Source organism: Miniopterus natalensis, chromosome X (genome assembly GCF_054644295.1).
Source record: "Miniopterus natalensis isolate mMinNat1 chromosome X, mMinNat1.hap1, whole genome shotgun sequence".
In the NCBI taxonomy this organism is placed as follows: domain Eukaryota; kingdom Metazoa; phylum Chordata; class Mammalia; order Chiroptera; family Miniopteridae; genus Miniopterus; species Miniopterus natalensis.
In genome coordinates, this window is record NC_142103.1 from 67000494 (window position 1) to 67142381 (window position 141888).

Below are 141888 nucleotides of genomic sequence, written 5' to 3' on the forward strand. Positions count from 1 at the left end.
AAGGCATGTGGGGAACCTGAAAGACTGTAATAAAGGAATTCATTTCTAGAAACCCCTGTCACTACAGAGCACTTTGCTGGAGATCATTCACAATAACCCTGAACACTGGATTCACACAGAGGCCCATTTTCTTCTCAGCTGCCATTCATACACTGATTCCCAAAAGAACTTTACTTTTTGAAGCACTGGGATAGGAATAACACATTTCCCACTTTGCAGCTCAGTTTCTGGGCAGTCAACCTGCAGTGAAGCCAACAGGCTGAAATGCAAGTGTCATGGGTGTTTCCATAACAGCACTGTGATGTAATACACATAGAATAATGGCTTAGCTGTAGGGCTTGGTGAGGGCAGCTTTGACCCAATGAGGAAACAGTAAAAATATATTTTTCCACAATACCTTATACTTTAGTACGTATTTTCACATTCCTCTTCAGATTTGAGTGGGCAGGACTCACACCTAGGCCAAAAAATGAAAACCAGGATCCAGAAACACACTCACACATTCAATCGCACACACACATATTAACATACACAAATACCCTTCAACACACTCATGTATTTACTCACACATATATACACACTGACACACTCACATGCACATGCTCATACATTCACATATACACATGAACATGGCCACACATATACACACAAGCATGCTCACATCCATAGTCACACAAATTTACTCATGTACATGCTTAGACATTCACACACATGAACTTATGCATTCACTCACATACACATACTCCCACATTAACACTCTTGCACACAAACAAGTTCATGTATTCACTCCCACACAAGCACACTCATATATACACACAAACATGTCCACATATTTACTAATTCACACACACATCTTCACACATAAACATGCTCGCTCATTAATATACATAGACATCTGCATGCATAAACACACACATCGACATGCTCACAACTCACTCATAACTGCACAGTGACATACTAACACACATGAATATGCTCATGGACTCACTTGCATATGAATATGCTCATGGACTCACTTGCACATCAGCATGGCCACACATTCACTCACATACAAACACACTCGTGTACACTCACACTCACACAGACATGCTCATACATTCATTTAAGCACATAAACACTCACACTTATATACTCACACTCATCACACTTATACATGTGAGTATATAAGTGTGATCACGTATTACATCTATCTCTTGCATATGAACAAGGTCATACACATAAACACATTCACATAGTCACACAATGAACTTGCTCACTCACACAGAAACATACAGTCACACATTCATAAGTTCACTTACATCCCCAAACATTCACTCACACAAACACACATTAAATCATTCATGCAAAAATGCTCACACAAGCACACATTTATACATTTCCTCACACATGCACTTAGCATACTAACACAGACTCACACATGAACATGCTGATGCATGTGAACACAGACACATTGACTCAACACACAAACATACTCACATACACTCATGTAAACACAACAACTTTATGCACACAAACATGGCCACTTATTTGCTCATACATGGACATGCTGACAAATATACTAACATGTGAACAGGCTCACACAGACAACCTCATATTCACTCCCATACAGTACACTCATTTATGCAAGTGGTTACACATTCATTCACCCAGAAATGTGCTTGTACATTCACTGGCTCACAAACACACATACCTTCACTCACATCCACATGAATACACTCACATGGATACACTCATACTTATGAAGATGCTCACACATTCACTCCCTCAAAAACATTTAAATAATATTTAAATATTCATACATACAAACATGCTCACATACATGAAAATACAAATTCACTCATGTACAGACAAGCTCACAAATATAAAGATGCTCATGTATTCACTTGCACATGAACACAATCATACATTCATTTCCACACACCAACATGCCTACATAATTGCATGTGCTTACATATTTACTCACATGCAATGTATGCAAACACACAAACATGTTCAGACATTCACTCATATGCATGCACACAGATTCACTCATATACATGGACGTACTCACATACACACATTCACACACAGATAAGCTCCAAAGTACACTCATGCTCACACATTTCTTTGCACATTAACAAACTCACATGTACTCACACATAGTCACACATTCACTCACTCACACACAGACACACAAACATATTCATTTGCACATGAACCCACTCATAGATCCAATCCCACACAATATGCCTACATATATACATGTATATGTGTTCACATTTACTCTCACACCACATATTGAAGCACACAATCATGCTCATGCATTCTCTAACACACAGACATGCTCACATACACTCATGTACACACAGCCACATTCACCTGCACATGAACATACTCCCATATTTACTCATACCTGTGAACATGCTCACATAAACTCATGTGCACAGCTCACACATTCATTCACACAAAGACACACAGTTCCTCACACATGGACACACCCATATACACTTACACAAATATGCATACCAAAAATCTTAGCTCTTGTTCTTGGGCTTATTGCTCCTGAGATTTTATCAAGAAAACATCTGGAAGAAGAATGTTTCATCACCTTATTTTCTCTTTGTTTTGCCCCAGTTTCTTCCTTTTTAGTATATCAGGTGCTAGGCCCTGTTCTAAGTGGTTGGCCTGTATTAACTATGAGATCAGTGCTTAAGTGATCCTCATTTTACCCATGAGGAAACTAAGGCTCAGAGAGGTTAGGTAACTTATTCAAGGTCACACATCTAATAAGTATCAAAATGGGGTTTAAATCCAGGCAGTCTGGCTCCTGAGTCCACACTAGTGTTTTCCTGTATTGTAGGCAAACCTGTGCCTGTGGGAATATCTATGTATGTCTCCAGTATTGAACACATCTCAGAAATAACTATGGTAAGTGTGTCAGCTTCAGCCATAAGACTGGGGACAAAGTACATGGGACAGGGGCAGGGTCATAAGCCAACTCCAGTTGTTCTGACCTGCAACAGAGCTCACATGGAGAAACACAGTCGGTTTTGGAAACTACAACCACCTGAAATAAAAAGTAAATAAATCCAACTGGATTCTAGACCTAAAAGGCTTTTGAAGTCTCTAAAAGATAATATAGGATACTGTCTTTGCACCTTTATGGTAGCTAAGGACTTTTTTATTTAAAGACACAGAAAACACAGACCATAAAAATAAACACTGGTAACTTCAACTATACAAAAATTCTGTTTAGCCAAAACTTCTGGAGCTTCTATTTTGCAAAACAAACAAACCCAGTATAACAAGTGTGAAAGGATAAGTCAGAGTGGACTAGGATATTTTCAACACAAAGGACTAATATGGAAAATACACATAGTTCCTGTGGATTAACACGAAGAATATTAAAAACAAATAAAAATGATCAGAAAATTTGAACAAGAACTTCACTTTTGTGAAGAAAACCAAGTAGCAAATAAACATATGAAAAGATGCTTGAATTTATTATTAATCAGTGAAATGCAAAATAAGACCACAATGAGACACTATTACACATCTACCAGATTGACAAAAATCAAGAGTCAGACAATACCAATGCTGGAAAGGCAAGAGCATTAGAATCTCCCATCTGCTCTTGAAGGGGGTATAATGCAGAACTTTCACTTCATAGTTCTTATTTCATTGTGATTTTGTGGTATGAATGGTGTGTTCACACAACAATATACATAGTATATTCATATAAGAAAATATTATCCAATATTCAAGCAATGCAAGTGAACAAATTTTAATTAAGCATGTCAACTTGAATGAATATTGCAAATATAATGCTGAGTGAAAGAAGAAAATTATGAATACATACAGTATGATTCCATTTGGAAAAATATCTTAAAATAAGCCCAACTAAGCAACATGTTCCCTAGAAATACATACATAGATGTTAAAACTCTAACATAAAGCAAGGGAATTATTGTCATTTAAATCTAAGATTTAAATGGTTACTTCTGGGAGGGGTGGGAAATATGTTCTGGAAGAGATACATTGAAGCTTGAAAGTTATTGGTAATGTTCTATTTCTTAACCTGGATTTTAATTACTCGGGGTTCATTTTATTATTCTTAACATTTAACATTCTTTTTTCATTACTCATCTATAGTTATAATGTATTCTTACACATGCATACATACACACACTCTCTGAGAAGAAAGAGCTGGATAACCTTGCTTACAATTGGGATTTACCTTTCTCTCTCCAGGACTGTACTGTCACAATGTTTTTTCATCAAACTTGGAAAGATCCATGTTTAGCATACTGTGAGACCCACCTGAATCTGACTCTGGACTATCGCATGGTTGAGAAGTTGTGGGTCCCTGACTTCTACTTTCTAAATAGCAAGGATGGCTTCGTGCATGACATGACTGTGAAAAATCTTATGTTTCAGCTTCACCCAGATGGAACGGTGCAGGATGGCATCCAGTGAGTTCCCCAGGGGTCTGGGGAGCCTCCTGGCAGGCTTTGTTCTTCCCACTGAGTATCCCACAAACAAACTCTAAGGGACACATGGAGAATCCCATTGCCTTTCAAACCTGTCTTATACTGCCACCTCACTCATCCTACCCAGTTTTCCACAGACAGCTTTACCTGTCCTGTCCCCAAACCTTGGCTTCTGTTCTTGTTTCTGTCTGGAGTGACCCTTTCCAAATCTTGGCCATCATTCGGTCGTTAACTCAAATGCCTTCTTTGTCAAGAAGTCCTCCTTGATTCTCTCAGCTGGAAGAGCTTTCCTTCTGACTTAGCATTGTATACATTCTGTTATTTATCTCTTTGTTTTTTTTCTCCCATGCAGTGAGGGAAGGAGACAGATAAATACTGAAGTCCATGCAGTAAGGGAAGGGGCCCGAACTCTGCCATTGGTCATATTTGTGTCATGTAGAGGCCCAGATGTGTGCAGTGTGGGTATGTTGCCTATGGCTCTGCACACACAGAATGCGTACGTGCTGGAAATCCTCACTAGTCTATTTATAGCATTGCAGACAACCACCAAAGCTCTCCTCACAGTGTCATCTCTTACAAACCATCTCTTAAGGCAAGTGTGAGAGAAAAATTTAGTTCAGAAAATTTCTCCAAGAGGTAGCTGCCAGGGTTCAGCTCTATCTCTGGGTCCCTCTTTCTCTAAGGTGTTCCTGCTCTGTCTCTTGTTTCCCTCTTCTTTGCCCATCCACTTTCCCATGGACCAAGGTGCTGGAGTCAGAGAACAATAAAGCCTGTAGGAGCAGGATACTGATCACACTTGTTTCATTTAAAGGGGACCTCAGCTGATTAGTGCTGCATGGAGTCACATAAGGGGCACACACACAACCTACCCACTGTGCAAAATGGAAATTACTTCAAGGGTTGAAAGGGACTAGGCTGGGGTTAGCAGCTGGGAATGGTAGGATAAGGGCTGGGGCAGAGCTTTAAAAACTATCCTGTTTGCACTGGTCACTTCTCCCATTTCCCCAGTTTCTCCAAGACCCCTCTTCAGATTACTCTCATGGACCCAACATGTGGCAACTTGAAGACTCTGCCCAACATTTCATGGCCCATCTCATATATGTTAATGCCTCCTATCCATTGATACCCACTGGCATTTTGCAAGTTCACAGTACCCTCATAGGCAGATACACAGAGATGACATCACCGTGGGGTGGGAGCAGCTTCCATGGCCAAAGATGAGCCTGAGACACTGCTCACATCCATACCTGAAGACTTCACATGAACACTGCACAGCAGATGTGGAGCTCTAGCTGCTTCAATGCAGCACAGCTTCCTCTTGACAGTCTTTCTACTTCTTCAGAAAGAAAGTCCTTTTTCTGTCTTTGCATTAGGTTTCCTCAAGGGCCTTTCTCATTCTGTCACCCCAAGGTGTTCTGACATGCCACACGTGTGTTTTTTTCAAGTTCTGCCAGATCTCTTGGTTTCTTTGCCACACACAATTTCCCTCTCACCTCCCTACATAATTACAATTCATCTTTCCTGTGGGAAGGAAGGAAGGAAAAAAGTAGAGAGGGAGGGAGGGAAGGAGGACCCAGCTTTAGCGCAGGCAGTTCAGAAAGATGTTGGTCGGCCAGTCCTTGGGATACCTCTCCTTCCCCACCCCTGCAATGTTCTCAGGAATGGTTGCTTGCCTGGGCTAGACTCACTTTTTCCTTCCTTTTGCTTTTCCTTTGCAGACTCATCACCACAGCAGCTTGCTCTATGAATCTACAGAAATACCCTATGGACAAGCAGAACTGCAAGCTGGAGGTGGAAAGTTGTACGTCTGCCTCCCATGGCTCCTTCTTTCCTGCCTGTGGTTGTGGCCATCAGTAAACCAAAGACAGACTTGGTAGTGAGAGGGACTGCATATCTTTCCTACTCCCTCCCTCCCCGTCTCTCTTCTCATAGATAGACAAGTGGAAATATATACATGGCATCTGGGAGAAGGTGGTCTTTAGGGTGTAAATAGTCCCATGGGGAAATTGTACCCTACTACTGGGAAATTGTTCACAAGCTAGTGGGTAGGAGCACATATCTTTGCTGTACTTTCCTTCCTTGCTAAAACAAACTCCAAACTGAGGGTTTTCTTTCCAAGTACCCCCTTTCCCCATAGTCAGACTCAACAAAACACAAAAGAACTCCCAAAAGTGCAAGTTCCAACCATCCTTTGGATTCCACAGACTGTGCTGGTGTGAAATCTGCCTATGCCTGCTTTCTGAGACTGATTGACTCTGTTTCTCTCTACTTCCCAGATGGCTACACGGTTGAAGACAACATTTTATACTGGGAAGGTGATAAGAATGCCATCCAGGGGACTGAGAAGCTACACATCCCTCAGTTCACCCTTTTGGGAAAGATAATGACTAACAAAGAGGAGATTTTCTACACAGGTGGGTCTGACCCCTTCCTTGTCTCCTGTCTCTCGTCTCTTTTGTATCCTGGTAAACTTCTGGGGACCTCTACCTTAGACCTCTACACTCTACACTGCCTCTTTTACTATTTCCTTCTGGCTCTGGAACCTTCCAAAACACCCTTCATAAAATCCCAGTGACTTACTCTCTGCAAATAAGAAAATGGGTGTGGAAGCATTTGGCCATGTTTAACACTCCACAAGTAAAAAGGATTCATGCTCTTGTTAATAAAAATAGGCCTTTCTCAGGGCCAGCCTCTCACCCTCTATCTGTTCACAGCTTTAAAACATGTCATGTCTCTCCCATTTTAAAATGTCAGTTGACATGGAGCAAGGAAGGAAGGAGGAGAAAACACATTTGCTATGCTATATGGACCTACTGACTCATGCCATTGTCGCTGGCCTTAAGGCATCAAATGTGGTCAGTTCAGCAGACTTCCAAGGATGGAGTATTAGAGGTTGAACTGCCTATTGATTTCCCTTCCTCTGTCCTATACTTCACCCTGAAAATCCCCTTAGCCCTGCCACCCTGATACCAGTATGTCTTCTTGCCAGGTTCCTATGTGCGACTTATACTGAGATTCTTGATCCAGAGGAAAATTATCAACTACCTTGTGCAGATTTATTGGCCTACTATCCTCACCACTATTGCCTCTTGGATAACATTTTGGATGAACTATGAATCTTCTGTAACCAGGGTGACAGTCGGTAGGTCTTGTCCTCACTCCCTCTCCCCAATCCCAGAGAAGAACTTGAGTCATCTCACTCAAAAAAAAAGTTGAGAGTAAGGGAAGAGTATTAGGAACAGTGTGTGACTGCACAGGCAAGGAAAAAAGATGGGTCCTACCCAACAGGCACTTGTACAGGTAGTCAGCCAATCCCCAGCCGAGAGACCAACGTCGGAAACAGGTGTGAAAAAAATCAGGGTTGGGATCTTCGTATGTTAGAATTCATTATTTATTTTCTGGATACATAAATGAATGGACAAGTCATAAATACAGATCATAAATGCAATACAACAAACATTGATTAAGTAACATATCTAAATGCCCTGCTAGATAGCAGAGGGCTTCCAGAGGAGCTGCCTTCAATGAGTATTTAGTGGAATGCTGAGACAGATGCCACTGGAGTCCAGAGGAGGAAATGACCCAGGTCTTTTGGCTAAAACTGCACCAAGAAAGTGTTGCACAAACTGGGTTTTCAAGACTTGTAGGAGGCAGAGATACAAGACTTGGCATTCCCTAAAAGAAAATAGCTTGATTAAAGGCACAAGGGCCCTAAAAGGGGGCAAAATCATGTAGTGTTTGGGGCAGGAGCTGAAGTGGAAAGAGTAGCAGAAAGAAAGCTTGGCATGATTTGGGAAGACCTTAAAAATCTAGTTTAGCCTGGCCAGGCATGGCTCAGCAGTTGAGCATCGACCTAGGATCCAGGCGGTCGGAGTTCAATTCCTGGTCAGGGCACATGCCCAGGTTGCGGGCTCGATCCCCAGTCGGGGGCATGCAGGAGGCAGCCAATCAATGACTCTCTCATTATTGATGTTTCTATCTCTCTCTCCCTCTCCCTTCCTCTCTCTGAAATCAATAAAGATATATATTTTTTAAAAAATCTAGTTTAAGCAGTTGGAATTTCTGCCTAAGCAATGGGAGCATCAAAGGTTTTTGAGCAGTACCAAAGAGGAGCCTAAGAAATCAGCTCCTAGGTTTATCTGGCCTCTCCCTGAAGAATGCAGTGTGTCTCAGATCCAGGTCTGGTTTCTCCTTCACCATCTTTGAGGCAGACTCCTCAGCCTCCTTCTTTAAGAGTACATGCTGCACTAAAACTTTATATTTCTGTAATATTTTAGGGCTCACAAAACCTTCTAGGGATGTGGTCTCATTTAGTATTAAGGAACTAAAGAATAGCCTAAGGACTTTAGAAGGCAAAAGGAGAAAGGACGGCCATAGGGTAAAATGGGGCTGGAGATATAAATTACTGTGAAACCATAGCTGGAGATTTTTAACTTGATCCTAAGAGCAACGGGAAGTCACTGAACTATTGAAGCACAGGTTTGGTGTAAAGATGAGAGAGGAGGGGCAAAGAACAAAGGTTCCAGGCCTGGAGAGCTGAAGGTCTATTTTGTTGAGGACCCTCCCCACCCAAGAGATGGTCTTTGCTCCCTTCCTGTACTATGTGAGCCCAACAGCTTACCAAGAACTTCAGCCACCTACCCATGTTGTTTATAGGTCTGACTGAAATGCTCATCCTGAACGCCCTCAATTCACACCTGCGGGAAAAACTCCCTGAATTTTCTTGTATCAAGGCCATTGACATTTATACGGTTGTATGCTTTTTCTTCGTGTTTCTGTCCTTGCTGGAATATGTGTACGTCAACTATCTTTTCTACAGCCGAGTGGGAACTCGCTACCATTATAGGCAACGTGGGAGAGCCCAAAGAATCATAGGCCACTATCACTACCAGGAATCAAGGCTGCAGGTTTGACATTTTGACTGATAATCAATTGTCTCTGAGTACCTCTTTAGCCTAAGCTTAGCACTCGACCCTTTCACATTTCTTAGTAATTCCTTTAACATACACACACACACACACACACATACACACACACACAAAGTAGAAAAGTTTATCATCACTCCTCTATAGGTTGAGTCATTGTCCAAAGTCACAGTAGCAGAGCTAGATTTCCCCAGACCTTTGATCTTCGAATCCAGTCCACTTAGCATGCTTCCAAGGGCAAGTGATGGAGCCAGAATGAAAGGGAGCACAGGGAGGCTGAAAGGAAGAAACAGACACCCAGAGAGGCTGGCCTACCCCTCCTTCCTTTGCTCTTCTTACTCCCAAAGCCATGCTGAGGCTTTTGTTTCTGGTGGTATATTAATGTCCAGCACCAGCCCCTCCTTCACAGGGAGCCCAATCCTGCCTGTCTGAGGAAGCCTTGCCTCTGTCCACCACACAACACTCCAGATGGAGCTGCTGCCCCAAGGTAACACAGGTTTGGCAGCCACCCCAGACTTCTCTAATATGCTAACAGCCTCTTGGTCCTGTTCCTCAGCCCCAGGCATACCAAAGAACCCAGGAAGAGGAGATTCTGTCAGTCAAAGAGATCAACAATCACTTTACAAGTGCTGATGAAGAAGGACCCCTTCCTGCTCCTTTTCCGAAAGTGCTTATTCATGTAGGATTTGAATCTACTGACTTCATAAGTTTATCGGCTGTTTCTTCAAAGGATAACCAAGTTAACATCAAAAATGAAAGTGGCTCTCCTCCCTTTAGACCAATGCAGGCCCACTCATCTATCCCAGAAAGCCTCAACTCTTTGACCTTCATCTCAGAGCAGGTCCCACTGGCCACCTCAGAAAGCCTTAGCTCACTGTCTTCTCTCTCAGTCCAGTCCTGGCTGGCCACAGGAGAAAGCCTGAGTGATCTCTCCTCCACCTCAGAGCAAGCCCTGCACAGCTATGACATTCATTTTAATGGTTTTGAGATTGATGGCAGTGTTATTCCTACCAAAATCCACAATCATGGTGAGGCCCATGGCCATGCTGAGATACATGACCCAGAAGACCCTGAAGAGAGCTACAGCTTGGATGACAACCATGGTCATGGCCCCAATAGAAAGTGTCTGCTCATCCGTGGCCAGAAGTGTGTGCAAGAAGAAAGCTGCAGGCCTGATATCATCCATATACGCTGTGAAGTGTTCCTTAGCTTGCCTGGTGACATCAAAGTTGATCGCAGTTACCTCGACCTTAAGAAGCAACTTCAGCATGATAGTCACACTATCTGGAGCCATAATGGTGACAGTTTCATGGGCTTTGATCAAGACGAGGACAGTAATTCAGAATCTGATGATAGTTGCCCCCCAAACCCTGGGTACTCTTTCAGGGAAAGGTTTTGTTACGAGCTCTTTGACCCTGACTATGTCCCTAAGGTTGATAAGTGGTCCCGGATCCTCTTCCCTCTTGCCTTTGTGGTGTTCAACATTATTTACTGGCCATACAATGGCTTTTAGCCCCATAGTGCCCCAGAACAGCAGGGGCACTGTGCTGTGCTCCCTCCACAGTTTCTTTTGGTTCCATTTTGCCTTTTTTCTTTGTTCATTTTATTTTTGGTCATTTGGGTAGTCAAATTAGTTCTACCTTTCACTTTATAAACATGAGCTGGGGAGTAGTTGGAAAGAATGTGTTCTGGCTGGAAGGAAAGCTATTGAGAAGAAGTTGGAGGTAAATAGCTAATTGATTTTCCTTTTTATACTAGAAGACTGTTACCTTTTCAAATACTTCTAACATCTAATAAGCACAGAAAAGCCCCTGGAAGTGTTGAGAGGACAGAGAGGAGACAGGTTGAGGAACAGAGGACGGAGCTGAGCCCTGTGCACAAACATTTCTGGGGATTTCTATCCCCCTGAAATGTTGCATTTTCTTTTTCACTACTTTTTTTTCTTCTGCTTTTACCTCCTAGGGATTATGGTGCTTGCTGACCTACTACTTAGGGTTTTATGGGAGAAAGTCAAGCTGGGTTGGGCTAGGGTGCACAGGGGAAGGGCTAGCCATGGCTTTGAAGTGCAGGGGACTAGCTCTAGGGAAATTGTTGCATTTTGAAAGTGCCTTTTCCACACTATTTTTCTGTTGTATTTTGAGTGTGTTGTAGTAGCACAGGGTTGGGAGTGGAATGTAGGTGGGTAGTTATGGGTGTTGAGTGAGATGTCAGGGTAAGTGAGAGGGCATGTTTCCAGCAGGAGCTCTCAAGAGGCTGAGTGATGTCAAGTTGGAGATTACCCAAATTGAACTAGCATCTTTGGAAGGATTGGAACTTACCTTGTTTATATTTCTGCTTCAGAATGCTTGACAATAAGAACTTAGTACATGTGTCTAGATCAGATGCTAAGTTGAACACTAGTCATAGAACAAGCACTTGGTGAATGAAGACTAGGGTTAGAAAAGTTCTGACTTGCTACTTCACCATCTGATCTAGAATAGCAGATGAACTGTTGTGAATCTCTATACTAAACCTTCCTATTTATCCAGTGCAGTGTCAGTGAGCTCACTGACCCATCACATCGTCAGACCCTCACAGGAACCCTGTGAGCCAGGGAAGGCAAAACATAATATCCCAGTGTTCCTAAGAGAAAAAACAGATCTTGAGGACATGCACCCAGTGAGTGGTAAAGCCACCCCATTTGGTCTTCCTTCTTCTTGTCCTTTTAACTTAACTGAGGCACTCCCTTTTTCTCCCTTCCACTTTACAAAAGAGGGTGCTCCATCAGGTTCTGCCAGGCACCAGACATCATTCTATAGCACCTGGAGCATTTCTTCAGGAAGAGGCCCTTGACCAGTGTGAACTGAACTTATGGAATATGGGCGCTGCCCACCCACTGGGGCTTCTAAAGGAAGTAGAAATTAGCTAGTGCTTCAACTTGCAAAGTAATTTCACCTCATTGATGGAGGCCATGGGAGAACAAGATTTGCCAAGCACTCAGCCTCCTTCCTTTCTAGGCAGCCTTCCTTGCAACACTTCATCCACCTCCCCTTTTAACTGTGTTTCTGTGTTTGTTTCTGTGTATACCAAGGTGTGTGTGTGCATCAAGGTAGTCCTCTGTGCATATACAACTATTTGAGAAGCTGTATAGCTATATGTATATCAGTGTAAATCTCTATTGGTGTGTATAACAATGTATATATAAGAATGTGTGGATGCATATATGTGTGTTCACCCTTATGAAAGAGTGTGCAAACATGTGACTTATGTATGTGTGTACTTGTGTGTACACACATGGGTGTAATCTGTGTGTATGTTTAAGTGCATGTGTGTATATCTGTGTTTATTTATCTAATTTGAATGAGTGTGAAAGGAAATACACCTGAAAATATATGTATTTCTTGTTGGTGACTCTTCTAGAACTGACAGAATTCCCTTGGCCTGTTCCCACATAAGGGGAGAGGTGTCTATTTAGCCAGGCTAATTAACTGACTTTCTTTCCAATTCTTGTTTCAGGGAGCAGCATCTCCCAGTCTCCACCCACTCCTCTCATTCTCCCTCTACCCATCTGTGCTATCTCCTGGATAGAAGACACAGAAGAAGTGAATGTAGTCCTAGAGTCCTAGGAAGTGATAATTTAGTGTCTTGAGGTAGGAAGTGCTCAATCGTGGGATAAGCTGGGAGTGCAGAGCATTTTGCTTTGTCCTGGAAGGACGTGTTTGGAATGCCTTGAAGATGCATTGAGGACAGAGATATAATATAAAGAGCTAAAGAACTGGAGAGATGGTTGTATATAGCCTTTAAAACTCATCCCTTTATTCCAATCACCTTGTAAGCCTGACCTTAGAGGCAACCCCAAGAAGCAGGTGGGTGATGTGAGGAAATGACCCAGGGAATTGACTGTTAGCAGCTGGATGCAGAGAACCAAAAGTGCCCAGAGATGGCAGCAGGCATGGACTGTGCTGCTGGGCTCATTCAGGGGCAGGGGCGTTTTAGTAGCCACCCTGGGATTGTTGCTGGCTGAACTTCATCTTTGGATTTAGAACTCTCTCTTTCCACCTCTTCCAGGGAAAGAGATAGTTAGAGGGGTGAGAGGGCTGACCAAGGAGATAAGTACAAAGAATCCCAGGGACTCATTGCCTAGATCAGCCCAGTTTGTCACATCTCCTTTTCTATACATGCAGCATATAAATATAGCCTCTTACACATACACACCTACAGAGACCTCTATAGTCACACATACGTGGATACACACTTTGGGCAGTCACCCTCAGCAGTATATACATACACACACACAAGCATGCACAAACACATACAGCCACACTTATGTTCACAAGCACAATCACATGTGTTTACAGTCATATGCTCACATACACACACACACACACACAAATCTTGTAAGACAGATAAAAACAAGAAAGTTGCCACTGGAATGTCTAAGATTGCTTCTTTATTTTTGGACACTCCTCACAGAAAGATCCAGGTTGGAGGGACAGCAATGACCCCACGTGTGAAGCTCCCACTATGGCTACAGAAAGGCTTAAACATTGGTTGGTTGGTTTGGATTTGGGTTTCCAGTACCCTGGAGGGACTTCTAGCCCTGTGGGAGCCAAGCATTTCATTTAGGGTGAGGTCATACTGGTGAAAAAGTCTAGATCAGTGGGGATCAGTGTGTCTGGCAGCAATGCACAGGAAGACTTCACAGCACAGAAGAAGGGTAGAGAGGCCGGTTGTAAATATCTCTATAGGTCCATGTAGCTAGATATAATAGTATACCTTAAAAAGAATATCTTGCCCTAATGTGCTGCAATGTGTTAAAATGTACTGCAACTCACACTGTGTGAGGTTAAGTGTCAAGGTGAGGTGGAGGTCTGGTATTGACACCTTTTCAGAAACTTGAACCTTGTGAGTTTGCCATGGACTTGGACATTTTAGCGTGAAAATTGCCAGATCACCCCTTGTCATGTTCTATGTGTGTTCTGTCTTCAACATCATCCTTGAACCCATCCTCAGCTGTCCCCATTGGTGCAGGCATTCTCTTCTCCAACTGGCTGCCTATATCCCCTCCCACTCTGCACCTCACACTAAGTAACTCTGGGACTGCAGAGCATCTATCAGGGCACCCCTGGAGTTCAGCCCATGGAGCCTTTCTCAGCCCCAGCCAGAGAATACTTGGGGTGATAGATAATTTGGAGCTTGGGCAGAGGGAAGGGAGCTGCTGAGTCTGAGATGGAGCAACCCCCACTTAATCCTCTACCCATCTTCCCTTTCTTTTCCTCACATGGGCTATCATATTAACTTTCCCCCTAGAATCTCCTCTCTGCCACTACCATGGGAAAGACATCCTCTGTCTCTCCAAAGTGTCATTTTTTGTGGGGATGCGGGACATGTTTCCTGCCAGGTTCTTGCCCATTCCATCTGCCACTGTGAGGTGCCTTTGCAAAGACAACAGAGGAACTGTTGAGTCTTACCACAGCTTGTCAAATGTATTCTTACAATCCATGTCATCTTGTTAAGAGCAAGGCTGCAAGGTCTTTGCATATTTAGAGCTGTGTTTTGCTGAGACTGTGATTATTCCTTATTCTGTACACAAAAGAGTTAACCCTCTGAGCTATAACTAATGAATTAATTTGCTAATTTATCCACCTGCATGGTACCCTACTGTGGTGCTGAGCATCAGAAGAAATTGTGACTTGTCCTACAAAGTGCAGTGTATTTGTGCTTGTTGTATAGTGTCCTGTGATCAACATGAAATCTTTATTATCAGTGTTGAGTTTTCAGGGTAGAGAGGGGGGAAGGTGTTACAGTGTGTCCCTCATATACTTCAATTATGAAATAGTCCCAGTTGGTCAGGGTCACCTTTGCCGACTCAACATGTGTGAGACTTTGCACCCACTGTCTTGCCAGATTTTGTCCCCGGGTTCAGTAGTCATCAGCAAGACTGAAAGTGCCCAGGTGTAGTGCAACTGACCACAGTGCCAGGGAATTCTTCAGAAGCCAAGGCAGTGTCATTCTGGAGGCAGATGAAATAAAGTAAAACTATACATATACACGTGTATGTCTTCAGGAAAGGTGCTGGGCCCAGGCAGTAAAAACCAAGAAAGGATGATCAAGACCCCTGTGCCTTGGATTGCCTGACCCACAAAAGGATGTAGAGCAGAAGAGACCCCACAAGATAACCTGGTGCTCTTTGTCCTTATTAAATGTAAATTCTTGCATGAAAAAGACTTGACCAGTTCTGAATTCAAAAAAGGAAAATATGAAGAAACATAAAGTTATGCTTCTGAAAATTATGCTGAAAAAAAGTTTGTAAATAACAAAAGGAAAAAATAAACATATATATAATGGCAAATACTTTTATGGGTCATTGTGTTTCCTCTGTTGAGTTGGGAGGGAGCTTTATCTGAGCCCAATGGAAACCTCTGGCTTCCATTGCTCACTTTCACTTTCCCCTGGCTTTGAACATTGCCCTCCTCATACCCTGGGACATTTGAATCCATGGTTTTCAAGTGGAGGGGAAATGGTAATGTCACAGTTAAAATTAGTTTATACTTTTGCACAAGCTAGTCTAATCATTTAAAACAAAGTTCTGCTGAGTTCTTTTCTTCTGGTTAAGTTCTTACTGACAACTCAGCAAGTCTGAAGGTGGCCTGTGACCCCAGGTGGAGTCTGTGTCCCTTGAATGGTAAACTGTAACTTGCTGCCTACTGATTACACAACTCGCCTAAGGTATAGGGTGAGAGAAGGGGAATGTGGTTTCCCTTCCCCTTTACAGCTTCCTTAACTCTCAGGGTGAAAGAGCTCTTGCCACAACCTCTCCAGGCTTTCAGCAAGACCTCTCTTCCCAGCCTCCTACATGAGCTTAGCTTCCTGCAAGCCATAGCAGGGCCTCCCAAAGGCCCCTTAGTACCGCCATGGTGCTGCTTACCCAGTCCAGGTATTTACCAAGCTCTCCTTCTGATCAGAATCTCAAGGGAATTGGTAAGGTATATAAGATTGAGGCAAGTCTGTTTTTTTAAATAACATTAAGTGTATTTTTATACTGATATGTTTAAAAGCAAAAGGGTATAGGGATCTATTCATCATGAGACTCAAAGGAGTTTCTGTCCAGCAGTCTGGAAGCAGCTGAGAGACTTTACAGTGAACAAATGCCAGAATCTGAACATGAATTCTTCCAATGGCCAGGCTAAGACTTGCTGCAACAGGATGCATCAAATCTTGATTTCTAAATTTCAGTTACAAATCAGCTTCTTACAAGGGGAGAATGGAGGTTGAAAATTTATTGGAGCCCAGCCAGTGTGGTTCCATGGTTGAGCATCTACCCATGAACCAAGAGGTCGCTGGTTCAATTCCCAGTCAGGGCACATGCCCAGGTTGAGGACTCGATCTGTGCAAGAGGCACCTGATCGATGATTCTCTCTCATCAGTGTTTCTATCTTTCTATCCCTCTCCATTCTTCTCTCTAAAAATCAATAAAAATATTTTTTAAAAAATTTATTGGAGCCCGGCCGGGCATGGCTCAGCAGTTGAGCTTCTACTTAGGATCCGGGCAATCAGGGTTCAATTCCCTGTCAGGGTACATGCCTGGGTTGTGGGCCCGATCCCCAGTCGGGGGCATGCAGGAAGCAGCCAGTCAATGACTCTCTCATCACTGATGTTTCAATCTCTCTCTCTCCCTCTCCTTTCCTCTCTCTGAAATCAATAAAGATATATTTTTAAAAATTTTATTGGAAATAGTGGACCCCAGTGCCTACTTCTGTCAAGAATACCCTGTCTCTTGGGCAAGGCCCTGTTCATTTGGGGGTCTAATTTCCCAACCACTGACCAACTATCCAGCCCATTCTCACTCTAGACTTGGTGCACTGCTGAAAGCTTCCCCTGTTAGGAAGATTTTCCCTCAAGACCACCCCAAATGCCATTTATTTTAACCTTGAGCCCACATAGTGAACCAGCCCCTGCTTAAACTAGCTGGGGCCTAAAGGAAACCCATATGTTCCTAGGTGCAAGCTGGAGAAGGGGTGCTGGTACAACTATAGTGGGTGGTATGGGGGTCTGAGTTATCTGCTCATGTAATTACTTGAGCTTTCTGGTACTGCTCAGTGGAACAGGCCAGCATTATTATCCCTCTCATGCTGAATCATTGGAGTGGAGCAGGCCAGGTAGAGTGTGGTCTCATCACAAATGCAGCTTCAGCTGGCGAGCAACTCTGCCCCCTACAATAGGTTCTTTTGCTGGAGATATGAATGGCACACCTTCATGGCCACAACACAAACGTATCTTTCTATTGTCAATGTTGGTCTACCTCTTTTACATCCAATTTTGTGCCTAACAAAAGACCCTCTTCTGTTACTGTGTTTGTGGTTTGGTGTTGGCCAGGGCTCCAGGACAGTCCCTATCCTGGTACTCTCTCCATAGAGGAATACGTGGATGCTTCACTAAGGGAAGTGAGATTCCTACCATCTTCTCCAGAGAGTAAAAAGGTCTCTTCCACATCACACCACTAGACAATGGCTAACCATGTAATGCCCAATTTGTTACAGGATAGTCAGTCAAGACATGAAGTGGGTGTTGCTATGGTGACAATCCCGAAATCCTAGTGACTTAACCCAAAAACATTTTAATTTCCTTCTCACACTGTGTGTCCAGTGTAGGTCATCAGGGAAGCTTCTGATTATTGTAGCCACTCAGGGACAAGCTGACATGTGCTTCCTCTATCTTTGTATCAGGGGGAGGGAAAGTGAGAGGGCGACTCACCAAGGACACACAAAATGAGGTTTAAGTTTGGCAATGAGAAACTGCAAGGTGTTTCACACCTTGAAAGAGTTTGTGTGGGCAAGGATGGTTTCAAACTAACCACATGGAGGGCAGGTCTTCCAATCCCAAGATGTGCCAGGGAGAATTTGGAATGTGGCCCCAAGCCTCCCAGGAAACATGCACTTGGGAGGCCAGGGGGCAGGCCTGATGCAGAGCGTTTCCCTTGACATTCAATGTACCTCCAGGGGACAGTTCCTCACTTGACTCTGGGAATGTCTCGGGCCTAGGGGAGCATTCTGGTGACCACCCCTGCCATCTGCTACATCCTTTCATCTGCTCAAATTGCCTATTTGGAACACCAAGGTCCCAGTTGGTTTTGTGGGTGACTGACAAGGCACCCCTGCCTCCCTCTCAGCCTCAGATAGCAACACCTCATAATAACCTGAACAAGGCCCAGCAGTTTAATCAAGTATTTGGGCATTACAAAGGGAATTATTTGAAAATAACTTGTAGTCACAGTGATTAGTCACAAGTTCACAAGGCAATGATTATTATCTATCAATCACTAGAGGACTCACCAAGAAGATGCATCACACCCTTCCTGAATACATCACAGCTCTGCCTGAACTACACTGTGCTGAAAGTGGATGCTCTTCTGAAGGCTGTCTTGTGAAGATCATTTCACTTGGACATCATTACCGGAGACTGAGCAGTTGTCTGTGGGGACACAGGTAGAGCAAAGCCCCAAGCTCTGCAGACTGGGGGCAGGGTGGAGAGAGTGTGGGCTGTGTGGGCAACAGTGGTGATGTGGGCAACGGGCTGGGTCCAAGAAGGAGAACATCACTATTCTAACAGGGCCAGTTGGCTGCTGGTTTCCTTATCACGATTCATCACAGCACTGAGGGGATTGATGAGAGCAGCTCAGGGGCCTAGGGGTGCAGGAGGCATGAAGGAATTCCTCCAGTCAGCTTCCAGTGGGCCGGCTCCTCTTTTGAACAACCCTACCCCTGCTCAAGGCTTTGAAGGCACACAATCTGGCATCTCATGTCTTAGGGGCAAATGTACATGACTTAAGTCCCTGGGTGAGCAAACAGAGTGCTATGTGTCTGCATTCTCAGGGCTTGAGAATGAATCCACGGGCCCTGTGCAGCCTTCTATAGAAATGGCTGTGACAAGCAATGCTTCTGCTCAACATTCATTGGCAAAGGGTCATCACCCAACCCTTCCTAAGTACAAGAGGACTGGCAATGTCCCCATTCATTCAAGGAAGAGGAAGACAAGGTAAGATGAACACTTGACATCTCTCAATCAACAGTTGCATAGTAGAAGCTCCAAAATGCAGCTGCTATAATCTGTTGTGACAAAATCCCCTATCTTTCTGGGAGGACTTTCCCAGAAGATCATTTCCCTAGAATTTCTCCACTTTTTTCCAGCGTCCCCCTACTGTGTGGAAGGTGCTTCAAATCCCTGATCACATGGAGTTTTCAAATCATTCTACACACCTCAGGAGAGAGGGATCACCTCTTCATTCCAGAGCACCTTTCTGCACTTGCCATGGTAATAACCTCTACATTCTCATGGGATTGAGAGTCGTTTTCTTCCTTTTGATGCAAGGCCACAATGTTCACCTGTGTCTCTGCTGCCTTCTGAACAGACACGAACATGGACACTTGCATCTATTGGATCTACAGTGATTGGTAGTTGTTTTTTGTATTATTATCACCCCAGACCTTACCACTTTCTCCTCTAAACATGTTTCCATGACCTTTCAGAGAACTTGCAATGCAACTGGAAACTGAATAGAATGTCTGTATAAATTGCTGCTTGGTGTATTTCCCTTCTAGAAGATAGCTTATTTGATCTGGGTGTGGGGTCCTCCCCAACAAGGTGCAAGTTAATTCCAGTCCAAACTATCTCCTTTCCAGTTTTGCAGCTGTTCTTCCACTAAAACCAACTACTTTTCATCATTTCATCTCAGTAAATCTGGCCCTTGCTTAAAATTGGCCAAGGTAAACTCAAGGAAACTGAAATAATTTCTGATTTCATTGGACAAAGCCCTGGCTTTCCCAGGCAAGGGAGAAGAGTGTCTGTCCAGTGACTATGGGGTATTAATTCAAGGATTTCTCATGAAATCCTTGCCGATGGTGGGGATAGAACAGTTATCACTTCACTGTGTTCTCCTACAATGCAACGGAAACACAGGATGAACACCCTCCTTTCCTGCCTCAGTTGGACATTTCTCTCTGGTTTATCCATGACCCAAAGGGAACTTCAGAGCAATTCTCCATTTCAGACTTTCACTCCCAAGATGCACCTTCTACAGAGTCTGGACATTGCAACCACTCAGCTTCATTATAATCAACCCCCATAGAGGGAATCACAGTTTCCCAAAGCCCCAAACTTCCCTGGCTCAGCCCATGTATATTGGAATGTTGTCACCTGAACCCCACCACCTCTCCCCTTCTCTTACTGGTTCTGTAGGACTTAGGGGACACCTCACAACTTTCCTTATATAACTGCAGCTCCTACACTATCATCCTGTGTGTGGGTGTGCCCTGCTTATGTTAGTGTCCCCACTACTAACACAGGGCCCTCCAGAGGACAGAGGCTCAGTGAATGTCTGGGGAATAAATGAACCACTGAGCAGGGGTCATCTTAATTCAGATGAAATGTCTCCACTTTCTTGACTGAGCCAAGCAAATCCAAGGATACTTACATAGTTTATTTCATAGAATGACAGACAAGAAGGGATACGAAGCAAGAATTCACAACCTTTTACTTTTATTTTTCTATTTCTTGACCCCATCAATTGCACTGCTGAGTTCTTTTACATTTCCAAGGAAATCTTATTCTAATGCCATGTTATCTAGTTCAGAATCACAAACTAAGCTGAAAGGTGACCCAATTTGTGTTACACAGTAGCAAAACTCTTACTCTTGACCTGGATAACGCAAATACATGTATGCTCAATGTCATTCACAAACTTAGATGGTGAAGCTTATGAAAACTTCTATGAAAAAGAACAACAGAAAACAAGGAAAAATTTCTAAACCATCATAGGAATCCAAAGGTGCTACAGCCCTTATTGCTGCAACTCACCCTGGGCCTCACTACCTAGAATGTTGGCTGCCCTCTTCTCAAACACAGAGTGAAGAATTGGCCTCACATCATGTCCAGCAGGAGAAGCTGCCAGATGTGGGCCTGAAACATGCCTGGGTGCTACTTGACTCAGTCCCTCTCTTCTTCATCACTCATAGCCTCTTCAGGCAGGGATGGGATGGAACTGGGATCCCCTCTATAAACCATGAGCAAAAACTCTAGAACTTTCAATGTGGTGGTCTCAACATGGGCCCTGGGGCCCCACAGGAACTTGTAAAGTGCAGGATTGCTGTTGGATACCTACCAGTACTCCAGGTACTTTTCTTGCACCCAAACTTTGGTAATGAGCTCCCTGGGCTCTCCATAGATCCAATGCTCCTTCCATCATGCAAGCCCCTGACATGCAAGGCCTTCCAGACTTTCTCCTCAGGGACACAATCACCCTTTGCAGCCATCACCCACAGAAGTGTGACCAGGAGGCCAGTGTTGGGAAATCTGTGCCAACGCTCACTATCCTGTCATGAGTGAGACCCAAGGTGGTGACCAGGACATAGGTGTGATCGATGGGGTTCACTTCGTTCACATCAATGCCAAAGAGGACCTGCATGCACTCAGAGGCTGCACTGAAGTTCTCAGGGAAGTGGTCCTGGTACTCTTTGATGATGCTACTCAGCATTTCTGTCTTTGTGGTTGACTCCCTGGCACAATACTTCAGGAACAGGAATGCCACCATGTAAGCCTTCTTCAAACATAGGGCACCTTGGGAAAAGGACTCGGCATCTTCAGAGTCCTCCCTGCTGCTTAGCCCCTCCTTGTCTTGGATGCTGGAGCCCTCCTCTTCAGGTTGGCTACATGGAGGGGCTACCATGGCAGGGGGGGGAAGGGCAGGCACCCTGAGGGCTGTGGGGAGGACTTGGTGTTTCAGCAGCAGCCATCTCCTTCAAGCTTTCTGGAAACAGGACTGAGAGGGAGGAAGAGACAGAGGAGAAGGGAGACACAGCCTCCTCCTGCTCCTTAGGCCTTAATAGCTGTACCACCACCAGGTCCTGGTTCTCCCTTGGGTCCTAATGGTCTTCATCAGGCTTGCAGAGCTTACTCATCTGATCTTGAGGCATGATGACTTGTGCTGGGGCAGCGACAGTAGTGTGAGCAGAAAGTGGGCAATGGGGACCCACAGACCTGTGAGAAAGAGGGATTATGAGTGACCTTAGCTGCGAAACATACCCTAAGCAGTTCTGACAAAGGTGACTTACAGGTTTTCTCCTTAGGGGTGCTCTCGGGCCTCACAAGGGTCTCTCCTCAGCAGCCTGTCCAGTAAGATCCTGAAGGAGAAAGTGAAATGGCTCCTCAGGGTGCAGCTAGCACAACTCAAGGTTCTGGGATGGACAGTGTTATGAGGTAGGATCAGATGCTGTGGGGTCTCCTCTGCTCTGGTTGGGTGATCCCCTCCATGCTCTCTAAGGGTCTTCACTGGTCCCCTGGCAGGGCCTTCCTCTCCCTCTCCGCTGGCCTGAGACAAAACTTTCAGAACAAGACCACACACCCCTGAGATTAGCCAAAAGGATCTGGGGTCACCCCACATCTGGCCACACCTACCCAGAGTCTAACAAGTGTCACCGAGGAACAATAGTGTTTGACTACACTTTGTTGATTTCATCTATCCTGGGATGAGGGTCCCGTTCAGTCTTCACCTTGTCACTCTGCAGGAGCGAAAACTATTCCATCCATTGACCTGAAGCCACCCTCCTAAAGTGAAGGCCTCATCTCCATAAGATACTAGAGGATAAAGTGAGGGGAGCCAATACACCCACAAATTCCAGGTCTCCCCATTCCTTCCAAAATAAGCTCAGCAGCCTTGGGCTCCATGTGTGCTGATATTAGGGGTCCCTTCATTCCTCATTGCGACCACCATTTCAATGTTTGGGACCCTGCCTCTCTTGACCTGTGTCCAGACCCTCAAACTAAGGCCCTCCTCTTCCCATGACCACCAATCTGGAAATGAGGAGGGGTTCAGCCTGATTGCCTTGCCCAGGGTTTCCGGCACTGAGAGTAGGGGTAGGCTGGATTTCTGTGGGGTCTCCTCTTTGTCCCAGGGCTTGTGGTACACTCATTCTTCCCTAGGGGTCCTCACCTTCACTTTGGCAAGACCCAGGACTCTTCTCATTGTGGAGCAGATACACTTCCTCAGATGACCTAACTTCGTCCACTCAGAACAAGGTCTTCACCTACCTGAGAGCCCCAAGAGACAAGTTAGGAAGCACCACACTGCACAAACTCCACCTCCCTCAACCCATGCCAGTAGCACAAAATGCTGGCAACAGTAACTGAACCCTCTGTCCTGGTTGCATTCCCCAGTCCCCCTATAGGTTATTCATTTTTACTTTTGCAGGGACTTGCCCTACCTCCATGCTCCCCAACTGGGACATTCCACCTCTCCCTCTTAGACAAAGACCTCACCTCACTGAGGACTCCTTACTTTCCCACCCATGATAGAAAGAGGCATGCCACTTAGGTCTACTGTTGTTCTGTTCAGGGCTGAGAACTGGGGACAGCTGGCCTTTGTGTCATCTTTCCTTTTCTGAGAAGGGGTTGCGCACTGAGGCTTCAGGAATGATCAGCACATTGACACCTGACAGATCCTGAGACTCATCCCTCTGCTGATCTCAGGATTTCTCTCAGACCAAGGTCCTCACATCTTCAAGATTTCCCCATCCACGACCATGTGGCATTAGGGGGAGTTTGCAGCATCCAGCCCTTTCTGCCCAGGTCTTCCCAAGTCTGAGAACAGGGCAAGCTAGACACTAAAGTTCCTTCATTTTGGGGTGGGGAACCTTCATACCTTCCACCCTCTCAGTGGACCTTTTCTTGAGATCTGGCAGATCCTGGGACTCCTTTCTATGCTGAACAGATGTGGCCCCATCTGCTGACCTGAAATTGCCCCTTCAAGCCTCATGGCCCTGAGAGTCCAAGGCAGAAGTAAGGGTGCACCACTTGAGGCTACCCCTGTCTGGGGACTTCAAGGATGACAGAGGCAGGACTGATTTCAGTGGAAACCCTCTTTCAGTGGTGCAAGTCCAATCTGTGACCTCAAGATATCCACATTTCTTCCTGGTAGAGACTAGATCTATCCCTTCTCCTAACCTGAGGATGCGTCCTGCAGGCCAAGGCCACCCTGTCCTGAAGCCACAATCCTCAGACCAAGGCCCTCACATCCTGAAGACCTCTGAGGCAGAAGTCAGGAAACATCTCATGTGGTTTTCCTGCTCTGGAGCCAATACAGACTAAGTGCAGGGTCACAGAATCCATCTCTGCTTGGGGTTCTAGGTCTTCCCTCCTCCTTCAAGGTCCTCACCTTGACTCCCCACAGAACCTCAGCCCTCCCCTCTGGTGACCTGAGGCCCCAATCCTTATACCAAGTGCTAGTTGCTCTCAGACCCACATGGGGGGTATCAGGAAATGCCACATGTGGTCATTCCCACCAAGGGATCTTCCAGGGCTGAGAGCAGAGATGGGTTTCTAATGAGTCACTTCTGTTCTGGGGTCCAGGGTCACTTCAGTCCTACCTGAGGTTCTTCACTTCAACTCCCATAAAGACATGTGCCCGCCTGTCTGTGAACCCAAGGCTCTGCTTCTTTACACCAAGCCCCAGTCTCTCTCAGACCCACTTGCGGAAGTCAGGAGATGCCACATGTGGTCATCCGGCCACAGAGCTTTCTATCTCTGATAGCATGGGCAAGCTTCTGTGAGGTCTCCTCTGTCCTCCCTTATGGTTCTCTTCTTGATCCCTGGGAGTTGCTGGGATTCCCCGTCTGCTGACCTGAGGCTGGGCCCCACAAACCAAAGATCTCACTGCCTTGAGACACCATGAGTGGAGCCTGTGGACATCACATTAGGCCACAAAAGCCTGGAATTATAAGGGTTGACAGGAGGAGTGAAGATGGATTCCATGGTTTTTTGGCCCTCCTTCTTGTCCTCAACTTGATTCCCAGAAGGGCCTGGCCACTGTCCGCTGCCCACTTAGTTTTGCTCAGGTCACCTCATACTAAAGTCTTAGTCTCTCCCGCCCTCCAAAGCAGTTTTCAATGGACTCCAAGTGCAGCCAACCTATCTAGGGGCTCCCAGGGACAGAGCTGGATTTTGTTCCTTCTTCTCTATCTGAAGGCCAGACCCCTCAGTTCTAGGGAAGACCTGGAACCTCAAAGCAGAGATAGATTCTGTGCCCCTGTACATGGTCTCTATTGGCTCCCTCAGGGTACTGACACACATGCCACAAAGAGCCTGTACACCTCCATTTGCCAACATGAATCCACTCCTCTTAAACCCAGGTCCCCAGGAGCTGAGTCCTTCAATGAGGAAGTTGGGGAAGGGCACAGCCTCACCACCTTGCCCTGGGTCTCTCAGCGCTCCCTCTGGTCCTCACATTGATTCTAGACAAACTCTGGGCCTTGCCCTCTGCCAACCTGAGGTTGCTACCCTCAGACCTTGTCCTTGACTCCCAAGTTCTCTGAGAAGGTGAAGAGATGGGTTTTAGGAAGCAGTACTCAGTCAGTCAGCCCAGACCCCGGGTCTCTCGGTGCTGACAGAAGGGGCAAACCTGGATTCTGTGGGGATCCCTAGTCTTCGCTCAGGGTCATATCTTTATTATCTACAGGACTGGGGTCCTTCCCTCTATGGACCTATATAACCAGCCTCCCAGACTTGGCCCTCACCTCTCTCAGAATTCCCGGGCAGAAGTCACTGAATGAGTTACAACCAGAAAGCATTTGTTGGGCTTACCATGGCTGAGAGCAGGAGTTGGCTTTTGTGGAGCATCTAGGTTGAAGGTTTCTGGGTCCCCTCAGTCTTCCCATAGGGTCCTGACATTGACTCTAGTAGATCTTGAGTCCTTCCTCTGCCTACCTGAGGCCCTGTTCCTTATACTGAAAGCCAAAGTCTCACCAACCTGGATGTGAAGGCATGAAACACCCCTTGACTCCAGGCAACACCTCTGTCCTCCCCACTGTAAGCTTGAGACCCTACACTTTTTACCAAGTCCTGAGTTTCATTCAGTCCCGGAAACAGAAGTCAGGAAACACCACCTGTGGTCACCCCGCCCACTCATCCTCCCAGGACTGAGTATTCTGGTGTCCAGGGTAGCCTATTTCTCCCTCAATGTCCTCAACTTGACAGCAGCAGGAACTGGGGTCCTCCCCTCTGCTGCCGGAAACCCTGCTCCTTATATCAAACCCCCAGTGTCTTTCAGACATAGATGCAGAAATCAAGAAACACCCTGTGTGATCATCCCCCTCTCCCCCAGCTCCATGAAGCCTGCCGGACGGACACTCTTCTGGGGTCCAGGGTTCCTCAGTCTGCCTCAGGGTCCTCACGTTGACTCCGGGCAGGTCCTGGACCCTCACTCTGCCTACCGGAGACTCTGCCATTACACAGAGCCCCCAGAGTGTCTCAGACCCTGAACATGGGCAAGTCAGTAATGGCTGCTCGAGGTCATCCAGCCTGTTGGGCATCCCAGGACTGACTACTCTAGGGTCCAGAGTCACTTTGTCTTCCCCCATGGTCCTCACCATGAGCCCTGGCATGTCCTGGGACCCTTCTTCTGTTAACCAGGAGGCTGGACTCCCAGATGGAGGCCCTCAAAACCCAAGACCCCTGGGTGAAGTCTGTGGACATCACACCACTCCACCAAGCCTGGAGATTCCCAGGGCTCCTGGCAGGGGCCTTAAGTAGATTCCATGGGGTCCCTCAGCCCTCCCTCTGGTTCTCACCTTGATTCCAGGCAAAGTCTGGGTCCCGCCCACTGCTGACCTGAGTTTGCTCCCCTCAGAACTTGTCCTTGACTCACAAGTTCTCTGAGGAGGTGGGGGCAGGTGGGTTGCAGGAAATAGTACTCGGCCTGACAACCCAGCCCCTGGGACTCTCAGTGTTGACAGCAGGGGTAAACTTGGATTCTTTGTGGCCCTCAGACACCCTCAAGGTTATACTTTGACTTTCTGCAGGACTGGGCCCCTTCCCTCTACTGACCCGAAGCTGGCCTCCCAGAGGCGGTGCTCACCTCTCTCAGACATCCGAGGCAGACGTCAGTGGTAGGCACATCCAGACAGGGTTTCTGGGGTCCCCCAGGGTTGATAGCAGAGGCAGAGCTCAGTTCCAGGGAACTGGAAGTCCTGACTCTGTTGCCCACCTGGATCTGCAAATACCAGGTCCTCCGCCCTCTGTGGACCTCAGTCTGTGTCCCTCAGACCAAGGCTCTGACTCCCCCAGATTTCCCCAGGCATGTGGAGGCAGGGGGCATTGCTTAGCCTGAGAGCCCCACCCAAGGTCCTGTAGATCTGACAGTAACACCAGGAGTTGGATTCTGTAGTGCCCTCTGCTCTGAGGCGTGTGGACCCCGCAGTCCTCACTCAGGAGGGTCTTCACAACCCTTGCAGAGATAGCTTCAATACCAGGACAGATGCCAGAGGGGGCGCCCAGGACATAGAGAAGGGACAGAGAAGAAGGATTACTATGAATGAGGATTAAAAAGTGAAAACGCCTGCATTGGACAAGGGAAATGTTGACAGACAACCACAAACCCAAAACAGCTCCCCAAATCCCTGCTGCTGTTCATCGCCTTCAGTAATAACTAACCTTTAGAATACAGTTTCCCAAGTGTCAGCTGAACTGGTGAAGGAAGGCCGTGAGAAAGGGGGCTTCTTCTCTACCCCTCTCCCACCCCATTTGTGTTGCAGCGCCACCTCTAGCTCATCCCTGGGGGAGTGCAGGAGGCAGCCAATCAATTACTCTCTCTCGTCATTGATGTTTCCATCTCTCTCTCCCTCTCCCTTTCTCTCTCTGAAATCAATAAAAAAACATTTTTAAAAAGATAAAAAATAAATTTTTAAAAATATGTATTCTAAGAAGAATGTATATTTAATGATGTTGGGTGTAGTGTTCTGTAAATGTTAATTATGTCATGTTGGTTGATAATGCTGTTCAAGTCTTTTATATCTTTACTGATTTTCCTCTACTAGTTCTATCAATTATTGAAAGAGAGGTATTGAAATCTCACAATATATTTGTGTATTTTTCTTATAATTTTCTGCTTCATTTATTTTGAAACTCTGTTATTAAGTGCTTAACATTTTTAAAATTTATCTTTATTTTAAAAGTACTACAGATGTCCTCCTTTTTTTTCCCCATTGACCCCCCTCCTCCCCACTTCCACCTCCTCCCTAGGCTTTCACCAAACTATTGTCTGTGTCCATGGGTTATGCATATATGCATATAAATTCTTTGGTTAATCTCTCCCTGCCCCTCCCCTGAGAATTCTCAGTGTGTTGCATGTTTACATGTCTCTGGATATATATTGTTTGTCAGTTTATTTTGTTCATTAGAATCCACATATAAATGAGATCATGTGATATTTGTCTGTCCAGTGCATACACATTTAAGTTTAGTATGTCTTCTTGGCCTATTGACCTCTTTATCATTATGAAATAGTTATTTTAATCCCTAATAAATATCTTGTTTTGATATCTATTTTATTGATAATAGTGTAGCTAATCCACGGTATATCATTTATCATTCTTTAATTTTTTATTTATGTTTATTCATATTTAATGTAGAATTGTACAGAGAAAATATAATTGGATCATGTTTTCATATTCATAGTAAAATTTTTGCTTAGTTGTGTTTTTTTTTGTGGTGGTTGTTAAATTCTCACCCAAGGATATTTTTTCCATGGAATTTTTTTTTTTTTTTTTTTTTAGAGAGAGAGTAGAAGGGAGGGGGAGAGAAAAACATCCATATGGAGCCAGGGATTGCAACGCAATATGTGCTATTTACTGGGAATGGAGCCTGCAACTCTTTGGTCCGCTGGCCAATGCTCTAACCACTGAGAAAACTGACCAAGGCTAATCATTGCTTTTAATTGAATGATTTAACCTAACCAACGGTGTGTAATCTCCCCAGGAGAAAACTACAACCAATGACTTGTCAATTCAGGACAATTTTGAAGGGCCATGTCAGCTCCAGGGTTCCCCATGGTATTGGATGAGGTTTCTATCTTGACTGAGTCCTAGTTTAACCATCCCTCTGCTACTTCTCTCTCCCTACTTTCTTTACTTCGTTATAGGTGTTGTTCAGGAAAGTATTTCTAATAAATGTCCTATATACAAATCTCTCAGAAAACTGACCAAATACAGGTAGTTTTTAAATAAACACACACCAACCCTCAGTCCCAGAAATTCTACTTCTGGGTATTTTCTCTAAAATAAATGACCCCATATGTTTAAAGAAATATTTGTATAAGAATGTGCATAGCAGGATTATAACAGTCCAAAATATAAATGACCTAAATGTCTTTTAACAGGTAAGTAGTTACATTTTGATGTATCCATACAATGAATTTCAGAAATAAATATAAATAAAATACTGATACATGCAACACAATGAGAAAATCTCAAAAACATGTTGAGGGAAAGAATTCTGACACAAAAACATGTATACTATATGATTCCAATTATATAAAGTTTGAGCACATGCAAAACTAATCTATAGTGATGTAATCAAAATAGTGGTTGCCTTGGATGAGAGAAGACTGGATGAAAAATGGAAAGAAATAATTTTATTTTTACTTTTATTTTTCAATTGCAGCTGGAATCCAACATTATTTATATTAGTTTCAAGTATACAGCATAGTGGTTAGACAATTATATAACTTACAAAGTGATCCCTCTGTCATTTCTAGTACCCATCTTCCACCATACATAGTTATTACAATATTATTGACTATATTCCCCATGCTGTGTTTTACATCCTCATGACTATTTTGTAATTTACAATTTGTATTTCTTAACCTCCTCATCTTTTTCATCCAACCCCCAAACCCCCTCCCATCCGGCAACCATCAGTTTGTTCTCTGCCTCTATAAGTTTTTTTCTGTTTTGTTTATTTTGGTCTTTAGATTCCACATATAAGTGAAATCATATGGTATTTGTCTTTCTCTGACTGACTTATTTCACTTAGCTTAATACCCTCTAGGGTCTATCCATGTTGTCACAAATGGTAGGATTTCATTCTTTTTATGGCAGACTAATATTCCATTGTATATATGTACCATATATTCTTTACCCACTTGTTTATTGATGGGCACTTGGGTTGTTTTCATATCTTGGCTATTGTAAATAACACTGCAATAAACATAGGGATGCATATATCTTTTCAAATTTGTGTTTTGGGTTTCTTTGGACAAATACCCAGAAGTGGAATTGCTGGGTCATAAGGTAGTTCTATTTCTAATTTTTTGAGGAATCTTGGAATGGAAGAACTGTCTGAGGTCATGAAAAAGTTCTATGACTTGATTTTGGTGGTGGACACATGAACATATGCACTTGCCAAAACTTATATAACTGTGAACTTAAAATCTATGAATGCTATTTTTTAAAATAAACCTGAATAAAAAAATTTAAAACTCAGGAGAAATTAACAGCATTGTTAATAAATGTATTGTAAGTTAGTAAAACTGAAAGAAAAAAAGGAAATGATTATCACAAACCTCCCGTTTAGTGTGGAGGAAGTTGGTTATAATGGGGGACTTCTTCATTGCTAGTAATAGTTTATATCTAGACTTGTGCGGTGGTTATATAGGTGTTAGCTACATAATCACTGCTAAACTATATGTATATGTGGTTTTCTGTATGTATGTTTCACACTTATAAAAATATGTTTAAAACATGTAAAAGCCAAGCTCCTTTCCATGGCCCACAGGGTCCTGTACAAGAATATTGGCTCCCCATCCTGCTTTGCCTCCTGCTACTCTCCTCACTTGGCTACAATCTGAGGCTCAAGGCTTTCCCATCCTTCAAGTTAAACTCTTACCCATCATGCTGGGGACCCTTGTATACACTGCCTTTGTGCCCTTGAGCTTCTGTGGCCTGTGAGGGCCACACTGTGCAAGGGCTCAGGCTTACCAGACCCCTACCCTTCTGATGATCCGATTGTGGGGTTGTGAGTTAACACCTCTTCTGGCTTCACTTACCCAGATGCTTGGCTAAGAAGCCACCTCAGACCAGAAGCTGGAAAGTGAGAAGTCTGGAGGCCTGGGAGCTGAGAGCTATTGTCAGATCCCTCAGTGCCCTCCAAAGAGTTCCTTGTAGCAGGATTCCTTTTCATAGGCATTCTTCTAGGATATCCGATGAAGCAATTGGGTTATGCAGTTTATTTGTCCCAAATACTAGCTAACTCATCCTCAGATAGAGGAACCATGCAGAGAAGTTGTTGATTCTTTGCTGGTCTCCTGTCAGGATTCATGGGCAGCTTTTTCCCTGACAAAGCATTTTCAAGCCAAGAGTCTGCCTCCTCCTTTCCCTCAGATCTTTTTAATTGTGGTAAAATACACAGAGCATAAACTTTACTACCTAAATCATATTAAGTGTAGAGTTCAGTGGTATTAAGCACATTCACATTGTTGTGCAACCATCGCCACTACTCATCTCCAGAACTCTTTTCATCTTGCAAAACTGTCCCCATTAAGTACTAACTTTCCATACCCCTCCCTCGGCCCCTAGCAAACACCATTCTACTTTCTTTCCCTATGAATCTGATTCTTCTAGGGAGCTCATGCAAGTGGAATAATACAGTAGTTGTCCTTCTGTGTTTGGTTTCTTTCAATTAGCATAATGTCCTTAAAGGTCCATCCATCTTATAGCATGTGTCAGAATTTCCTTCCTTTATAAGGCTGAATAATATTCCATAATATGGACATACTGCATTTTGTTTATCTATTCACTTGTTGATGGGCATTTGGTTTGTTATCACCTTTTAGTTATTGTGAGTAATGCTGCTATGAACATTGATGAACAGATATCTGTTCAAGACACTTTCATTTCTTTTGGGTATATACTCAGAAATGGAATTTTCTAGGTCAATGTAATTCTCAACATTCTTGCCAACACTTGTGATTTTCTGTTTCTTTCTTACTATCTTTTCCCTAACTTTTTTATTTTTATTTTTAGTAGCTATCCTAATGGGTGTGAGATGGTATCTCACTGTGGTTTTGATTTGAATTTCCCTAATAATTTGTGATGTTGAGTATCTCTTAATGTGTTTATTGGCCATTTCTATATCTTCTTTGGAGAAATGTCTATTCAAATCCTTTGCCCATTTTTTAAATCAGGTTGTTTTGCTGGTGTTCAGATGTAAAAGTTCTTTATATATTCTGGATATTAACCCCTCTGTGATATATGGTTTGCAAACATTTTCTCCCATTCCATAGATTGTTTTTCACTCTGTTAGTGGTTTCCTTTGATGCACAGAAGTTTCTAATTTTTATGTAGTCCAATTTATCTATTTGTCATTTTTTTTTTTTTGCCTGTGCTTTTAGTGTCACATCTAATAAATCGTTGCTGTATCCAAGGTCATGAAGTTTCTCTCGTTTTCTTCTAAGAGTTTTATAGTTTTAGCACTTACATTTAAGTCTTTGATCCATTTAAGTTAATTTTTCCACATTCACTCTTTTGCATACAGATAGATACCCAGTTATTTCAAGACCATTTGTTGAAATTCTTCAGTTCTTAAAGGAAGAAGTGACAAGAAGCAGGGTGACTGAAGATAACTGGATGACTGTGAACAAGGCCCTTCCTCTCCCTGAACCACTCACTTGCTCAAGTAACCTAGGTAAGTTACTTAGCTCTTACTCTTCCATCACGTTTTCATTCTTCACTTGCCATTCACTCATTCATATAGTATGCAATGTCCAAACTCAGAACTCACAGCCTACATAAAATTTAGAGGGTCTGTGGAATTAGATGGGGGAAGAATACTCTTATATTCACTAATCTCTAACTGAAATTTAGCATTATGGATAATAAATGCAGGCAACCAAGAGAAAAACCCTGATATTTTCATACCATGGCAGCAGCTCTCTCCAAATATTTTTTACACTTGTCACTACTTACAAATCACGGTAGTCATTAGACCTGCCATTCTATCTTACTTAATACATCAATGAAGATACACTCATCTTTTACAATATCACAATTGTGATTTTTAACATGTTTTGATCACTGTATTTCACTAAAAAAGCTTTCCTTTGTAATTCTACCTATTTTATTTCACACATTGAAAAATATTATTCTGAGAAGGACCCCACTGGCTTTCCCAGATGATCAAGGAAAAGGTTAAGAAGCCATGCTCTATGTTGGTTGCTGCAGACACAGCCTTGTTAAGATCGCAGCTGCAGGGAGTGGGAAGGAATACAGATGCATCGAGACAGTATAGTATGGTTATTTCTGTGCCGGAGCACCAGGCACTAGAAGAGCCCGGCAGACTATGCAACTCCAAGTTGACCAGGAATTTCTTGGAGGTCTATGTATGAGGGGAGATCATCCACTCTTCAGCCTTGAGGAGTGGTCCTGCTCTCAGTGACCTGCTCCTCTTTGTGCAGGTAATGAGATTCAGAGGATGCAGACCTGCCCCCTTGGCAGCAAAACATCAGCTTCCCTTTCCTCTCTTCTGCTGACACCAGATATATTCAGCTGTAGTTCAGAGATGCTCACTGTGCTCTGGTAGCTATGGAAATACCAGGGTTTCCTTAGCAATGGCTCTGGTTCAGCCTTGTTGCGAGGGAATACTGGGATTTCGCAGATTGTTGCATGAACAAGACTTCTCTAGCCCTTGGGCAGAGGCTTGAGCACAACTGTGGGCCTGAGTCCCAAGGAATGGATGGTCCCCTTTGGACCCTGATCCTTTCAGGGCACCCTGGCCCATAACCAAGTGAAAGTTGGATGCACCATGGGTGAGAATTCTTGAGAGAGGGATGAGGGGGGAGTGATGTGGAGTAAGCAAACTAATTAGAAAAGTCCAAATGAGCCCCAAAGATGCCAGGAAGTGGAAGACACTGGGTTTCAGGAAACTTTTCAACCTTCAAGTCCAGCACTTGGTTATTTTTACAAGATTTTATTAGAGCACACATCTGCTTGGTTTCAAGAGAAGGTCCAAGGTTATAACTAAGGCCAGTCTCATGGCTGTGCCACCTAGGCAGTCCCACAGGACCCCATGCTTAGTAGGGCTCTGAATGCTGATGTAATGCTCTGTTGTCACCATCTTGAAATTGAATTTTTAAATAAGAAGCCTTGAATTTTTATTTTGCATTGGCCTCTGCAAGTTATGTAGCCAGTCCTAGTTACAACCTCCATTTTACAAAGAAGAAAACTGACCCATAGGAAGCAGATATAATTAGCCCAAGTTCACATGTTGGAAAGCACACTTTAGGGGTCACTGTATTTGCCCTTAGCTGCTTTCAGACACCAGCAGCTGGAGCAGTCTGACCCAAACAGGCCTTCAGCATGGCAAGGCACTCTGGATTCCCATGGCAAGAAGATAGGGATGGCCGGAGTCATGGTCCTCTCACCTGTTCTAGAGGTTGAACAGAGAACTGAAGAAAGCAAAGCTTTAGGGAACTCCCAGTCTAGTAGAGGAAACTGCCAGCATTAAGTAGATACAATTGAAATAAGGGCTAAGTCCTTTTTATATCTGAACAATATTCTATTATGTATATATACAACATTCTGTTCATTCATCTGTCAACAGACACTTAAGATTTCACCTTTTGGCTATTACAGATAATGTTGTTATGAACATGGGTATACAGATATCTTTTCAAGTCCCTACTTTCAATTCTTTGGTTATATACCTAAAAGTGGAATTGTTGGGTCATATGGCAGTTCGACAATTAACCTTCTGAGAAACATCAAACTGTTTCCCAAAGTGGCTGCACCATTTTATATTCCCACCAGCAATGTATCAGGGTTCCAATGTCTCCACATTCTTACCAACATTGGTTATTTTCTGTTTTACTGTGGCCATCCTGCTATGTGTGCAATGTTATTTAATAATGTTTTTTTAAATATATAAACTCATACATGAATGCTATCTTATTTTAAGAAATTCAAACCCAGAACAAAATAAAAAGAGGAAGTCCATTTCAGTGTAGCTCCCTCCAAGAGCCTTCCTCTCTCCAGAGAAAACCACTGTTAAAACTTTGGTGTGCATCCTTCCAGACCTTGTTCTCTGCATTTATATTTTTATGTAGGTATAACTGTAAGATTATATTACTGGCACAATGTATGCCTATATCAGTTTCCATCCTTCTTTCTACTCATTCCACTGTTTTTTCTGTTAAAGAAGTTCCATCTCTGAAATCTATCCACTGGTTTGATTTCCAGGAAGAGTAAGCTGTGTTGGGTAATTTTGTCATGAGCAGCAGAACTTTGGTGCTCATCTCATGCAGAATGCATTTCCTAGGATGTCTCAATTCTGTTCTGGAATGACCTTCTCATCACATATACCAACAGCTATGCTCCTTTCTCTCTCTCTGAAATTATCATTTTTGTCTGGGGAAAAAAACAACAACACAGATTATCTTCCTTTTGAAGAAAACAACTGTCCAGCAGTTGCAAAAGGAAACAGGCAGTGTGTGGCGGGAGATCATCCTCTGCTGACTGTATCAGTCAGGGTTCCCAGAGAAACAGAACCAACAGGAGATGAGAGGAGTAGGGGGAGATTGATGTATTCTAGGGAATTGGCTCACGCACTTACGGAGGTTGACAAGTTTCCATATCTGCAGGGTGAGTCAGCAAGCTGGAGATCCAGGAGAGACCAGGGTGAATCAGCAAGCTGTGATTCCAGTCAGAAGGCTGACAGGCTCAAGGCCCAGAAAAGAGCCCATGTTTCGAAGGTAGGAAAAAACCAGGTCCCAGTTTGAAGGAGGGCAATTTGCGCTTCTCAGTCTATGGAATTAAATGTTAATTTCGTCTGAAAACAACCCCTCACTGAGACATCCAGAATAATGTTTGACACCCCATGGCCCAGTCAAGTTGACACATAAAATTAACCATTGCATGGTCATGTGAGCCTCTTTGGGGGCCTAAACCCATAGCAGGAAGCTATGATATACCTAAGTAATTGCCCTGATGGGGCAATCAAAATTCTAAGTAAGAAATTAATAATAGAAACCATGCAAACCAAAGCAAAAAGAGAATAGGATAAACCATTTAATTTTCACTTAAAAGTATTTAAGCTAATTAAAACAAAGAGCACATTAATTAGCTCTATCATTTTGAGAGCAAAGTGATAGAGTAGAAAGAGCATGAACTTTAAGAGTCAAAAACGCTGCGCTTGAGCCTCAGCTTCCATGCTTAACCTCCCTAAGGCTTAGCTGCTTCATCTGTAAAATGGTGTAATAATCCCTGCTCGACACCAAGAATGCAAGGATCAAGTCTTTTCTAAATCATAAAGAGTTTGGGAAATCCTAGGTCTGAAAGTTGTAGGCCACTGTCCCTGGAATGATCTATTAAACCTCGCCAGCAAGAGAGAAGAATTGACTGTGGATGAGGAAATGACCAGAACTTGGGAAAAATAATAATGACATTTTGAAGTTCATAATAATAATACAAAAGCTTGGGTGGACATCAGCAATGAGTTTAGACTAGAGGACCTGAGAAGGAAGACTCCAGGTGGGAAAAGGCAGAAAACAAAATAGTCTGTGGTCCCACTGCTAGAGATTCTAGAAGGTAAGGTGGCTACTGAAATATGATGATTCTAAAAAGGGGAAATCTTCCTCTATCACTTCAAATTCCAGATCAAAATTTTCCCCAGAAATTTCCCAATCTCAAATAATTAAAATGAGATTAAAAAAAAGTCAACCATGTGGCTATGCAGGGAGATCTCTAAAAGAGCTTATATGTGAAAAGATATATGCTTCCCCCTTGCTCCTATAAGTAGTTCTCAGCATTCTCAACACAACTGCCAGTGCAAAACTTTCCAGTGCAAGGCATGTTACTTTCCTGCTGAGATCCCAGTGATAGTGTCCCATCACCCACAGAACATTTACCCTTCCTTACGGGGTTTATAAAACTTACTTTACCGCTGCCTATTTTACAACTTGCAATTTTTCACTTTGTTCACTTTGCCCCAGCCACATGGGCTTCCTAATTGTTCCTCACTCACACCAAGCCCACCGGTGCCTCAGGTCCTTCACATTTGGTGTTCCCTCTGTCTGAGCACTCTTTGCCCAGATCCCTGCATAGCTTCTGGTCTTTGCTTGAATGTCATCTCCACAGAAGGCCTTGCCTGACCATCCTGTCTAAAATAGTAGTACCCTCTCCATATTTTTCTATCTCCTTATCCTGCTTCATTTTCTTGAGATTATTTTTCTCTGTGTCTCCTTCACTAGAATGTAAGTCCCATGAGGCCAGGAGCTGTATTTTTTCACTTCAAGGCCTGGGTCAGAATAGGTGCTTGTTAAGTATTTGCTGAATGAATGAATGAATGAATGAATGAATGAATGAATGAATGAATGAGCGAACGAATAAATACAATGAATGGTTAAGGAGAGAATGAATCTAATGATGGATTTGGGAAAAAAAAGCAATGGTATAGATCCCAAAGAATAATTTTTAGGGAGGCTAAAGCTGATAATGGATTGAGGCTTTCAAAAAAAGCTTCTGAAGACAGGGAAGTAAAAGTTCTTTTAGGCAATGTAAGGAGGGGAAAGAAAGTTTTTAGAAGAAAATAAATCCTCTTTTGTTGTATTTTTCCTTCAAGAAAATTGATTTTCAAGCTAAAAAAGACTGGAGGGAAGGGAGGGAGACGGGGAAATCCAGGTGAATAGTGAGGTTGCTGGATGCCAGAGGCTCCAAGGAGTGAAAGACTGCTAGGAGGTCTAGACAGTGACAGAGACAGCTTGGTAGAATTTCCCAGGTCCCAGAGCAGCAGAGAAGCAGCCGCTTCAGGCCTTCAGGCACAACAGGCAGGGCCAGAAAACAGACCTCAGCCAGTACCTGTGAGGACAAGATATCAACACCAGGCACCCCTCCCACCACACACACACCACTCAAGGACACAATTCTATGGGTTCGCATAGCTCTCTTTGTGTCCCAAAAGGCAATGTCCAATTCCAGGGCAGTGGATCTGAATCTTTTTTGTCTCATGAACTCTTTGAACAAATCTGGTGAAAATTGCCCACCTGCCTGTACCCAAAAATTGTGCATGTTGTTTCAGGAGATTTAAGAACCTCCCCTGAAGTGCAAGTGTCCCAGGTGAGGAATCTCTTTTCTACCAGTATGCCCCTAAATTGCACCACTGGGTTAATTGATGCACCCCCTGAACCCTATAGTTGAAGATTGCAGCCAAATTCTGAATTTATTCATTCAACAAATGTTTATTGAATGCCTACCATGTGCCAGGCTCTGTTCTAAGCTCTTCAGATATATTAGCTTATTTAATCCTTTAATTCTCATAGGTACCTTTGAAGTGAATTCTATTAATAAACTCCTTTTAGCAGATGAAATCAATGAGGTAATTTGCCAGAGGTCACATAAAGGAACTTCACTAGTCCAGCTCCGGAGACATTTCACCACTACTCATGGTGCCCTTCACAAGGTTGGTGTCAGTTCTTTCAGTTAGCCAGGTTCATCCCGAAAGCATTTCTTTTCAATTGTATAGAGCAGAAACAAGAACCTCTGTCACCTGCCTCTATTCACTCATCACTCCCATGCTTTTCTGACTCAGTTTGTAGTCCGCAGCATACCCATTAGACCTCTTTGTATGAGGAATTACACAAATATTTTTGCGCACACACACCATCTCACAAGGAGATGGCCTCACATCAATGTACAAGCTTTCAGACTGCAATGCCGAGCACCCCCACGTGCTCATGGATGTCTCAGGAGAGGCTATATCCAGTGTTCATGGAGTAAGGAGTTCTGCAGCAGAGATTGCAAGGCCAGGCTTTGTTTCCTCAACATGACCGTGTGTACTTCTGGTCAGGATACTTAAGGGAACAAAGAAAGTTTTCAGTAAGAGAGTAGGATGAACGAGTTTGCTGGAACTGCCAAAACACAGTACCCCAACTGGTGGCTTAAAAGAACAGAAATGTGTTGTCTCTTGGTTTTGGAGGCTGGAAGTCCAAGATCAAGGTGTCAGCGGGATAGGTTACTTCTGAGGCTGTAAGGGAGAATCTGTTCCAGGCCTCTCTCCTTGGCTTGCAGAAGACTGGCTTCTCCCTGTGTCCTCACATTGTCTTCCTTCTAAGCATTCCTTTGTGTCCAAGTTGCTTCTTTATAATAAGGACACTAGTCATTTTGGATCAGGGCTCACCCAAATTACTTCATTATAACTTGGTACATATCCTGTCCCCAAGTACAGTCACATTCTGAGGTATTGGGGTTAGGACTTCAACATATCTTTTAAGGGAACACAATTCAAATTATAACAAGAGATAATGATGAGGAAAAAAGAGTCATAGAAAGCTAGAATTCTTTAATGAGTTAGTAAATCCTTGCTAGTGGGTCAACAAAGTTGGTAAATGAGTAAGTCTGCCTGTGAACAGAGCATTATACCAGGCACAAAGCACAGCTATGAAGGAATCAAAGGCACGTCTGTGCTGTTTCCTTGAGAAATGTTCAGCATAGTTAGGGAGTCTCAGTAAGGCCCTGTAGCAGGTAAATAATTTTCCCTGCACACACTCAGAAATGCAAACATGTCCTTTAGTTCTCTTTTAATTAGGCCTAATTGAATATCCAACCGGACAAGCTATTATTCCATCATTGTCCACACCTGGTGGCTTTTCTAAGGGGGTCACAGCCCCTACAGTAATCTCTCCGCTATGTCATCCTTTCCATCATACTTGAAGGCTGTTTGGGACCACAGCCCTCTCCAGGCACTAAGAAGCTCCAGTTTGAATACACTGTTGGATTCCAGATGATTCAGTGCCTTGGAGCCTCTCTGTCCTGGCATTCCACCTAGTGGGAAGGGACATATCTGCAAGGCTGCTCTTTCAGAATTCCAACTGGGAAGTAGTCCACAAGTCCACTCTACTCTCAAACCAAAGTTTTTTCTGGAAGAAGGGAGCCCTGGTGGGGGGTGGGGGGGGGAGTTTCCTAAGAAGAGAAGAATACAGATTTGGGGAAAAGATGGGCATAGTATTTCATTAAGGTCAATAGTAGAGGCATAAGTACATGTATAAAAATGAACTCTATACCAAGGGTAACACACATAGGCACTTACTAAGGACAGAACAGTCCAAGTTAAGGAAAAAAGAAAAGCAGGCAAATGGACAGTGATCACTGGGATCAAGAGGGGTGGATTGGCTCTACATGAGTCTGTGGTGGGAGTGTCATTCATTGCATGCCCACCAGGTGTCTGGCACTACACTAAGCACCTGACGTTTGTTAGCTCCCTTTGACCTCACAGCACACTGTTTTCTAGATGAGGAAACTGGGGCTCAAGGCAGTTAAGTCACGTCTCCCAAGGCCATAGCTGCTGAGTAGAAGAGTTGGGATTTGAACCAGGTGTGACTTAGTCTGAAGGCCAGGCTCCTTCCTGGGCAAGGTAGTGGCATGAGGAAGATAGTACCACCAATCATCTTGGGAAAAGACAGGAGAGAGAAAGCAGCTAAGAAGACATTACAGAGATCCAAATTTGGTTTGAGATGGTGACTTAAGAAATGAAAAAGGAAGGGGTCGATCAGAGCAACTACTGTAGGAAATCTTGATGACACACCAGATGTTCAGGGCAAAGAGGAGAAAGGAAATGAAAATGATAGGCTCCAAACTGTAGCAACCAGAAAGGAAAGGGGAAAGGTAATGATTAAGGGGAGGCTCAGAAGAGAACACTGGGGGTTAGCAGGGAAAAGCTAGAGAAGAGGTGACTTGGCTTCCAGATATATCAAGTTCCCATGGCGATGTTTTTAGAAATGGGTCCGGAGCCCCTGTGAGAGTTTTAGGCACTGCTGATACCATTACTAGAATGCTGTCACTGCTTCACAACTGAGATAAATGCAGACTGATTACTTTTACTACAACTGAAGATGTACAGTATTCCAGCAACTTCTAGAATATAGGATGTTGAGCTGAGCTGGTCATGAGACATGGAATGGAAGAGGGAGCCACTTGCTGTAAGACACTTATCACAATGGCCCTGAAGGGCTAAGAAAAAAGTAGTTCCTGGACTGTGGGGGGGAACCTGGCATCATGAGGGCCATCCGGGAGCAAGCAGTTCTAATCAAACCGAAGAGTGACTGTGTAATGGGATGACTGTTTTCTTTGGAGGTGTGACTGAGTTGTAATCATCAGTAAAGCACTGTTTTGAGTGTATTACTTGATTATGCTGCCAAAAATCCTAGTATTTTAAAGTATAACAAAAACAAGAATTTAAAATCTGATAGAGGGTGAAAGGACCTCAAGAAGGCCCCCTAGGGCAGTTAATGTGCATTTCCACCATTTGGTGTCCAGTCAATGATCTGGGTCCAGCAGCTCTTCCATCTCTGAAAGGACAGGATCTGAGCTACCTTCCTTCTTTAACCAACTTCCTTAGATAGAATCTACTTAACTCAAGCCTGAATATGGCTACCAATGAATCCAACTGTTCCTAGCAATTGAAACACTTTGGAACAAAGAAAAGACTGATTCACCAGAGAATTCATTCAAGGAAGCTTTATATGTTCCTGAGTTACTAGGGAGGACAGCAAGGCCCCACAGAAACTGACTTCTCCCTCCCTATCTCTCTCACCTTCCCTCCCCTAAAGCTCCCATCCCCTCCATCACCCTGTATTTCTCCACATCCTCATAGGAACTGACTCCATCTCCCTCTCCATCCCCACCCCTCCATCCTCCCTCCTCCATCCTCTCTGCTCCAGCTTTATATGAAGGCACTTCTGCTCCCTCTCCATCCACATTTCTGCCACCACACTATGACTCTCTTTGGTCCATCTTACATCAATTAACTTTGGCTCCCTCTTCTTCCCAATACCCAGCCTAAAATGGAATGCCCCCCCCCCCCTTGCTCTCCATCTCCCCACACCCATACACTTCTCTATCCCACCCGCAGGAACTAACCTCTACTCTCATTCTCCTCAACTACACCTCATATCTCTCTCTTGCAAGCCCCATATGAAGTTACCTTTCCTCCCTCCTCCTCCCCCTACCCCCAATTCCCATAGAGCTCTCTGGTTAATCCTCATATAAACAGATGTCTGTGCTCTCTGCATCAAAACCCCACTCCCACTCCCCTACAGCTCTCTGGTCCAGTCTAACATGAACTGAACTCTGTACCCTTTCCCTTCCCATCACCCCCATCCCACAACAGCTCTCTGCTCAGGCTGAACATGAACTAACACCTGCTCTCTCCTCCTCCCCATCACCCCCAAAGCCCCTAAAGCTCTGGTTCATCTGCATGTGAGCTAACTTTTGCCCCCTTTTCTTCTGCCTTCCCCAATTACTCTTTTCTGTCCATGTGGATAACTTCAGTCCCTCTACTTCTCAGTTCCATCTCACTCCCCAATATCTTGCTGATCCATCCCCAATTAAACTGAACTCTGCTACCTCCCCACCCTACCCCACCCTACATCCCCTACATCTCTCTGGTCCACCCACAAGTGCTGACCCCTGTTCCCTCTCTCCCTGGCCGTCCCATCCACCCTCCAGCTCTGTAAACAATCCCCATGAGCTGACCTACCCTACCCTTCCTTCCCTACCCACCCAACATCCCCTAGATTTTACCTAACCACTCCCCCTACATCTCCCTGGTCCAGCCCCACAGAAACTAACCTCTTCTATTTATCTGTACCCTCCATCTCCCCAACATCTCTTGGCCCAGCCCCTGAGATGACCTCTACTTCCCTCCCTCCCCATCACCCTCCACTCACATCGTCTACACCTGCACTGAGATCTCCAACCATTTCCTCCCCATCCCTCTTAGCCACTCCATCTATCTGGTCCAATTCCCCACAAACTGACCCCAGCCTTCTCTCCATCCACATCCTCCCACTCCCTTGCAACTCTTTTCTGCCTCCACATGAACTGGCCCCAGCTCCCACTCTATCTCAATCTTCCCGAACCCCCTGCAACTCTGCTCCAGTCCCTCATCCACTGATTCTCTGTCCCTATCCCCTCCACTGAGCAACTGCCAATTTATCTTAGAATGGCTGCTGGGCATGGATATGGCCAGCACCTTATGCTAATTTTTATTCTCAGGGATAAGATGTTACTTGCCACTCTCCCTTCCCTCAATAGATGCCTGACTTTATTTCATTTATGACAACATTAACCAAGAGATATGTTTCCAGGGTGACAGTCAACAGTAAAATGGGGAGTAGGGCCCAATCTTTTCACTCCTTTCCAATATTGTCTTTTATCAGATCATATGACTCTTATTAGAAAATAGCAATATGACAAAGGCCAAATCCTCCCAAGAAATGTCAACTTAACTTTGGGGACAGTAATCATAAAAGCTTCATGGACCCAACTTTAACAACAAAACTTATGTGACAATACCAAAGGAATGGGAGTGAGGACACTTCTGAAATGTGTCCAAGGTGTCTTGGACACCTTGAAGCCAGGTCCTTTATGTATATTTTCATTGAACCCCCAACGATTCTGAGTTCAGCACAACTCTTGTCTCCATTGCATAGACAAGGAACCTGAGTTACCCAGAGAGGTAGCTTGCCTCAAATTACCCAGGAAGTGGTGGAGCCTGTGTGAGAATCAAGGTCTAAGGCTACTCTGGGCTCCTCCCACATGCCCCAGTGTTTCTCAAGGAGTGGTCCCTCTGCAGGGTCCTTCTGCAGGAGACTCATGGGGGGGGGGGGGGGCAAGTCCTCCAGGATGCCAGTGTTCAGGGACTGAGGCCCAGGGCCATACCTCTTTAACATGCTCCCCACCTAGGGTTGTTAGTTGAAATACAGGACACCCAGGTAAAGTGAAATTTTGGATCAACAACGAATAAACAACAGCAAAGTCCAAATGGGATATACCTGTATACTAAAAAAATTTGTTGGTTTCAAATTCAAACTGACCTAGATTTTTTTTATTAGCTAAATCAGGCAACCCTATTTCAGGACTAGTTTGAAATCCATTCTCTTCCCACCCTGTGTGGGTAAAGGAGCATTACATCCTTGTTCATTTTCCATCCCCCCTGGCCCTTCATGCACCCTACCCTCAGCCTGTAGCAGAGACCTTAATGCCATCTGCCAGGGATTCTCTTATAGGTCATCCCATGTAGGACCAGAAGGGAGCTGAACAAGGTCACCCAGCCCAACCTAGTGCAAATATTCTGAGACACCATCTAGCAAATAAACTGACCAGATATTGGCTGAACTAAACCTACTGTCATAATAACCTGGCTTTTCCCAATTTGTCCAAGTACAAACCATCAGTAACTCTTTTTTGGCCTTACACTTTGTCAAAACTATTTTTAGGGCATCATTAGGCTTATGTGAAATGGATTCTTCTAGTTTTGCACACCAACAGATTCACAAGGCAAAAAATAATTCATGGCAATAGCAAAGGATTATTTCATTTTCAGCCCACAGACTGGTAAGGAGTTTGGGATCTACCAGGCTGCCTTCAACACAATGGTTTAGAAGATTAACTCATAGTCAAGGCTAAAAAACTCAGCCTTAGAGAACAAAAGCTCAAAATAAGAAAGGCTTTATTTCAAGACAAAACAAATAGCAAAAACACATCCAAATGCAAGTGAGAGAGTTCACTGGATTTTTTTTAAAGAGAAAGCTGCACTCAGGTGTCAATTAAAACCAGAACCATTGAAGGGATGCCTGCTGCTTGTGGTGACACAGGTACGACACATGCATGTCTAAGAAGTCTTTCTGTGGTGGCATAAATGTGGGAATGCATGATGAGAGTGAAGCGATACAAGGCAGAATGGCAGATGGGTGAAAACTTTAGGACCCTTTTTCCTACTCTAGTGTGCTCTTGTTCTGCTTTGGAGAATTAAAGTAAGCAGCAGGTCACCTCACAAAGAACTTTATTGTCAAAGAACACTTGCAAAAGTCTAAAATAGATGTGAGGTTGTTACTAAAGTTATATAGGGAGGTTAGTGGGGAAAAACCTACTTATGTTTCAAAAACCAGGCTTCACACAATGGCAGGCACTAAATCTAGTTGTGTGTGCTTGTAGTAGAAAAGAAGAAAATAATCTCAATAAAGGCTGGTCTTTTTCATGATGCGCAGGAACTCTTGCTCATTGACTTCTCCGTCTCCATCTCTATCAGCTTCGTCAATCATTTCCTGCATGACAGTAAGGATGCAGGTTAGATTAATTCATAATGAAATTAAAATGTGACCAAGCAACAGGCTTTCATAATGCTCTGTGAATAGACAATTTTAGTCCACCCAATGCAAATATGCTTTTTATAATAGCTTGGTTCCTGAAAAGTTATCTGAGATCTAACTCATACTTTGTCACACATATCACCTAGAAGGGAGCTTGAAGGGGGATTCCTAAAGTCTAACATTGCAAGTAAAACTGTCCATGCGTGTATTTTTCTGGGAGCAGGGTTCATAGGTTTTTCACACTATCAAAAGAGAAATTAAGTATTCAGCAGAGGAACAAAAAACCACTAGTTTTCCTTCAAAGTGGTGCTTACATCAGACAAAATTTAACTCACAAAAGTCACCCAGGGCTCTCATATGCGCGGTACCAGGGATTGAGCCCACAATGGTGTACAGGATGACGCTCCAACCAACTGAGCAACTTGCCAGGGCAATAAAAGCCAATTTTAGTGATGACAAAATCTATAATTAAAACTTCAACTGTTCTTAAATTTCTTCACACAAGTGTTATAAATGATATTACTAATAACATTTGTCTATCATTTATAATCACATAGTTCTTTCATAAGACAAACTTGTAATATGGTGGCATACAAATAGGATACACTCTAACTATACCAAATCCAAACACATAGAAATTAACAGGTATACATTCAGATTTTTAAAAAATGCATTAGGAAAGAATACGACAGAAGAATCTAACTAGTCCTATGTATGAAAAATGGTCTAGCCTGTAAAACCTTAATAGGCTTGTAATATTTAATATTACAATTAGGTAATGGAACTTTTAAAAAGGTAACATTAGGATCATATAAATAGATGTACAATGTCTAAATTAGAAATAGTATGACATTGGGCAAATCACAAATGATAAACACTCTGAGCCTCAGTTTCCTCATTTACAAATGGAGATGATACCTACCCCACAAAATATTATTATAAAAGAACTCTATAAACTGAAAGGAATATACAAATATTAGTAATAATGGTTTTAATTAAAAAGTAGATCTATTATCTGATCACATCCAGATTACTGAAGTGTGAGCTTCATATTTTAAGAAAGGCATTCACTGTCAAGTGAAAATATGTGTAGAAAACTGAACTACAGAGAGAACTAGAAACCATGTTAAGTGTCAAATGGCTGAAAGAACTAAGAATGCTCTATCTACATCTAGGAGCTACTAGGCAGGTGGTAATTGCTTTCACATATTTAACCAGAAGTATAAATGGAGAAAAGATTTTGGTTTAACCAACCAAGAGAAAAAATGCTTTAACAATTGCAAGTTGCCCTAAAGAATCTCTCTACTATTACGAAGTACAGATTGGTAGTTACAAAAAAGTCACAGGGATGTAAAGTACAACACAGGAAATACAGTCAATAATATTGTAATAACTATGTATGGTGCCAGGTGGGTACTGGAAATATTGGGGGAACACTTTGTAAAGTACATGATTGTCTAACCACTATGCTGTACGCCTGAAACTAATACAAAATAATATTGAATGTAAACTGTAATTAAAAATAAAACAAAATAAAAAAGAATCTCCCTACTTACGAAAGTATTAAGCTCCCAAAAGAGCTCATTATTACCCATAAAGAAAAAAAAAAAAAAGTCACCCAGGGCTCCAAATAGGAATTCTGGGTTCCAGGCTGATGAATTACAAACCTGCAGCTCCTCATCAGTGAGGTTCTCGCCCAACTCCTTGGCTACGCGTTTGAGATTGTTAAACGATATTGTCCCAGTTTCATCATCATCGAAGAGCTTGAAAGCTTTCAGGATTTCTTCTTTGGTATCTTTCTCAGACTTAACAAGGAGAATATAAAACACATGAGTAGGAAAACTGCAGTTTCTCATGTCCTGTAGTTCCACTACTGCCTAACCCCTCTGCCCTGCCCTACATCATTGCATGGTCCTGGAGACAGCCTTCATGACATAGGTCCGAGAAGACCAAATATAATCCAGGGTAGAAAAGGAAGACAAATGAACCATCTAACACAGTAACTAAAAGAATTAGAATGAGAACAGCAAGAAAAGCTCCAAGGAAGTAGAAGGAAGGAAATAATAAAGATCAGAGCAGAAATTAATGACTTAGAGACTAAAAAAAAATACAAAACAATCAATGAAACCAAGAGCTGGTTCTTTGAAAACATAAATAAGATTGATGCACCTTTAGCCAGACTCACTAAGAAACAAAGAGAAAGGACAAAAATAAATAAAATCAGAAATGAAAGAGGTGAAATGACAGCCGGCCCAACAGACATACAAAGGATTGTAAGAAAATACTATGAGCAACTAACTATATGCCAACAAACTGGACAACATGGGTGAAATGGACAAATTCCTAGAAGCACACAACCTTCCAAAGCTGAATCAAGAAGAGGCAGAAAACACAAATAGGCTGATAACAACTAATGAAATTGAAGCAGTAATAAAAAAAACTCCCAGGAAACAAAGTCCTGGACCAGATAGATTTACAGGCAAGTTTTACCAAACATTCAAATAAAAATGAACACCTATCTTCCTCAAACTATTCCACAAAATTCAAGAGGAGGGAAAACTCCCAAACTCTTTTTATGAGGCCAGCATCATCCTAATCCCCAAACCAGATAAAGACACTACAAAGAAAGAAAATTATAGGCCAATATCCCTGATGAACATAGATGCTAAAATCCTCACTAAAATACTAGCAAACAGGATCCAGCAATACATTAAACAGATCATACACCACGACCAAGTAGGATTTATTCCGGGGATGAAAGGTTGGTATAACATCCACAAATCAATACATGTGATACATCACATAAACAAAATGAAGGACAAAAATCATATGATCATGTCAATAGATGCAGAAAAAGCATTAGACAAAATTCAGCACCCATTTTTGATAAAAACGCTCAGCAAAGTGGGAATAGAGGGATCATACCTCAACATAATAAAGGCCATATATGACAAACCTACAGCCAACATCATGCTCAATGGGCAAAAACTAAAACCACTTCCATTAAAAACAGGAACAAGACAGGGATGTCCACTTTCACCACTCTTATTCAACATAGTGCTGGAAGTCCTCACCATAGCCATCAGACAGGAAGAAAACATAAAAGGTATCCAAATTGGAAAGGCAGAAGTAAAACTGTCATTATTTGCAGATGACATGATATTGTACTTAGAAAACCCTAAAGACTCCATCAAAGCACTACTAAATTTGATAAATGAATTTGGCAAGGTAACTGGATACAAAAATCAACATCTGGAAATCAATGGCATTCTTATACACCAACAATGAACTTTCAGAGAGAGAAACTAAAAAAGCAATACCATTTACCACTGCAACTAAAAAAAATAAGATACCTAGGAATAAACTTAACCAATGATGTAAAAGACCTGTACTCAAAGAAATAGAGAAAGATATAAACAACTGGAAAAATATGCCATGCTCATGGATTGGAAGAATTAATACCATTAAAATGTCCATATTACCCAAAGCAATTTATAAATTCAATGCAATACCTATTAAAATACCAACAGCATATTTCACAGACCTAGAAGAAACATTTAGAAAATTTATATGGAACCAAAAAAGATCCCGAATAGCTGCAGCCATCTTGAGAAAAAAGGACAAAGTGGGAGGGATCACTTTACTGCACATCAAACTGTACTACAAAGCCATTGTAATCAAAACAGCCTGGTATTGGTACAACAACAGGCATATAGATCAATGGGACAGAACAGAGACCCCAGAAATAGATCCACGCCAAAATGGTCAATTAATATTTGACAAAGGAGGCAAGAGCATACAATGGAGTAAAGACAGTCTCTTCAATAAGTGGTGCTGGGAAAATTGGACAGATACTTGGAAAAAAATGAAACTAGACCACCAACTTTCACCATACACAAAAATAAACTCAAAATGGAAAAAAAGACTTAAATGTAAGTCACGAATCCATAAAAATCCTGGAAGAAAACATAGGCAGTAAAATCACAGGCATATCACATAGTGGAATTTTCACTGATACATCTCCTAGGGCAAGAGAAACAAAAGAAAAAATAAACATATGGGACTACATCAAACTAAAAAGCTTCTGCACAGCAAAAGAAAACAGCCTCAAAATACAAAGGAACCCCGCAGTCTGGGAAAACAAATTTGCCAAGGATGTATCTGATAAGGGGCTAATTTTCAAAGTGCACAAAGAACTCATACTACTCAGCAAAAGGAAGACAAGCAATCCAATTAAAAAATGGGCAAAGGATGTAAATAGACACTTCTCCAAAGAGGACATACGGATGGGCAAGAGACATATGAAAAATGCTCAACATTGCTAATCATCAGAGAGATGCAAATTAAAACCTCAATGAGGTATCACTTCACACCTGTCAGAATGGCTGCCATCAACAAATCAACAAACTGACGGGTGCTGGCCAGGATATGGAGAAAGGGGACCCTAGTACACTGCTGGTGGGAATGCAGACTGGGGCAGCCACTATGGAAAACAGAATGGAGGTTCCTCAAAAAATTAAAAATGCAACAGCCTTTTGACCCAGTGATCCCACTTCTAGGAATATACCCTAAGAATCCTGAAACACTAATCAAAAAGAATATATGCACACCTATGTTAATAGCAGCACAATTTACAATAGCTAAGATCTGGAAACAGCCCAAGTGCTCATCAGTAGATATTGGATAAAAAAGCTGTGGGACATTTACACCATGGAATACTACCCAGCTGTAAAGAAGGACCTTGTACCCTTTTGGACAGTATGGATGGACCTGGAAAATATTATGCTAAGCAAAATAAGCCAGGCAGAGAAAGACAAACATCACATGATCTCACTTATATGTGGAATTGAAAGAACTTAATAAACTGATGGACAGAATAGATTCAATGACATAGAAGCATGGATCAGACTGACGAATCTCAGAGGGATGGAGGAGGGTGGGGGGGTAGAAGGGGGAGAGATTAACCAAAGAATTCATACCCATATATGCACAACCCAAGGACAGGGACAATGGTGTGGAGAGGGACTGGGGATGGGAGTTGGAAGGGGTGGAATGCGTCACTGGGGAGAAAAAGGGTTATCTGTAATAATTTAAACAAAAAATAAACACACACACACACAGAAAAAGAAAAAGAAGACAAAGTCAATGACATTATTACAAACCCCAGAGGTTAAAATGGAACTTGATACAAGTACTGCACTTAAAACATTATTTCTGTACAAACCAATGAAAAACTGGACTTGTTTTTAAAATATAGGAGGAGCAGGGGGTAGTTAAAATTAGGGGAAATATAAAATAAGCTGGTATTAGCCCATGAAGAAAAATATAGTATGATTAGATGATTTCAAAGCAACAGAATTATTAGAGTAGGAATAGAGCTGAGCCCTGGAAAATTCACCTGAGATACTAATGGAGTTACTTTTCCACAGACAAGTAGAGCATAGATGAGCCACACTAAGAAGGAGCTGGGAGCCCAAAGAAAGAGCAATGGCCCAATGGGAACATACTTCCTGGGTAGGATGACATTCAGGGGAGTGAGGGGGTGGGATGACATATTATAGTCTCTCTTGACTTTTTGGACCCTTTAAAAGAGTGACACCTGAGAGATTAGAGAATGGGTGAATTAAACCTTGGAAGTGCTGAAAGGCCAAACACCCAGTGATGTGAAAAGCACAGCTGCTGAGCAATGGACCCTCAGGCTAAGGCTGCCCTGAATAACAATTGGGGAAAGAAGAATTTGGGTACAGGGATTTCATCTTGTCAAAACATGAGACACTGTAATATCCTGTAATATTGTTGGTGTTTATAGGTTTTAGTGCTTATGGTTATCACATTGACATACCAGTTAAAGAAAGATAATAGCAAAAAAGTGACAGCAGTAGTACCTTTACTACTTTACAGAGGGTAAAATGATTTTTTCTGTGACTTTGTGGCCTTGAAGAAAGCCAAGTAAAACTTAAGCATCATAATTCCCAGTCATAAATACTATCGTTTATTAGCTGAACTCACCCAGTTTGTATTAACTTTTCTTCTGTGAAACATTTTCATATCTAGATTCAAACTTGTCCATTATGGGTAAGAAATATGCTGACTATCTTAGCTAACTTACCATTTTCTGAGTCATCACAGTCAAAAAGTCATTGAAATTCATTTTTCCTGTCCCTTCCTTATCAATTTCATTTATCATTTTCTTAATCTCTTCTTTCTTGGGTTCAAAGCCCAGTGCCCTCATTGCCACCTACAATGAAAACAGGAAAATCTCAATATGCACATCTAAATATAGCAAGAGCAAAAATGACAGTGTTGAGAGCATTAAGCCAGCATGGGTACTCATTTTATTTAATAACACTTGGGGTAAGTAAAGATAGGAAAATAGTACAGTGCATTCTTCCCTTGTTACTTTTTTCAGGGAGAAGAGGACAAAAGGGGTAGAGTGGTGACAGGGAAAGAAGACAAAGAGGGAGAGGAAAGGCAGAGCAGGGAGTGTACAGGGCTTGCCTTAAGTTCCTTAACATCAATAGTCCCAGTTGCATCAGTATCGAAGAGATCAAAAGCTTGCCGGATTTCCTGTATCTGCTCTGCAGTAAGCTCTGGCTTAGGACTCATCCTTTTTCGCTGGGCAGTTGATGCCATGCTTGCCTTCTTAAAGTTAGAGGCCTTTAGATGTTTTACAAACACATAAGCACAATATTATGTAATGTAGTCCATATTTTACATAAAATAAAGACAATAATATATGTTTTTAAAGTACTTTATACCAACCAGTCCCAAAGCTTTGCTTAACTGGAGAGATAATAGGGTTTACTCGGGAGAACAATGAATCTTTCCATACACCTCTATCCCTCCCATTTTTTTACTATTGTTTCTAGAAGCAAGGAAATTTCTTGTTCTTTTGGAACATCCCTTATTGAAAATCACACCGAAAGAGAGCGAGCTAGCTAAGGTCCAGAGTGTGGATAACTGTACAGATAACAAGCTCTCCATGAATTGGGGGATCCTAATTCTAGAAATGTCCTTACAACGCCCACTCGCGGTATTCTGCTTCCAAGTACTCTTTCTGATTACTTCTAGATTTGGACAAATATTAATAAGATGTCTATTCTGTCGATATCGAATAATAAAACTCAATCCACTGGGCACATCTGTATGTGCCTTCCCCAAGAAGGTCAAAGCGTCTCCCGAATGGCCCTATATTTAAATTTTAAAATGCACGTTAACAAATATCATAAACCTCCCCAAATACCGTGTGGAAACTTTGGTACAGAGAGACGGCCGGGAGGCCAGGGTCTGAAAGGGGTAGGGCCTTAGGGGAACCCGGGTCTTCTTTGCCCTGGAACAGGTCGCCGATTGGCGGGTGGGGACGGGCTGTGGGTTAAGGGGAGCCAGTGGCGAATCACAGGCCTAGCAGGGGGGCCGGCGTCTCTTCCTTGCCCTTCGGAGGAAGAAATCGGAGGAAGGAGGGGCGTGCCAAAGCCCAGAACGGCGCTGGAAAGACAGAGGGGCGACCTAAACCTGGAAAGGGCTCAGCTTCTGGGCAACAGCGCGACAGGAGAGCTGGCACTCACCATCACCGACCAACGCCTCTCCTCGTTGTTACGGCAACCAAAGTACACACTAACTCGGCGCCGTTCCCGTCGCGCCACGCGCGCAGCCCTGGTCCCCATTGGTGACCCGCCCGCCGCCGCCGCTTGCCATTGGTGCAGAGCTGGAAAGGGTGGGACTAATCCGACAAAGGCCTTGCCCAAGGCTGGGAGCGGCGCGCTCTTGGCGTAGCCCAGACCTGATTGGGCAGAATCGCGCCGCGAGCTTAGATTGGCTGAGCCTGCACGAAGCCAAGTCAGACGAGGTCTTAAAGGAACCTCTGCCAATCCTCAACTCACGCGGGCTGCCAGAATAGGGTGTGGGCACTGAAACTGGAGAGAGGGACGTCTGCGGACGGGTAAGGGTCGCGAACTCTCCCTTGGAGGCTTCCTTGTGTTGGCGACTGGGCAGGAAGGCAAGGGGCTGGGTGGGGCGGTCCGCTCGGGGCTTTATAGTCTGGCCTAAGACTGCGTTAGGGTCAGAGGGCCGCAGACGGGTTAGAGAACCTTACTTGTTGGAGTGCAGACTACTCACGGGGAAACTGAGACCCAAAGAAGGGAAGGGACATGCCGAGCATTGTCGCACAGGTTCGGACTTCTGGGACTTAGAAGCCGAATCCAGCTGAGGCTTTCTTTGAAGGTGTCCCTTTGAGAGCATCCCCCCACCCACCCACCCAGACCAGGTTCCAAGAGAGAATCACTCGAGTTCTTCTCTGGCTAAAAGCAGCCCAGGAAGGTGGCTGGCGGCCTGGGAACGGACTTTGAAGGGAGACATGAGTGAGCATGAGAGGGATAGGTCATCACAATACACTCTTTTTGACACCCAAACACTCAAAGGCGGATAGGGAGGAGCATTCCAGGCCAATACACTCTCATGAGTAAAGTCGCAGAGTTTTGGAAGTGTGAGGCATGCCTGAAGAAGTATAAGGGGACATATGCAAGGGTTTGGGCCGAAACGGAGCTGCAGCATTGGAGCTGGAAGTCCAGGGTCCGCCCTCCTCAACCAGCCCGGTGTCGAGAGCTCTACATGGCTCTCGGCCCTTACCTGCTTCCCCTCTGGACATTGGGAAAGTATTTAGGGAGGCAGGGCACAGAGCATAAGTTTCTCAGACTGAGAAAGTCCTGAGGTTTATTAGCATTCCTTAAATGAAAGTGTTCAGGGATCTTCTGCCCTTTGTCCTCTTCCCCTTTGAGCATGAACCAGGCCCAGGCCTTTCGGTGATATATGATTTTTTTTATGTCACCTCCACATTAATCAGCCTCTAAGTTCACCCCCTTAATGCCATTCTTTTCTTCTCTTCCACTCTGCTGCTCCACTCCCAATGTGGGCCTTCAGCAGCAGCCTCCCAACTAGTCCAAGCTCAAGTTCTTACCTTGGTCTGCAAGGCCTGGCATGACATGCCCCTTCCTCTCCCCCGCCCCTCAAGCCCTAGGACACTGTCTTCTTTGCTGGGCCCCAAAAGCACAGGCATACTCCTACCTTAGAACTTTTGCTAAAGCTGTCCCTTCTGCCTGCTTAGTCCACTTCTTTCCCCCCTCCTGGTCTTTGCTTCACTGTTACCTTCTCAGTGAGCCCACCCTAAGCACCCTATTTAGCACTGCAGCCCCAGCACACCCAAGCCCTGCACCTTGCTCTACTTTTTCCCTATAGTGCTTATTACCTTCTAACCTACCGTATATTTTACTTATTTATCTTGTTCTTTGTTGCCCATCCAGCAGAAGGTTAGCTTTTTGAGGGCAGGAATCTTTGTTTTGTTCGCTGCTGGCACACCAGTACCTGAAACAGTGAGGGGAACATATTAGGTGCTCAATAAATCTTGTTTGAAAATCTGGTAAGTAATCCCCGTTTCCTACTTCTTACCTATTTAGTCCACTCTGTTCTACCAGGTTAATCTTCCCAGTGAACAGCTCTGGCAGGTCACCTCCATGCTTTTAAACCTTCAGTGGTTTCCATGAGTACAGAGTGATATCCAGACTCAGCCTCCTGTCCAGTTTTGCCCCTGCTAGTCTCTCTTTACTTTGTGTCCCTCCACACCCTACTTCCTAGTCACTCTGTACATGGCAGCTTGGCAGAGTAGAAGGAACAACTGCAATTTCTGCCTTGACTATGTACCAGCTCTATGACTTTCGGCAAGTTGCTTCACCTCTCTGACCCTCAGTTTCTCATCTGTTGAATGAGACCAGTACTGTCTCCCTAACTGGATGCTTTTTGGATCTTATTAGTATAATATACTCATGTAAAAGGGCCTGCCATTTAGCCGGTTTTCAGGCAATATTCTTTTCTCTGATTTCTCTTGTCATTCTACCCACCTGGGTTGCCAGGAGCCTTAGACTTGGCTAAATCCCTTCTCTACACTGCAGCCAGAGTGATCTTTCTAATCTTAACATGTACCCCTGCTTACAACTTCTAGGGGCTACCCCATCTCCTCCTCGGATAACTCCTTAGTTTGATAAACAGCCCTTGCATGCTCTGAACTTTGCTCCCAATCTTTTTATTATTATTTTTTTATAACCCTCACCCAAGGATATGTTTTTAATTGATTTTTTTTTTTTAGAGAGAGAGGGAGGGAGAGAGAGAGAAAAAAACATCAATATCAGAGAGAAACATCGATCTGTTTCCTCCCATATACCCCCTAACTAGGGACTGAACTCGCAGCCTAGTTATGTGTCCTGACTGGGAATCAAACCTTCAACCTTTTTGGTGTACAGGACAATGCTCCAACCAACTGAGCCACCCAGCCAGGACTTTGCTCCCATTATTGCTTCATACTCCCTGTGATACAACTTGTGTCATAGTTGCTAGACATGCTGGCTCTATGCCATCACTTCGTCATTCTTAACCTCGACCATGTCTCTTAGGACACCCACCCTGTCTGTTTGACTCACTTCTCTGGAGCCTTGAGAGCTCAGCTCGGGTTGCCTTCTGGGCCAGGCTCCCTGCTCTGGATTTACCCTCAGCAGAGCTCAAAGGCACTTCTGCAGTGCTCTCCTAGGTCAGTCTCTCACACTAGAGAGAGAGGGAGGGAGCTCACACTAGGTGGTAGGCTCCTTGTCTTATGCAGTGGCCAGCATGTGGTGTCTTATCAGTGAGGAAATGTAGGAACAAGTGAGCTGACACACCTCAGTGCCCTTTTACACGCTGCAGCTCCCTTTTCCCCCTGGGGTTTGTTTGGGCCAAACAGCAGCTCCAACGTCAGCAGGAGAGATTGCTGCTGTACAGATGAGGTCTCTTAGACTAGCCACAGCAGCGCAGCTCAACCCAGACTCCATTCCAGGCTCTTTGCTGGCCCTCCAGGGCCTCATACCCTAGTGGGCCAAAACAAATGTAAGGGAAAAAGTATAAACCAGTGTGCAAAATGATAAAATGGGAGCAGACACAGGTGCTAAGGAAGCAGCTAACCTTTCTTGGGGAGGGGGGGAAGGGGTTTCACGGAGGTGACAGTTAAGCTAGGCCTTGAAGGATAAGGAGGAATTCACCACGGAGCAGAAAGGGAACAGAATACACTAAAGCTCACGGGCATGCTCATGGGTTTCTCAGTAGCCACCACAAATTCAAAGCCAGGGCCTTTCTGTGTTCTAAAAGTAAACAGGCAGCCCGGCCGGGCGTGGCTCAGCGGTTGAGCGTCGACCTAGGATCCAAGCGATCAGGGTTTGATTCCCAGTCACGGCACATGCCCGGGTTGTGGGCTTGATCAATGACTCTCATCATTGATGTTTCTATCTCTCTCTCCCCCTCTCCTTTTCTCTCTCTGAAATCAATAAAGATATATTTTAAAATAAATAAAAGTAAACAGGCAAGCAGAGAGACAAATGACTGACAGAAACATACAGATACCGCAGGTCTGTGAAAGGACAAGGAGGGAACACTCATCTTTCTCTATCTGGTTTGAAATGGACAAGACTATCCCTTCCTTTTCTCTCTAGGACTCGATAGTGTGGAACTTTCCCCAACAGAAAGGAGGAAATCGGGTTCACTAGCTCCCCTCTTCATTGAATCCTGTCAGCAGCCCTGCTCCTCTTGCCCAGACATTGAGTGAGTCACTTGGGTTTCACCAGTAGGTTGCTCTCTTTTCCTAGATTTTTTTCAGCCTAAGACTTTGTCCCAATGTATATAAGAGGACATAAATACTGGTTTTTAATGAATTCAGAGACGTACCATTTTAAAGGAGAAAGACTTTGGGCTTCTGATTTATGAACATTAACAATCACAGCTCCTAGAATGTTGCTCTTCGGGGTCTTATTTTCCCATTCAGAGCTGTTCTTCTGAGTGAATGTGTGGTAAAATAGAACTGAAAATTTACCCTCTTAACCAGTTTCAAGTGTACAGTCAGTGGTATTAAGTAGATTCACATTGTTGTGCAGCCAAAACCACCATCCATCTCCAGAACTCTTTTCATATTGTAGAACTGAAACTCTATACATACTAAGCAGTCACTCCCCAATTCCCTCCTCCCCCAGCCCCTGGTACCCACCACTCTACTTTCTGTATCTATGAATGTGACTACTCTAGGGACCTCATAGAAGTAGAATCATACTGTATTTGTACTTCTGTGTCTGGTTTGTTCACTTAACATGATGTCCCCGAGAGGTTCTCATTTCACTTAACATAATGTCCTCAAGGTTCGTTCATGTTGTGGCATGAGTCAGAATTTCTCCTTTTTTGAGTTTTTGTTTTATTGTGGAAAGAACACTGAACATGAGATCTAACCCCTTAACAAATATATAAATGTACAATTTGATATTGCTGGCTATAGGGACCTCTAGAGCTTATTTATCTTGCTTAACTGAGACTTTCTGCCCATTGATTAGCAACTCCCCATTTCCTCCTGGTAACCAGCATTCCACTCTTTGGTTCTATGAATTTGACTATTTTAGATACCTCATATAAGTAAAATCCTCCAGTACTTGTCTTTCTGTGACTGGCATATTCACTTTGCATTATGTCCTCCAAGTTCGCCCATGCTGTCGCATACTGTAGAATTACCTTCGTTCTTAGGTTGCATAGTATGCTATCATGTGTATACCACATTTTCTTCACCTACTTATCTGTCAATGATGTTTAGGTTGTTTCCATCTTGGCTATTGTGAATAATGCTGCAGTAAGCATAGGAGTGCTCATATGTCTTCAAGATTCTGGTTTCAATTCTTTTGGGTATGTACACAGAGGTGGAATTGCTGGATAATATGAAAATTCCATTTTTAATTTTTTGAGGAACCTCCATACTGTTTCCCATAGCAGCTGCACAATTTTACATTCCCACCAGTAGTGCACGAGGGTTCCAATGTTTTCACATTCTCATCAATGCATGTTATTTTCTGTTTTGGTGGGGGGTGGGGTTGATAATAGCCATCCCAATGGGTGCAAGGTAGTATCTCATGGTGGTTTTGATTGGCATTTCCTTAATGACTATATGTTCATTGGCCATCTGTAAAGTCTGTTTTTTTTTTCCAGAGAAACATCTGTTCAATCAGAACTATTGATGTTCATTTTAACCTAAGCATTTTATCAAGTGGGAGATTTAGGTTGGGTGGGTATCCAGTGGGATCCGACACATTCCCCGGGATAGTCTTGGGTACCCCAGCCCCTAGACACAACTAAAGTATCACCAAAATTCTTACCTAGCTCATAGTGTTTACAAACTTTAAAATAATTTGTATATAATTTGATACAACATAGATTTGATTTTGTTTTTGTTTTCACAAGAGGCTGGTTTGCTGAGGATTTCATGAGCCTTGCTTGAATGGTGTGGATCCATGAGGGCAGGACAGGTTTCTTCTTTCCCCTCCCAGGTCCTCCTCTAGAGATGAAGGGGAGACAGGCTTTAAGCCTTCTTGCTTTTCTAGTAGGGCAGGTGGGCTATAGATTTGGCAACTGTGCTATTTAAATGTCGGGACTGTGAAAAATACTTGTGTGGATTTCCTGGGGCTGCTGCAGCAAATGACCACACATGGAGGGGGGAGGCTTAAAACAACAGACATTTCTTTCCTCCCAGTGCTGGAGTCCTGAAATCAAGGAGTGAGCAGGGCCCCCTCTTGAGGCTCTAGGAGAGGGTTCTTCTTGCCTCTTCCAGCTTCTGGTGGCCCCAAGCATTCCTTGGCTTTGACTACATCACTGCAAATGCCATCTGTTAGGTCATTTCCTTGTGCTTCCCCAAGTCTCTGGGGTAACTGAGTGAGAAGCCAGTAGTGGGTATTTGTGAGTGTAGCACCAACAGAAAAATGACAGATCTGTTTGCCCCCATGAAGATCTTGTGTCTTAGTTGAGTGCCTGTGTGTATGTGGTAGAAAGCAGGAGGGGGTCTGCAAGGGCGTGTACACACTCTACTCATGGGTCCAGTGGATATGTGAGTGCCCACTTTGTGCCAGGCACTGTGCTTCATGCTGAGATACCACAGTGAGCAAGACAGAACTCCTAGCACATTCTGGTAGGCCTTGGTGCAAGTGCCCAAATGCTCATTAACCAGCTGATACATGTTGAGCCAAATGAGTCAAAGACATATCTGTTTAGGGTGGACAAATGACAGGGCCCCCTGCCAACACAAAGAGGATTATGGGATAAAGAGGGATGGGATAGGCATAGAACTACAGATCAACTTACACATTCTGAAAAGGTCTATAAAAAGTGAAGTTTTGAAATATATTTTCCTGATAACTTTCAGAAATATATTTTCCCAAACTGGCCCCATCAGACATTGAGGATCCTAGCATCTGTTTCAAGGCCATTTTAGCTACCCACCAAATCAGTTCTTACAGGGACACATGACCGTGACCCTGTGTGTGTTACTCGAGGTGTGGAATTGGATGAGAGCAATCATGGATTTTGAGGCCCCAGTGCTGGCTGCCTGCCTGCCAGCTACCTCCTCACCAAAGAGTGTTCTCTGAATCTAGCCTTCTGTGAGCAGTTAGACTGTTTTCCTTGTCATGGATTTCACTGTCTCCAGATGTTTGGGGATCCATGATAAACTCTTCTGTTTAGTATCACTGTGGGACTTTATCAGCTGATATGCTTTACTACATCTCCCTAGATTTCTGATGGCCCCAAACACTCAGTTCTTCTACGCATAGTCGGGGTGGCTTTAATTTCACCAAGAAGGAAAGGTCCATCTCCTGTTACATTCTTCCTCCTCCCAGCATCCCAGGCCCTGGCATCTTGGCCATGAGCACCTAGTCCATTTTGATGGGAAAACTGAGCTGCAGCAAAAAGACATGACTTGATTACAGTTTGTGATAAGGCCAGGACTGGACCCCAGGGCTCCCCAGGTCTGTGCATTTTTCCACTGTGCTGCCCCAGTCTAATGAATCAACACAAGAGAAATAGAGAGTAACTGAAGCACATGAGTGCCATGGGAAAAGCTGCAATGCCAACGATGTTTTTGTTGTAAACTGATGAATGAGGTTATTTAACTGGCCTCCCATTCTGCCTCTAGTCCAAGTATACCATGAGTTGTGGGCCCAGCTATGGCCTTCTCTAAGAAAGTGGCCTATATCACAGGAATGGTAGCTGAGGGCTCCAGCCAACAGCTACACTTAAAGTTCAGCTCTTTGTGAAAACTTGACAGGGGCATAGCATCCACACAAAATACTGAAAGCTAAAACATGTTTTGGTTCATGCAAAGTAAATGTCTGTCTCTAAATATGTCTTTAAGAAAAGAAGGGTTGATCGCAAACAGGACCATATTTGGAGCTGAAATGGAACAAGCAGTTGGCGAGCCAATGAGAGACCAGGTCACAGGGACATATTTCACAGAAGACATTCCAAAAGTGAGTACTGATACAAAAAAGGTTAGCCAAAACCAGATAAGGGGAAATTAGAGCACATACGTACCAGCAAGCCAATGATAGTTAGTTGTGGGTTAAACATTATATTTGGTACATTTATTAAATCAATTAATGTTGAATATTGTTTTTCTGTATAAGACATTTATCTTTATTTAAGGTATCAGTTACTGCTGTGTAAGAATATCAGAACATAGTGGTTTAAAACAACACCCATTTCTTTGTTCACGATTCTGTAGTTTGGGCTGGGCCCGGCTGGGGGGTCTGTGGCTAGTCTTCCCTGGGCTCACTCCCAAAGCTCCAATCATGGGGACCCCGTGGAGTGTATGTTCCAGGTGGCCTCACATGCCTGGCAGGAACTGCTGGCTGTCAGCTAAGTGCCTCATTTCGCCTTCACATTTTGCCTTCAGCAGGCTATACTGGGCTTCTGGTCGAAAAGGCAGAAGCCTTCCCCAGGGGCAACCGGGGCAGTGGCAAGGGCTCCCAGAGATTTTTCGATTCACTTTTAATAAATGCTAATGCTTCAGAAATGTAATTGTGCCAAGGTAAAACGTGTTTACATCAAATGTTAATAAAGGAGAATCCCCAGGAGAGTCCTGTGGGCCACCACATCACCCTGGTTTGGGTGTAGAGCTCAGAGTAAAGCCTTCTCTGTGCCCCTATAATTGAAGGTTAATCTGAGATTCTAGTGTTCAGACAAACCAACCGAGCCACGTGCCAGCTGGAGTTCTTTATTTGTATAAATTAGGTTTTTTCTGATACTCAGCAACCAAAAAAAATACCTAGATTCCAACGTTGTATCAAAGGTTGTTCCTTCTCATTGATTAACATTATAGTAAGTAAAAGTTATACATTTAAACTACTAAAATCAAAAGAACACTTTAGTCTTAACTTATTTATATGTTCTATGTGAGACATCTCTGAAAAAAAGGAAAAAAGGCTGGAAGAAACCCAGTGGCCTAGACATTCTCATATCTCAATATCATACTGCAATTAAAATAGGTTGTCTAGATGGATTTCTGTCCTATTCTTAAAACTCTCTTTGGAACAAGAGTTTTGTTTTTGAAATACACATTGGAAATCCTTAAATCACTTTTGTGATCCAGAACAAGATAACATAACTTTAGGATAGGAATATCTTTTGAAATGTGAAAGAAATTTACACTAAAGTAGTTGGGAGCAGTAGATAGATAGATATAGATATGTAGATGAGTAGATAGATAAAGTAAAAATTGGTCACTTTTTTAGATTTTTTTCCAATTATAATATTCTATTGGTTTCGTATATACAGCATGGTTATTGGATGTATATACAACTTGTGGGGTGTTAACCCAGTAAGTACCCGCCTGGCACCATGCACAGTTATTGCAGTGTTGTTGACTCTGTTCCCTATGCTGTACCCAGCCTTATCTGTAATAGCCAAGATATGGAAGCAAACTAAGTGGCCATCAATAGACGGATGGGTAAAGAAGATGTGGTACATACAGGGGTTGGCAAAAGTAGGTTTATGGTTGTAATGCAATTAAGTAATATAATAATTAATAAATAATAATATAAGAATAAACTATTTACCATACTCACAACTGTAAAGCTACTTTTGCCCACCCCTGTATGTAAAATTGGTCACTTCTTGATTTGCCTTATTACATTTAGTCTGTCTTTCTGTAAATTTAAAAGATATATACCTGAATTTGCGTATGTTTTTCAAAAATGTTTGAGGATATATATCACAGTGAATCAGAAAAAAAAACCTCTCTAAGATGTTGATTTTATAACTCCCCTCAGTAACCCATTCTTGAGTTTTGTTACCTGTTTCCAGTCTGGAGTTTCATTCTTGCTTCTAATACATATTTCTTGTCTGTTGTGCTCACTTCCCCTGCATCATCTTTCATGGCCATGAAAAGTGGCTGTTTCACATGATCTCTAACTGCATAGCACTGTAAATGTGATTAAAGACATTGGTGCCTCTTTAGGCCCAGGAGTCTACAGAAACTAAGAAAAATCAGGTGGGAAGCAGGAAGGCTCGGAGTTATTTGAAAAGAAACTGAACTTGCCTGTAAAACTAACTTGGGAGGAGGGGATGAGAAGGGATTACCAAACATGGGACTGAATGGGATTTGTGTACTTCATTTGCCTATGCCCTGGGTATATCTTAGAAATTTCAGTCAAGATGCAAATTTTTGAGCATGATATGATTACATGTATATTGGAGTAATCAAAACAGTGTAGACCAGATGGGTTGAAAATATCATTTGGTGGGAGTGGCATAGTGAGACCTGGACAAGTGATATTAAAGCTCCAGAACCATCTGCAGATGCCTGGTGGACTCCAGTAAAATGTCATTCCAGATGGAACACCAGGGCAGGAGTGTATCTGTAGAAGGGGCCCTGGCACCCCTTGAGTCTCCTGCATATCTCAATTGTATAGGTATGTAAGGAATAAGTAGGGGAGTTTGTTTGTTTGCTTGCTTGTTTTTAATCAGGAACAGAATTTCTTTAAGATATTTAGTTTCTAACCCCCAACTTTGATTTCCTATACATGAGCTTCATAAATATGGGGGTTTGACATCTCAAGGAAGTCCAGATATGGTTTTAGAAAGACCCAAGGGAAGAAGGATATCACAGGTCCTTCTTTGGGGACACTTGTAGTCAGCATAATCAGCATGCAACAGCCAGTTTTGCATTGACTCCCTGGAGTGAGAATATTTAAGTGCTTGCACATGGTGCTCTGTTTTTCCATTATTTTCCAGAGCTGGACATTAGTCAAGAAAGTGCACCTGTTGCAGAAGCTGAGCTGTAAAGACTAGAGAGGTCTTCCAGAGTCATTGACCTCAGAGCTCAGAAGGGAAAGCAAAGCCCCGGGCCTGGCTAACAGCTCACCCATCCTCACTGCAGCCCCACCAGCAGATGCCATCAGACTGTAACAGTCTTGGATGTACTGAGGAGAGAAGGGGTTAGATGATGAGCGCAACACCGCCCAGCTCAGCCCTGTCCGGTCGGGGAGAAAAAGGGCCTGACTTTCTCCTCAAGTGTGGGGACTGGGCTTTCCTCTTTCTGTTGCTTTAAATGCACCCTGTAGCTGAGTGGGAATCTGTTTTGTTTTTGCTTGTTTGTTCTGCCATATAAGTGCCCAGGGATCAGCTATCAGAAGCAAGAAGATACCACTTTTGTTTTATTTCCCAGTTTTGATCATAAGTAGAACTTAAACTACTTAAGAAAGTTCTTAAGTAGTTTAAGTTCTTTCAGAGATACCTCCTTTTCTTTTCACTGCACACACAGCAGATATTGGGTCATCCAGTACAGCCAAAGTCTTTCTCAGTCTCATTTGCTCTCTCTCTTCCCTCCTTACTGATCCCAGGAGATGAGGTTGCCACTGGGGATAGAATACCAGAATTGTATAAAACTTCCAACATGGCTCAAGAAGGGTTTCAAACAAACAAAGATGGACCTGCCATCACAGTGGCTCATGACTTGTGACTTCAGGCTCTTTATAGGTTCCAGTTCTCATTACACCGGTGTCCCCTGCCATCCCTCTGTTTCTGCAGGCCAAGAAGTGCACAGTGATTGGAGGCTCTGGGTTCCTGGGACAGCACATGGTGGAGCAGTTGCTGGCAAGAGGCTACACCGTCAATGTATTTGATATGCGGCAGGGTTTCGACAACCCCCAGGTGCAGTTCTTTCTGGGCGACCTCTGTAGCCAGCAGGTAATGGGCCACCCAGCCTTACTGACCTCTCATAGACCCCCAAATGGAAACCAGTGGACTTCCCCTGCTCAGATGCCAGCCAAATTTGTTGATTCAAAAAAATATTTATTTTGAAAAATATTTAAGTTATAGGAAAGAATTTAACACACCCACATTTTTACTATTCAGAATGAATAACTGTCATTTCCGTCACTATACTCCACTCTGCCATGGTAGTGCAAAAGCAGCCTGGCCAATACATAAATGAATGGGCATGACTGTGTGCCAATTCAACTTTATTTACAAACAGAGTTGCCCATGGACTGTAATGTACCAGCTGCTACTCCAGAGTATGTACCCAAAAGTACAGTTGTGGGGGTTTTTAATTTTTTTATTCAGATATAATTCACATTCCATAAATTTCACACTTTTAAAGTTCACAATTCAGTGGCTGTTAGTATATTTACAAACTGGTACAGCCATCACCACTATCTAATTCCAGAACATTTTCATCTCCCCAAAAGAAAAGCCCAGGCCCATTAGCAGTTGATTCTCCTTTCCTCTCCTGCTCTCCCAGCCACTCCTTTCCTGTCTGTGGATGTGCCTATTCTGGACATTTCATACAAGCATAATCATACAGTGTTTGTCCTTTTATGACTAGCTTCTTTCACTGAACATAATGTTTTCAAGCTTTACACACGTCATAAGAGTATTAATATTTCAGATTTTATTAGATGTTGCCAAATTGCTCGACAAAGCTGCTATGTCAATTTTTTGTCCCCACCAGCAGTGTGATAGTATCCCCATTGCTCCGCATCCTTGCCAGCACTTGGTATAGTTAGACTTTTTGGTGTTGCTGTTCGGCAATGCTTAGAATCACATGTCCTCCCTGTTTGGGAATGAAAATGAGATCATCACTGAATGCTGACATCAGTTGGTAGAAGGTTGCTGGGGAGGAAGCTATTCACACAGTCTCAAATGATCACCCCACAGATTAGTTTTTAATTGCAGAAAGGGAAAGTTACCTTTTGATGGCCAGAATCTGGCAGCCATCACCTTAACCAAGTGATCGAAGTCAGCATGCCAAAAGTATTAGGGCTGAATCTAATCATGAGGAAACAGACTAATCCAAATTGAGGGACACACTAAAATAACTGACTTGAAAAGTGGCAGTGTTCCAAAAGACAGAAAAAAAAAAAAAATAGTGAGATTGTTCCAGATTCAAAAAGATGGAAGAGGTACAAGGACGAAATACAATGTGTGATCGATCCATGATTGGATCTTAGGTGCAAATATGAAAACGGCTATAAGGGACATTATTGGGACCACTGGGGAAATTTGGATAGACTAATTATTGGATAAGAGTGTTCTATCTTACATTTCTGTGTATGATCATTGTTTTGTGCTTATTTTGGAGGATGGTTTTGTTCTTAGGAGATGCTGGGTGAAGTGTTTAGAGTCAAAGTGGCACGATGTCTGCAACTTTCTAATAGTTTCAGAAAAAAATCATATGTCTGTATATCTACTAGAGGGAATCGCAACACGATATTAATAATCAGTGAATCAAGGCACATAATTCATGGGTGTCTTTCTTTTGGTGATGTTAGCATCTATTGATGGTCATTCCTAGATCTTATTACTTAATTAAGGCTTTGCCAAATGGTGACATGCTGTCATTCTCTCTTTGTTTCTTACTTCAAATCTTTGTACGTTATGCAGATTAAATGCTTGACTCTTTCCCTTTATGTGCCAGTTTGCAGAAGGAATTCGTATTCTTACTGGTGATCAAATTGTCCCTTCTTTGGCCAGTGGGAGCCTCTATCAGTTGTCTTTTAAGTCCTTTTAGCAGGACCCCTGGAGTCTTGGCTAGCTTTCTTGCTTTCTGGTATGACAAGATGTTCCTGGCTCATCTCATCTATTTCCTGCCCCAGATCTGCAATCAGCCATTGCTCTGAGGCACTCTGGTTCCTCTTAGCAGTAAATTAAACATACCTGTTTCAGTCCCTTTAAGGTTGCTGTTTTATGTCTTGTTTCACAAAAAAAAATACTCCTGTGTATTGGCCATTTACACTGTCTTTCATATGATTCATAATTTGTGTCCATAAGCTCATCTTCCCCAGGAATTTTACCCCCAGGTGTCCTGAATTGTGCTCTACCCCATGGGGCATAGTGGCACAGATGTCGCCTCTAGCTGGATCCCACAGGCTTCTGATGCCCCAAACCAGTTTTTATTAGGGACCAGCTAATGGCGAGGGGGTGATTAAAGGGACAACATTGTTTTTTTCCCATGTCCTTATGTATTGTTTGAATATTTTACAATGAGAATGTATTTCTTTGTTAATTGTAGAATTACAAAAGGGCAAGACACCTATGTGCCACAGATTGGAGAATGGGAATGTGAGGAGGCTGTTTACTTGTGCAAGGCAGGAGTGATTTGTTTTGTCTTTGTTTGCTTTTCCAGGACCTGTACCCAGCTCTGAAAGGTGTAAGCACAGTTTTCCACTGTGCATCACCCCCGCCATCTAGTAACAACAAGGAACTCTTTTATAGAGTGAATTACATTGGCACCAGGAATGTCATTGAAACTTGCAAAGAGGCTGGGGTTCAGGTAAGGGGAAGGCTGGAGTGAGTGCTGTCACACATTTCTAAATGTTTGGGGGCCAAGGTTTTTGCTCTCCTCCTGGGCCTAGCCAGGCTTGCTTCGGAAAGTGTTGGGAAGATCCTAGAAATTAAGCCCTGGAGCATCTGGACCAATTTGAGCTGTAATATTCTAACTGCATTGAAATAGACCATCTGAGGACCCTAAGGCTTATTAGTCTTTGGTTAAATAGCTACAAAATGTAGATATTATTTATATTTTTATTGTGATAATATATATAACATAAAAGTTACCATTTTAACCATTTTTAAGTATACAGTTCAGCAGCACTAAGTACATTCGCATTGTTTACAACCATCCTTGCCATCCAGCTCCTGAACTTTTTCGTCTTCCCAAACTGAAATCTGTCTCCATTAAACAGCAGCTCCCTGTTCCCCCTCCCCCAGCCCCTGGCACCCGCTCTTCCACTCTCTGTCTCTGTTTTTGACCATTCTAGAGACTTCATATAAGTGAAATCATACACTGTTTGTCCTTTTGTGTCTGGCTTATTCCACTTAGCCCAATGTCTTCAAGGTTCATCTGTTTTGTAGCATGTGTCAGAATTTCCTTCTTTTTTAAGGCTGAATAGCATTCCATTGTAAATAAGACCACATTTTGTTCCTACATTCACCCATCAATGGGCACTTGGATTGATTCTACCTTTTGACTATTGTGAATCATGCTGCTGTGAACATAGATATATACATATCTGCTCCTGTCTCTGCTATTGATTCTTTTGGGTAAATACCCAGAAGTGGAATTCCTGAATCGTACAGTAATTCTGTTTAACCTTTTAAGGAACTGCCATACTATTTGCCAGACCTTGCTTTTATTTTCAAAGAAAAACTATTCACTTTTACTCAGTAGAAACCTGTTAAAACACAAACCCAAGTGGATATGAATTTCCACCGTGTCATAGCTTGTTGCATTGTTGTAAATCCTGGTTCTCGGGATCACCTTTATGGGATACCAGCCACTGGACAAGACAGCTCCCTGTCAGCCAAGCACCCCACCGTCACAGTGACATATGCCAGAGATGCTGTGTAAACGAGAAAAAAGACTAAAGTGAGCCAGGAGGGTTCTCTCCCAACAGTCCCGATACTGTCCACCAGCCCCCCAGCACCATCAGCTGGCCCAGTAAGAACAGGAGGTCTTCTAAGCTCTGTGCCCTGGGAAGGATCAGTTATAGTAATAGTGACCTCTTACACCTGGCAAATGACAAGAAACTTTGCCCTGCAGTTTTCACCTGATTTGCTCCTCGTTAGGTAACCAGGGACTACTAATGTCACTTAACAGTTGAGGAAGCAGATTTGGAGGACTAAGTGCTGTCTCTGCTAGTAAATGAAAAAAGTGAGATTTTAATTCAGACCCTCCAATGCCAAAGCCAAGGTTCCTTACCTGCCCGTGCTTGTATAACACAGTGCAGCGAAGCACACTGCTGCTGGTATAAGTGGGATATCTCAGGCACCCAAAAGAGATTCGAGAATGATATAGTAGCCATGTACTCATTACAGCACTTGAGAAACACTATTACTGGTAGAATTGAAGCCCTGTGTATACCCATACTCAATGCCATTGCTGTTCTTCCCCACCCATAGGGAACCACTGTTGTGAATTTGGGTTTATCATTTATTTTCTCCATGTGCAGCCAATATAAGGTATTGGAGTGCATGTCTGAAAACTTTATAAAACAATATATTGAATAGATATTCCTGTAACTTGCTTTTTCCCCTTAATGTTACATTCTTGAGATTTATCCATCTTGATATATGTAGCTCCAATATAGTCACTGAAGTGGCAGAAATAGTTTAGTAGGTAACAGTGCAGGAGAGGATTTTTTGTGTTATGTTTAGGGAACATTTCACAACACTGAGATCAAAAGATTGTTTAATGTGGTTTTTTTTTTTTCTTTTTGTAAAATCATTTTTCTTTTTCCCCCCTCCCAATCATTTTTATTTTCAATTACAGTTGACATATATCATTATATTAATTTCAGGTGTGCATCCCAGTGACCAGACATTACATAACTTAATAAGTGATCATCCCAGTAAATCCTGCACCCATCCAGCACCACGCCTAATTTTTAGAATACTATTGGCTGTATTCCCTATGCTGTACCTTTTAAGTATTACTTGCACATTTAAATCTGTAATCTGCCAGGAATTTGTTTATATATGGTCTGAGGTAGAGACCACATGTTTTTTTGCTCAGCACCATTTCTTGTGTCATCCATCCATTCCCCACTATCAGTGCCCCATTCGGCACACCTCACATGTTGCTGCTGTGCATGGGTTCGTGCCCTGCTCTCTCTTCCTCTCTGTTGGCCTCTGTCTGTGCCCAGGCCATTGTCCTCTGCCTTAATTCAGTGAGCCTAAGGATGAATCTCTGTCTGGTAGGACAAGTCACCCCCAAACATGTTCTTCAGAATTTTCTTGGTTATCCTTAGCCCTTTGCTCATCCATATACTTTTTATTATTATTGATTTTAGAGAGACCAAGGGAGAGAGAGAGGGAGAGAGAGAAACACTGATGTGAGAAACATCAATCGATTGCTTCCCATACATGCCCTGACTGGAAGTCAAACCTACCACCTTTCGGTGTACAGGACAACACTCCAACCAACTGAGCCGCACCAGCCAGGGTTCGTCCATATACTTTTTAGGATCAGCTTGTTGAGTTAATAGAGCCTGCTGGAATTGTTATTTTAATTACATCAAGCTTAAAGATCATTTGGGAGAGAATTGACAGCTTTCCAGTATTGAGTCTTCCTATCCATAAATACATATGATCTGTTTATCTCTCTCTTTAATGCCTTTCAGTAGAGTTATACTTCATAATGGTTTTGCACATCTTTTGTGAAATGCTTCCCACTATGCCTCATTTATGCTTATTGAAATATCTTTCATGTTGCATTTTCAATTGCTAGTGCATGGGGACGCTGTTAGTTTTTGTGTATTGATTTTGTACTCAGCAACTTTGCTGAGCTCTAACTTTAATATTTTCTGTATATTCTTCGTGTTTTCTCTGTACATATTTCCAGTATCTGTGAATGGTGATAGTTTTGTTTCTTCTTTTCAAATTATTATACTTCATTGTTTGTCTTACCCTGCCATGCTGGCTAGGACTCCAGGGCAGTGTTGAATAAAAGTGGTTAAGTTATGATTCGAGCTAATGATGTTCAGTGATGGATGAGGTTCCTTTAACCAATGGGCTGGGAGCTGGGGACCCTCATAAGAAAGCATCTTCCTTTTGAATAGTATTTCTCAAGTGGGCATGGGTGTATGCCTGTGTGTGCTGACATGCCAAGGTTGGCATCAGAATCACCAGGGGTCTTTTTCAGACAAACATCTCCCTCAAAGGCTGTGGGCTATCCTCCCCCATGGACAATCACTCCCATAGTGAGATACCATGAATAATGGAAGTCTGTTCTATTCCTCAGCTTGATAGGAGAGAAAAAAAACGTGAAATCTGCTGTTTTAGAATGTAATACCATAATGTGTCCAGGATCCACATAGCTGCAAAAGATGGTGATCTTTGGATTATTTTAAGAAGGACCGAAGAGTGAAGGCATCGCAGTAAATAAGTTGTTTGGTGCCTTGCATGTGAGGATTGGGAACAAGTACCACTTGATTCTCTTTCAAACACAACCATTGGAGTGTTTATATAGTGATCATTCCTGACTTGTATTTTTTTAATCTTCCTTTCTCCACTGCCAGAAACTCATTTTAACCAGCAGTGCTAGTGTCATCTTTGAGGGCGTTGACATCAAAAATGGAACTGAGGACCTCCCTTATGCCATGAAACCCATTGACTACTACACGGAGACAAAGATCTTACAGGAGAGAGTACGTACCTGAGAATTGGTTGAGTGAGTGACAAGCAAGTTCCATGAACATCTGAAGGGCTTAGAGTCTTGAGAAAAATATTTGTGCCCTGGCCAGTTTGGGTCAGTGATTAGAGCATCGGCCTGTGGACCAAAGGGTCACTGGTTCGATTCCCGGTCAAGGGCATGTACCTCAGTTGCAGGCTCAATCCCTGGCCTTGGTCAGGGCATGTGTAGGAGGCAACCAATCCCTGTGTCCCTCTCACATCTCTCTCTCTTTATCTTTCTCTCTCCATCCCTCCCTCTCTTCTCCCTCCCATCCACTTTCTCAAAAAATCAATGGAAAAATATCCTCAGGTCAGAATTAAAAAAAGAAAAATATTTGTGAACATATGAAGTTAGTATTCTGAGGCCTAAGTACCTAACTTGGGAAGTAAAACTTGTGGGTGAAATTCAGTTTAAAAAAATCTTAACAAAATAGCACAATGTGGCCATACACTGCTCTGAGTCTTTTACAGGACCTGCTTCATTTAAACTTCATGATGACCCCCTAAGATGAGCACTATTATCATCACCAGATTACAGATAAAGACAGTTGTTGCCCAGAGATTCAGAGCCTTCCTGAGGCCATGCAGCTGGTAGGTGGCTGGACCAAGGCAGTTTAGCTCCAAAGCCTGCACTTGAACTCACACTATGCAGAGTTACTCAGTTGCTATAGAAATCAGAAAGCAGGCAATTTATGATGATCCAAAGTGTGCAGGCAGAACTTGGGCTTAACACACAAGGAGTAAGTTTTCATTTGAAACACCTTCCTAGTGGCACTCTTGTTCCCCTCCCTTTTTAAAATTAAACAGTGGAAGGATCTTGCTTTATTTTAAGGAAAAGTACTTTTCTATTTGGCAACCTGGCTTCTCCTGGGAGCACCTGCTTTTAACAGCAGTCTCAGTTGAGTAACAAGCACCAAGCCTTCGGACTCCTGGGCTCCAGGAACCCTGACAGCAGCTAGCTCCAGGATTAATGTCCAGGGAGGGCACTACCCTGAGAACAGCCTCAGCTGAAGGCCACGAATGCTCATCAGCCACAGACAGCTTGCCTTAGCTGGGTATCTGTGAGTTTACCTCTTCCAGGTGTCTGTAGCACATCACAGCCACTAAACCAGAGTTTAATGCCAAAATGGCATGAGTCCCCCGTACTGCCTGAGAGCCTGCTGCCTGTTTGCTCAGAAGGTCCCAGAAGAACTCATCTTCAGAGAGACACAGGTCATCCCCTTTCTAGTGGAGACCTAGCCTTTTGCAAGTTGGAGCCCTGTCTCCGCCACCCTGCGCCTTGGAGCACAGAGAGCCTCACAGAGCTCCCGCCTGCTTGGACTTGACCCATATTGCACTGAGGCTTCCACTGGGCCCTATGTACTTACGCAAGGCACCTGAGACTCCCACTGTTTCTGTTCAGGAGCTGCAGGTGGCAGCTATGGCTCAGACTATCGGTGTGTCACTTGTATTAACTTTCTGTTCTCAACTGGGGAAAAGCAAAGCCTGTAAACTCCTCCATCAGTAATCCTTCTGGAGCCTCATGTCAGCTGCTGTTGGCACACAGTAATGCACTGTTGGCTTTCAGACCTCCCAACGTAAAAATGGAATGGGATGTTGATCTAGGACCCCTTCACTTTTTTTTTAATAACAGAGGTGAGCCTTGGTAGAGGGCATTGGAAGGCTTAATTAGTCATTTCCCACATTGCCATAGGGACTAGGGGCCTGGAGGGAAGAGGAGAGACAGCTCTGGGAATCTGTTGTAAGACCAATTCTTCACTGTTGGGCAGCTACAGTGGTTATAAACTCAGTCAACAAGTAACTTAAACTTTCTGGGACCCAAATATGTACAAAAATTTTGCCACCATAGAATAGAAATCCTAGATGAGGTGATAATGATACTTATCAAGCATGCAACTTACTGAAACAGTTGGCGTAGGCCATCTCATTTAATCAGCACACAGCCCTATCAGGATAGGCACTGTCATGGACCCCATTTTTACCAATAACATAAATCATTCAGGAAGTTTTGTTACTTTTGAGGCAAAATCTGTTTCTCTGTACTTTAAGCCCTTAAGTTCTAGTTTGTCCATTAAGCCACACAGAACACAGCTTTTCTCTCTGACAGTGGATGACAGGAGTGGTGGCTGCCTCTTCTTGAGTGCTTACTAGGCGCTAGGCACTGCTCTGAGGACTTTACCTGTATTGGCTGCCCTGTTTCTCCCAAACCCTTCACCTTCTCAGTCCCTCCTTCATGGCACACTTGGGTTCATCAGAGTACCCTCTTGGGAGGTGGTGCTCCAAACTGACCAGAGCAGCAGCCCAAGACTGGTGGAAATGTGCAGTTGGTGCATAGAGCTTTAGGCAAGAGCCCCTGTGGTGGCAGCAGCCTTGTGGGAGGCTCATGGCTAACTGACTCACCAGAACCCTCGGATCTTTTCCACAAACTGCTGCCAAGGCTTACCTTCCCCTGGCTGCATTTGTGCATTTTAGTCTTAAACCCAAACCCAGGCCTTTCTGTTTGATCTTACTGGTTTGCACCTAGCTGTCTCTCCTGCATTTTCCGATTTGGTTGGTAGAGTGAATGGGGTAGAGAAGTAGCCAGAATTATACCAGTCACTGATGTAGGTCTTCAGCCCAGGGCAGTGGGTGGCTTCTGTGTCCCCTGTGGGAGGTGCTGCTTAGCCAGTGCAGCACACCCACCATGGACACACTCCTGCTCTCCTACAGGAAGTCCTGGGTGCCAATGATCCTGAGAGGAATTTCTTAACCACAGCCATCCGCCCCCATGGCATTTTCGGCCCAAGGGACCCCCAGCTGGTCCCCATCCTCATCGAGGCAGCCAGAAAAGGCAAGATGAAGTTCATGATTGGGTAAGTCAGCCTATGGTTGCTCTTCTCCAAGACCCCCTGAACCCACTGTAACAAGGATCAGTCACATTCAGCTCTCTTCTTATGTGGCCTTCTCTACTGCGCTCTATTCAATTCCCGAGGCTGACACAGCAGATGACCTATACTGGGGGGCTTGAAACAATAGAAATGAATTCTCTCCAAGTTCTGGAAGCCAGAAGTCTGAAATCCAGCTGTGGGCAGGTTTGGTTCCTATGGAAGATTCTGAGGGAAAATCTTTTCCAGGCCTCTCTCCCAGCTTGTGGTTGTGGCTGGCAGTCCTGCAATTTCTTAGCTTATAGATGCATCACTCCAATCTCTGCCTCCATCTTCACATGGCCTTCTTTTCTCTGTGTGTCTGTGTCCAAATTTCCCTCGTTTTGTAAGGACAGCAGCCTTTGGATTTAGGGCTCACTTTACTCCAGTATGACCTCACCTAACCTTGATTACATCTGCAAAGACCGTATTTCCAAATAAGGACACATCCACAAGTTCTAAGGGAACATGAATTTGGGGAGGACAGTATTCAACCTAGTATACTCTCCCTGGCAGGCTGGGACAATATTTGTGTGCTGTTTGGAAACTGAGGGAACAGGCTCAGAGGGGAAAGACTGAACCAGGGTCAGGGGCCAGGCCTCCGACTCTTTGCATCAAGGAAGATAGGTGGAGGCGTTAACATCCCTTCCTGAGGAAGGTGCAGGTGGTGACAGTCTTCCCCAGTACCTTCACTCTTCCTTCCTTCCTTTTTTCCTTTTCTTCCTGTCTTTTCCACTTTTTCTTGCTACCTTGCCTCCCTGCCTCTCACTTGGCCTCCCTGTTGCCCTGTCTTACTGCTTTGAGGGATGACACAGAGATGGTAGAAATACATGAGGCCAAAGCAAGGCTTTAGCCCAGAGTGTCCTGGAAGGAGTTAAGAGCTGCTGCCCAAATTGGAGCTCAGAGCAGATAACACCAGTATTGGCCATGCTGGGATGGGGGAGGCAGAGCACCAGTCTTTCAGATATATTAGTTGGCCCTTAAATATCACACTGCCCCTGAGGGCCCAGAAGCTCTATCCCCCTGCACATCTTTAACTGTTACAGATGTCCACTTATGCCAGGGGCTGGCATTGCCAAGGCTGGTGGCAGCCGTTGTGCAGGTAGCAGTCTGTTATTATTTATTTATTTATTTATTTATTTATTTATTTATTTATTTATTTATTATTTATTTATTTATTTATTTATTTATTTATTTATTTATTGTTAATCCTCACCCAAGGATATTTCTTTCCATTGATTTTCAGAGAGAGTGGAAGGGAGGGAGGGAGAAAGACAGAGAGAGAGAAACATGAATGTGAGAGAGACACATCAATTGGTTGCCTCCTGCACATGCCCTGACGGGGCCGGGGATCAAGCCTGCAACCCAGGTATGTGCCCTTGACCTGGAATCGAACCCAAGACCCTTCAGTCCACAGGCTGATGCTCTAACCATTGAGCAAAACTGGCTAGAGCCAGGTACCAGTCTTAAATGCTAAGACTCGGGAGCAGCCCTGGGTCCATGTGCAAGGCCTCCAAGTGCTCCCAGCCCAGTGGAACCATATCTGTGTGCCCACAGAAACGGGGAGAACTTGGTGGACTTCACCTTTGTGGAGAACGTGGTCCACGGACACATTCTGGCTGCAGAGCACCTCTCCCAAGATACGGCCTTGGGTGGAAAGGTAAGGCACCTGCTTCTGTTTCTCCCAGCTTGGCAGTGGCTGGCCCACCACATCCTCCCCTGTACGTTTGCTCATCTTCAGATTGCTTCTCTGTGTGGTTGGATTCACTAGCACATTCCCTCCGTGATCCTGCATCCTGGTAGGCCTGCTTTAGAATCCTTTTGGGTCAAGGTTGAGCCCCTATGGTCAGGAGTATGGCATCAAGGCAGTACCACATCTCACAGGGCAGCCGAAATACAGAGGAGTGAGCTGGGATTGAACAGAGATTCAGGACCTGGTTCTCCATGAACGTAGCCTGCCTGCCTGCCATGGATGTGGCTATTCCAGTCAGGGTCCCGTGAACATTGGACAGAGCATTTTGCCCACTCATTCTAGATGTCTCCATTTTTCCCCCATCACCCCGCCATGCTCATGACTCTCACCCCTCCTGAGGGGCAGATGTATCTGAATCTCCTGGCATTTGGTACCCAGTGGGCAGGGTGGGCATGGGGAGGTGAGTGCTCACCCAGAGATGGGAGAGCACATGTGGGCCCCTCATCCTTTCCTCTCATTCTGAGGGCTCTGTCTTCCTGCTTTTTGAATAACCCCCTATTTGGGCCTCATTTTTTTCTCCTGTACTTCTTCTGTGGGAAAATGGCAGGGCATGTATGGCTTTTAGTTCAGACCAAACACGGCACATTTGAGAAACATAATATGACCCGTTTGTTGTACCTGAAGATAAGAAGATGAATGTTACTATGCTTAACACAATGACTAAATTAAATTAACAAGCATGACTTCCTGAGTGCAATCTAAACTTCACTTAAAATCCTGGCACACAAATGAAACTTTCATTGCCTGCCCTCTATCCAAAGCTGCCCATAGCTGTAAATCAAAAGGTCTGCCAGCAGTGATACTTGTGGATAAGAGGACCATGGAAATACTGTGGTCTGCATGGGCTTAATATCCGCATCAGTTTTGAGCTGCCCTGCAAAGGAGCTGGGGTGGGTGGGTGAACAGGGAGTGGCCACTGGTTTCCTAAAACATTGATCCTGGGCTGAACCAGCAGCTATGACTGAGCTCTGAGCTCCAAGTTTTGAGCATGGCCTGCTCACCCCTCCAGCTGGGAAGCGGTCTCTAACTTCTTGTTCTTTCTTCAGGCATTCCACATCACCAACGATGAGCCTATCCCTTTCTGGACGTTCCTGTCCCGCATCCTGACAGGCCTCAATTATGAAGCCCCCAAGTACCACATCCCCTACTGGGTGGCCTACTACCTGGCCCTCCTGCTGTCCCTCCTGGTGATAGTGATCAGTCCTGTCATCCAACTCCAGCCCACTTTCACACCTATGCGGGTTGCACTGGCTGGCACATTCCACTACTACAGCTGCGAGAAAGCCAAAGAGGCCCTGGGCTACCGGCCACTGGTCACCATGGATGATGCCGTGGAGAGAACTGTGCAGAGCTTCCACCACCTGCGGAGGGTCAAGTGAGGCCCCCGAGACTGGGCCCTCTCACCACATTTCCCCACCAATAGCTCTCCCCCATGGATCAATAAACTAACCTCCTTTAAGTGAGTTTATTCTGAGCTCAGGTCCCTCCTCCCAGTTAGATAGGAGCACACTTGGCCTTTCCATGACCACAAGTGGGGCAAAAAAAGCAGACATTTCTCCCTTTGTAGGATCAGATTTGGACTTCTTTTAGCAGGCAGCTTTGTATTCTACTGTTTTCTGTTCTCCCATTCCCCCTCTCTCCTGGGTTCCTTATCATTCCACTGCCCTTGTACATAATCACGGAAGCTTTAGGGAAGAAACAACCCCTTTACTAATTGAGGATGGAGAACTAGATTTATTTCCACGCAAACCAGTACAAGAGTAGAAGCCACAGACTGTTCAAAGAGCCACATATTGCAAATATCCTAGAGGGAAAACAGAAGTTAGAAACATATGGTGAGACTGCAAGTGTACATTTTAAATAGAGTTTAGAGCAAACACTTCTAAAAAGCTTATGCATCTGTAACCCTCCCCCTCAATTCCTGGTTCCCCTCACATACTTCCAAGTTCTCTCAGGCCCAGCTGCAGTGCCTGCCTGCATTGTTTTTTCATAAAACATTCTGTCATGGACACATTTCACTTTATCAAGTGTCCTGTTATCCTTCATGGCATGCCATGGTCTGCCCCTGTGGGATGCTATTTCAGGTCTTTGGCTACTCTGACTGACGTAGGACATCTAGCTGCTTGACAGTGAGGTATCGGAAAGATCGGACAGAAGAGAGCCTCCTTTATGTGCTTGGAGTTTAGGCAGAAACCCCATTAGCTGGTGTGGAAAGGCCAACCCCCTCATAGAACCCTTCACACTCACAGAACCCTTCCAGCCAATTTCCAGAAGGCCTAGCACATATAATGACTCAGTTTTCTCTATTTTCTGGTGACGTTCTGTTTACAGAACCTGGTTTCTTAAACTAATTGACATGTAATCTTAAAAACTTCTGTTTTCTTCTCTACCTTTGTCCTAAGTTGGGGAGGCTGGAATAAAAACATCATACATGCTATTTGCTTTGTGTAATATGAGCATGACCCCTGCCTGTGGGGAGACTGCTAAGCTTATGGGCGGGGGAAATATAAACAGAAATAAGACACAATCTTTGCCCCAAAGGCACTTAGAGAAGTTGTGATGTATTCACAATCCTCTGTAATACCAAGCAGGAAATAACACACTTGAGGCGAGGTGGTGTAAGTTTGGAGGAAGAAGATATGGCTTCTAGCCAAGATCATCAAAAAGACCTTCAGGAAGGAGGTGACAGCATTGTGTTGGACCTTAAAAGGATAGACAAAGAGTAGGTGGAAGCCCCTAGGTAGCATTTCAGACCAAAAGGTCAGGTTCACAGTCAATGGCTTGTCATAGTTTCATTAGTAGTGTATCACCTTTCTCAGATTCAGTGAAATACAGAAGTGACCAGCCTGACTTTGGCTGGGAGGCATGGAGCAGTGGGAGTTCAGTCAGGCTGAAGAGGTAGGTAGGGCCTCAGATGCCAAGCCAAGGGAGCTGAACTTTATCCTGTAGGCAGGGGAAACCATTGACAGTTTAACAATGGAGGGCAAAAATCAAGAAACTCCTTTTGGCCACCCTGTGTGGAGCCTGGGAGACCAGATAGGAAGTGACAAAAGTGAGCACTGATGCAGCCCTGGAAATAGAAATGAAGCCTTAGTGGAAGCTCCTAGAAAAGAGTCAGAGCTCACTGCCTGATTTCCTCAGGGAGGAGGTCAGGGCATAGAACTGGAGAACTCCACCTTCAGAGATGCCGGGAGGAGGGTCTCTGCTTGGAAGACTGAAGCTGGGAGACCTCACCAAGGAGCATCAAGGGCCAACGTGCCCTCAGCTTTGTCCTCTGAGCTTCCCTGGGAAAATGCTAGCAGCTGCCTTGACCAAAGATGTCCCTCGTCAAACTCTGGACTGTACATGTTTCCACATGTTTGTTGGGCACCGCCAGGGCTTCAGTGGTGAATAAAACAGACACATACCACAGCTGACATTCTAGTGGGGTCGTGCAAATCAATACATAATTGGAAACTTGTAAGTTCCAAAAAGGAAAAGTGTGGGAGCAAGGGTGGGCTGAAAACCTGGCCCAGTTGGAAATGCAAAATAGCCATCAAAGGCTTTCCAAGGAAGCAGCATCCCTGCAGAGCAGAAAGGTGAGACTGAGATCATTAAGTAGCTGGGGGAGCCCTCCAGACAGACACTGAGCCCCGACTGGGCAAAAGGCTGCCCTCCCTGCCTGGTGAGGGCTTTTGCCCCCCTTACTTGCTCTGCCCTGCTGTCCTGACCCAGACCTAAGTAACCCCCCCCCCAACCTGTTTGGAGAAAGTCTGACTACCAGGAAACCATAGCTTCCAACCCCTCCCCCAAGAGTTTGTTAGAAACTCTGGAGCCCCACCCCACACCTACTGAACTGAGACTGGGGGTTGGCCTGGCACATTGTTCCCAAGCCCTGCCAATGAATGGTTCTGAACCACTGAAGTGACCCCCCCACCAAGTCACTGAATCTAGCTAGAACCTTTCCTCAACCACTGCAAGACTGAACTTGCCCCCTCACAGGCCCAAGTCCCTGGGCCACCTGACCTGTTCCTTTCCTGAAGGCCTACACCCTTGCAGCACACCTCCCTAAAATGACTTCCTAGAGAACCTGCCAAGACCTGTGCCCCTCCCATGGCACATCCATCTGTAGAATCAGGGCCAAGGGAAAGGGGAGAGCTGAAAGTCCAGGCCCAGTTCTGCATGTTCATTGGGGAGAGCTCTCATTTCAGCCGTCTTCCCTCCCCATTGACATCGACCTAGTTCATTCAGCACCTGGCTCTGTCTTCACTGGGTCAGGTGTACTGGGACAGCCAAACTGATCTGTCTCCTCCAATCCAGCCTCTCTGCACATCCAGAGAGTCCTTCCTGAAATAGACCTAGATCCCTCTCTCTACTGAAAACACTTCAGTAGGTCCTGATTTTCTTCTGAACACATTCCACTGCCAGTCCATCATGGCCTGTGCTCAGCCCCCCTTTCCAGCTTCTATTGGGCTTCACACCTGCTGTGCCCTGTCAAACATCCCCTTGCTCAGGTTGTCCTGGCTTCCTGCAATGTCCTCTCCCCTATGTGTCCCCAGGTCCAGAATGGCCAGCTCCCTTTCCCCCAAAAAGCCTCCCTGGACCCTCCCAATTGGAGACTGTGCCTGTTCTCTGGGCTCCCAGCCTAGGGATCTCAATCTTTTCCTCATTAAGTGTACTTCCTCTGTGTACTTTCTCCCACCCACACCAGGGCAGGAGTTCTGTGAGGACCGAGCCAACCAATGTCCCCACAGCACAGAATGGGCACTCAAGAAACGTGTAACCACCTGCCTGGCCGAGAATCCTAGAGTAACAGCAGCAATGAAAAGAAACAACTCGAGGACTGGGGAACAGAGCATATAGTGGGACTGGTTGGAGCAGAGGTTCTGGGCCTGGCATTCATGTGTGGTTTGAGAGGTCTGTGAACCACATCAATTGGATGCAGCGTTTGGGCCACCTATGAGTCTATGTCTTTTGGCAGGAAAGGGCACATAGCTGTCATCTGCTTTTCAAACATGACTGTGGCCCAATCAAAATTCAAGCCAGTGGGGTGGGGGCCAACAGCTGTGGAGAAGCCCACTTTGGACAGAGGGTCCAGGAGAGACAAACTGAGGGGGGCAGAGGCCAGAATGGGACCCCCAGACCTTATCAGCATTCCCATCTGCATGTGTTCCTGGACCAGGGGGTGCTTGTGGCCAGCTGTTCCATCTGTGGAGTCTGTGACTCTAAAACAGGGAAAGACTGGAACCAAGGTGGAGGATGGCTCAGCAAACAGGACAGGAATGGTTGAGGCCTCTGGTCCCAGCCCTCCAAGCTATAGTGTGCATTTCTATCCACTGACAAGTAGCTCTAAACTTCCTCCTTGGCGTGTGATAACCCTTGCTGGTAGAAAGTTCTCCCCTTTGCTAAACTGAAATACCTCTTGATGTGACTTCCCTTGCCTTCCCTCTCTCTATCCTATCCCGACAAGCTAGCTTAAAGCTCCCCCTATGGCCCTGCTAGGCCTGCAGCCTCCCCTTCATTCTAAACCTTATCTCCAAAAGCATTTCCTCCTCCCAGCTTTCTCTCAAAAAGGTATCTCTTCTGGCTTCCTGCAAAGCCTAGTCTCAGTCAAAGCACTTCCTCGGTTATAAGTTAATCATCGATTTAGCTGCCCAGATCTCCTATGAGCCACTATACTTATCAAGGGCCAGGAGCTTTTTATTTATTTCTCTGTCCCTGAAGTCATGTGCAATACCTGCTCCTGGGAAGGTGCCCAGTAAGTTTAACCAGACTGGAAGGGCATTTAGAGGGGAAAGCCACCAACACCCACATTGACCAGCTGGGGGAGTCCCAGAGAGAAGAAGCCACAGCCAAAGGCACTCAGGCAGTTAGCAGAACCAGGGCTAGACCATGGGTCCCTGATCCCTGAGGCCAGCGCACCCTACATTACCCATTTGATTCAAGCAGCCTACTGCAGCAAACGCGCCCACATGGGGAAGAAGAAGCATGGGCTCTGATCTGAGGCTTTCCAACCTGAAGGGCTTAAAGAACACAAATAGATAGTTAGGAATGGGGAGGGGAAAAAAGGCATGTTGGAGATACTACAGTCTTCCCTCACCAGCACTGCCTAGTTGTTAATCATGGAAGATTCCAAATGATGATGGGCCCAAATTAGAGCCTTCCTTTTGTCAGATCTGCCTCTCACCCACTCAACCCCAGGATGTTTGTTCACATTTGCTCCTTCGGCCCAGAGAACTTTCTAGGGTGACCTGGGTAGGAAATAAAAGGAGAGAGAAGAGGATGAAGTTCTATCAGCTTTTGTCTTGTACTGCAGCCTGTATCCCAGCAACTCTTGCAAGATGCCTTTTCCAGCAAGTTCTGGGAGACACACACACCACTGGCTTTGTTCTCCATTGGGGTGGGGGGTGCAGAGACCATAAATTTAGGAAATATTAGCAGAGCACCTGCTAAGTCCAAAAGGATGCAAAAGTGACTGGGATAGAGCCCTTACCCTCAGAGGCCCACAGAGAAAGTAATAATCCAAGTGCTCCTTGACTTAAGAGCAGAGGTCTAAGGGTGATACATGGTCTTGATTGGATCCTGGTTTGAACAGATGCACCCTAAGAGACATTTAGAGACAAATAGGGGAATTTGAATGTGAATTAATATTAGATAATATTAGGAAGTTATTATTAATCATTAAATAAGTTAATGGTATTGGGGTTATGTAAAAAAAAAGTCCCTATTTTGTAAAGATGCATATTAAAGTGGCAAAAAGTCATGAAAGATATATAATTTCCTTTTCAATATTTAAAATATTTCAGAAAACAAAGGATGGCAAATTAACAATTGTTAAACCTAAGTAATGAGTATACAAATTCTTGTTAAATACTATTTTCTCCACTTTTCTGTACATTTGAAATTTTTCATAATACAAAATTCCAATAAAGCAGTTTTCTAACATTAAAAAAAAAAAGAACAGAGGTCTGCAAACAGTGAACTCAGGGTCAAATCCCTCTTGCTGTCCACTTCAGTCAGTAAAGTTTTATTGGCACCCAGTCACATCCATTCATTTGCATATTGTCTTGGTTTCATTAGTGCTACAATGGCAAAGTTGACCAGCTGTTGTGTGACACACAAAGCCTAAAATGTTTACTACCTTCTCCTTTACAGAGAAAGTTTCCCAACCTCTGCTTAAGAGTGACTGATAGACCAACAGACAAATGAAAAGATGCTCAACATCACTAGTCATTAGGAAAATATAAATCAAAACCACAGTGAGATACTACCTCACATCCATTAGGATGCCTACTAACAACAACAACAACAACAACAAAGGATGAGACCAATTTGGCCAGCCTTAGAAGAGAAGGAGTGGTATTCTAGCTTTCAGGCTGAGGCAACCACCGTGGGCTGTGGCTAGAAATGGTAGGAGATGAAGTGCAGCAGGGGTCAAGGAGCTTGGACTTGATCACCCCCTAGAGAGTGACATGGTAATATTTGTGTTTGAATGGTGAGGGGAAGTGCAGGGTGAGGGACTGAAGGAAGGCACCAATGGCAAGCTACTTCTGCAGTACAGGAGAGAGAGGGTGAGAGTGTCTCTGTTTTAGGGAACTGGTTATGGGGATACAGAGAAGAAATAGTCTGGAGATGATTCTGGGCTCGAATAGACAATATGCAGTGATTGATTGGATTTGGAGCTAAGGGACAGGGAAGGATTAAATATAACTAGGAAGTTTGTATTCTGGCGACGGTGAGTCTGAGGAACCTTGGAATTCTAGAAGGCAAGAGATCAATATTTGAGGGGTCTTGGCATACTGCTGCTACTTGAAGTCATAGGAACACAGGACCTGGAAGATTAAAAGGTGAACTCAAGTACTATGTTGAATAAGAGTGGTGAATGTGGACACCCCTGTCTTGTTCCTGTTCTTATGGGAAATGATTTTAGTTTTTGCCCATTGAGTGTGATGTTGTCTATAGGTCTGTCATATACGGTCTTTATTATGTTGAGGTATGATCCCTCTATTCCCACTTTGCTGAGAGTTTTTATCAAAAATGGGTGTTGGATTTTGTCAAATACTTTTTCTGCATCTATTGACATGATCATGTGATTTTTGTCCTTCAATTTGTTTATGTGATATATCACATTTATTGATTTGTGAATATTGTACCAGCCTTACATCCCTGGAATAAATCCCACTTGGTCATGGTGTATAATCTTTTTAATACATTGCTGGATCCATTGTGCTATCAATGTATTGTTGGATCCGGTGCTAGTATTTTGTTAAGAATTTTAGCATCTCTGTTCATCAGGGATATTGGCCTGTAATTTTCTTTCTTTATAGTGTCTTTATCTGGTTTTGGAATTAGGCTAATGCTGGCCTCGTAAAAAGAGCTTGGAAGTGTTCCTTCCTCTTGGATTTTTTGGAATAGTTTGAGAAGGATAGGCATTCTTCTTTGAATGTTTGGTAAAACTCCCCTGAGAAGCCATCTAGACCAGGGCTTTTGTGTACTGGGAGCCCTTTGATTACTACTTCAACTTCATCAGCAGTTATTGGCTTATTCAGGTTTTCTGATTCTTCTTGATGAGTTTTGGGAGGTTGTATTTTTCTAGGAATTTGTCCATTTCACCCAGGTTGTCCAGCTTCGTGGAATATAGTTGTTTATAGTACTTTCTTACAATCCTTTGTATTTCTGTTAGGTAAGTTGTTACTTCACCTCTTTCCTTTCTGATTTTATTTGGATCCTCTCTCTTTGTTTCTTGGTGAGTCTGGCTAAAGGTTCATCAATATTGTTTATCTTTTCAAACAACCAGCTCTTGGTTTCATTGATTTTTTGTATTGCTTTTTAATGTCATTTATTTCTGTTCTGATCTTTATTATTTCCTTCCTTCTACTTACTCTGGGTTTTTCTTGTTGTTCTCTTTCTCTTTCTTTAAGTTGTAGGGTTAGAGAGTCTATTGGAAGTTTCCCTTGTTTTTTGAGGTAGGCCTGTAGTGCTATGAACTTCCCTCTCAGGACTGCTTTCATTGTGTCCCATAGATTTGGGGCTGTTGTGTGTTCATTTTCATTTGTTTCCAGGAAGTTTTTATTTTTTCCTTGATGTCTTTGGTAACCCATTCATTGTTTAATAATGTTCTATTTAGTTTCTATGTGTTTGAATGTTTTTTAGTGTTTTTATTGTAGTTGATTTCTAATTTCATGACATTGTAGTCAGAGAAGATGCTTGATTTGATTTCAATCTTCTTGAACTTGTAGAGACTTGTTCTATGCCCTAACATGTGCTCTATTTTTGAGAATGTCCCGTGTGCACTTGAGAATAATGTATGTTCTGCAGCTTTGGAGTGCAATGTTCTGTAAATGTCAATTAAATCCATCTGATCTAGAGCGTCATTTAGGGTCACTGTTTCCTTACTGATTTTTTTGTCTGGAAGACCTATCTAGTGAAGTCAATGGGGTGTTAAAGTCCCCTACTATGACTGTATTGCTGTCTATCTCTTCCTTAAAGTCCTTTAGAAGTTGTTTTGGTTTTTTTATACATTTAGGTGCTCCTATAGTGGGCGCATATATGTTTATCAGGGTTATATCCTCATTGCATCAACCTCTTTAGCATTATATAGTGACTTTTATTGTCTCTTGTTATGACCTTCATTTTGAAGTCTATTTTTTCAGATATGAATATTGCTACCCAAGCTTTTTTCCTATTTCCACTTGCATGGAAAATTTTTTTCCATCCCTTCACTCTTATCCTGTGTGAGTCTTTTGTTCTGAGATGAGTCTCTTGTAGACAGCATATATTTGGGTCATGTTTTCTTATCCACTCAGCCACCCTATGTCTTTTTATTGGAACAGTTCTAGTCACAGTGATCAGACATGAAGAAAACATAAAAGGCATCCAAACGGGAAAGGAGGAAGTAAAACTATCATTATTTGCAAATGGTATGATATTGTACATAGAAAACCCTAAAGGCTCCACCAAAAAACTACTAGATTTAATAAATGAATTCAGCAAGGTAGCAGGAAATTAGTACCTAGGAATCGATGACATTTTTATACACCAATAATGTATCCTCAGAAAGAGAAACTAAAAAACAATCCCATTTACCATTGCAACAAAAAAATTAAGACACTTAGAAATAAACTTAACCTAGGAGGTAAAAGACCTGTACTCAGAAAACTACAGGACATTGCAAAAAGAGATAGAGGAAGATATAAACCAGTGGAAGAATATACCATGTTCATGGGTTGGAAGAATTAGCATCATTAAAATGTCCATACTACTCAAAGCAATCTATATATTCAATGCAATCCTTATTAAAATACCAACAGGGCATTTCACAGATCTAGAACAAACACTTCAAAAATTTGTGTGAAACCAAAAAAGACCTCGAATAACCATGGCAATCTTGAGAAAGAACAAAGTTGGAGGGATCACAATATCAGATATCAAGTTATACTACAAAGCCACTGTAATTAAAACAGCCTGATACTGGCACAAGAACAGACATATAGATCAATGAAACAGAATAGAGAACTCAGAAATCAACCCAAGCCATTATGGTCAATTAATATTTGACAAAGAAGGGAAGAACGTGCAATAGAGTAAAGACAGTCTTTTCAATAAATGGTGTTGGGAAAATTGGACAGATACATGCAAAACAATGAAACTAGACCACAAATTTACACCATACACAAAAATAAACTCAAAATGGATAAAGGACTTAAATGTAAGGCCTGAAACCATAAAAATCCTAGAGGAAAACATAGGCAGCAAAATCTCATATATCTCTCGTAGCAATATGTTTGCCAATACATCTCCTAGGGCAAGAGAAACAAAGGAAAAAATAAACAAATGGGACTACATCATAATAAAAAGCTTCTGAACAGCAAAAGAAACCATTAACAAAATGAAAAGGAATCCACTGTACGGGAGAACATATTTGCCAATGACACATCTGATAAAGGTTTAATATCCAAAATATATAAGGAACTCATACAACTTAACAAAAGGAAGACAAACAATCCAGTTGAAAAATGGGCAAAGGACCTAAATAGACACTTCTCCAAAGAGGAAATACATATCACCAAGAGACATAAGAAAAAATGCTCAAAGTCACTAATCATCAGAGAGATGCAAATTAAAACCACAATGAGGTATCACTTCACACCTGTCAGAAGGGCTACCATCAACAAGTCAGCAACAACAAGGGACAAGTGATGGCGAGGATATGAAGAAAGGGGAACCTTAGTACACTGCTGATGGGAATGCAGACTGGTGCAGCCACTATGGAAAACAGTATGGAGGTTCCTCAAAAAATTAAAAATGGAACTGCCATTTGACCCAGTGATCCCACTTCCATGAATATATCCTAAGAAACCCAATACACCAATCAGAAAGAACTTATGCACCCCTATGTTCATAGCAGTGCAATTTACAATAGCTAAAATCTGGAAACAGCCCAAGTGCCCATCAATAGTTGAGTGGGTAAAAAAGCTGTGGGACATTTACACCAAGGAATACTATGCAGCTGTAAGAACAAGGATCTCTTACCCTATGAGACAGCATGGAGGTAACTTGAGAGTATTATGCTGAGAGAAATAACCCAGTCAGAGAAAGACAAGTACCACATGATCTCACTCATATGTGGAATATAATAAACAAAATAAACTGATGAACAAAATGAACCCAGAGACATAGAAGCACGGAACAGACTGAGGAATCTCCGAGGGAAGGTGAGGGTGGGGGAGTGGGTGGGGAGAGATTAATCGAAGAACTTATATGCTTATATGCATAACTTATGGACACAGACATTGGTATGAGGAAGGCCTGGGGTGGATGCGGAGTGGAGGGGATCAATGGTGGGAAAAGTGGACATCTTTAATATTTTCAGCAATAAAGAGAATTTTTTTTTTAAATATGAACTCAAAACTAAGGCATCAAAGAAAGCTAGGGATGAGGGGATGAAAAATTGAGAGAGTGGTCAGTGTATTAGTCAGTGCAGAGAAGTTGAGGAGGCTAAAGGCCAAGAGTAGATGCCCAAACAGTGAATAGGGAAGTGTCCCTAAGGTCTAACAGTCACAAATATGTTCTGAGTACCTCCTGTGTAACTGGCCTTGTGCTAGTGGCAAGGGCACTGCAGTGAACAGTCTAGATAAGAGCCCTTGTGGAGCTCATGGTCCAGCAATGGAAGGGGAGGTAGTCATTAATGGAAGAATCACAATTGGTTGCAAATGGGCTACATGGTCACAGGGAGGCTGCAGCATGAGGCAGCGAGCACCATCCAGTTGGTGGTACATTTGTGCTCAAGGCAGATTTCCATGACCTATTCATGAAACTTGTATCCTTTCTTCATCTTCCCCTACACATTCTTCTTTGATGGTGGCCTTGTCAAGGGCATATTTTCTTAGACTTTGGGGACCCCTTCAGCTCCCGCCCCAGACTATGCTAGTCATGCTAAAGTTTGTTGAATGGTTTTAGTAGGAGGGGATTAGAGAAAAGGCCAAAGATGAATGCTGGGTGAGATGACAGGAGCAGAGTTATGGGAAGCCTGGCAGACAGCCGGCTTTTGTTCAGCACCTCTTCAGCCAGCACATTCCCAAATATACAGATGGACAAACACATGGACCAGTGTTCTCTCCTTTGATCCTCGTGGCAAGTCCGTTTATTATGATCTCCATTTTGTACAGGGAAGCTCAAAGCCTGTAGAGGTAGGGCTTTCTCTGGTTGGGGCAGAACTGGGCCTCAACCCAGGCTGGCGGCCCTCTGACCCAACATTCTTTTCCCCAATGGCCTTTCACTCTTTAAGGATAATCCTGAGAGACCTAAGCCCCTTCCTTACCTCTTCCCTGAGTGAGAACACTGGATGTATGAGATTCCTGTGGTGATTATTTTAAAATTGCCACAAACTTAGTAACTTAAAACAATGCAAATGTGTTCTCTTACAGTTCTGGAGGCCAGAAGTCCAAAATCAGTTTCACTAAGATAAAGTCAGAGTTTTAGCAAGACTGGTTGCTTCTGGAAACTCTGAGGGGCAAACCCATTTTCTTGCCTTTTTCAGCTTCTAGTGGCCTCCTGTGAGCCTTGGCTTGTGGCCCCTTCCTCCATCTTCAAAGTGCATCACCCCAATCTCTGCTTTCATTGCCATATCACCTTCTCCTCAAGATGTGGACATCTCTGGGGGCCATTATTCAACCTACCACAATGGCTAATAAGGTACATGATATCTAGAAAGGGACCTCTCTGGGTCAATGGTCAGCAGGGCGGGAGTGTCCTGGCAAAACCAGTCAAGCATCAGGTTCTATCTGAACCTGAGTACAAGGTAGTGAAGCAACTAGCTTCATATGTGGCCAGATAGAGTCTGAAGCCTGGTCAATATGGGCAGATGCACTGTAAGAGGGTACTGAGCAAGCAGCTGAGACATGGAAAAAAGTTATTGGGGCCCAGGTACAAAGCAGGCCTCCAGCTAAAAGGGGAATCAAAGATCAGACAAGTTCCAACAGGCTCCACAGCCATGAATCCAAGGCGTGCTAGCCTCTGTTGAACTCTCTGGGGGAGGCAAGCCCCTGGGTAGAGCACCAAAGGACTACCTACCCAATGCTCCAACTCACCTCTGACAGGCCAAGTGCTTTGAGCAAACTGTGCTGGATCCCTGCAGCCATCTGCCAAATACTATTCTAATCACTCACTGGGCTAGTTTGGCAGTAACTCATAATTGCAAAATTTGTGCAGAGGTCACTAATAGAATGGTGCTGGGTTAGAAGGTGCTGAGGAATATGGGTGGGTCTGAAGAGCTGGTTCAGCAAGGCCTGAAAAGCCTGTGGCCCAGGTGAGCCAGTGGTTTGTCCCAGCATTGCCTCCAGGCCCAAGACTAGGACCTCTGATCCTCAGACTGGGCCTTGGGTCCTGGGAGGGGAGACACTGGGATTTGGACATGCCTCTTTGTGCCTGGTATGGAAGAGTGAAGTCAGAGGCTGAGTTAAGGCTGCCCAGCCAAAGGCCATCTACTCATAGCCAACCAAAGTGGCTCCCAACATAGGCTCAGGTGGAACCAAGACCAAGCCTGACTGGGCCCTGAGTGAGAAGCAGGGACAGGACCCAAGGCTCCAAGGCACTGCTCGCAGTTCAGCAGAGGGTATCCAATGCCACTGCAGAACTAAGGGCTCCAGAGGTCACCAAAGCCAGTTATCACTCAGACCACTGGGTGCTGAGAGGCTGCTTTTATTGTGGAGGGGCCCAAGATAACCTTTGACATCTATAGCCTCTCTGGACCAGGCGCTCCATGAGCAGTCCACTCAGAAACTGTAGAGGAAACACCTACTAGCCTAGGAGGCACATTGCTAGCGGCAGCATGTTGAGGGTTCTCTCTAGAATGCCTCCTGCCCTCTGCCTGACTGGTTCTTACAAGTCTCTACTGGACTGGCAACCAGGCCAGGTGAAGTTCCCACTGTTCTCTCCCTTAGGCTCCCACTGTGCCTGCTCAGGGCCTCCTCCACTGATGACAGTTAGTCCAACATGCTTGGCTCTTGTATCTGCCTCCCTCCAGACTGAGGAGTCCTCCAAGACAAGGCCTGCTCAAAATCTCTCTGTGACCCCTGCATGCCAGCACAGGCACTGGCACCCTGGAACCTACCTCTTCCCATTCAACATTAGTGCTCCACAAAGCTGAGCTGAAGGGAATTGAAGGAAAGGCAGGGAGGCCTTGGGGGGTTAACCAGGGGAGTCCCCCACTGCTGTAGCCCACTGGCATGAGAATCTAGCAAAGAGAAAACAAATGACCCATGGCTAAAGGAATCCTCCAGGACCCAATTTCATGGTCTGGGAATAGGCCCTACCCAGCAGGCTTCTGGGGCCAAACTCTAGCACCTCCTCAGTCTAAATTTCCTCCTCCACTGTTTGAACTGAGTGAGGACATATAAGCCAGCACTCCCATTGTTCAGATAAGGGGCCAAAACTGAGGGAGAGGTGAGATTCGTTCAAGAAGAAAAACCTATTCATGAAAGAAAAGCTATTACAGTGACAAACCCCTCCTGGAGTCTTCTGTCCAGCTCTTTCTAGAAGCCTTTGGTCTTCTCAGTAACTCCCAGGTTCCTGTGCTGAGGAAAAGAGTGAACAGAATAGATTCAATGACATGGAAGCATAGATGAGACTGATGAATGTCAGAGGGATGGAGGAGGGCGGGTGGGTAGAGGGGGAGAGACTAACCAGAGAATTTATATGCATATATGCACAACCCAAGGACACGGACAATGGTGGGGAGAGGGACTGGGGAGGGGGAAGGGACGGGGTGGAATGAGCCATTAGGGAGAAAAAGGGACATCTATAATATTTTAAACAAAAATTAAAATTAAAAAAAAAAAAAGAGTGAGGGAAGGAAACTCACAGGAATGAAGCACTTGTTGGCCACTGGAGATCAGATGGGCACTGTTATAGGTTGCATTGTGTCCCCCAAAAAGATACCTGTGAATATGACCCGATTTGGAAATGGGGTCTTTGCAGATGTGATCAAGTTAAGATGAGGTAATTCAAATGGGCCCTAATGCAATATGATGGTGCCCTTGTAAGAAGAGAAAACAAAGACACAGACATGGGAGGAAACCATGTGGAGATGGAAGCACAAATTGGAGTGATGTGGCCATGAGCCAAGGGATGCCTGGGGTCACCAGAAGCTGGAAAAGGCAAGAATGATCCTCCCTTAGAGGCTTCTGAAGGAGTGGTCTTATTAACATCTTGATTTCAGACTCCTGGACTCCAGAACTGGAAGAGGATAAAGGTCTGTTGTTTTAAGCCCCCGAGTATATGGCACTTTATTGTGGTAGCCCCAAGACAATCCGACAGGCACTTTCACAAGCGTCTCCTAGTAGGCTCACAGCAAATCAGAGGCAGAGGCCTGCCCATCTTCCCATTCCAATGTCAGTCCCCTTGCACTGCCTCTCCTGGCCTGCTGCTTCCACCCAATTGTGAATAAACAGAACTCCTAGGCTTCAAAGCACTTTGGACATACTAATTAACTCTTGGTTAATTGAATGAAATAATGTGAAGCTCTAATGACATCATCTCCATTCTGTGCCCAGATCTAGCCACAAGCAAAGTCAGGTAACTGCTGGGCTATCAGCCTCTTCTTGTGGTAACATGTTGTGCCTTTCACAACCATTCCACGGAACATTGGTCAGGGAGGTCCCTTACCCCTCTCAGTTCCATGGGCTTCAGAATGGCCAGCTGTGGGGGACTCCTCAAGCACACACAACCCAAATGGTTTCTGTGATTAAGCGTATGTGTGTGCATGTGTGTGCATGTGTGTGTGTGTGTCTGTGTGTACCACATACCTCTGCACTGCCCCACATTGCTGAAACGGTTTACTGACAGCTCTAAACAAAAGTCTACAAAAACTCAGATGTACCTTCAAATATTCCACAGAATGACCCTCAGGACCTGTGTACCTCCTGCCTTGTAGAACCCAGAAGAAGAATTTCTCTGCCTTTTATGTTCAAGACCCTAGAGGGTGAGCAGAACTTGAATTGGGCAAGTAGCTGCTTACAGGGCCAAAGACAGGAGCCTGTCCCAAGTCAGAGTGGGGAGGGATTCAGAACAAGGCTTGCAGGTCATGGGCTGGAGCTGTCCTGACTGCACCAGGGTCCCTAGTAGATAGACAGTGCACAGGTTCAGGTGTGCAGAATCAGGGAACTGGGGTTGGAGTTCTGCCTTTGATTCTGCCATGAATGAACCTAGATGATAGCAACAGCCCTGTTCCAGGTCTCCCTGACTCCATTCACACTCCCCTTCATCCTCTACCCAATAGCCAGGGACTCTGAGCAACAAGCAGGTCTGCTATTACTCTCATCTGTGTGTCCCAGCAGGTGGGCTGGAACATTACCTGTGGTGCAAAAGCCATCATTGTTCAATAACAAAGGAAGGAAGGCCATCCCTGCTTAATTCTTTTCCAATATTTCAGATTATGAAAAACAAAACTCAGAATTTGGTGCTCTTGTGTGTGTTTGTAGTTGTAGTTCATTCTTCCTGGCTGTGGAGTATTATAGTACATGGAGACACCACAACTTACTTGTTCTGTCTACTCTGACAGGCACTGGGGCTACTTTGGACTATTATAAATAGTGCTATTGCTGTGTATGTCTTTGTTGAACATATACATGCAATTGTGTTGAGTGTATGCCTGTATGAGTTTCCTGGGGCTGCCATGACAAACTACCATGGTTTTTGGATGGCTTAAACAACAAAAATGCATTGTCTCCCAGTTCTGGATGCTGGAAGTCCAAGATCAAGGTGTTGGCAGGTTCAATTCCATCTGAGGCCTCTCTCCTTGGACTGTTGATAGTTATCTTCTCCCTGTGTCCTCATATGTTTTTTCTTTTCTGTGTGTCTGTGTCCTAATCTCTTCTTATAAAAAGTCATATTGGAGTAGGGCCCACTCCAGTGACTTCACTTTACCTTAATTACCTCTGTAAAGACCCTATCTGCAAATACAGTCACTTTCGGAGGTACAGGATGGGTAAAGACCTCAATATATGAATTTTAAAGGGACACAATTCAACTCATAACAATACCTGAAAGTGGGGGTGCTGGGTGACAAAACATGTATATTCCATTTTAACAGAGAAGGCCCGACTATATTCCAAAGTGGTTGTACCAATTTACTCTCCTCTCAGCAATGTATAAGAGTTCTGTTGCCCCCACATCCTTGCCAACAGTTGGTATTTTCTGTCTTTTTAATTTTAGATCTCATGGTTTTAATTTTTATTTTCCTGAGAACTAATGAGAATGAACACCTTTTCATATGTTAAACCATTTGGCTATGCTCTCTAGTGAAGTAGCTTTTACTCTCTTTTACTCTCATTCCTATCGGGTTATCTATCTTTCTTGTTGGTTTATAGTAACTGTTTATTTCTTTCTTTGCTTCTTTGCTATATTCTAGTTGAGTGTTTCATTGGAATTCTGTATTGAGAAGAGTTTCTACCACATTTGGGGTGCCCTTTCACTTTCTTAACATTGTGTTTGGATGAACACAATCTCTTCATTTTTATGTCAATTTATCAAATTTTCATTTTATAGGCATCACTTTTTAATGTTGTGTTTAAGAAATCTTTGACTACTCTAAGTTTACAGATATTCTCTTATGCTTTTCTTCAAAAAACTTTGTTGTTTTACCTTTTACCTTTAGATCTGGCTGTCCAGTCTGTCTGGAACTAATTTTGAGTATGATGTGATATGTAGTAGGGATCCATAGACATTATTTTTCATATGGATACCCAATTAAGTGATGTGTTCTTGGAAGGGCATCATCTAGATAACATTAATTTGGATTGACCAAAGTGATAACCAATTTCTTCCCTGTATAGTTACATTTTCCCCCTTATAACTAATAAGCAACCTTTAGGAGATACTTCAAAACCATGCAAATAATTTGCATAAAACCTACCCTCTCCACTAGATTTAGCATCCATTGATGATTTTTGCAATGATGATTGCAAACTGATAACAAAAATGTTTTTGCCCGGCTGGGAGTGGCTCAGTGGTTGAGTGTCAGCCTAGGATCCAGGCGATCAGGGTTCGATTCCTGGTCAGGGCACATGCCCGGGTTGTGGGCTCAATCAATGACTCTCTCATCATTGATGTTTCTATCTCTCTCTCTCCCTCTCCTTTCCTCTCTCTGAAATCAATAAAGATATATATATTTTTAAAAATGTTTTTAATGTCGTGTTACAGATATTTATTGGAAAGTCTGTCATTTTCCTACTGCCTTGCACTGTGGTACTAGCATTTCATTAGATCTTCAAATGCTTGCTTGTTAAACCTTCTATTTTAATAATAAATAATTGTACATGAGATACTTAGGGATGGCAAAAGACAGCGCAGATAGCATGCAAGTGACTAAAGGGCAGGCAGTGTTGACCTCCAACATGTCCTAGCTCTGTAGAGAGATATTCAATATCTTCCCCAGTTCAGCTCTCACCCACCTTCTTAGGTTCACCTATGGCAGATGTCTCCCAAATACTATTCCTTATCAGATACATACTATAAAAGAGCTACAGTTACAACGTTTAAGAAAATAAATGAAAATTTCAAAAAATATCAACAGGGAACAGGACTAAAATCATGTAGAGTATACCCTCTAACAAAAATGAAATTAAGCTACAAAGCTGGAAAATCTTGGTTTGTTTGGAAATTAAGTAACATGTTTCTAAATAGCTATAGGTCAAAAACCATAATGGAAAATTTAAAATATTTTTAATATTTTAATAAGGAAAATACTACATATCAAAATTTGTGGAATACAGTCAAGATCATGCTTAGAGGGAAATTTTAGCCATAAATGTATGTGGTTGAAAAAGAGAAAAGACTAAAATTAATGAGCTAAGTATCCCTCTCAAGAAATTAGAAAAAAAGGAGCAATTAATCTGAAGAAAAATAATGAATTAATAAAGATAAGGACAGAAATTAATGAAAAAGAAAAAATATGAGAGAGGATTGACAAAACCAAAATTTGTTCTTTGACAAGAACCCTTTAAAAATTCAGTCAGCAGTTAAAAGTGCCTCCCAACCTCATGATGGTCAATTTTATGTGCCAACTTGAGTAGATTATAGTCCCGTTACTCCATCAAACACTCTTCTAGGTGTTACTGTGAAGGTATTTTATAGATGTGATTAAAACCCATAATCAATTGACTTTAAGGGAGATTATCTTGGATAATCTAGGTGACCTTGATTCAATTCATTGAAAAGACTTGAGAGCAGAGCTGAGGCTTTCTTGAAGAAATTCCTCCTGTGGAAGGAATTTCCTCAGTTCCTGCGAGAGGGTTCCTGCCTGCCCTTCCTCACAGCCAGTGCTACAGATTTCAGACTTCTTAGCCAGCCCCCACCATCATGTAGCCGATTCCTGGCAACAAATCTCTTTATATGTCTTTTACTGATTCTGTTTCTCTGGTTGAACTCTGACTGATGCACCTCCCCCCAGACAAAACTTCCAGGCCCAGATGGTCTCAGTAGTGAATTCCACCAACCATTCAAGGAAAAGATTCCAGTCTTACAAAAAGAATATAATGTAGAGACTAGGAAAAGAAGGAAGGCTCCCTAATAGGAACAGAATGGAAAAGGAAAATGACAGACCAATCCCACTGATGAGCATAAATGCAAAAAGAAACGAAGCAAAACAAAAACCCAACAAAATATTAGCCAAGTGACCATAGGCAAAGAATGTTATATTAGAACTGAGGGTATTGGTGCAGGGGTGCAATTACAAACAAGTCTTGCAGAGCCAGTGGTATTAATGTAAGTGGTGAAATTCAATTTGAGAACAGTAGCACACCAACAGTCAAACTTTCTAATGAAATGCATTTTAAATCAGTGTGCACATCCTTCACTTACCTTCATATCTTTGGTATCTTAGACGCCTTCATGCCACAGGGCCCAAGGCTGAGAATCTGAGTTGAAGAAGGTTCTTGACCTCACATCTGCTTGCATTACTCTCCTGAAAATCCTCGCCTCACTTGGAAGTCACAGTCCTCAATCTTTGCAGCATACCTGATCTCTGGGGACATTTGTTAAAGATGTGAATTGTTAGACCTCATTTCTAAGCTGAGAATTAGGAGTTCTGCAGGAAGACCCTGGGCATGTGTATATTTCAAAAGTTCTCTCTGCATCTGGTGCCCTCTAGGGCTTTCAGAGCCAGGTAACTATGTCTTCTGGGGCAAGTTAGTTAGTTTCCTAAAAGGCTCTGGCTGCCTTGGACTGCTGTCCCAGCTCCGCCACTCCTCAGAAGATGACCTCATGGCTCTTAGCTTCAATGTCCTCATCTTGACCACTGTAGCATTCGGGCCTATAGCGGAGGAAAGGAGTCACTGCTTTTCTGGCTTCCAGGCAGGGCCCAGAATGTGCTGACAACCTGTGGCGAACAAGGGTGGATTCTCTTGGGCAGTTTGGGGTCCACAGGATCAGTTCTGCCTTGCTCATTCCCAGAAGCAGCAACACTTCTACCAGAGGGCTCAGCTGGAGCTGAGCCACCATCTCCCCCTGCCTCCTCACCAAAGACAGACAGGCATGGGGCATTTCCTGGAGGGGCTGGTGAGGTGTAGTCCTCACTTTCTTTGTAAGCAGTCAGATATTCAAAGTCAGGCTGCCCAAATGCAAGTCATCATCTGATCTGTTTAGAAATATGGAAATATAGATAAAAGCCAATCACATGCTTCTTTTTCAAATGTGGCATATTGTACAGATGTTTAAATTCTGGCATAAACAGTAGGTTGCATCAGTCTCTCGTATTTAAAGCTTCAGGATTCAAATAATTTAATTTTGACCAAAGGAAGAAAACCTCCTTACAAAACGGCAGGAAAAAGGGGACCAAGCCCCAAAGAGGATTTTCCTAGGACACTCACTAACTGAAGCACTTAGCATTGTGCCTGGCACATAGTAATCCTACAATAAACATCAGCCTCACTATTAGTATGACTAGCACGGCTCCCACAAACGCCCCCTGGTTCCTGATTCTGCATGTAACTGGTTAATTGAGCAGTCTGAACTCAGTGAGGTAATAGACATGGAGGTTAGGAGTCCAGGCTCTGTAACCAGACAGCGAGGCTCAAATCCACCACTTGCTAGCTGTGACTGTAGGCTTCAGTCTCCTCATATGTAACATGGGAATAATCATAATATTCACCTCACAGGGTGTTTTGAAGCTTATATTGCCACCTTTTGTATATCTTGGTGGAAGGTATCTGGCCACAACTGTTGCTGGCTGTCTTTAGACTGTAAGAGTATTTGATGTCTTGAGTTCTCAGCCAGGGGTTAGAAAACTACCTGGCTTTTAGTGGGAAAAAAATTGTTTGAGAATGGCTCTTGGTAACATTTTGAGAACAAGCAGGTCATACCCAGTGGGCATCCCGTTTCCCCTCTGCCATGCTCACTCTCCATGCTCAAGCTGGCTTAATAGGTTTATGTTTCTTGCTACCAGATGAGCCTTAACAAATGTAACTGCTATCACCTGACCTCTGACCCCTTCTTTGCAGGCTCTTTCCTCATGGAGCTGGGCAGAGCTTCTCCCTGGCCTTCCTTATCATTCTATATACACACCATGCCCTCTGTGGCCTTCGGGGGCCATCAAAAGCTGCCTCTGCCCCGACACACTTGGCCTCTGCCATGAACAGTCCCTCTGAGCCCCAGCCCCATAATATTCTGGTACTTTGGTTGTTACATGGGGCCCTCAGTCTCATTATCTTCCAAACCAATTTTATTATCTGCCCCTCAGACTGGATTCCTATCCCATCCCCTTTCTCAGTTATTTCCAATGGCTTCTCTAATTTCTGAATAAAACATTTGTTCAAGTAACTGAAGCAAGCAGGCTGCCTCTCTCTCTCTCTCTCTCTCTCTCTCTCTCTCTCTCTCTCTCTCTCTCTCTCTCTCATTCCCATTCTTTGTTCTAATGCACACCAAGCATCTGTCCTTCTCTCTAGGGATGGGCCAAACATTTTAACCCCTTTAGACAGAGGGAGCAGAGGGCTGGTGGGGGCCTCCCATGCCAAAGCTGGGAGTGGAAGCCAGGAAAAAGGGATATGAAAGTATGTCCCAGCCACATAGGAACATTTTTGTTGGTGCAAGAAACCTACATCAAAGTGGCCACAAGATGAGCTAATAGAAGGCAGACAAATGTGACTCCACATTTACTTAGCTTGATGTAGAGTTTTGACTTCACATGGAAGGAGCCCCACCCATGCCATTTTCCTGACCCCTTTTCCTCCTTCTCAAGCTCATGGAGCAGGAGCCATCCCCTTTTCAAGGTTGGTTTATGGCATTTGATATTCTTATCTCTATTTTAAAGCGCATGCTGGCCCTTCTCTCCTCCCCCCTACCTTTTCCCCTGGGGAAATATAATTTAAAAAAAGACATTTGTCTTAAAAAAAACTGAGTCCAACTTTTACATGTAGGAATAAGCTACAAAAAGCCTTGATCTGATGGTGGCATTTCACTGACAGCAGATTTCTTCCTTTCTTCACTCTCTGTCTCTCTTCCGTTTTGCAGTTATTAACAGAGCAATTCATGTCCCTTGTGTCCATAGCCAAGGGACCAAGACCTGTGACCTGAAGGAGCTCTTAGCCACCCCAAGACAACATGATTTCACCTTCCACCTCTGAGTCCTCCTTCTTTTGGACCTGAAGCTCAAGGAAGCATCTCCAGGCTCCCCTCCAGCCTACTCTTCCCAGGACCACCTCTTTCAATTTCTCCCCAATGCCCCTACCTCTCCCCATTAGCTCTCACCCCATCCCAGTGGCTCCTCTTCCTCTGACACTCGCTCTTCCCTCAGTAACTTGTTAAGCATCTTGGGCATTTTTGTCTCCCCTACCAGAGCCACCTGGGACATGGGCTTGGCACAAGGCAGGCACTTGGGACATATACGTGGGTTACCTGAAGCCTACCTCCAAGTGTCATTTCCTTCTGTCCTGTATCACAAGGAGAGGGGCAAGGGCTGGGGTTCAGAGAACACCTTCTGGGGTGACTTATATCATTTTATATAATTTCAATAGTTTGATAATTTTGACTTTTAAAATGTAAATTTAAAAAGCACAATTTAACCTGTTTTTAAAACACACTCCTTTTCAGTTTGTCAGTTGGACTTATGTCTCTGTTGGTTATTCAAGTGGGGCAAAGGAAATATCCTTTTAAAACTCAAGCAAACTGGCTGTTTGTCTTGTATCCTGTTAGAAGAAACAAATTGAAAAAGAAGAAAAAAAGAAATAAAACCACATATTTACTGGGCACCTACTTGTGAATAAATATTATTCTCACACAGATGTTAAGAGTGGCCCAATGCAGTAATCATGCAAGGAGAGCTAACAGCTGGCTCCTCTGCCATCCACAGTGTGATGGAGGTGGGAGGGTGCTATGAAGGGCCACGACTGGGTTTCAGTTTTTGTTTTGTGCTGCTGTTTTATTAAAGAGAAAGTATATATTCAAGAGAATGTCACCTCCAAGGTGTTCCTTAGGGAAGGACCCACTTGTCTAAGGAGACTGCCTTGGCCTAGAACCCAGCAGTGTGAGCCGAGCCCTGTGTGCCACCTGTTTGATGGACATGCTGGGCCACTGCAGATTGGACAGTGATTCTGGGTGACACCCAGTTGTCACCCTCTATCTTGAGTTTTGAAACCCGAGCATTTGCAAAATGTCATCTCCGTTTTCTTTCTATACTGGAGAGGATCGCATTCCATTGCTCCAGCATTTACTGAGTGCTTATTGTGTACCAGGACCCATGCCTGTTACAAAGAGGCAGGGGAGGAACGGTTGCTGGTTTCTGTCTTCTAGAGGTCACAGGCTGTGCGGGAGACAGAGGAAAACCACATGACGACCACATGATGTGCTCCTTGAAGAGAGCATGTATGTTGATGTGGCAGTCTCCGATTGCTCAGAGGGGCTATAGTGAGGAGAAAGCTCACCTTCAAGAAAGGTGGCCTTCAAGAAAAGCACAACTATAGACAGTTACATGTGCATCCAATCCCTGCCATGTGAAGTCTCTGTTCTAGATCAGATTAATTCTTTCTCAGTTCAGAGTGACCCCAGATTTTGCCATACGAGTTTGTTGTAGAAGAGTTCACTTTTGCCACCTCTACATTTTCTGATTTTGCAGACTTATTTCTTCTTATCTCTGACCTTTACAGACTTAAAAGTACTTTGTTAGAAACACAGGTTCATTATTGGAGTTTGCCACCTCTGACAGTGACTCAGCTCTTCGCTGTGTTAGTGGCTTCTCTCTGGGCCTTCTGGGGAGCTAGCCTCTCCTTCCAGCACAGAGAGTGGGGGAGCCCACAGCCACAGGCTTTGTGAGGGTGAGATATTACTCTTGGCTCAAGGCATCACCCAGGAGCAGGAGGAGCTCCCTCCCTGGCAGCCCAACTACTGGCCCTGGCTCTGCAGCTCAAAAGCTCCTCAGCCAGAGGAGGTCTGGCATGACTTGAGTGGGCTGCTTGTGAAGTCAGCAAGGGCTTCAGTGCAGCTTGGTGGGCTGGGTTGGGCTGGGCAGAAGCAGGGACTGGCAGGGGTTGACAGGGCTGGCTTGGGTGTTAACAATAGCTCTCTTTTCTTTTTTGTTTTCATTAGTGTGGTTTGTTTTATTATGAAAGTAATACTGTCATAAAAATTCAAAGAGTAGAGAATAGAATAAAGAAAAAACTCAAAGTACAAGTACCTTCCCACTCTGCCCACACAAACCCACTGCCTAGCAGCAGCTGCTCAAACCTATGTCATGTGAAACCTTCCAGATACTTTCTAGTATATACAAAGACAAACATAAGATGTATTTTTTTGAAACTCACTTTTAAAATAAAAAGATATGTACATTTAAAAAATCGAACATTACAGAAAAAATTTTTTAAAAAGAAAGTAAAAGTAACTCAAAATCCATCTCTTAAAGATAACAAGTGTTAACATTCTTGGAGGTATTTCTCAATGCCTTTGGACAATTTTACAGAAATGAAGTCATGCTATACATGCTGTCACATATCTTATATAAACTGTTTTCCCCCCTTGTTTAACAATATATCATAGGTACTTCCCATGTCTAACTAGAGACCTATAATCATCATCTTGATCAGCTGCATATTACCCTGTTGTAAATTTTGAACATACCTAATGATAAAAACCTAGACTGTTACCAGTTTTTTTTTAAAAAAAAAATTATTGATTTTTAGGGAGAGGGAAAGAGAGAGAGGGAAACATTGATGTGAGAGTGGAGTATCGATTGGCTGCTTCCTGCACGCCCCTACGGGGGATCAAGCCCACAACCTGGGCATGTGCCCTGACCGGGAATCAAACCGGCAACACTTCAGTGCATGAGACAATGCCCAATCAACTGAGCCACACTGGCCAGGCCATTACTAGTTTTTAATATCATAAAAAAAAAAAATGCAATGAGCATACTAGTACTCTCACCTACCCTATGCAGTTGCCACTTGAGCAAAAATTCTAGTAGTACAACTCAAAACTGTAATGAGCTAAGACTTTGCATCCACTACATTGGCAACAGTAACACCTTTAACAACATCAAGTGTTGGAAAGGATGTGGAGCACTGAGCTTTCTCACACATTGCTGACAGGAAAGATAATAAATGTTCTGTTATCAGTTTGAACATGCATATACCCTATGACCCAGCCTTTCTACTCCTGGGTATCATATACCCTTAGAATTGTGGATCTCCAAGTGTGATTTCCCCACAAGTAGCATTAACATCAGCTAGGATCTTGTAAGAAATGCAAATGATTTCTAAAGAAATCAGAAACCCTGGGAGTGAGGTCCAGCACTATAACAAGCCCTCCAGGGATTCTGATGCCCACCAAAGTTTTAGAACCATTCATCTAGAGAATTTCTTGCCCATGTGGTCAGGAGATGTGTACAAGAATGTTCAGAGCAGTGTTGTTAACAGCAACACAGCCCGGCCGGGCGTGGCTCAGTGGTTGAGCGTCAACCTAGGATCCGGGCAATTGGGGTTTGATTCCCAGTCAGGGCACATGCCCGGGTTGCGGGCTCGATCCCCAATGACACTCTCATCATTGATGTTTCTGTCTGTCTGTCTGTCTGTCTGTTTCTCTCTCTCTCTCTCTCTCTCTCTCTCTCTCTCTCTCTCCTTTCCTCTCTCTGAAATCAATAAAGATATATTTTTTAAAAAACAACAACAACAAAAACCAGCAACACAATTAGAAATTCACCAATTAGTGTAGTTGGGGAGAAGTGGGGAGATTTCTGGATTTATTGGGAAAGTGGGGCTGGAGGATTTTCTGACAGATAGGACGTGAGGAATGAGAGAAAGTGAAGAGTCGAGGATCACACCAAGGTTTTTGGCCCAAGCCACTTAGAAGGATATGTGGCTATCAACTTTAGTGGGACAGCTGCAGGAAGAATGGGTTTGGAAGGGATGATAAGGAGTTTGGTTTAGAGCACCAAGTACAATGCCTAATAAGTGTGCACTTGGAGATACTGAATAGGCCTTGGAATATAGGAGTCTGAAATTCAGGGGAAAAGCCTGCATTGAAGATATATGTTCGGGTGTCACCAGCCTTCAAATGGTATTTAAAGACAGGAGATGGATAGAAATCACCATGGAAATCAGTATCATAGAGAGGAGTTCCAAGGACTTAGCTCCAGGTCCCTCCAAAGTTAAGAGTTGTACGAGTTTCGGACAATGAGAAGGGGCCAAAGGAGACTTAAAAGGGGCCAGTGAGATAGGAGGGAAAGCAGAAGAGTGAGGTGTCCTGGAAGCCAACGGAAAAGTGTTTCCAGAAGGAATATTTCTTATGTCAAATGCTGCTGACATGTCCAGTAAAATGATAAAACTGATAGTTGGATTTAATACGATGGAGAGTACTGGAGGCATTGGCAAGAACCATTTCTGTTGTATGCTGGAAGAGATTAAAAATAAAGAAAAATTAGAGACAAGGAGCGTAGATAATTTTCTTCAGGATTGTTACTGAGAAGGGGAGAAAGGAAATAAATAGAGAGTAGCTGGAAGGGAAGATGGGATCAAGAAAAAAGATTTTTTATGGTGGGAAGAATTATGGAATGATCCAACCAAGAGGAAATCATTGATGACTCAAGAGAAAGGGGAAAATGTTAGCTGGATGTCCCTGAGTAGATGGCAAGAGCTGGGATCAAGGACACAAGCAAAGAAATTGACTTTTCATCCCAAGCCAAGACAGGTCATCCCAAGTACCAAGACTGAAGATGAAAGGCATCGATAATGGTGCTGACTGGTGGATAGATGTTTATATGCATCCCATTTTATATACTATACATGTATACCATTTATATATCAGAAAATAAAAATAATTTTTAAATGTCAGTATTGCTGGGTCAAAGGAAGTCCTCATTTTGTTATTTATTTTGCCATCCCAGAAAGGTCACAGCAATTAATACTACCACCCTTATGGCCCCTAGGACATGAAAGTGACCATTTTCCCGCACCTGAGGTAAGCCAGGTTTTGCAGACCCATTTTAACTTTTGCATATGTGATGGAGTGGTGGGAATAGCTGCATTTCCTTCATCTATTAATGGGCTTCAGCAAGTCTTCGTTTGTAAATTGTCTGTTCCCTTCTTTGCCAGCCAATTTTCCCCTTGCTTGCTTTGAAAGGAGCCCTTTTTTTATTTTAGGAAGATTAAGCCTTTGGCTGTCATATGTGGTACAAATAACTCTTCCTCATTTGTCATTTGTCTAACGACAATTATGGTGGGTTTTGCCATACAGAAGTTTTTAATTTCTCTGTCTTTTCTTTTATGGTTTCTGGTTTTTATGACATACTCAGAAAGGCTGTCCCCACCCCAAGATTCCTCCTAGTACTTTTATAGTTTTATTTTATTTTTTTACATTAAATTTCTGAACCATCTGGAGTTTATTTCTGTGTGGAGTGTGAGGTAGGAAATCCAGGTGTTTTCCCCCACAAGGCCAGTCATTCCAACATCATCTATTGAATGGTGCACTTCTAATCCACTGATATGAAATGTTACCTTGCTTGGCCGATGTTGGCTCAGTGGTTGAGCATAAACCTATGGACCAGGCGGGTGGTAATGGTTCAATTCCTGGTCAGGGCACATATTGGGGTTGTAGGCTCGATTCCTGGTGGGGGACATGCCAGAAGGAGCCAATTGATGATTATCTCTCATCACTGATGTTTCTATATCTCTCTCCCTCTCTCTTCCTCTCACTGGAATCAATAAAAAAAACATTTTTTAAAAAAAAGAAATGTTACCTTGATCATACACTGCATTTGAAATTAATTTTTATTCTTTCTTTTATTCATTTTGCAAGTATTCCTTGTGTGTCCACCCAGGCACCATCCCAGATACTTGGGGGAGTGGGAAAGCATGAGATGTGTTTCCTACATGTAGGAGGAAGGAAAGAGAGAAGCAAGAGACAGTGACTATGTAGGGTAATGAGTGCTGAGGCAAAAATGCAGCCCAGAAAGAGACACTTAAGTAGGTCTTGGTGCTTAGGGATGACTTCCTGCTAGACGCATGAGTATAGTAGGAGTTAACCAAGGCGAGAGACCTCAGTCAACAGTAAGGTTTGGAGACAAAGAACAAGGCTTGTATGGGAATCAGCAAGAAGTCCAGTATGGCTTCAGTGTGCTGGGAGCTTGGAGCTTGAGAGTTCAGACAAGAGACAAGATCCACAGCAGCCACCAGACCTAGACAGGGAGAAGGAAAGAGGAATCTCAGATGGCACCCCAGTTTCCAGTTTGGACTGCTGGGTGAATGGAGTTACCTTATTGCTCAGACAGAGAACACAAGGGGAGATTGTTCTGGCTGATTCGTGGAGAGTAGATGCAGCTGGGCAAGAGTGGAAGCCAGGAGACCAGGGAGGAGGTGAAAGAGGATACTGGCTTGAACTAGGATAGTGGTGGCAGTGGAAGTGGGCAGAAATAGTCAAGATATATTTTGGAGGGAGAGCTGCAATCAAGACTTGCTGATTAATTGGATGTGAGAGATGAGGGAAAGAAAGAAAATCAAGTTAACCACGTAGGCCTTTGGCCTGCACACCTGGGAAGTGCCACTGATGGAGAAGAGGGAGACTTAAAGAACAAGTTTTGAGGGTGTAGGGTGGGAACAAGAGCTTTGTTTGAACATGTTTAGTTTGAGTTGACTCTTAGACATTGTAAGGGAAGAAAAAAGTTTCCTTAATCCTCTTAGGGTCCCTGGCTGGGTCTGAATATTAGACTGACAAAGACAAATTAATAGGAGAAAAGCATACACATTTAATATGTTTTACATGACATGGGAGCTTTCAAAAGAAAATGAAGACCTGGCCCCCAAATAAATGATTAAACCTGAGTGTTTTTATACTAGACTTGATGAAGCGTGTAAAGTCATGAAATGATATGATAGGACAAAGATATTGAGCTAAATATAGTCAGCTGCAGGAAACTTAGCAAGGCCTGTTTGTTCAGATCCTTCTTGGCTTCCCCCATCTTCCCTTGGAAATAAGGATGCTCTTTCCTCTGGGTATAGGGAGTACACCCTTCACATGAGGATCTATGACCTGTCAGGAAATATGGTGGAGTTGAGTGGAGGTCACAGAGACCTTCTTGCTTCTGCTATTTTCTCAAACTCCATCTTAAAATATTCAATATGCCAAGGTGCCATGTTTTGGGGTAGCATGTCCTGCACCCCATCAACATCTGTGTAACAAGCTCTATCCTAAGTACCTCTGTGTGCTATCCCATGTAACCTTGACAACATCCACCTCAGGAGGAAGATGCTGGTAGTCTCATCTCTATTGTACAGGTGAGAAATGGAAACCCAGAGAGGGTGAGTAATTTTTCCAAGTCACACCACTATTAATTGGCACAGTCGGGATTTGCACCCAGGCAGTCTGATTCCAGAGTCTGTGCTCCTAATCTTCAATATGTCCAGATAAGTGGAGTGTCAGGGAAGCCAAGAGAAGTATGTTTTTCCAGAATGAAGGAGTAATTTATCAACTGTGGTTAAGAGGGCAAAGATGTGAGTATTGGGTTTGGCAACATGGAGATCACTCACTGGTAACCTTGACAAGAGCAATTTTAAGGGAGTGTTGGGGTTGAAATCCTAATGGAAATGTGTTTACAAGAGAATAGGGAAGAAGTAGAGACAGTGAATCTAGACCACTTTTTTTTTTTTTTTAATCCTCACCCAAGGATATTTTTTCCATTGCTTTTCAGAGAGAGTAGAAGGGGGAGAGAGAGAGAGGGAGGAGAGACAAACATCAATGTGAGAGAGACACATCGATTGGTTGCCTCTCGTAAGCGTCCCGACCAGGGTGGGGATGGAGCCTGCAACTGAGGTCCGTGCCTTTGGCCAGGATCGAACCCGGGACCCTTCAGTCTGTGGGCCGATGCTCTAACCACTGAGCAAACCAGCTAGGGCTAGACCACTCTTTCATGGAGTTTTGCTCAGTAGAGGAACAGAGAAATGAGACACTAACTGGAGGTGGGAGTCAGGTCAAGTGAGATTCTTTTTTTTAATGTTGACAGGCATGCTCCAAAAGAAATGGATGTTCTTATGATGCAGAAGAGAAAGGGGGAAGTCCTTGTGAAGTTGAGAAGGGGTGAAATTCAGGAATTTATATTGGCATCACTCTGCACAGTTGTGTGACCCCTGCCAGCACTGTCTTCACTATGAGGTAAGCATGAAGAAAGCAGATGTTTAAAATTGTCCAGATTTGGTGCTGTATCAGGTGGAGGTGACAGGAACAGTGGAGCAAGGGAGATTAAGATGTTGACAAAAGAGATAATGAAGTGATGGGCCATTGATTCTAAGCTGGATAAGGAGGGAAGTGAAGAGAAGAAGGGGCTAATGAATGGGAAGGAAGTAGATGAGACAGCAGATGGGAGGTCCCCATGAGCTGGAAAGACAGTTGTCACTACCTTTCATTGGGAAATAGTTGGACAAACCCACTAGAAAAAGAGGAAGCAGGGGTCAGAAGGTGGAAGGCTTGTGATAGACATTCCAGAGGTGTTGACAGGATGGAGGCTCTACCTGTAGGAAGACGTGGCTGCAGTGTAGTTGACAAGATCTTCAGAGATGTCAAGGTCAAAGAACTAGGAGGCCTGAGGGTTGGAATGGATGATCCACAGGCATAGATGCTGAAGTCACACACTCACTACTCCACATCATTGCTATCCTGCCCCATCCCTCCCAGTCACCTCCTCACATTCAGTGAAGTATGGATGGAAAGGAAGAATGAGCCAGGTATGAAGATTTGCCTGAATGTTGGATGTGTTAGTAAGTTAGCCTGAGCCTCGAAGAAGGTGAGTTTTTCATCCAATGGCAGACTAGTCTATCTGAGGTAGGTGGGGTGTGAGAAAAGGAAGAACCTCCCTTGGGTGAGGCTGTAGGGGTATCTTGCTTAGTGGAGGGAGTTCAGCTTCAGTTAAGGAAGAAGCGGAGAGTTTCCCTCTAAGGAGAAAGAGAACAGTTAGAGTGCTTCTGTCCACCAGAACTTTCTGTGATGATGGAAATATTCTCTATCTGTGCTGTGCCACATGGGGGCTATTGAGCACTTAAAATGTGACTATTGTGACTGAGGCACTGAATTTTCAATTTTATTTAGTTGTAATTCATTTAAATTTAAAGTCACATGTGGCCAGTGGCAACTATAATGGCCAGTAGAGCTCTAGAGATATGTGCTGGTTAGGGAGCTGTAGTCCTCAAGGTCCCAACAGGGCAGGTAGGGGAGGAAGGGGAATGGAGGAGGGCACAATGTCAGAGAACCTAGAGCTATTTTGTTGAGTTCATAGTCCCTAAATACAGGTTACTGGGGCCAAGAGGGATGGGCAGGGCCCAGGTGATGAGAGCCATCCCTTCCCTCTATGCTGAGATTTGAATTTCCACCAAGGAAGGACTTTGGCCAGCAGCCCTTTGTCCTGCTCAGATGGACAAGGAGGCAGAATCTGAACTGCTCTCCCCTCCAGCCTCTCAAAGGCTGGCCTCCTTGAGGAAATCAAGGCAGCTGAGCACCCAGGTAGGGAGGTTTCCAGAAAAGACTAATAGAGAAGCATACATCCTGCAAGAGGTAAATCACAGTAACCTGGCTCTCCTGTGCATTTCCCTTTCCCAGGTAAGCATTTCCCAAGTGCAAGGGCAATGCTTAACCATAAGGAACAAATCAGCAACTCTCATAGTTGGACAGACTCTCAGGTTGTTGTGGCCTCAGCTTTCCCAGCCAGCAGTTTTGCCAAGCCAGGCTTAGCAGGGCCCCTGAGTAAGAACTCCCTCCCTCTCCGGACAGATCTAACTGTTCAGAAGTCCATTTTCCCATGTGGCCTGCATCCCCCTGCCAGGTCTCCCAACCCAGGGCCCCAGTCAATTCTTGGGGTGCCACATAGACCCCAATACTCACTCAGGCTTCCTGTTTCTTCAGCAGGTGTTGGCTTCCACACCTTTTCTCTTCTGGGCCTGGGCTCACAATGCCTAGTGGGCATCAGTCTTACCAGAAGGTACAGGAGCTGGAGCTGCTTCTGAGACAGCAGAGGGGCCTCTTAGGAGCAGGGCTTGGGCCCAACTTGGGCATGGCTTGCAGCAGGGCCAGTGGATTCCCCAGGCTGCTGACAGCCTAGACCCTCAGTATGGCCCCTTGGCAGGAGTGGCTGAGCTCCAGGGATGAGGGGGTGCTGGGCAGAGAGCCTACTGTCTCCTCCTCATGACTTCCCTTCCTCCTTATCCCAGGAGCCTCTGTGCCGGCCAACTGTACTAAAACTCCGGAAAACCATGGCGGGGAGGTTTTCCAATTAGAACATTCTTTTTCCGATCTGTGGATGATTCTTAAAGCAGCAAAAAGCCATTCTTCAGGGCATATGGGGATTATCTGCCAGCGGGGCCTTGGCTCGGCCTGTGCACTCGTCCTCTAGAGGCCTGGCCTGGGGCTGCTTCACAGCCAAAGACAAAAAAGGCAGTCTGCATTCTGGGCCATCAGGTCACACAGGCCAAAACTGATGGTGGAGTAGTTCCTGGACTTATTCAAAGTAGTAGATTCAAAAGGCAGTGGGGAATTCAGGCTGCTCGAGTAGGAGATGTCCCAGTGGCCAGGGAGCTCTGCCTGCATGATCTCCCTGCTCTCAGTGGAGCCACTGTCCACAGAGCACGGATTCATCCCCTTGGAGATGAACTGGTCTGCCTTCCCCACCAGACTGAGAGCTGCTTCAAGGAAAGACTGGGGGTGCAGTGTGTTGAGGGAAGGAGGTCCAAAGGGAACATTTGGTGCCAGGGAGGGGGTCCAGCCCCTTAGCTAGAAGTTCAGGCTGAAGGTGGGGCATGGGGGAGAGGCTAAATGCAAGACCAGAAAGGCAGGGTCTCACTTCATGTGCTGACCCTGCAGGTTGGGGTCTCTATAGGGGCCACTGTGGGTGTAGCCACACTTGGGGACCCCTGCCCCCACGAGACCCACCTTACTTGGAGCTGGTGGAGTCACCCAGCAAGTGGAAACCAGTTGAAGAGCTTAGAAGGATGAGGTGACAGGGCGGGCCCTGGAAGGGAGGGAAAGAAAGGATTAGGGTGCAAACAGAAGCCCAGCCCTTCCCACACATGAACCTGAGCACCCAGGCTGGGTGGGGGTTCCATTCAGAACAATTGAAGCCCTGGTTTTAGTCCCAGCTATGCCTCAGACTGACTGTGTGGTCCCAGCTTGATGCCATCCCTCTCTGGGCCTCTGTTTCCCAATTTGCACAATGGCAGAGTTTGGGTCAGTTGTTCATCTCCAGTCCCTTCTGATGTGGGGAGACTCTGCCTGGGTTGGCTTTGGGGCCTGACAGCTTTCAGTATCCCATCCATCATCCCCTTCCCTAGCTTGGGAACTCTTCAGCTACACTGGCATGCTTGAGTTTTGTTCCCAGCTCTGGAGATCAGAGGGGCCTGTGTGGATCTTACAAGCACTGCTTGGGGAGTTCTTTCCAAATAGCCATCTATCCCTGTACTATCTGCTTGCTTCAACCTGGCCTCTCAGAAAATCTGTTTCCATTGTATGCTCATGGGTCATGGCTCCACTTGGCATAGGGGACCTCTTCACTCCTCCCTCCACCTTCCAGACCTCTTGCCTACCCAGGCAGCCAAGCCTGGCTCCATCCTTAAGCCCACCCTACTTAGAAGCAGCACCTGAGGGCCTTCATGTCAGTGGGGAGACTGCCTGAGCTGCGGGCTTCAGGAGGACTCTACCAGAGTCTGGCCAGCCTTGGAGCTGGAGAAAGGGGCCAAGGTACAAGAGGAGCTGAGAGTAGAGAGGGATGGGGCCAAGCTCAAGCCAGGCAAGAGTAGATAGAGCCTAGGCTGGGGGCAGCCAGTAACCACCAGGGTCTTGGCCCTCAAGTTCTAGGCCAAGGAAAAGTTTATGAAGGAGCCAATGTTGCAGCTGAGAATGGGCAGGAGGTCACCATTAAGTGAACATCTTGTGTAGGGGCCTGGTAGTATGAGAGCAGTTGGTGTATCTGGGTCCAGGTGCCTGAGGGCAAGGAGTCAAAGAGGAGGCTAGTAAAGTTGGCAGAGGCCCTGAAGCTTGGATGAGGTGGCTGGAGGTGGCTCTGGCAGGGGTGGGGGCATTCTGCTGGGGCAGTGAACAGGTGGGCAGGGCAGGGCAAGGCAGGGTGGGGCAAAGCAGTTACTGTTCGAGTCAAACCCGTTTGCAAGTGAGATCAGCTGCAAGGCCTGGCAGACTAGCAGGAATGGAGGAGTTGAGGAAAGGCTGGTCCCTTTGGCTGGGGCTGCCGTGGTGGCTCTGGCCTGGGCAAAGCTGAATCACCTGGGTCGTGGGAAGAGCTTGAAGGCCTGGGACAACCCAGGGAATGCCCCCCCCCCCCAATGACTGGCCATTGGTTGCTTTGGACACCACTCTTGCTTGTGCTTTCTAGCTGGCCCACCCAGACTTAGGGCTTTGGAGAGAACTTGCCCATTCCCAGTGGTGGCCTTGGGAGGGAAAGGCCACCCTCTTTCTCATCCCTGCATCAAATCCATCACTGTGTCCTTTATATTCTATCTCTTTAAGCTAGGGGCTCTTGAAGGGGAAGGGGGCCCAGAGAGGGGATGTGACACACCCTAGGTCATATAGTAACTCTGTTTAGGAGCTAGGATGCCAAGCCAAATACATCCACAGCCACCAGAAGCCCAATGGGGGAGGAGGGGCAGGAAGGTGTTAGATGCTGGCCACCAGACTGGAAGCAGAAAAATGCTTGTTGGCAAGAGACAGAGATGAACTGAAATGACTTTATATACAATTCCCCCATCTTTACCCCCCACACATATTCATGCAGACACAGGGTCACCTCCTCCCTACCTGATAAAGCCCAGGAAGAGAAGGATGAGGACAGCTTCCAGAATCTCAATCACCCCTCAGTCTTCTTCTGCAAATCCCCTCTGACGCCCTGTGCTGGTCTCCATGCCCCAGTGATGACTCAAACTGGGCTCTGCCCTCTCAGAGCTCACCATCTAGAACAAGAAAGGTTGGTGGCCACTATGCTAGATCGATGTTATCAGGAAACTAGAGAAACACACAGAAGGAAGTGATCAACTCGACTGAGTGGCCTGTGCAGTCAGGGAAGGGTTGTGGACACTTGAGAGAAGTTTTGTGGAATGACTAAGAGTTCAGTAGTCACAAGGAGACAAAGGACGTTCTAGGGAGTCTGAGTGTCAAGAGTAAATGCCCCAAGGAGACAGTACTTGTGATACATTCCAAAGGCAGAAGGAGGCCAGTGTGGCTGGAGCATAGTGAATCTAGGGGGAGAGTGGCTGGACCTGCAAAGAGGTCCCCTTGGGCCTCTGAAAGAGTTTGGCTTTTATCCTGAGAGTGATGGGAAGCCATCAAAGAGCTGTAAGCAGGGAGCAGTGGGTAACTATTTAGGAGACTTCTGTGTGGAGACTAATAGGAAGGAAGGCGAGATCAGAGGCAGAGAGACCAGCGAGGGTGATAGCAGTGGGTGTGGAGAGAAATGCATGGATTGGGAGGCCATTTGGGACATAGTCTTGGGCTGGATGAAGGAGAACCTGTTGGTCCATCTTTTTGGTTCTGTCATTCTAATAGGGCAACTCTTGACCAACTTTGCTGTCTCTTAGATTGGTTTAACTATACCTTGCCTGGGAAGCCTCCCACCCTACCCCCTCCACACACACACAGGTAGGGTTAGAGGCTTCTTTTGATGTTCTTTCCATCCTAACCACACACACCCCATGCCCAGTGCCTTGCACATAGCAAATACTCAGTAAGCTTAACTAAATGACACACAAGTTCAAAAAGCACGAATGGATGGCACTGATCAAACTGCACTAGCCTCTTGTGTTTGAATGTGTCTCCCTGCCCAGCCTGTGAGGTGGCCCCAAGTCCCTCCAGGATGGCCTTCCAATATGAGAACTTCCCCATTGTGGCCTCACTTTCTTCTCCTTCTTCTTAGCCTCTGGGACTTCCTGAATGACCTCAACCGGCACCCCACCCCCACCCCCACCCCCACCTCCACCCCCGTCCCTCTCCCAGCCCCTGTCTGGGATCTCCATCTGTAAAATGGATCTAGGAATAGTAGTTCTCACAGAATTAACCTGCAGCGTCTGTGGAAGTCATTGGCCTCAAGCAGGGGCCAGATCACATCGGGTGCGGGCAGACGTGCAACTAGGCAGCTGGAGCCCTTCAAGTGGCGGAGGCCTCCCAAGTCCCAGGCAGCGAGACTGGAGGAATTTGCCTGGAAGTTTTCCACCGCGGCAGAGCCTTCTGGAGCTCGCTCAGGGCTCGGTGCGGGGCCCCGGCCTTGATTTCTCCAGCAGCCTCGCAGGGCGGGTCTGGGAAGGCGCGGGCGGGCCAGGACACTGGCGGGAGAATGTGCGGAATGTGCCAGGCCCATCTACCTACCCCAGGAGAGGGCAGAAGAAAGGGGCCGGCCAAGGGGAGGGGCGAGGGGCGAAGCTCTGGGCGCCAGAGAAAACCTGTTTGTTCTCCTTCGGGCGGAGCCCAGTCCGTGTCTTCTCACCGCCCTGCGCCCTGCGCCCAGCGCTCGCCGCCCTGCCTAGCCGAGAGAGCCCTCACCCAACCTTCACCGGACCCTCCGCCGGCTACGCGAGCCTGGCACCTGTGCAAGGTAGGGCTGTCGAGTCGCCGTCAGGGCAGCCCGGCAGAGGTGGCAGAGGGCACCGGGCCCCTGCCCAGCCGGGTGACAGGGACAACTCCAAGCCTCAGTTTTCCCATCCATAATCTTAATCCCTCCTGGGCTTCCACTGGGGAGGCAGTGCACCTGGTTTTCTGTTTTTCACTGTGAGCAAAGAGACTGAGAAAGCAAAGAAGGCTGGCCTGGTTCCTTTGCCCCTGCTCTTTCTGTAAGAGAGGGTTTGATTGTTAGCAAATGGCCTGCCGCCAAGGTGCTCTGAGAATTAATTGCAGGCCTAAGAGTCAGGGAATCTCAAATCAACTAGTTCACCTTTGTCCATTTTATAGATGAGGAAACAGACTTAGAGTAGGGAGCTCACAGGTTGCTTGTGATGAGCATGTGCTGGGGACCAGGCAGTCTCCTGGAGGGCCACCGGGAAAATAGCTGCTCAGACAGAAGATGCGGAATCAAGTGTCACTGGGTGTTATTGATGGGATCTGCAGCCAGCAGACTCTGTGGCTGGATTGTTTTGATGGAGACAAGGGGAGAAAAAAGTCTGTCCTTTGGAAAAACAAAGTGATACATTGCCTCAAAAAGAGTGAAAGCTCAGCTTCTCCCTCTGTCCATTCTCTGCTACTTCCAAGCTGGGAGTATCTGGGCAGCTCCATCAGTCCAAGGGGCCACCTGCCACCCAGGACTGCTGGGGGCTTAGATGAGGTCAGAGGTGGGTGTGCCTGGGCTTTGGGACATTTATAGTTCAGTAGGAACTGTGTTCTCACTCAGCCATTTGCACTTAGCCTTGACATTGTGGAAGGCTGTGCAGCAACACCTGAGGACCACAATCTGTGAAACCTGAGAAATTGCCCATCACGCCCCACCCAGCAGTGGTGGAGGCCTCTGCCTTGGTTTCATGGCTCTTCGGACTTCCAGTAGTGGTACCTGGCTGGGGACAGGGAGGAGGATCCCATGGGCTGATGGGTCTGGGAAGTGGGGAGGGGCTCTGGGTTCCCACTTCCTCCTCACCAGCTCGCATAAAGCTGTGGAGAAAGGCTGACAGGAGGGGGGTGGGGGGTTCCTACCTCCTCAGGGCCTCCACTGCCTCATCTGAAAAATTAGGGACAGCTCAGAGGCCCTGCTTGCCACTTAGAAGCAAGTGGCCAGGACATAAATGCACAAACCAAGGCCCAGCTTGCAGGCTGGCCATGGTGCTCGTGCTGTTTCCCTCATCACCTCTGAGCCACCCCAGGATGGAAAGGAGCAGATGATACCTCTTTTTGAAGCAAGGTATCACCTGCCTTACCTCCTCCTTCCATCAATTCCCAGCCTCAGCCCTTGTGCCTTCCTGGCGTGACCTTCAAAAGCCCTGGCCTGATGGCACTCCATACTCAGCTGCAGAGAGCTGATGGCAGACACCCTGCACAGGGCTAGGCACAGAGCAGATGCTCCATATCTGTTCATTTTAACCCTTTGGCCACTCACAAGTCAGCAACGGAGGTAACCAATGACCACACTGGATGCTGCAGCTCTGAGTGGCATAAGCACAAGGAGCTGTGGATACCTGGAACAAAGGAGCAGCTTTGGCTGCGAGGATCAGGGAAGGCTTCCTAGAGGAGGAGGGCTTGGAAGCAGGAGAAGGAACTCAGCAGCTACCAGGTCAAGGCCTTCACATCCTTTGGGGCTGCTTAAGTTTGACCTCCTCCTTGTGCCCAAAAGACCAAAACCAGTTATTCTTAAGCTCCTGTATGTTCCACCCAGAGCTGAGCAGTGGCAACTGGAAAGAAATCGTACACTGACCTGTCCGTGGAGTGACAGTTCAGTGAGTGAGACAGAGAAGCCACTTGGTAAGGAGCTGCCACTTGCATTGAAATTGTGTGCCTCAGTTCCTTACCTTGAGTCCAAATTTCAGACAGAGCTGCCCCACCTGAGGGCAGTGACCCCAGGGTAGCCAATGCTTCCCCTCAGCCTGCCTTGTGCCCCTTGCATTTTTGTGTAGTGTATCTGTGGCCTACTGAGATCTGGCAGGGCAGAGACTCCAAGCTTTCAGCAGTGGGCCTGGGACCTGGCCACCCTAAACATTGCCATGCGGTCCCTGAACTGTCCTTAGTCACCTTAGTCACATGCCAAGGAAAGTCCCCAATCTGGCTCAATGCACTCTGGAAACTGAAAGCCCTCCTTCTCCCTTCCCCACTCAGCCTCCATGGGTGACCTATCTTCTTTGGTCTGGATCTTGCTTCAAGCCACAGCCCATAGGGAGCCAGCTCATGTGCATTACCTTGCTTTCTGCTTGCCAAGCCTTGAGGCTGCCCCCATTGCTAGGCTCTCATGGCATGGGACAAGACCATGGCCCAGGAAGAGGAAAGCTGCAACTCACATGTCACTTCGGGCCTTTGGGTTCCATCAGACACTCTGCATTCATTTCCACTGTGCCCGCAGAGAGCTGGCTGATGCCAAGACAAGGGCAGCACACCAGGGGACACACATGCCTGAAAGTGATGCTCAAAAGAGGTTTGCATCATTGCTTTCAAGGGTTGAAGAACTGGCAGAGGACTCGTGAAGTGAAGCAGTGAAGTAAATGGTGGGGCAGGAAGGTACCTTTACAGCCTAGGGGTAAGAGAGCGACTGGGAGATCAGGCTGGGTTCAAACCCCAGTTCAGCCACCATCTCATTGTGCAAACCTGAGCACATCACACGGCCTTTGGATGCCTAGATTTTGTCACCTGTATAGAAGGGAGGCTGAAGCCAGGAGCACCTGCTATGTTAGTGGCAAGTAGCTGGCACCTGGCACAGAGGCAGTGCTCTGTCAGGGATCCGTTGAGCCAGGACCACAGTGTCCTCCTCCAGGAGCTGTGGCGGCCAGGGATGAGGTTGGGTGGGTTGGGAAGAATGTAGGCTCCCCACTTGAGGAAAAAAAGTTGTTTAAAAATCACTGCTACTCTGTGTCAGTGATGCACATAGTGTCAAACTCACAGTTAAAGGATTTGCCACAGAAAACTTAATTCTTAGGTCATTTCTGGATGTCTATTAAAATCTGATTCACTTTCTCTTTAAATTTTCACTGTTTTTATTTTAAACTTTTTGTCTTGGATTAATTTTAAACTCACAGAAAAGTTGTAAGAATGGTACAAAGAAGTTCTTTGAAGCCTTATCTGGATCCCTCACTGTTAACATTTCTGGTGGTTTTCTTCAGGAAGGGGGAAGTTGACATGGAAGCACTTGTGTGACAGTAACCTTCCACTGAGGAGTGGCTATGGAGGGGTCAAGAGGTGGGCAGGGCTGGTATTAGTTCATTTTTCCAAAGGGAAACTGAGACACAGAGAAACTCAACCAAGACTCATTTGAGGATTAAGAATGGAGCCAGGTTATCTTATATCACAGATACACGTGTATGTATTTGGTGAGTGTTTTCTGAGCCCTTGCCCATGTTGGGCACAGGGATGACTAAGAATTGATAAGGGCAGGGATAGGGAAGCAAGAGGGGCAAGCCTGGGTGGAGAAGGGACTGGAAAATGAAAGGACAAGAGACCCTATGGGTGTCATTCTCAAACTCTAATGTGGGGAGGCTGGAATCTGCAGCTTAAGCATATGTCCCAGAGGGACCTAGAGACCACTTTCAGAAGCACTGTCTACATTTCTCCCATGGGGAGCATACTCACTTCCCATTTCAAGAGGGAACAGAGAACTGGGGTCCCTGGTGGTGGCGACTGAAGTGGCTGTGGAGCTCTGTGGCCACACCCTGGGTCAGAGAGGAGACTTGGCCTCTGGGACCAGTGGTTGGCAGTCCCCACACTGCTGCTGGTCATCAATGGTGGTTCCTAGCCTTGTCCCCTATCTGTGGGCACACCTCAGGTACTCATCCAGCCCCCTTGGTCTGGTACCTATGATCATTGGCTCAGAATGCCACTTTCTGATAACTAGGTCAGTTTCCAAGAGAGCTTGATGTGCCAAGAGTTGCTATGGAGAGAGGCTAAAGAATTCCAATCACAAGAACGGGTGTCCCTGGTAAAAATGCTCACATCAGGCAGTGCCTGGTTTAGACTGAAAACAAAAACAAAAAAACTAAAAACCAAAAACTAGGACTTGCCCCAGCACTTCTGTCCCAGGAGCTCCTACTCACTCTCATTCTCTCCAGAGCACCGGAGCCCAGGGCACATCCTTGTGTAATGCAGCCCTCTGGCAGTGCTCTCGAGAGGCTTCTCTAAGCTATCTGTCTGACAAGCACCCAGCCAGGCATCAACTTTCCATAAGTGCTTGTTGAATAAATGAATATGTGACCTTGGGCAAATGCTTTTTCCTCTCTTGGTCTCCATACTCTTATTCGAAAAATAAGAACAGTGATAACAGGTAAGAGTGGAGCTCAGGGGACTCTGGGCCTAGGGTAGACAGGAAGGTGAAAAAGGAGGGGACTGGGAGAGAGCTGCCAGGAGGAGGAAAAGGAGGACGAGGCCTGTCCAAGGTCAGCTGAGGTGGGAGATGTTGTGGGTGGGGAGAGGGGGCTGGGCACTGCTTTTACTCCTGAGCCTAACTTGTGATCACCTCTAACTAAGACAAAAGGAATTAGCTTTTGCCAGTGGTAGTCAGGGGCAAATGTGGAAGGACTCCCCTGTCACTGAGCCTGCCCTGGCAAAGGCCGAATGGGTGGTAGCAGTGAAAGTACAGGGTTATTCCTGGAAAAGAAGAGTTGGTTGAGGTGAGGAAGGGCTCCATGACCCTTAAGTCCCTTTCACTCCCTTGGCTGTCTGTGTGTAGATAGGGATAGCATCTCTGTCCCACTGGGATGGGCTTAAAACCACCTTGGTTCCCAGGCTGCAAAGACAACTGAGGTGTTGGGGGCGGGGGGACAGAGCCAACCCCGGCGCCATAGGCGGGCTCCCAGGGTTCTTCAGGACCTTATCTCATGGCATGTACTTGGACCTTATCTCATGGCATGTACAGCAGGGGAGCTGGAGGCCATGGGAACAATAAAAATAGCTCACGTAAGCAGCTCTGGCAAGGGGCTCTGTTTGGGATGAGGGCTCCTGGGTCCTGCTGTGTCCAACATGTTGGCCCTGCCCAGCCCTGGGCATCCACAGAAACACCTCAGAGGGCTCTGCCCAGGAGCCCTCACTGGCCCTTGAGGCCAAGCCACCTCTGAAATGGCCCAGTCACCCCAAGTAATCACTTGTATTCAGACTGCTGAGAGCTAAAAAATGGGCATCAGAGAGCCAGAAAGAATTCCAATCCCTCAAGGGTGACAGTGGAAAGGTAGCTATGGTTCCCTTTGCCCCATCAGGACTCAAGTACCCTACCACCTTGGGAGGGAGCTAATCCACCTCAGACATTTGCCTCCCAGGGCCCCTCCAGCGCTGATGCCAAGAAGTCTAGATTCTGGGGTATTGGGGGTGGGATGGGGAGGGAGGTAAAATTCCAGACTTTCATGCAGAAGTCATTTATCTGTAAAGCACATTTACAAATATTCCCCCCATGCATTCTTTTTCCATATTACATTTTCCCCTCTGCAACCCAAGTCTCCTCCCACTCTTTTTCCCATGTGGTACATCTCCTTCCTGCCACTCCATTGGTGTGCCTCCAGGCAGGACCCCTGGGACTGGAGCATCAGGGGCAAGTCAAGGTTCTCTGCTTAGTGGCTCACACTGGCCCCTGGGAGCTATGTGCTGAGCAGCAAACTGCAGGTCTTGGAGACCAGCTGCTCAGTCATCTCTCTGACAGGCCTCTGAAGGACCCCTTCCATCAGACTGCTACCGAGACCCTCTGGGTCCCAGGAACCCCTGGAGCAACAGGAGTGCCCACTCCAACCCTCTCTGGAGGAAAACAACCTGCTGCTGACTGTCCTCTTGCCAGCTGCTGAGGCCAGGAATTGGGATGCCCTCATTCTCAAGACCTTCTTAAAATGGGACATTTGATCATTCCAACCCTGTTGGCCTGGGGAATCAGGTCAGCTGCCTGAGTGCTGGCTCAGGTCTGCCTGGGTCGAAACTGAAAACAATTTGCCAAGTACATGCCTTGAGAAAGGACTGGATGAGGGCACCCGAGTAGAGGGTGGAGGTGACTCTCCCTGACTTTTAGCATCCCCAGCCCCTCATACTCCATGCCATGCCCTGCCTGAGGCCTTAGCACCCTTCATCTTTGTGTTCAAGTGTTTCTCAGCCTGCCTGTGGAGTGCATGCCAGCTCATACTTGCAATTCCTGCTGCAGCCTTCTTGGGACCCCTTCCCCTCAGCCTGGGCTCTCCCTATGATGCTGGACCTTTGAGCTCCAGGGGATGTTCCATAGGGAATACAGGACAGGGATGGAGGCTCTGAAAAACAGCACTGCATGTCATCCTGTGTCCCTGGTGATGAGCAGAGGGCTGCATTGAAACCCACACCTTTCCCCCCAAGACCAGGTGCAGGGACCAGAGAGCACTTTGAGAAAAGAGCTTCATCTCCAGCTAGAGAGGGTAAATGCCATTTCCAGTGACTTGTTCTGACAGAACCAGGACTTGGACTCCTTGTATAGTGCTCTTTCCTTTGCACCTGAATTGGAAGAGACAGTATGGATGTGTGGTTTTGTGGCCTTAACCAAGTCTTCCACATCTCTGATGGCACCCGTGTGCCCCTCCTATGCAATGACAGTTGATGGGCCTAGCTGGCTTATCTCGGAGGCTTTCTGAATAAGCAGCGTTCCCACCACCTTCTCAGCTTCTGTTACTGCTGCCCCCTTTAGGCTCAGGGGCTGCCAGGCCTGTTGCAGAGGGAAACCCTCTAAGGAAGGACAGTCTGGGAGAAGACACCAGCCTTCCCTAGGATGGCAGGTGGGGCTCTACAGCGGGTGGGTTCTGACTACCTCACTGTCACCCTTCCCTTGGTAACACAGACCACCCCAATCCTGGGATAGCTCATTTCCCTGAAAGAGCTTGAGAGAGGCCTCTCACAGGCACTTACACACAAGGGAGGACCCTGACCTTGAAGCTCAAGGGCATTCTCTTGAAACACACCCAAAGATGACCTGGGTGCCTATTCTGCAAGGTGGATCTAAGGCACAGGGAGTTTTCTTTAAGTCCTTTCCCCAATGCTGGGGCCACTGGAGGCTCTTTATCCAAAGGGAATGTTTACAGTGAAAATGGGCAAGAGCCTCTCCCATGTGGAGAACCCCCATTACCAAAGCAGGACCCAGCAAGTCAGGCTGTCACACAGGTGAGGAGGGGCGCAGCATTGGAGTGTGGCTCTGGCAGTCTGGAGCCACAGGGTTGTAGAGACAAACTCAAGCTCTCATAGGAGGGCCAGAGGGAACAGAGGTGACAGCTGGGATTCCCCTTGTAGGTTTTGTTTTTCCATGATTTAGTCATTGACACCCCCATCCAATGGTGGGGAGTCAAGGCCCTGCGGGAGAAAAAATCTTCCACCAGGCTACCTGTCTACTCTGAGATCCCTGGCAGTGACCAGCTGAAGGATCAGAACTGGCTGGTCCACTCATCTTAGGAACGAGTTTCTGGGAGACAAGGGACTTTCCATCACTTCACCTCTCCCCTCATGACCCAGATGGGAGCACTTAGGTTTCTGCTAAAGTGATGCAAGAGGCTATATTCTGGGACTCTGCCTCTGTGAGAGCTCCCTGCCCCAGAGCCCCATGAAAGTGCTCACAGACAGAGCTTCATGAAAATGTGATCTGAGGTTGGTCCAGCAACCAGCCCTGCACTGGGCAGTCCAAGGCCTTGATAGCTTCATCCAGATGTCACTTGCCACATTCGTATTTGGTCACTGGACTTGGCTGCACAGGCTGTGCTCTGAGCTGCATACTCTTGCCCTGTCCCACTGCTTCATCATGCTGATTCCTGGCCCATACCTAAGGGGTCCACCCAGAACTGAGCAGCAGGATCTGGTTCCAAGAGACAGCACTGTGTCTATTCCTGCCAGTCAGGAATAGGGGCCCTCAGAAGGCCAGGATATGTGGGCATATGCAGTTGGGCTTCCTCTCAGCTCCTTGGGTGCAGAGTGTCATAACTCACCTCTAAGGAAGCCCTGCCCCTTGCTCTTCTCCCCAGGGTGTGGTGTGCCCCCTCATGCTTGCTCACAGTGGCCAGCACGCCCAGCACACACAAATTCAGACAAACGCCAACACTTATGCCCTCTGGCTAAGTCTCCTTCATGTACAACAATGTTCCATGCTCCTGGGAGGCAAGGCTAAAGGTGTTTTGTTACTCTTCCCTCCCAGTTTAAGTAGGAGGTCCCTATGGGCATCTAACACCCACCCTCATTCCCCTGCCACCCAGGGTGAGAGAAGGGCAGTTGTTCAACCTGCTGTCTCCTTTTACACAAACCCTTGCCACAAAGACCCCAGGCCAGGGGCCGGGAGCTGGGGTGGGCTGGGCTGCCTAGCCCCATCCTCGGTGTACATCCAGTTGTCTGGAAGAAGCCAGCCTTTCCCATCTGTGCAGGGTAAGCAGAGAGGACATTTCAGTTCTGGAATGGGCTGACATGAGGGCCCCAGGATAGGATGACAATTAAAGGCCAGAGAGAGCCACCAGGTTGATGGCCCTCCATGCCCACACCCATGTCCATGGCTGCTGCAGTCTCTGCCTGAGGTGGGCTCTGCACCTCTACACCTCCCTCCTCTCCTGTGGATCCTTTTTCCTTCCAGGCTAGTGGGAAATGCGAATGATTTTAGTTTAGTGTGACCAAGAATGGGACTGGGCTATCTCCCTGATCCAGATGACTGTGGGACTTGAAGGCTTCTCTGGGAAATGCCTCCTGGGCTGAAGCTTAAAACCATTTGGCAAGGGCAAAGACACAGAAGCTTGCTTGGAGAAGGAGGTGTGCACAACTTGGGGAGTCAGGCAGGGTGGCTATTCTAGAAAATTTTCTCCAAATTGGTCTTGTAGAGCATGTCCTTGTAGGCTGCAGAGCACCCCCTCCTCCTGCTGCTTCTCTCTCCATCTCTGTTTCCTCACACATCAGCCAAGCATTTGCATCACAGTCTGACTTCTCTCTCTCCTGCCTCCCCTTCTCCTACCGTCCTGCTAATCTGCCAGACTCCATTGATCACACAAGGCTTGCTGTGGCTCCTTGAGCACCCCCTCATTGGCTCCTCACTTCTGTCTGTCCAATCAGGGTCAGAGGCCCCTTTCCTGGGAGGTTACTGGGCAGCTTTGAGAGGCTGCTCAGGGGGGATGAAGGTGCAGTGGAAGCAGGCCTATTGGCATTCCGAGGTGATTTACATCAGAGAAGATCTGTCCCCATCTCCCTCTGCCTGCCTCAAGAGACATCTGCAGGCTAATCAAAGAGGAATAAAGAAAGGGGTGAAGGTCTAGGAAGGTGGGCTGGGGGAACCCACTTGGTGTCTGAAGTGGCCTGGCCTGCTCAGGAGGACTTGGACTTGGTCCTGAACTGGGACAGACTAGTATAATCTCAGTGTAAGGTCTTGCTGAGAGTTGGCACAGAGAGGGGTACTGCCTAGTGGGGCTACATCTAGTGAGGCTCCAGAAGTGTGCTTTGAGGGACAGCTGAAGTAGAAGGTGACAAGCCACCTATCCTTTTGGTGGCCCAGGTGAGGCCCCTAAGCAGAGTGATATGGCACTTCCTAAGGAACCAGACTTCTCCCCATCAAGGTAGAAATGGAGTGCAAGAAGTGGATCTTTTGACCAGTAATATGTTCATACAGGCCATTTTGTAGATGAGGGCACCCACCAGCAACAAAACATCCAAATTCTAGAAGTGGCATATACTCTGGCTTGGGAGTGCCTTGCCAGGAGTAGTCCTACATAACAGGTCCATAAGCTTTGTAGCTCAGCACCACTTTACAGATGAAAAGAGCAAGGCTTAGAGAGTGGGATGGCATCACAGCCATGTGAGGCCACTTAAAGGTAAAGAGCAGAGATGTCTTTGCTCTCAGGTCAGGTGGCCCTTCTGAATAACAGGGTTCATGGGTCAGGGGAAGTATAAGAATGGCAGGTCCTGGGCAGGCAGGAGGTCTCCTGTCCTATTTTCAAAGGTGGCTGAAAATGTAACAATCCAGCAATTCAGTGTTCATCTTGCTTCGCTCTCCACCTTCTCCACGGGGTGAGTGGGGAGGTGCAGTCAGAGCAGCTTATCTCTTCCGTGTCTTCTTGAACATGGTTGACATCTTTCATTTCAGGTGCACAGGGGAAGGAGAACCCACAGCAATGTGGGCTGCCCTCAGAGGGGATTCTGGAGTCCGGTGTGTGGAGTCAGTAGTGGCTGAACCAGGCTGAGCAGCCAACAGACACTGTGTGTGGCTGGCCCAAGTCCAAGAGTCCCCTCCCCGCAGTAGATGTGAATCAGCTGCTGAGGCCAGGTGCAAGTGGGGAGGAGGGGGTCTGGGTCACCTGCACCCCAACATTTTGCTCCAAGGAACACTCCAAGCCATGGAGCAGGGGATCAGCAAGGCTACTGCATGGCTGCGGCTCAGACTTCAGCTGCACCCTCCACCCTCTGTAAGTGTTGGAAGTACGGCCTGGAGTCAGTTGCCCAACCTCTCTGGGATCCTTTGCTCATGGTGAAGCAAGGATGACAGTAAACTGACTGCTGGCTGTTTGTAGATCTACTTCAGGGCCTGCCTGTTCTGACCCCTGAACTGGGCGCCTGCCTTGTTAGTGTGCTCACAACCCACATCCCAGGGCCTCATGGAAGGGCAGGGCCAAGGCCCCCATCCTGGTACTCAGATCTTCTTGCACCATCACTGCCAACATCCAGTCTCAGAGCACCCCCTCCCCCACAGCCTCCTTCCTGGGAAGGGCAGTGGCGATGGGGGTGTGGTGAGGAGGGGGGAGGGTAGAGGAGGCCTGAGGATGGGGAGTTGTCTTCAGCACCTGCAAAGAGCATTCCTTCTGTCCTACTGTGCCCCTTGCCTTTGTGAGGGAAGCTGGCCTCCTGATCCCTGGAGTGCTTCTGCATTGTGCTGCTGGGGCAGCTGCTGCTGTGACCTCCCAACTGAGATAAGATTACTAAACATACCACCTGCTATCCCCCACCCGGAGCTGGTGGACAAAGAGGATGGAAGCTCTTGCAGGAGGCTCTGTGCACCCAAAACAAGGCACTGGACAGTGCAGCACAGCACAGTGAGCTCCCAGAGGCCCAGAGTGTCCACTAGAGGGAGAGAATTCCCAGGACTGTTGCATCAGTACACTCTCCTCGTGTCCCAACCTTTTAGCAGTTTTTGAGGCCCATCCTTAGCTCTCCAAGCAGCCCCAACTCCCCTTTCATTTGCTTAAACCACTGTTTCTTTAGTGTTTATCACACAGGCAATACACGTTTATGATAGAAAAATCAGAACTACAGAGGAACAAAATATTTTGGTATATATCCTTTCAGGTGTTTTTTTCCATGTGCATTTTTATGTAAATATATTTTTAAGTAAATGGCACCATCCTACACATCTCGTTTTAACAACCACTTTTCACTTAATGATATATGAAAACCATACATGCGAAAACTTGTTAAATATCATATATATTAATATCATTTGTAATAGTTTTATAGTATGTGCCTGAATGATGAATCATTTTAGGTTTAAAAATGACTATTGGGAATTTAGATTACTGTCAAGTTTTCACCATCACACTCAATGCTGCGATGACACCCCTCTTGTATACTTGGTTCACTTATGCTGTTGTCTCCTTAGGAGATGTGGCAGTAAGGGGAACCACTTGATCAATAAGCTTGCCCTTTCTAAGGCTTTCAAAAGATATGGAGATTTGTATTCCAAAAAGTTGCCCCTATTGACCTTCCCACCAACAGTGTGTGAGAGCTGCCTAGGAAATGCCCTTTTGAGTGGTCAGCTCCCCATTCTCCAAAACAGCTCCTGTCTGCAGTGAGGATTTTCCCAGCTGCCTCTTAATTGGGTTTCTGCTCTGTTTTGCTCTCTAGAGGGGAGGGGATGGTGGGTCTGAGCAGAGACCTGGGTCCAAGAAGGGGTAAATAATGTTTGGTAAGTCAGAAGCATGGCCCCCACCAACCTCCAGCACAGCAGCAGGGGTGGTCAGTGCAAGCTGTGTGCTGAGGGTATGAGGAGTGCCTGGACTCTGTCCTCGCTGAGGTTGGTAGAGGAGACAGGTCTTGTCTGGGAAGACTTGGGTCTACAGGACCAAGGCACTCGAGTCAGAGAAGGGGAAAGGCCCCTAGGAACAAGGGCAGGCAAGACAGGCTCTGAAGGGGAGGCAGGAGGAGCTGGAGGGCTACTTTCTAGGGATGCTGAGTCTCATGGTCTTTCCAAAACAGTGTCAGCATTGGGGTGGGGAGTAGAGAGAAAAGTGGCTGGGTAAGTGGACTGGACTGGGAAGTTTGCCCCCAGTCTTAGACAGTGGACAGCCCGCAGAAGTTGAATGAGAAGCCAGGCCAAGTGGGATCAGGGGCCAATGAGCGCTCCTGGAAAGAGGCACAGATAAAAGCAGGTGAGTCAAGGAGGAGGTGAGAAGTGACTGTATCCTGAACCAAGCCTGAGGGTGGGGAGGATGGGGAGAGGAGGGAGTGGTGAAGTGGAGGGAAAAGCCAGATCTCTAGCAGGGATCTAAATATAAACCTTACCTGTCCATCTGTCTGGCTGGCACTCATCACTTTAAAAACCCCTTGACCAAAGAGCTGCCTTCCTCTCCAGTCCCGTGGAAAGGCTCTACTTTCTGACTCTTTCAGATAGATTTTCCCATCAAAAAAAGACATTTGGCCTGGCTGGTGTTGCTCAGTGGTTGAGCATTGACCCATGAACCAGGAGGTCATGGTTCAATTCCTGATCAGGACACATGCCATGGTTTAGGGCTTGATCCCCAGTAGGGGGCATGCAAGAGGCAGCGGATTCTTGACATCATTGATGTTTCTATCTCACTTTCCCTCTCCCTTCCTCTCTCTGAAATCAATAAAAATATATATTTTTTAAAAAAAGACATTTGACTTCTGAAATGAACCATCGGCCCTGGTCTTTGTCCAAGTCTTCTGACTGGGGTCTTAGCTGTAAAGACAGGGCCTAAGGCAGTGTGGGTACCACCCCAGCTCTTCCCTCCATCACTGTGGGCTCTGTGTGTGGCCCTGCCTCTTTGGTCTGGGAGTCCCCACTGGCCCCTCTACTTCTGTCATCCTGCATGTGTGTGAGTCCCTCCTGATTTTGGAAGTGGTTTATTTGGTTCTAATTAGGCAGAAAACTAGGCAACGTGACCAACAGGTTTGTCAAGAGGAGATTGATGGGTTTCTGAGGAACCTAAAGACTGAGTAGTCAGACTTCCTGAGCTGAGGCCCAGAGGCAGTGAGGGACTCACCCAAGGTCTCACAGTCAGTTAGCAGCACCAGGAGACCAAGGGAACAAGACCTCAGGAGGCAGTTCTGTCTGTGCAACCCACCCACTTCATGGGTTGCTGGGATGGGAAAGTTGGGCACGTGAAGATCACCTGTGGAATGTGCTCTGCTCAGTAGAACTCTGACGTGGCCCCCTTGGTGCAGGAGCTGGGCACACAGGGTGCCCATTCACAATGATGAGGTGCTGTTCCTGGCACACAGCAGGCTCAGGCCTTCTGGGCTGCTCATTTGGTGCAATTTATGGGAAAGCCAGCTCTTGCTGACATGGCAAATTTGGTTTGCTCTTGGCCCCCTGCCCTGCCCATTTTAGTGTGCCCCTGGCCTCCATGGAAATATGTCCAGGACTTGCCAACTAGCAGCAGAGCCCAGCTGCTCAGTCCTGGCCATGGAGGGGCCCAGAGGGTGGCAGACCCCTAAGAGGGAGGCTGCTCTGCCTCAGAACTGTGATAACAGAGCCAGGGCCCCTGCTTCTCATCATACCAGCTTGCCTGAGACTCCAACTCCTCTCCTGAGGCCCAAGAGGCTGGCTGTAGCAGATCAGGGCTGTGACTAAACCCATGACGCAGGCCTTCCATCTCCCTGCAGCTCTGGGCCAGTCCCAACCTGGAGAACTGGTTTCTTCACTCCCAGGCCTTCCGGGAGCAAAGAGCCTTCACGGTGCTAAAGGCATCAGAGGCTACCACAGCCCACCCCTCACTGGCCACAGGAGGGCAACACCTGGCTGAAAGGCAGAGAGGAAGCAAAGAGGGAGATCAGGGCTAGAAGACAGAGAGAGGAAGAGAAAGCAGAGCACAGGATGTCCCCTGCTTCCCAAACACAGCAGCAAGCCCTTACCAGACCCCCACCCTTGCCTGGTCCCCAAGGGGCCACTAAGAGTTGGCAGTGGGGCCCTGGGCTTTCCTCACTGGAGATGGAGCCAACTCTTGCACACCGCCAGGCCATGCTTTTACTGGTTGAGGACCACCCACAGTCCCCTCTCTCAATGAGGACAGATTGAGAGTTACTGCTCCTGTTCAACTGGCCTGAGGTCTTTGATGTGCCAGGTAGTACCAGGCACTTGAAAGACATTCATGTATTCTGTCCTCCTAGCAGTCATGAAGGATAAACTTTTTAAACTCCCATTTTACAAATAAGAACACTGAGGCAGCCCTAAGAGGTTAACTGACCAGTCCAAGGTCTGTCAGACAGTTACTGAGTACTGAGAGAGATGGTCCAACTTCAAAACAGCTGTTTCCCCCAGTCCCTGCCCTTCCCCGGGTCCCTCCTTCTGAGTCCACTGGTGCTGACCTCCAGAGAGCCTGCTGTTTGTGTGGCATTGTGAAGGCTCCCTCACTGCCACTCTCTCCCTCATACTTTCTATAGCCTGGATTCTGGCCATCAGAGCTAAGAGAGCTTGTAGTGTTCCCTCATCAGCCATCTCTCAAAGAGACAGCCCCTGGCAGCCTATGCCTTGTTCTCCAGGTGAGTGACCCTGGACAGATGTGTGGGTGTTCCACCTGGTGGTGGCAGATCCAGGAAGTGCTCACTCTCTGGCCTCTACCTGCCACCCAGGACTCCACCAGCTCTTGCTTCCCAATGCCCAAAGGACAGTCTGGATAGTCTTGGGGTGCGAGGGACCACTGGTGACCCGAAAGCTATTATAAATGCATGAAGTGATAGTCATGTGCTTGCCTTTACCCCAGGAGCCCTGTTGAATCAACTGAGAAGTGACCTGCAGAGCAGACACCATGAGCATCTCGGCTCTTGGAAGCAGCACCAAAGGTGAGGCCCAGGCTCCCTCTTGTCCCAGTCCCGGGCTCAGTATGTGGCTGCCCTTTTCCAGGCTGGTCCTGCCAAGGCCATGAGCTCTGCCTGGGCAGCAGAGTGAGAGAGACATCTTGGGAAGGCTGGAAAGGAAACCCAGGGTCCTGGGGCTGGGGTCTCCTTCTGAAGCTGTGTAGCCTTGCCCCTGCCAGGGAAGCCTCTCTCAGCAGGCGAGGAGGAACGCAGTAACGTCCTCAGGCAGATGAAGGTGCGAACCACTCTGAAGGGGGACAAGAGCTGGATCACCAAACAGGATGAATCGGAGGGCCACACCCTGTAAGTCCAGGAGGCCAGGAGGGCCAGCAGCAATGGGGTGGGGTTGGGGATGTGATCCATGAGTCTCATCCACACCTGGAGATACTAAGGGTTTTTCACCATTCAGAGCTCAGCCAGGCAATGTGGCCACAGGCCAGCTGGGGAAAGCAAGGCAGCTGAGGGTAAAACTCAACCAAAGTCACAGGGCAGGAAAGCCCTGGGTGCTGGAGTGTACATTTGCAAATGCTTGTGGAAAGAGAAGGTGAGATGGGAATGGTGAGTCAAGTTGCTGGGGTGCATGTACTGTACCTCTCTCAGCTGCCTTGGGACCCAGCAGACAGTCTCTAGAATGGAGGCCACAGGGTGGCTGATGGTAGGGGGCTTGGGAGCCACTTTTTGGAGACCTTTCTTTCCCCAGAGAGCTGCCCTCTGGTCGGAGTCGTGCCACATCTTTTTCATCACCTGGGGAGATCCCAAAGGCCAGGTAAGAAGTGGTACCCAGATGGCTGGTAGGTGGGCCCCATGCTGCAGTCCTCAGGGAACAGAAATGGAGTCCAAGCTGAGAAAGGATGTCAGGGTCTGCAGCATGTCATTTGAAATTCAAAAGAAGGATGGGTTTTTCCACTCTGCTCCCCCTTGGGAAAGGGAAAGCAAGAATAACTGGGTCTAGTTTCCTGGCCTTGCTGTGTGGCCTTTGGGCCAGCTGCCTTCCCTCCTGGACCTCCATGGTTCCACTTGTCAACTGTGATCAAAATTGTCATTAAAAAAAACCTGCAGGGAGTAAGACAATGTCTGTGAGGTGCTTTGAGAGTCACACATGACTCCCTCCATAGGTAGCCCTGATTGCTGAGTGCCCCTGGTAATTGTCATGCCAGGGGAGACTCTCACATTTTCGACAACTGTCTCCTAAGTTTAGGATGATATATTTTGACAGCTGTCCAAGGGGAAAAGTCCCCTCTCTATTTCAAGGACTTTTGCAAAGAGGTGTCCAGGGTGGCTCTGAAGTGTGGAAACATCTGCCCAAATCTTCAGGAACTGCTCCTGAGAAAGGGGGGTTGGACACAGAAATTCAGGCTTGCTCCTTTCTCCAAACAGCTGGCAGTTGACAGCAAGTGCATTGCCAGGACCTTTCTCAGGTGGTGGTAGAAATAGTGGCAGCATCTGGAAGGGAGGGATCCAAGTTCACTGCTAGCCCCAGGGGCTGCCTTTGGCAACTGTGGCCTTGCCCTCATCCCTCAATGACTTAGTGCCCACTACCTGCTGGGTCCTGTGCTGAGCACAGAGGAAACAGCCCTCTCCTCAGGGAACTGACATCCTAGCAGGGGCCACACGTACAACTCAAGTAGAGAGATGAACATACAGTAGAGAATTGCAGTTGGTGAGGTTGGCAAGGACCTGCAGAGAGTTCAAGGATAGTCTCTTCATGGGGAGCTTGTTTACTTTAGGGGTACAGGTCTCACCTCTGGCTTTAGTTTGGGAGTACATTTGGAAAGCACGTCCTGGGGTTTTGTGACTCAAGGCCCAGAGAGGGGTACCCAGAAGTCTACATAAACCTCAGCTCTCATTCTTTCCCAAGGGGATCCAGGGCCAACCAGGGGCCATGGCCTAGCCTCCCCAGCACACAGGCATTTTAGCCAAAAATGCTCATTGTGGCTAGAAAGGGTGCAAGAGGCCTTTCTTTCTCAGGTTTCACCCCAAGTGTTCCTGGAACTTAGTCACCTCCAGGAGGCTGTCCTCAGTCAAATACAGGGTCTGTCGAGGTGGAGAACACTGGGCCTCTGTGCTGCCCTTCCTGTCTGCATGAGGCCCCTTAGGCCCAACGCTGCTGCTCAGCCCCAAGCTCCTCTGTCTCTGGGAAGAGTCCTTATCTCTTACACCTGAGCCCTGGCTGCCCACACTGTCAGACCTTGGATCCCACCTCCAACCCTCTGAGTTCTCTGAAACCCCTCAGTTGCTCTGAATCAGGAAGTGCCCAGCACATGGAACCTAGTGCTTTTCAGCCACTGACTAAGCCTTGGCCATGCCCTCAGGTCCCAAAATTCCAAAAAGACTTGTGATGTGGGTGTCTCAGGGGTTGGAGGAGGGGAAGCCCCATAGGAGGGAGAAGAGAGGGTCAGCTGGCCTTGGCTGGCTCATACCTGGGCTCTGCCCCTTAAGCCCTCATGAACTTTCCTGGAAAAAGCTGGGGGTAGGGAATAGGTCAGGAGCCATGGCTTCTGTCTGCCATGTCCTTAGCCTCAAGCCTCTGACCATGGAGCATCAAGCCTGAGCTGGATCAGCTTCAAAAGCAGAAGGTGGGAGGGCTGTCAGCAATCCCACAAAAGCTCTCACTCAGGAGAACTGAGACGCCTGGCAAGCCATGGAGAAGTCAGAATGTGGAGGGGACACCTCTGTAACAAATGCCCAGCCAGAAACCATGCCTTCCTAGGCACCTGTTGTGAGTCAGGGCCATGCTGGTCTGGATCCAGAACAATCAGCCACAGGCACTTTTCCTGGGGAGCATGAGAGAGACAGGCAGAGCGAGCAGGAACCAGGCTAGGGGTGCATGGTAGCTGGCTTTCTTGGGAAGCTCCTGGCCACTCCTATTCCTCTCGTTCTGACTGCACTGGGACACCCACCAGCCAAGCCACTTTGCTGTCATTGGGGACAGGAGAAAGTAGGACCCTCCAGCAAAGCCATGATTCACTTCATGCTTTCTTTCTCCCTGGCAGACCTACAAGCACAAGGGCTTCCACTGGCTATATCATCCGGTAGGTGATGGCAGGACCCTGCCGGCCTCCCTGCACCCACCTGCACTGCCCCCTGGCTTCTCTCTGGGAGCTTAATGGACTGCTTCTTCCGGGCTGTCTTTTAGGGGAGTGTTCACCAAGCCCATAGACAGTTCGTCCCAGCCTCAGCAGCACTTTCATAAGGCCAACGGAGCTCCAAAAAGGTGTGTCCATGGGGCACTGGCCAGCCAGCCAGTGGGGAGTTATGAGGGCCTGGGCCAGGCTCATGGCAGAGAGAATACTCTGCCTGTCACTGAGGTGGTGGTGGCAGCTTTGTTCTTGTGTAGGGTAAGGCCTTGGAGAACAACACAGAGGGGACCAGAGGAGATGAGTGTGTGTGTGTGTGTGTGTGTGTGTGTGTGTGTGTGTGTGTGTGTGTGTGTGTGTTTGCGGGGAGGGGGGGGAGGTGGTGATACAGTTGCACCATGGGAACTGGAAGCCCCCAGGTGTGTGTGTAGCCTGGTTTGGGCCCTCTGGTCTCTGGGAGTCCCTGGGCCACTACTGGTGACCTTGCTCTTGAGCCAGTCCTGACTAGCAGGGAGCTTTGACTTACTGATTGACTGCAGTGAGCTGTGTGCTTTCAGGCACCTTCCCAGTAGGCTGAGGTGGCATACTGTTACATCTTGATGTCAGGCCAAACTCGGACTCCATCAGAAAGGCAGAGCTGAGGGGGCTGGGTCTGCCCTTGGCAGCAGGGCTGCCCTGCTCAGGATGCTGCAGATGTTCTGGGTATCTGGCAGGGCTGAGAGCAGAGAAGAAAGGTCACCAGCATTCTCTCATCCACCTACCATATGCCTGTTGGGCTATGTAGGCAAATCTGGAGGCAACAGGGGGCCTGCAGATGGGCACATGAAAATTCCTTGCTTCTCCAGCATGGCCAGTCTGGTGAGAGCAGCTCCCACTGGGCCTCTCCATCCCTCCTCCTCTGGATACAAGATGACCACTGAGGACTACAAGAAGCTGTGAGTATGTAATTGCAGACCCAATTCAGTTCCCTCCTCCAATGGACGAGTCCAAACACCGGCCTTCTGAGGGCAGTGAGCTGCTTGCCTCTGGGCACAGTCCAGGAGTACTAGTCCTGTTGGCCTGATGTCCCTGCCAGTTGATGATGTGACCTGGAGCCCACCAGAGGGTGACAAGCCCCAGAAAGTTGGATGTCCATGCACACTGCACTCTCATCTGAGGCAAAGCAGGGTGTGCAGGAAGTTTGTAGAAGGGGGTGGTAGGTCTGGAGAAAGGATCATGGGTCATGGCCTTGAGGCTGCTTCCAGCTATGTTTCTTGGACATGCCTCTTTACTCCCCCTGCCTGGGCTTTCAGCATGGGCTGGGCCAGGCCAGGCCAGGCTAAGGCCTGACAATCCTAAGCATGCTGCTGGCCATGACAGTCTATCAGTTATGGGCATTTTGTGCCTAAATCTGAGCTGCTACTTAGATTTAAGTATTTGGGGTTCTCTCTAGAGTTTCCCTCATGGCCTGTACCAAAGGCCCCCTCCTGTGTGCCCAGGCTGGGGAGCTCTGGACAGAATTGTAGGTTGTGCCCATGGTCCCCGGGGGCCCTACATCTTTATATTGTTTTTTCCTTGTCACCATTGTCCAGTGGCATGGAGCAGCTAGGGTATCTTTCTGGAGAAGGGGTGAGGCTTGAACTGGGTCTTAGAGGACAATTAAAGTTGAAACATGGAGAGAGAAGAGGGCTGGCACTCGAGGAGAAAGAAGTGGCATTAGCAAAGACCCAGAGGCAATGATGCCAACATGTTGGTGTTGTTGGAAGTCAGGAAGCCAAGCTGCTGAGGATGGCAGCTTATGACAGAGAGCAGGAGTGGAGGAACAGGGAGGAGGAGTCATAACTGCCAGCATCCTCAATCCCTCTCACTCCCCATCCCTCAGGGCACCCTACAACATCAGGCGCAGCTCAGCCTCAGGGGATGCTGGAGAGGAGGATGTGCCCTTCTCTTCTGATGAGCAGAAACGGAGGTAATAGTACTCACCAGTCATCCCATGGGCAGGGCTGGGGCCCAAGTCTGCACAGACTAGTGAAATAAGAATTGTGCCAGTTGGGGTGGTGAAATATGTAACACTTAGGACATCATTGCTGGCCTATGAGCTGGAAGAGTGGCTGCTAGCAACAGGTGTCATCCTTGAGTCCCAAAACCATCCACATTGCTGGGCCAGCTCAAGGGGACCCTCTTATGAACATTCTATGAGGCAGAACCTAAGTAACAAGGGTTGAGGGACAGCCTCATCTGTGAACAGAGGGTGGAAAGGGGTGTGCTTCAGGACTTTATATCAGTTTATTTAAAAAGACCAAAATAAGCTGCACAGGGGACCCTCAGAAGAGCCCTCTGTGTATGTGTTGTGTGTGCAGAGTCAGTGGAAGGCCTGCATGCCTGGGGGACAGGGCCAGGCTCTAGAGGTTCTAATGCCCCTCACCCCAAAATGAGGCCAAGTGCTTGGGCAGCAGCTAAGACCCAAGGAAATAAAGTTCTCTGGGCTCAGTCTGCCCCTCCCCAATCCCAATGTCTGCCACCCCCTCTGTAGCTCAAGAAACAGAGCAAAGCCCCTGTTGAGGGCCTGGCAGCCAAGCAATCCTAACGGCAGAGTTCACAATGACAGGGATCCCTGTGCCTGGAAGGTGCTGGGGAAGAGCCAGGCCACCTGGCATTGACTGCTTACTCTGACACCAGCTAAATGTGTGATCCTGGGCAAGCCACTACGACTTCCCATACCTCAGTTTCCTCATCTGTAAATCATGGGTGATAGTAACACCTACCTTCCTGGGGTGTAAGCAATGAGCCAATGTGGACTGGCAGCATCCATTGCTCAATAAACAAGGGCTGCACTTCCTTTGGTCTCTTCTTTCCACTGAATGGTCCTCAGAGCAGGCGCTAAGCTGGCTTTGACCCCTTGCTTTGCTGTGGTGGCCAGAGCCATTCTGAGTACCTGTCTGTCAGATGCCCCATTGCCACCACAGGTCAGAAGCTGCAAGCAGTGTGGTGAGGAAGACAGCTCCCCGGGAGCGCTCCTACGTCCTGTCAGCGGCCAAGAAGAGTACCAGGTGAGTTGCACAGCAAGAGATATAGCTCAGCCACCATCCAGTTCCATGCTCTGAACAGTTCCTGTCCCTTCAGGGTTCCGGTATTCCTCTGCTTGGTGAAGGGTGGGGTGAGTGGGCCTTCTTAGCTGGACCTTCTGAGATTCTCAGATGTAGTTTTCTGGAAAACTGAGGGATCTGGCTGCTGCCATCAGGACAGACAAGGTGCTGGGAATGAGAGAGAGGCCCAGGACCCTCTGGGGCAGAGTGGTCATGATGTCACCTGTCTTCTCCATGGATTCTGCCCAACACATCACCTTTCTACCTCCTTTCCAGCAGCCCTGTCCAGGAGATGCAGGCCCCATTCATTGCAAAGAGGTAAGTGTCAGTAAGGGAGGCCTTAGAGGCCTGTTGCTGGCCATGGAGAAGGCTACCTTTTGGCAGGGGTGTAGTGTGGACACTGGGGAAAGGGTCATGGGATGGGGTGAGGCTGCTGTTCCTGAGCAGGGGTAGTTGTAAGGAGCTGACGGCTTCTGTCAGGAGGCCAGGTGAGCACCTGGGTGGCTGTGGTGGCACATATGGCCTCAACATCCAGTTCTGTGTAGGCAGGAGCTTAGCTGAGAAAACACAGCTTGTGGTTGAACTCTCTCATTTGCCAGTAACTAACAGGGCTGGTCCCCTGACCCAATATGGAACCATAGTATTTCCAAGGGCCTCTGGGATTTTGAAGCATAAGTAGTTATGGGGTACAAGGATTTGTTCCCTTGCCCTCCCATTTTACCAGGGACAGGCTGGACAATGCCCATACAGGAGCAATCATGGGGATGGGGTCCAGAGGCTTGTCATTGGGAGTCCCTGCCTGACTGACCAAGCCTTTGGAAGTGACCATGATATTAGAGATGGGCACTAAAGGGTGAAGAGGGTTTAAAAAGGAATGATCAGGACATCAGAACACTTCAGCTGAGTGAGGAAGGAGTGTCACCATTAGGTGAAAAGGACATCTTCTGGGAGAGGAGAATATTTGGAGAGGACAAGGAAGAAACTTCTGGAAAGTTGAATTTTAGGGATATTCCACTGGGTAGACAGGGAAGACCTTCGTAATGAGCTGAGGACTAAAAACTGTGCTGGAAGACCAGAAAGGCTGACTGGAATACAGCCAGCAGAAGGTGGTGTGCTCTTGATGGCTATATTAGGTTCCTGCAGCTGCTATATTCAAGTACCACAAACTGTGTGGCATAAACACCAGAAATGTATTGTATCCAAGTTCTGGAGAATATAAGTCCAAGATGAAGTCGTTAGCAGGGTTGGTTCCTTCTGGAGGCTCTGAGGGAGAAACTGTCCCAGGCCTCTTTCCTACCTTCTGGTGGCTACAGGCAACACTTGGTGATCCTTGGCTTATAAATGCATCACTCCAGTCTCTGCCTCCATCTTCACATGACTTTCACATGTCCATGTGTAAATTTCCCTCTTCTAATAAGGACGTCAGCCATTGGATTTAGGGACCACTCTATTCCATCATGCCCTAATTTAACCATGATAACATCTGCAAAGACCCTATTTCCAAATAAGGGCACAGTCACAGGTTCCAAGCAGACATGGATTTTAGAGGGACACTATTCAACATAGTACGCTGTCCTTATCACAAGGTGGAATCGCTGAGCCCCCAGCCTGGGCCACCTTATGGTCATAGACTCCACTGAAAGAAAGTATGTCCTTCAGGGGCAGCTGAGCAAGCGATGCATCTGTTTCTCTTCTTGCCCAAAGGGTGGAAGTGGTGGATGAGGACTGGCCTTCTGAGAAGAGGCAGGACCCACCTGCTCTGGCAAAATCCCCTCCTGGCTCCAGCAGGTAATCAATCACTCATCTCTGCCTGGGGCTGGTGGCTGCCAGGCCTGCCTGCCACTCAGTCACTGTGGAACTAGGTCACCTCCTTGCAGAGACTCAGAGTCAGTGAGGGCCTATCTGGCTGGATATCCTAGGGCTGAAAGGAGCAAAACAGTCTGGCCTCCAGGAAGAGAGCACTGAACTCTTGTCTGTTTTGTGGTTATCTGTGTCACGAGGTTGAAGTGGGTTTGCCGCCAGGGCACCAGGTTTGTTCACGGCTCTTCTAAAAGTTGGCCAAGTTCAACCTGCCAACCCTGTCCTCCTGCTCCTGCTGGGAAAGGAGGCTCCACAGGCCCCATGCCACTCACAGATGCCTTTTTTGCCAGTGTGGACAGAGGCCGAGCCAAAGTGTCTCGTGCAATTTGGATTGAGCGCATGCCGAGTCTGCTGAGCCCTGCCAGGAGCTTGGAGCCCAGGTGGGTGTTGTGAACTGGCTCTGGCCTGTGAGCTGGTCAGATGGGAGGATCTGGCAGTGGGGTGACAAGGCAGGGTCAGACTGAGCATTGGTGATCTCACTTCAGGCAAGGCCCTGATTTTCCCTGATTTCTGAGCTCTGAGTGTCTGAGCAGATAATGGTGCTCTCTTGCCTGTGAATGAAGAGCAATCAATACCTCTTAGTACTTTGCGCCAAAGCCTAAGTCCTGTTGAGAACACCACCACCCTATTGTCGCTGTTGTTTAAAGCGCCTGCCTGAATTTGGAGCTCTGCCCAAATCCAGGTCTGCTAAAAGTTGTGCCTCTGTGGCACCCTTGGAAGACCCTGAAGCCAGAGGGGCAGAGCACCTATCGCTACAGGTCACTTTTGGGGACTCCAGGAATTGTTCCAGCTCTCATAATGCCACTGCAAGCCCCATTCCCCTCCTCAGCTCAAGCCCCACAGTGATTTATATGTGCTCACAGTCCTCAGGGTCACCTCTGTGCCAGGAGAAAAACAGATCACCTGCCACAGTACTAGTGGAGAGCGAGGCTGCAGACCTTCTCTGCCCAGAGGGAGCAGCAAGACAGCTGGGCTGGGTCTGGGAGAGGAGGGGAAGGGACACCTGGGGCCTTTCTGCCAGAAAGCCCTTCCTCTTCACTCAATCCCTCTTTTGATCCTCCCTGTTTGTCTGAACTTTTATCCATAAGAACTTTTGAACAAGTGGAAATATTTGAGAACTCTTCACAAATGTAGCATTGATGGGACTTGGTGGGTGATAGGATATGGGGGCTGTCTTAGGTTGCTAGAGCTGCTGTAACAAAGTCCCACAAACTGGGTGAATCAAACAACTGAAATGTATTGTCTCCTAGTTCTGGAGGCGGGAAGTTCAAGATCCAGATGTTGGCAGGATTGGCTCCTTCTGAGGGCCCTCTGCTTGGCTTTTAGATGGCTCTCATCTCACTGTGTCCTCACATAGTCATCCCTCTGGGGGTGTCTGTGTCCTGATCACCTCTTTTTATAAAGATACAAGTGAGATTGGATTAGAGTCCACCTCAATGACCTTATTTTACCTTAATCACCTCTTAAAGATCCTATCTCCAAGTACAGGCACATTCTGAAGTCCTGGAGGTTAGGACTTTAACATACAAATTTTGAAAGGGACACAATTCAGCCCAAAACAGTGCACATCTCTGATTCTTCTTTACTTCTCTTTTTTAAAAAAAGTAATGAATAGTTTCATATGCTTTTTAAAACAGAATATATGAGGAAAATTCATTTGTACTATATTATAGATTTGAGAGGCATTTTGACATTTATTCCAGAAAATTCCTTTGAATGTTTAATACCCACTACCTGGCTGTCATAGCTGGGTAAGTCTGCTGCAGCTGCCATAACAGAATACCCCAGCTGGTGGCTCAAACAACAGAAATGTATTGTCTTCCAGTTCTGGAGGCTGTATATTTCAGATAAAACTTGCCTGTAAAGCCCCGGGAAACAGAACTAGAACCAGATTCTGGAATGTTCCAGACACCAGAGGTGTCTCACAATGAGTCAACTTCCTCCCGGAAGAATGGCTGGTTAGGCAGGCATAATGCTTCTCATAGTGCTGTTTTTCTCAGATTCTGCAATCACCAAATATCTGGACCCCACCAGGCAGCTTCCAGGTGAGCTGCTGGCCAGTCCTGGATAGCCTTCCTCTCTAACCTGACCCAGTCAGGCCCTGCACTGGGCCAGGCAGCCATCATCAGTCTCCAATGCCCAGCTCCTGTCTGCCTGCCTATCTGAGAAGTCCAGGCCTGGCTATGACCCTTAAAGAATCCTAGCCCTATGGGGAGCAGTGACTCAACCAAACCCCGGGTCTTCCAGCACCTCAGAAGAAGCTGTTTCATGGCAGAGTGGGACAGAAGAATATCATAGCCTTGTCCCCAGGCATTGTCTTGCTGAGGCTGCCCCCACCACAAGCCTGCCCCTGTTCTGTTCCCCTTGGCTCAAGTCTGAAGGTCAGCTCCTCATCTCATGCAGCAGGCCAACCATGAGAAGCACCCTTGTCTTAGGTTCCAAACCCTTTATAGACTTTAAGGAAGGCTGAAAGGTTGGGTCAGGAATTGCCAAACAAGGATGCCCACAGGCTGTGTTCTCAGGGCTCTCCAGCTCTTTCTTTCCATTGGAACTCCATTCTCGCTCCAGACCCCAGGCCTGCCTGGGCATCCCAACGGCCCCTCAACTCCAGTGTCCACATCTACTCTACTTGTCTCCACCATCACCCACCCATATACACCGCTCACACATGGAAGGGGCCCTCCCTCCATGTCCCCCAGGCTTGGTTTCTTGGGTTAATCTAGTTTTTCTTGCTGTGGGATAACTCCTTCCCACCTTCCAAACTGAGCTCATTTGGATACCCTCTCCCAGAAAGACTGACCTGTGTGAGGGCCCCTGGGCCTGACTGCTGCCCTATCACAGCACTGTTCAAGCTTCCTTGGCACTCTGCCTCATCCAACCAGGGCAGGGCCTGCAGACTGTGCCTCAGCATGCTGCCTCGTAGGGTAGCTGGGAAGCAGTGGGTAAGAATACAGCTTCCAGCACAAGACAAAATCTTGGCATTGCCCCTTACTGGATGTGTGATCTTGAGAAAGTCACTTTACCTCTCTGTGCCTCAGTTTCTTCATGTGTAAAATAGGGAGCAGTGATAACTACGACCTGAGGCTGCCCCAAATACTAAATAGGAAGAGGCTTTGTAAAGTCCTTTGAGTAGTGCCTGGGTGTTGGTATTGTCAGGTGCTCCCCACTAGAGGCCTGCTGATTTGCAGGGCCCTTCTTCAAATGACAAATGATGCCAATATTATCGCCTGCTGGCCTCTGAGTAAAATGCATGTGTGGGCTCTGGAGGAGGAGGTACAGGTATCTCCCAATTTTTGAAAGTTCACCTTCTGCCAGTTTGCTTTTAAAAAAGCCAAAAGGCCTACATTAGTATGTGTATTTGCTAACCAAAAGAAATCTGAAGAGGATTTTTGCTTTTATGAAAAGAGGTAAAAAGCAAAAATAGCATTCAGATCATTGCTTCTTCCCTTTACTCAATTTCGACTTTTGAAAGGTTTCATAGGAACACTCTGCTTTCGGATAGCTGGTGAAACTTGTACTCCCTCCTCCTTCCCCTGCCTCTCTCCCTTTTTTAGCTGATGAGTTGCACACTCTTTGGCACAGGCCGCTGTCAGTCACATTCCCACGGGCAGCTGGGGCTGCACTGGATGAATGAGTGTTCCTGGCCTTCAGCAGCTCTTAGCCTAGCTGAGAACTTCAGATTGGACTAGAACCATCTGGTTGAGGGTCTGGGGAGGTGGCAGGCTTGTGTGGGGCTACAAGGGAGGAGAGGCTGGAAGGTTCTTGAATGCATTTGTTGTGGCTGCTGTGGCAAGGTGTCAGAAACTGGGTGAACTGAACAACAGGGATTAGTCCTCACAGTTCTGGAGGCCAGAAGTCTTAATACAAGGTATGGGCAAGCCTGTATGCTCCCTCCAAAGGCTCTAGGGGAGCATTGTTCTAGAATTTTCTCTTAGCTTCTGGTATTGCCAGCAATCCTTGGTGCTTCCTGGTATGCAAGTGCATCACTCCAATATCTGCCTCTGCCTTCACATGGGTGTCTTCTCTCTGTGTTCCTGTGTCTAAATGTCCCCTTTTTATAAGGACACTAGTCATATTGGGTTGGAACCCACCATACTGCAGCATGACCTTATCTTAACTAATTACATCTGCAATGACCCTATTTCCAAATCAGGTCACACTCATAGATACCAGGGGGTTAGGACTTCAACATACCTTTTGGGGGATGTAATGCAACCCATAACAGCCCCTCTGGAAGATCTCTCATTTGACCTGGGTCTTTAAGAAGCAGTTGCTCAAGGGGATGACGAAGGAGAAGGAAGGTGTTGAGGGAGAGGTGTCAGCTTGGGCAGACTGAGGCAATACTTTGTTCCTATTTCTTCTCTGACATAACAAGAAACACCAGTGAGAAAGTATTTTTTTACTTGCCTGTAACATCCCCAAGTGGAGTGTGTCCCTGCTCCCTGGTACCCTGTGCTTTAGATGGGGCAGAATCAGGCTGGTGACCAAGGGTTTTATGCTGTCATCATCATTGTCATGGGAGGAGACAGGTGGAGATCAGAGCTGCCCATGTGGACTGGGCACCCTCCTGGCTTTCATGTGGGGAAAGGCCCTGTCCCTGGCAGCCCTGCTGTTTCACTCTGGTCATCTCCAGTGTCCCCAGGAGGGACAGAGATGAGTAACCCACTAATCTAGCCCTCCACGAACTCCCAGTCTAGGTTGGAGCCAGGTTCCAGGGTCAACACCCAGGCTCACCCACTTCCCTGCTTTCACTTTGGCTCCTCTGATCACTCCTCCTCCTAGGGACCCTGGAGTGGCCTTTTAAAGTGCCAGTATGATCATGTCAAGCCCTCATCCCCTACTTTAAGCCCATCCTGTGGCTCCCCTTTGCTGCACCATATCTGGTATCGGCATTTAAGATACCTGCCAACCTCCACCCCCCCCCCCTTTCGCATCTCCCTCCAGCTGGGCTGGGGGCTTCACCAGGGCAGGCCTGAGGCTTGCCCCCATCTGGACCCCCAGTGCCCAGCCCAGTGCCCATGGGCAACCAAAAGAAGAAGTGGACCTAGGGAGGTGTGGTTTGGGGTGAAGTCAAGGAGCTCTAGGTTCTCTCCAGCTCTGGCCACCACCATGGCCCAAGGCTACTGGGTATCAGGCCCTGCAATGGAGCCAAAAAAATGAATCAGACTTGAAGGGATGTGTGCTGTCACCTGCAGGCCTGGCTCTGAGCACAGGAACCCTCAGAGGGACCTACTGAGTACTGAGAATGTCTGATCCTCTGTGGGCTCATGGGCCCACTTCCCGTCATCCTTCAGTCTCTGCCATCCCTCTCCCACTGGCTCTCACTTTAAATTTGGTTTATAGGTTTCCTAGGCATCTTATTCATCATCAGTCTGCATTAGGCCATGAGCTCAGAGTTCCTACTGGCCTCACAAATAGCCACTTTGGACACTCCAATCTGGCCATAGGCAGTGTTTGTGGCAGCAGCTACAGACAGGGTGTTGGGGCTGGGTGCTTCTGTTTTCACCCAAAAGGGCTCCTCTCTGTGCCTGAAGGGGGCTGGGTTTGAGAGTGTGAGACTGGTGAAGGGGCCCTTCACTCCCCTTCCTCTGGAGCCTGGAGGTTGGTGGCCCAAACTCAGCTGCAGCACCAAGAAAGCTCAAGGCGAAAGAGAAGCCAAGAGGGGGAAAAAAAGCAATGGATCTGGGTGTCCACTTCACTAGCCAGGAGTCTCTTGAGGGAGAACACCCTTGGAAGCCCAGAACAGTTGGGGAAACTTTTCTTACCAGC

General features: G+C 45.8%; 4 protein-coding genes, 3 long non-coding RNA genes, 1 other non-coding gene and 1 pseudogene across 14 annotated transcripts in view; 4 read left to right on the forward strand and 5 right to left on the reverse strand.

Moving 5' to 3' along the window:
- GABRQ (gamma-aminobutyric acid type A receptor subunit theta) overlaps positions 1 to 10907 on the forward strand; it is a 16231-nt gene extending 5324 nt beyond the window's left edge. The window contains exons 3-9 of one of the 2 annotated variants that reach the window (XM_016214083.2): positions 2840 to 2907; positions 4231 to 4451; positions 6188 to 6270; positions 6746 to 6883; positions 7459 to 7611; positions 9126 to 9376; positions 9951 to 10907. In XM_016214083.2, the coding sequence (XP_016069569.2) occupies positions 2840 to 2907; positions 4231 to 4451; positions 6188 to 6270; positions 6746 to 6883; positions 7459 to 7611; positions 9126 to 9376; positions 9951 to 10907 (1871 nt within the window). The remainder of the gene's footprint in view (positions 1 to 2839; positions 2908 to 4230; positions 4452 to 6187; positions 6271 to 6745; positions 6884 to 7458; positions 7612 to 9125; positions 9377 to 9950) is intronic. The other variant, XM_087829420.1, reaches the window with a different exon arrangement.
- Positions 10908 to 21355: 10448 nt separating this feature from the next.
- Positions 21356 to 22094, reverse strand: LOC107537952 (melanoma-associated antigen 10-like; annotated as a pseudogene).
- Positions 22095 to 44675: 22581 nt separating this feature from the next.
- CETN2 (centrin 2) lies at positions 44676 to 52996 on the reverse strand. 3 transcript variants are annotated; one of them, XM_016214079.2, is made up of 5 exons: positions 52898 to 52996; positions 51831 to 51989; positions 51442 to 51570; positions 47000 to 47137; positions 44676 to 45287 (listed from the first exon to the last, which is right to left on the reverse strand). In XM_016214079.2, the coding sequence occupies exons 1-5, from the start codon at positions 52994 to 52996 to the stop codon at positions 45198 to 45200; spliced, it is 615 nt and encodes a 204-aa protein (XP_016069565.2). In that variant the 3' UTR covers positions 44676 to 45197. The 3 variants fall into 3 exon arrangements, with proteins under 3 accessions (XP_016069565.2, XP_016069566.1, XP_016069567.1); XM_016214080.2 differs by lacking the exon at positions 52898 to 52996 and adding an exon at positions 52576 to 52619; XM_016214081.2 differs by lacking the exon at positions 52898 to 52996 and adding an exon at positions 52095 to 52178.
- A 192-nt stretch (positions 52997 to 53188) lies between these two features.
- NSDHL (NAD(P) dependent 3-beta-hydroxysteroid dehydrogenase NSDHL) lies at positions 53189 to 77970 on the forward strand. Of its 3 annotated transcripts, XM_016214090.2 has the most exons (8): positions 53190 to 53271; positions 60559 to 60673; positions 64233 to 64391; positions 66832 to 66978; positions 70724 to 70852; positions 73587 to 73729; positions 75338 to 75440; positions 76580 to 77970. In XM_016214090.2, exons 2-8 carry the CDS (start codon positions 60602 to 60604, stop codon positions 76910 to 76912), a joined length of 1086 nt encoding a protein of 361 aa, XP_016069576.2. In that variant the 5' UTR covers positions 53190 to 53271; positions 60559 to 60601; the 3' UTR covers positions 76913 to 77970. The 3 variants fall into 3 exon arrangements, with proteins under 3 accessions (XP_016069577.2, XP_016069576.2, XP_087669544.1); XM_016214091.2 differs by lacking the exon at positions 70724 to 70852 and having other exon boundaries at positions 53189 to 53271; XM_087813418.1 differs by lacking the exon at positions 53190 to 53271 and having other exon boundaries at positions 60548 to 60673.
- Positions 77971 to 90364: 12394 nt separating this feature from the next.
- On the reverse strand, positions 90365 to 108371 carry LOC107537961 (uncharacterized). Its single transcript, XR_001603275.2, has 3 exons — positions 108354 to 108371; positions 95871 to 96033; positions 90365 to 90586 (listed from the first exon to the last, which is right to left on the reverse strand). It is a non-coding gene; the product is annotated as an uncharacterized LOC107537961 (long non-coding RNA).
- LOC148090525 (small nucleolar RNA SNORA27) lies at positions 99082 to 99208 on the forward strand. The gene has a single exon (XR_015713773.1). It is a non-coding gene; the product is annotated as a small nucleolar RNA SNORA27 (small nucleolar RNA).
- A 31-nt stretch (positions 108372 to 108402) lies between the features above and the next one.
- Positions 108403 to 111309, reverse strand: LOC107537962 (uncharacterized). Its single transcript, XR_001603276.1, has 3 exons — positions 111273 to 111309; positions 109398 to 109476; positions 108403 to 108471 (listed from the first exon to the last, which is right to left on the reverse strand). It is a non-coding gene; the product is annotated as an uncharacterized LOC107537962 (long non-coding RNA).
- A 17508-nt stretch (positions 111310 to 128817) lies between these two features.
- Positions 128818 to 141888, forward strand: part of ZNF185 (zinc finger protein 185 with LIM domain) — a 50723-nt gene continuing 37652 nt past the window's right edge. Inside the window, exons 1-9 of the mRNA XM_087813332.1 lie at positions 128818 to 128883; positions 131111 to 131149; positions 131254 to 131331; positions 132040 to 132129; positions 133056 to 133142; positions 134140 to 134223; positions 134536 to 134577; positions 135964 to 136047; positions 136410 to 136499. Of these exons, the coding sequence (XP_087669458.1) occupies positions 132041 to 132129; positions 133056 to 133142; positions 134140 to 134223; positions 134536 to 134577; positions 135964 to 136047; positions 136410 to 136499 (476 nt within the window). The 5' untranslated portion in view covers positions 128818 to 128883; positions 131111 to 131149; positions 131254 to 131331; position 132040. The remainder of the gene's footprint in view (positions 128884 to 131110; positions 131150 to 131253; positions 131332 to 132039; positions 132130 to 133055; positions 133143 to 134139; positions 134224 to 134535; positions 134578 to 135963; positions 136048 to 136409; positions 136500 to 141888) is intronic.
- Positions 129535 to 141888, reverse strand: part of LOC107537969 (uncharacterized) — a 13985-nt gene continuing 1631 nt past the window's right edge. Inside the window, exons 2-6 of one of the 2 annotated variants that reach the window (XR_015713672.1) lie at positions 141885 to 141888; positions 140314 to 140481; positions 133939 to 136670; positions 131721 to 131909; positions 129535 to 129560 (exon numbers count right to left, since the gene is read on the reverse strand). The exon at positions 141885 to 141888 is cut by the window's right edge and continues 102 nt beyond it. This is a non-coding gene — a long non-coding RNA (uncharacterized LOC107537969). Of the gene's footprint in view, positions 129561 to 131676; positions 131910 to 133938; positions 136671 to 140313; positions 140482 to 141884 lie in introns of those variants that run through there. The other variant, XR_015713673.1, reaches the window with a different exon arrangement.

Excerpts from the sequence above, each read along its gene's own strand:
- CETN2 (XM_016214079.2), bottom strand. The coding sequence starts at position 52,996 with ATGGGGACCAGGGCTGCGCGCGTGGCGCGACGGGAACGGCGCCGAGTT. Across the intron at positions 51,990-52,897 it reads AGAGGCGTTGGTCGGTGATG|GCCTCTAACTTTAAGAAGGC; the intron begins GTGAGTGCCAGC and ends AAACATCTAAAG. Across the intron at positions 47,138-51,441 it reads CTGTGATGACTCAGAAAATG|TCTGAGAAAGATACCAAAGA; the intron begins GTAAGTTAGCTA and ends CTCCTTGTTAAG.
- NSDHL (XM_087813418.1), top strand. The coding sequence starts at position 60,548 with ATGTCTTTAAGAAAAGAAGGGTTGATCGCAAACAGGACCATATTTGGA. Across the intron at positions 60,674-64,232 it reads TCACAGAAGACATTCCAAAA|GCCAAGAAGTGCACAGTGAT; the intron begins GTGAGTACTGAT and ends CTGTTTCTGCAG. Across the intron at positions 75,441-76,579 it reads ATACGGCCTTGGGTGGAAAG|GCATTCCACATCACCAACGA; the intron begins GTAAGGCACCTG and ends TTCTTTCTTCAG.